Source organism: Rhinolophus ferrumequinum, chromosome 3, assembly GCF_004115265.2.
Source record: "Rhinolophus ferrumequinum isolate MPI-CBG mRhiFer1 chromosome 3, mRhiFer1_v1.p, whole genome shotgun sequence".
In the NCBI taxonomy this organism is placed as follows: Eukaryota; Metazoa; Chordata; class Mammalia; order Chiroptera; family Rhinolophidae; genus Rhinolophus; species Rhinolophus ferrumequinum.
The window spans coordinates 30,372,652-30,516,830 of NC_046286.1; positions in this window are offsets into that span (position 1 = coordinate 30,372,652).

Genomic DNA, 144,179 nt, shown 5'->3' on the forward strand with positions numbered 1-144,179 from the left:
TTATTTTCCTTACATCTACCAAATTTGAGGATACTGGTTTTAGACACTTACCTGTTGCTTAGTTAGCTCTTGTGCAGAACATCAGAGGTATTAATTCTGAATAAACACTGGGAAAGCACACACACATAGGTCAGATGTTCCCCGGTTTATTTGTATTGTCATTTCTTTGTTTTTACTATGACATGAACATTTTTAAATAACTTTGGTTATTACAATTAATAAATTAGCATAAACACAGTGCAAAAAGATGTATAGCAAATTACTTAAAGACTCTTAAAGACTGATTATGATTTCACATTGTGGACCTCCAAAGTATAAACAGTGGCGCTATGGGGTTTTTATATGTCCAAGTTTTAACAGGTAAAAAAAAAGTAGATAACAAGATAGAATTGTTTTAAGTTAAAAAAAAAAAGAGAGAGAGAAATTATAAAATGTTTTAGAGTAAGGACTGATAAATATTGAGTTCTGGCTAAGCATTGCTTATTGATAGTAATAGCCACATGTTTTTATTGAGATTTATTGAAATCCTGTTCTAGGCATTAAAGAATGAATAAATTAGACTAATGACAAAGTGGATAGGATGGAAGGGTATACTATAAACATTAAACAGGGAAACCAGATAACTTACAATAGTGAAAAAATGCTATAGAGAAAATACCTCAATGTAATAAAAATTAAGCTAAAATCAAGGTTATTCATGTGGATGGCAAAGGAGTTGGAAAAAACCATGTCATAACAATAATGTATTAATATTGATAATTCATGATAATAATTTTTAAAACAATAATTGACAAGTATTAAATGCTTCTAAGAACTTTTCTTAGGAATTTACATATTCTGTCCAATTATTCCTAATGAAAGGCCAATGAGGTAGTTTGTCATTATTCATCTTTTATTGAAATATTGAGTAATTTGCTTGCAATCACAAAATTGTTAAATGTCAAGTTTGGATATTTGAACATACACTTGATATTGAAAAGGATATAAAAATGATAAACTATAACAAATTCAAAATAGCTTTGAAAAAAACACTGTGATGTTAGACTTCTAAGAAATTCAAAAGTTCCAAGAATTCCACAAAAACTGAACATAAACCAAAGAATCTAACCCAGTTCTAGATGTTTAGACATAATATGAATGTATTCTATCATACATTTCTACCCATAGTCTACTTTCCTATAGTGATTTACATTTATTTTCTCTGTCTTCTAAATTTTCTCTACCATTTTCATAATCCTCTTTACATTTATTCACCACACAGAAGTTGAAAACATTTTTAGGATTATATATTTTTTCTTCTAATGAAAATTTGATATTATCAAGTCAGTATGCATATTAAAATCCAAGGCAGGTAGAAATATCTGTGTGTTCTGCAAAAGACTTGAAAAAGTTGTTATGAATGTCACTCTTAAGGAAAGGAAAGCTAGGAGATAAGTGTGGAGAAAGACTACTCAATTATCTATGGCATCATCTGGAGATTAAAGCAACAGAGATAATTTGTCTTAATTGGCAGCCAACATCATGCATTAAATCCACAATGGGATAAGAAAATGAGTACAAGGTCAGTGTCTAACAGAGCATGAGAGGTAAAATTAAAGGATTGTAGATTTTTGTACTGGAAGGAGAAAATATTGCTATGAAATCTCTTTCACATAGGGCCTGGTGTCTGAAAGGAGGTGAATGCTATTTGCCAAAGCCGCACTAGTCTGAAAAACAATATATCCATGCACCATGAATTGTGATTTTTGTGTAAACTAAATATATTCATTAAGTTGCAATAGAAGAACTTGAGATTTTCATAAAGAAACCCCTTTTCCTATCTTCAATGTTATTAATTTTCAAACCATTCTGGTATAGAAAGCCTTTGGTTTTTCACACTGGTATTTACTATCTTTAGGCTTTTCCATATTTTACATTTTCTTAATATTTGATTGGCAGACAGATTTTTCTGGTAGCTTTTTGTCTTTATCTGTTGACTAGAAAGACTAAACGTTATTGCCATCTTGGAGACATGTTTGAAATTTTTGTTACCTAGCACAGCAACAACTAACATGAGGACATATCACCAGGTACACAAATGCAACTCTGATATAAGATTCAGAGCTACATTTGCTACTCACTAATTGTATACTTGTAATAGCAGAGATAGTGCTTCCTAATTTACATTAAAAAGCTTTTAAACTGTTTTCATTATCCGTGTCCCTATCATCATGTGGAATATTTTAATCTGAATTATTTGTAGTTGTATCTCTTCTGTTAATACCAATAGTCATTTTGGAAACTCCTACAATTACCCAGCTCTAATTTGCTTTTAACCCCATCCCAGATAACTCAGGAAAAGCAGAGTTATAGAATATAACATATTCTAAACTCTTGTTGACATAAACCAGATAATTAATGTTAATTTTTCCTCTCCCACATACTGCATTACACTTGAAATGACTGCTGTTAACTGTAATTTTCAAATGCTAACATTACACATCTGATGAATCTAGGGATTTAAACAATTACTATAGCAAACTGACATGTTCTTATAAAAAATAGAATTCACAATCTCTTACCCTCTTATTTACTCAAAGGATAAGTTTCACAACTATGTTATTGCCACCAAAGTGAGGTTGATTTAAGAGACATGATTTTTTTTTCTTTTTAAGGTATGACTTCCATAATAATTGATGCAAGAGAGACCCCTAGCAGCATCTACACATACTGAATGCTTAAATCAGTGATACTGGCTTAATTCCCAAATAACAGGTGAATGTGCATTGATTAATCTTTTTTGGTTAACAAGTAAGGGAATTATTACACAAGGGACACTCACCTGACTTTTCCAAATATTCATGAAATGATGTAATGTTTTCTAAAATATAGGAATAGAGCTTCACTTATTCACCCTGTCCTTTCCAGCCAACCCAAATGGATGGAGTCATAGGTGACAATAAAACACAATGTGGATGTTAGTTATGATAAAATAATACTTGGCTAGGGATCCATAATCCTGAAAACCAAAATCCCTGACCACTTGCCTACTCCTGCCATAGATTTGCAAAAGAGATATGCACAAAAAGTATATAAGAGAAAAATCTCTCGATTTTTTGAAGTAAGACATGATACTCCAATCTAGTCAGCAAACCCTGAGTACCCACTGAGTGCTGTTGGCAGAAATGGGTTGCGTTGTCTCTCGGTGCCGGGAACCTGGACTCTCTAGATTGACACTTGAAAGGTAAGTAATCCCAAGGTAAAAGATATCAAATAGAATGAAAGCAGTAAGATTCACAGCGAATCAGCCACATCTATATCCCAAACCTTCCCCAGGATGAGGTTTCTTCCTAAACAATAAAGGGCAGCCTAGAATCTTCTTATACTGTCCGAGTGGGTGATACAGAGATAATATTACAAAGAGAGATGAGGAGATGACAGGTTTCCACAGAATCAGGGGTCCAATATTTACTATTCACTTGGGGTGATCTATATTTCCAATAAAGGATGGAAAGGAAAAGAAACCTTACACTCTCCCTAGAAGCCAACATTTCCCCACTTTTTGTTATTTGAACCCATTGGTCTTAAAATTCAGACTACATTCAACCAGGAACATAGCTGTATCTATGAAGGAAGGAGTCAACACAGTAGACTATCAGAAAGGTCTCACCTCAACATTCCCAAGTTGTCTTTATTCTCATTAATCCAAATGCATCTCACCTAGAACAATGGCATACACTTTTCCGCTAGAAACTTCAAAAGTGGAACATGTGGGACAATAATTAAGTTACTTCAAGAACACAAGTTATAGAATGAAAGTTTAAACTTCTTGTTCCCATGTTGATTAATGCCAATGTATTTGTCTATCAAAGCTCACTATGTAAGTGTTACGTGGATACCAGGTAAAGAACATGATGCCAGCAAGATGAAGTGCTTCAGATTTGTTCCTGCCCATCAATGTTGACAGTGGAACTTCTCACATTTTCAAGTGAAACTGTTAATTCTACAGAGAAAATAGTGTATCTATGTCTATATCTGTATCTATATCTGTATCTGCATCATCTATATCTAATCTCCCTCAAGCAATTTTCTTTTTATCCTTGCTCAGTGCAAACCAGGGAGGTTTCACTTAGGTGCCTATTTGGAGTCAGCTTCTTTTAGCTGGCAGCTTTCATCTTCTTTTCTAGCGCTTATCCCCTTTCCCTCCTCCACCACTGAGTTACTCTAACTCCAATTTTCTCGTGTGATACTCTTAGGAACAAGAAGAGACATAAGAATATAACAAAACCAGCTATCCATTTAAAAAAAAAAAGAAAACAACAAATAACAAATTTCAAAATTGTGTGCAATAAAGTTGCTTATATTTCAAATGCCAATTTCTTCTTAAAGCAGAATTGTTCAGGAAATCAATGTTTCTAGAACCCAAAATAATCCAATCTTGAACCATACAAGAGAACTTACCCACTATCCAGCTTTCTTAGTAATTTTAGGGTCAAGTACTCAGGAGGCCACACAAAGCAGGGAGATCTGGGTCAGCCCAGGTTTCTTTGTGACTTGTTTTTCACATCACACACACGTTCTGTGCTTCAAAATGATAGGTCTGTATGAGAGATTCACAGTATACCACATACAGGAAGGAGAGTTTAAGATATGAAACATCTATGTCCTATACCCCAGAGGGTTGTATAGCTTATGTGACATTCTCCATTATGTTTGTTTACCTAAACAATTCTAATTCAGGGGCATGAAGATTATTGCATAGATAATGACTAGTATCATTAATCTATTTACCCAGACATGTAATTATCATGTTTACAAGGAGATTAAATCAAGCTGCCTGCCTTTTTTCTTTCCTCCAAAGTGTCCAATCATCCACCAATCATGGTATAAATTAATTACTAGCCAGCTGTTATAATTTTTCCCTGCCTACTCTACCATCTGATCATGATCAGTATTTCCTTAGTAAAGTTTTAGAAGATACTCTATAAAATTTTTGAGAACAATTTACCCTAAAGAATGTGTCTACTGACTGCCAGATAATCAAAAGGATTTGAACCATCCAATCAGAGTAGGAATTATTTTTATTAAGCATGTCTCTTATGACCATATTCCTCCATAGATCTTTTGATATTCTTCTTCCAGTTTGTTTACTCTTTTTTCTCCATCATTCAGAGTTATTTTAATCTATTGCATGTGTTGATAGAGACATTTGCTTTCATCAGTAACTTTCTATGGCTAAGCTCACAATTCCCAGGTGACCCATTTCCATAGGTATTTCATAAAATGGGAATAGCTAATAAAATGCTAATAAGTTTCCAAAAATATTTTCTTATCACATTGATCATCATTGACATAATCAGATTTTTATTTAATTCTGTCTGTGTACTTCTAAATCCTTGATACACCATGTATCTGAGGCAGAGAAATTAATATTTGACATACCATGTTTCAGTTAGAATTGCAGTGCTATTCCTGCCCAATAGTCATGACATTTTCCAATGCACTATGTATTCTAAGTGTCCATGAAGATGAATAGAAGTCACTCTTCAGTAAATTGGTGATTTCAACTGTTTTGTGGACATAACCATATATCATATTATAGTGCAGATTTTTATAGACTTTGGCTTTCCAAACACAAAGTTATACACAGTGCATAAGACTAGGGAACTCTATTCTCTCTCCATATAGTTTTATCTATTAAGCATGATAAAAAATATGGTGAATGTTAAAATAAAATTAGAAATTGTTAGAGTAAAAGACACATTGTCATTAATCCACCTCAAAATACTGCCCCTCTCTTCAATCACATTTATCCCATCAGTCTTGTCAATTTCTGAAAGACTTCTGGAAGTCCTCTTTTGTGAGTGTCCTCTTTGTGAGTTGCACTGTTATGGCTGCTTCGACGTCCTGAATAAATTCAAAACGTTTACCTTTCATGGTCATTTTGACTGTGGGGAAGAGCCAGAAGTCACAAGTTGACAGATCCAGTGGAAAGGTGGATGAGGAAAAACCCCAATTTTTGTTGGACAGAAATTGTCTTACCAGAAGCAATATGTGACACGGAGCATTGTCACGATGGAGTATGAAGCCATTTGCCCATTTCTCAGGCTGTTTTCTATGCACATCATTTCTTAAATGCAAGGAAAGACACTCACAAAAGAGGACTTCCAGAACTGCTTCAGAAATTACAGGTATATGTAATCTAAAGACCATTTCCCATTTCCTGCCAGTTGAGACCACATTACATATAATTGGATTAACATTGACATATTTACCAAGCATATTTTTTTAGTTTAGTGTTAATTAATCCACTTCAAAGAAGGGAAAAGTGAGACGTAATGTGAGTGAGCTGTTTATCTATAATACTTCAAGAATAATAGGCATAAACTCAAGAAAACCAAAATTTAAGCAATAATCCTAATGAGTAGATAAAGATGTATCAGCATGATCCAGAACCTCTGGGCATCCAGCAAATTGGCCATATGCTAATTTCTCTGTCAAAGCCATTTCCAGAAGCTAAAATGTAGCTCGACTGGGAAATACTTGTGCTGTGCTCCCACAAGCTTGGCATATTTGTGCTTTCTAGACATCTGGAGAAAGAATAAATCAGACCCAGGAGGAGTTTCTCCCAGGAAATAGTAAGTCCCATTTGATAAATTACAGATTATCAAACAGGTAGCTAACCTCTAGGCCCCCTTTTCTACCTCCATGTTATTTATTGTACAAAAACCCACAGAAAGGGATGGCAAGTTGGCTCAGTTGGTTATAGTGGGTGCTGGTAGCACCAAGGTTGCTGGTTTCCTCCACGCATGGAACACGGTGAGTTGAGCCCTCTCAAAAAAAAAAAAAAAAAAAAAAAAAAAAAAAAAAGAAAAAGAAAAAAACAAAAAAAAATCCCCACAGAAGTGTTAAGAATATATAATAGTGTTAAGAATATGTAGTAATGTGTAAACCTGAAACACATTTTTTTATCATCAATTGATATTTATATAGAATCCCAAACTATGTGCTTTCTAAAACATATCTGTGCTTGATTGTGCCCAGAACAATTTTTCCTCGGCTATAATTCATTGTTCCCATTTTGTATAGAAGAAAGTGATGTAGAGAGGTTTTTGACTTGGGCCAAGATACTTTAATTCATATAACACTATTGTACAATCCTTAATAATAATAATAATAATAATAATAATAATAATAACAACAGGAGATAAAAATAAAATTTAAGAAAGCCTTTTCTTATTAAGTAGCCAAACACCTACTATAAAAGACTAGTATCAGTGCCAACAGGAGAGCCCAACAAAACAGTGTGAAACTCAGAGTATGATATGGGAGCCTAGGGAAGGCTTTTAGGGAAGACTTTTAGAGTTACACTAAAAGAGAACACAGAATTTTTCAGACAAACAGAGAAGAGGAAAAGACACTCCAGGCAATGGGAGTAGCACTATCCAGTGTCAAAAACATGAAGCTCATCTTATGAACCTAGAAGGATAGATATGCTGAAGAAATAGCGCCTTGATCTCCTGGCTTGGCTCCTGTTGCTTTTCTCTACAACTTCAAGCTGTTTCTGGGCCTAAGGAAGTTTTTCCAGGCTGAGAGCTATCTAGAGTTGAAAAATAAATTAAACTCAGTCCCCCGGAGTTCAATTATGGTCCCCCAGGGTGTCTTTGGAAGAGTCTTGGAAGTCTCAATATTGAGATTCAATTTGGATGAGCACCACTGGGCCTGGAAGATTGCACCCTGGAGTCATCTGTCAATCACTTAGCATCCCCCAGTAGATGACTGCAGAGGAAGAAAGTAATCAGATGCTCACAGAGGGCCACCTTCTGAAATTTCATTGTTGATAAGCATCTAATTCTTTGCTGGTAATAAGGAGAAAAGACAATCAGACCACAGGGAAAACCACAAGTGAGAGTTCTTGAGTACTATCATAAACTCTTGTATCCATGTGTGTACTGTATGAGACTAGTTGATATTGACATCTCTATTTTCCATTTTTTATATTCTTCTTTCACTCCATATCTTCTTAGCCTCACAATACATATATCTTATAGAATCATCACTGCATTTGTTTATTTTCTTTTATAAAAAAATAGGTATAGAAATTTTACTCTCTGGAATACACATATATATCTCAATTGGCATCTTTTTCCTATTTCTGAACATCGTTTCCTACTGTTAAAGTTTTGACATTTTTATGATTTTCATGAAAATCATGAAAAAAAAGAACAAATGTAAAACTGCGTGTCTCCTTTTCAGAATTAATTTCAATCTTCAAAAGTTCATTGCCTCCATTTTGTAAAAGAAATATAATATTTTTAGCAAAATAGTAAGAGTTCAGATAGGTCAGTCTCATTTTATTTCTGCAATTATCACAAAATACACCAATAGAACTAAAATTGAAAATTTGAAGGTGCTGGTTTTATCTTTACCATTGAAAAAAGTAAATGCTGTTTTTTATAGAGTGAACTGATGTATTCTTTTTTTAGTCCTTCACTTTCTTCCTTCAGCATTTTCAAAAATAATATTAATTTCCACCATGTTTTTCGTTTTATCACTTGCATGTGATTCGGGGGTTGCTTAAGATTTTATCTAGAAAATATATTCTTTATCTTAGAACTCTGGAATGTAAAATTAAAAATAGAATTATATTAGAATCAGTTCTAATGACTATAATTTAAATACAGATGAGATTGGAACAGTTCAATTTTCAATATATTCTCTTTTTAAAGACAATTTTTTTATTATTTTAATTGTGAAATAAAATGAATCTTTAGCCATGGGAAAAAAATGTTTTCCTTCAACAATATAGGTATCTTTTGCCACACACTGTTTTTTTCTAAGTGTCTAAGAATTAAAATAAATAAGGTGAATTAAATTTGCCTAAGGCACAACAATTTTCTTTGGGGCTAATTTTATATATTACATCAAGTAAGAATTTCATTCATTTGCTATTAAGAGATATCCTAAAATGGTGGTTTCAACTGCATTATAATAGGAATTGATTATTTCTCATAAACAAAGAAACCCGGAAGTACATAGGCTTTTTAAGCTCCGCCACGTTTGCAGTCTTACCTTCATTCCCATTATTTCAAAAAGGATGCCAGATACTGGACATTATATCTTTGTTGCATACTTGATGAAGGAGAAGAGTCAAGGTTTCAAAAAGTATAGATGAGACGAAACATTTCCCTTTAAAAAGCCACGCCACTCCTGAAACTACTTCTGCTTACATCTCATGATTTAGAATTGTTTCATTTAACCATAGATAATCATAAGAAAGACTAGGAAATGTATGCATTTTAGTTAGGCACACTGCCATCTTTAATGAAAGTGTGTAATATTAGTAAGCAGTACGAGGTGAATATGTATTAGATAATTAATCAATGTATTCTCCCCCCACATATTCTATATATAACGCTAAATTAATCATTCAGAGTTGAGTTATACAATGTGGGAAGAATGTTGGCTTGAATTGCCACTCCCAAAGGATAGTCAATAAGAATACATTTAAGTAGTTATATAACATCTTATGAGTTACATTGATTAACAACTTGGAATTTGGGTCAGACTTTGGTTTCATTCCTTACATTATCACTTATAAACTGTAACCTTACAGGCTATTTAATTTGTCATTCAGTTTCTTCATCTACAATATGTGATAATAGTGTGGTTACTATATAAGGTTTTATAAGCTTTATATAAGTTAAACTATGGAAAAGCCTGGCTTATATAACAATATGATTAATAAATTTGCAAATTATAACTGAGCTATGTAAAACTACAGAGATGGTACCTTCCTTGAAAATATAAATGCCTGCTTCAGGAAGATTACAAGAATCTCATATTATTATTATTTTTTTTTTCTATGATGCCACAAGTCTTTTGGATTTGCATAAGAAATTCTATTAAAATGGCAGTCAAAGAACACTTAATGATTGAAAGTGGCATTTGTATGTGTTTTTTGTTGTTGTTTTTTTTTGTTTGTTTGTTTTTAGCTTGACATTTTATCTACTTTGAATATTAGTGATGGTGTTTGAAAATGAAGTGAAGGCTTGAGTGCAGGATTACCTTCTAATCTATTTTAAATTGGGGCAAAATAGAAATCTGTTTTACAATTTCCCTCTCCATGCAATGGCAGTATGTTGGAACGTGTGGATATAATACAACCACTTTGTGTTTAACACCTGAATGGAGGATAATTACTCAGTGATGCGTGCCCATGCCTTATGACATATGTAAGGTAGACAGAATGTGTCCAGAATATGGAAGTGACGGGGATCCTGCAGTCTATTCTAATCAAATACCTCCTTGATCCTGGAACACCCTTCTGTTATCACTTTTGAAAGGCCACAAAAATGTGCCTTTTTCAATATTCGTAGGTTCACGTATCTAGGGAGATTCCATTCACCAAGGGTAAAATATAGACTGCAGATACAAAGATGTTTGTCCTTGTTTTGTTTTCACACATTGAACTCTGTATTACTGAAAATGAGATATTCAGGAGTGAAAATTAAAGATATGCATCTTTCATTGATTTTGGACAAATAACTTAAAATTATCTATATCCCAAGTCTTTATGTCTGGGAATAATAAGTATATGAGCTTCCTAACTCAAAGTTGCTATGACTAGAAACACAGAATACAATATACAGATGGTATAAAGTTGTATGCTTGAAATCTATAGAATTGTATTAACTAATGTAACCCTGATAGATTTAGTTTAAAAGAAGGAAAAGAAAAAAAAAGAAAATTAAGATATTTGTCATTTGGACATTCCATAGCATTCAGTGTCACTTAGAATGTTCTTAACCTTTGAATGTCATCGGCAAGACCCGAAATATAACTATAAATACCCATTGATTATATCAACAAAACAAATAGGGATGGCATGGTATGAAATGAGGACAGGAAGAGTGACTAGTCTTTTTCATAGAAAACTAAACTATCATTCCATGTGACTTATAAAAATACCAGAAAATGAGAAGCTTATACTCCTGTGATAGGTACAAGTTCTAATTGTCATATCAAATTAATACATATTTTTTATTCGTTTTATTTAAGCAATGTTCCTGGTGAAGAAAACTCATTCCAGAAGTTAAGAACTTGAGCTTTTCTTTTTATAAATCAAAGTTGCACATAGTTATGCTGTCATAAGAAAGGTATTAAACTGGTAAAGAGGTTTTACTGCAGTTTATATACATCACTGAAGAATAACAAGACCAATATTTCAGGGCATTATTTGACAAACCACACTTGCAGAGACTTTCTGTTGAATGTGATAAATTTCAAATGCACAAACTTTACAATGGAAGCTCTGATACTTCTGCTTATTCATGATATAAGCATTTTTATAAATGTCACTGTTACTTATACTATAAACACCTTTTTTTATTTCTTTACTGGCAAAATAATTCCGATGACAAAGCCGATAGATTCCTAAAGATATTTTAGAATCTGCCATGTCCTGGTTCCTTATACCCAACAGTTGGATATACTGTGTTTGTTATTTCTTTGTTAATTTGTTGGCATTTCATTAAGGAGGTCATTTATTTCCTCTGTTTTAAAAAATGTCAGTGCTTTCTCTTTTCAGGCTACAGTCTTTTTGTTCTTTTGTCTCTCCTAAATTCCATCAACTCTCACCTCAAAATTACCACCTACTTTTATTTTACATTCTATTTTCAATTTAAAAATCCTAATTTTAGTTTTCACAACCCTAAATGTTCATGTTTCCTCATTGGAGAGATATGACCTCTCTCTCTCTGTCAGGCTGTTTGGTTCTAACTTATCACCTCTCTACCCAGCCCTCTCTGCTATGGAGCTCCACTTTTGTGAATCTTGGAATCAGTTACTACCTCAACAGGAATTCACTGTCTTTTCCCAAGAAAGCTCAGCTCCAGATACTTCTGTCCTAAGAGATTTCTAACCCTCTAAATTAACATAACTAACTGCTCTTTAGGATAGAAGTTGCTTATGTACTTAGACTTCAGTATTATTTTGGATCTTTTTATATTTTCCTTTAATAATTTTCCAAAAGGACAGTATCCTCTGACTGAGGTTAATTAATCCGTTTTGAATGATTTGTGTAATTAATTTTAAATAATTTCAGTTCAGTTGAAAGAAAAACTTTAACTGATAATTTATACCCTGACATTAAAAGAGTTCATTAGTTATAGGTACATCTTCTATTATGGGCAATGGATCCTTGAGGAAATGGACTGTTTCTTGCCATGCAAGAAATAAATATAGATGAGTCATGACATACTTACGAATACTTGATTAATCTTAAGCTGTTAGATATTGATCATAATAAGAAAATACTCATTGTAAAACATGATGACTATAGTTGATAGTTGATAACACTATGTTGTACAATTTAAATTTGTGGAAGAAGGTAAAAATTGTTAAGGAAGGAAGGAAGGAAAGAAGGAAGAAGAGATAAATATGTGAGGTGAGGGATATGTTAAGTAACTAGATGGGGGAATCCTTTCACAATGTGTACATGTCAAATCGCCATGTTATACTTTAAGTATCTTACAATTTTATTAGTCTTATATGACTAATAAAGCTAAAAAAAATCATATTTCGACATTTAAAATCTCAATTAATTTGCCTTTTCAAATTAGACTAACTGTACTTGCTTCAAACAACTTGTTACTTTTTTCAGAGACTTTAGATACAGGTGTTTTCTCTGTTGCTTAGAAGTCAAAACAGGCTGGGGACATGGTTATGAATATGCCTTCTTGAAAACAACACAAAGATATAAAAAATATTAATGTATCAGGGAGAAAAACACATGCCAGAGCTAACTAATCAAATGTAAAAATGCAATCAATTTAAAAATTGTTTATCACCTGTCAAAGTAGTAAATCTCTATAAGAAATGCTTCAGTGGAATTGTGAAGAATGTTGAGATATTAGGGAATCAGTAAAAAGACTGTCAGAGAGCCCAAGTCTAACACAGGACAAGGCTAAAATTCGAAGCAGTATTTAAAACTGGGATGTAAATATTACAACCAAATATTTTTCTTATGGTTCTGTGCCCGTTAAAGGGCATTGAATAAGCGTTTGGTTCAATCATTTGCATGTATCCCAGATATTACCTATGAAAGAGATTTCTGCTCTAAGATGACCTTAATATTGTAAAATCTCACATTTATAGGATAAGTAGAAAATTCATTTTAGAGAAAATCTTGAATTATTTAAAACAGGGCCTTGAAAACACAAGACACAGGATATCTTGTATAATCTCACATCTGGGTTTAGATTGTCTTGATATTAACATCAACTACTCCTTCCAAAGTTTAAGTCTTACAGTAAATTTGTATAAACATGGATCATGCTCTTAGTTCCTATTGCAAGAACTCTTTGACATCAAAAGCTATTATGGTCTTCTTATAGGACAAGGGTCTGATACAGCAGGTGCAGTGAGGACAGAATACCTCCACTAAAGCTTTAGAGGGTCCAGATACCTCAGATCTCCTTCTCAATTTAAATGAGGAAAGCTTGGGGGCATAGAAAACTTGCATGACAAAAGGAGTCCTTTTGAGCATATGTTTGTTATATTTGCCTAACATACAAAAGGCAGCACAGTGTAATACTTTGCTACTCAACATCTAGTCTGCAGAGCAGCAGCAGCATTATCTGGAAGGTCATTAAAAATGCTCAGTCTCCAGCCTTCAGCCCTGACCTATTTCATTTGTTATCGACATTTCAACAAGATCCAGGGTGAGGTCTGTGTTGAGCACTGGGATAGTTATTAAGAGCATGCACTGTGGAACCAGACTAGCTGGGTTCAAATGGCCTTTCCAGCTATGAGTGACTTAGTCAAGTTACTTGACATTTCTGTGCTTTGTTTTCCTCATCTGAAAAATGGACAAAATAATAGTGCCAGCCTTTTATGTTTGTGTGAAGACTAAAGGAATCCATTCATGCAATACTCTTAAAGTGGACCTGAAATGTAATAAATGTATGACTGTGTTTGCTATTGCTATGATTGATCCTGTTCAAATTGTGAGCACATGTTCTTTTAGGAAGAATAAAAGAGAACATGGAATAGCTAGGGTTTGGAGATTGGAGTGAGGTAGAAATTAATTTGAAGCTCACTTCCTCCTTTGTGGCTGGAGTTTATCTGATTTGGAATAGTGGTATGCAATGTTTTTTATATAAATAAATAAGTAATTGTATGTCTACATCCTTTGCCCATTACCAAACATCTCAATCATGTTTCATTATTAGCAATTAAGATGATGAAAGCATATAAGAGAAAAATTTGAAGGAAAAAAGAAACATCCACAATTGAACTATGGTAACAATTATTTTATTTTTACTGTTGTATTTACAGATAGAAACAAGTTTTAAAGTAACGTAATTGATGAAGCGAATAAGTATTGAGACGAGAAGTAATCAGTGAGAAGTATTCATTTACTAATTGACATCCATGCTCATCCATATCAGAATATATAAGTTCCAACATTATGGGTGTTCGTTACGAATGATCCAATGGTCTTTAGATGCCGTGGATATATTTTTACAAATTTGTGTTCAACGTATATTTTCTTACGAATAAGATAGCAACAGATACTAATGAAAAGTTTTAATCTCATGTTAGGATATTTGAATTATCATAGTTCTGCTTGTGAGGTTTGGTTATTTGGATGTTATTCTCTGAAATCTAAAATATCTAGGGATCTAGTCATCTGACTGACAGACAGATTGAAAAGCAACCTAAACATTTTCAGAGGTACAATATATGATTTCAGTCCTGAGTATTTGAAGTTAATTTTACACAGAGAGTACTAAAGATATAGACATTTTTGACATGTCTACTTAACTTCTACATTTATTGAGTTAAGTGTTTTAGGGACATATTAATGAGCTTTAACAAATCAGAATAGTGCAACAACATGTTCAAATATAAATTTAGTGTTGTATACTTTCTCTTTTTATTTTTGCTTTCATTTTGTTTTGTTTTGGCATTTTTTGATATCAACAAAAAATCCTTAACTTCAAAATGTTTTAAACTATACATTCAATTACATTTACAAATATTTAAATCTTATTTCACTATGATTCATTTACAATTGTACCCCGAATTTTGTGGATCACTATAATGAAGAAAATACTTACATTTTTATTAATATTGAATAAAGAATAGGAAAATCATTCCCATGTGAATTTTATTAAGTACAACTTGTTCAGAAAAAAAAGTAAATGTGATTATAGTGAACCCAAACTTTCTTTAGTATAGCACAAGTCATTTGACAAATGAAAAAGATGGCTGGGTTCACCTATCCTTATAAAAACATTAAATTGTGTTGAAATCTGTAATAAAATAAATTCAACTATTATTTGCACACATGAATACAAAAATGCTAAAAAAGAAAAAAATGTGATAAAAGTATGCTTGAACAATTTGACCTATTCAGTTTTAATAGGCTATTTAGAATAAATGAGCACTAAAACAATAAAACAGTAAATGCAAGAAGAGTGAATATTAAAATTCAAAATTTAAAAAATGTTTTAAATATGAATGCATCTTTTCTCTGGAATAAACAAAAGAAACATTTACTCTAAATACTGAATGTGTCAAGAAATGCATTTAGAAATATGAATGCCCTTGCATATCATGTGATGTGAATCCAGCCTTCAGAGAAAATCACCAAGGGGTTTGACTTTTCGGAGAATAGTGAAGGGTTTTCTTTGTACATTTACATAGACAACATTTTTTTTTTTATTCCTTTCATTGAATAAGGATATAAATTGAAATGAAATCTGAGGACTGCTCAGAAATATATGGTAAACACTGTCATTCTGAAGATCCTTTATTGATGGCAGCAGTAAGATGATTATATCTTCATGTTAGTAGGACCATTTTTAGAGAAAGCCATTGACTATAATATTTTAGACATACTTTCCATGTTGCTTATAGGTATACTATATAACGAAAGAACATCTTTAGTATAAAAACATGAGTAGGCAAAGAATTTGTGAAGACTGAGCATGAGTATTTGGGGGTTTTAATGACTCTACTTTTTTTATATAACATACTATCTTCTTTCCTCAAATGAAGCGAATTATAGATGTAATCAAGTTACCTAAAAATTCGCAATACAAATGTTTAAGGTAAAATAATTTGAATTAAAGTGAATTGCCTGCAGTTCTCTTTGATAGCTGTATCAAACCTTAAAGTCTAATTTTTAAATTTATTTTCTATCAGCCTAAAGCCTTGGGAAATTTGATATATTCATAAATAAATTTATTGAAAGATAAAAACGTGTTAAATAACAAATTTCTACACATACAATCGTTTTGTACTGATTTTAAATTATACGTAATTACATATTTAAAATAATGCCTCTTATTTGTTTTAAAATTATATAATTATCATGAATTAACAGCATGCTTTTATAATACAAGATTTTAAAAACCTTTTTTTTGGTATATTTGTTTGACTACATCCTGAATTTCACTTGTTTGTAGATTCTGTATGTAGGAACTCAGGAATTCATTGACAATGGATTAGACATAGAGTAGGTGTCGAAGCTTACTAATAAATGCTTTTATTATTTTAGTCATTTTAAAACCTGAATTAAATTTATTATAAGAAGATCTGGCTAGATTTGCTAACCTGGGCTGTTACTGCCGTTTAACAAAAAATACAATTATTAAACATTGAATAAATATATTAAACAGTAGTAATAACCAGTAGTGAAAATTTTAGTAAAGTCACAAAGGAGGTAAAGAAAGATTCAAACAAATGTCTGGGAACAGAGCATCTCAGGTAAAGGAAACAGCATATTTGAAAGGTCCTGAGAAAAGAGCTGGCCTTACCTATTGCAGTAGGTTATGGTTGGAGTGAAGGCAGCAAAAACAGTATGTGGGAAAGGTGAGGCCAGAATGTGACCAGGCAGTAGTAAGGTACTCTGAGGACTTTGGCTTCTACCCTGTGGGATATTGGAAGCAGCATGTTACATTTGGACTTGCATTTGCAAGACCACTTTGTCCCAAAGGGGGAAATAGTCTATAGGGCTTAAGAGTGGAGGGAAAATGACCAGTACAGAAGAGATTTCAATAATCTAAGATACGGTAACAGCTGGTCCTGAGTGGCAGTGGTGGAAGTAATAAGACATGGTCAGATCCTAGATCTAGTTTACAAGTAGGGCCAAGAAACCATACAGGAGGATTGGGAGTGTTAAGTTTGTTTTGTTTATAAAACAATGCTTTTAATACTGCAAGTCTACTGAATTTAGGTCCATCTTCCTTGACAGGGATTTTCATACAAACTATCCTTCACGACTCTTCTAAAATGAATTGTTATGATTCAATAACTGAGAAAAACAGCTACAGTTCCATATGACAGCTGCCTTCCAAATAAGAAATGTGAAAATTACCCACAGCAGGGTTGTAACCATAAGCACAAGAAAATTAGACAAAATAAATTGAAAACTGCTACATAAGGAGTATAACTTTAAAACTAATTATTGTTATTAAGGTACCTAATTTTCTATACTTTCTCCTTCTCTAGCAATTCTAGTTAATTTTACTGTGCATTCTACTTTAGCCTTCCACTAGGGTCTCTCTGTATTCCTTCTGGGAAATATATAAAGATATTTATTTCTTGAATTTACTTAATTAGTTTTCTCTTTTTTATGGGTTATACCTGTTTTACCTATCAGACAAATCTATTTTAAAATCTTTCTCCCATAGTTTTCTCTCATAAAATGGTCCATAAAGCAGCATTTATTTATTCAACTAATTGAAAATATTATTTTATTATTGAGTGTGTTATTTGATATTTAAGAAATGTTATACAATGTATTATGTTAAACTTTACATAATATTTCCTAATAATTCTAATTGGACTAACTACCTCTTAAGGTCCTTTTCAGATTAATTTAATGATTTCCTGAGTTTAGGTGCATACATTTTAATTTTCCATTGGATTAAGATCAAAGACTGGGCAAAAATGAACAGATAATGATACTGTGAAAGAAACACATCTGGCCAGGGTACTGAACACCATGCATTGCTGATGTCAAGCTATTCTGCCACAGAGAGCATTTCTGAGGCTTCGAAAGTTAAATGTGGATCCAAATGTGTCTTTGTGTTGACCGCCTCAGTAGAGACCCATAGGCTCTTCATTGTCCCCATAGTACTTGCATGCATCAAATATCTTAGCTGTGTACTTATTTGTCTGATTTGTACATTCCTCAAATAGACTTCCGAAATTCCCTTTGTCTTGTAGCAGTTGGCTTGTAGCAGTTGGTCAATGAAGGTTTGTTAAGTGGTCAGAGGAACATTAGTGAAGAAGGGATATGAGACAGCAAGGCACCCTACGTTGAACACAGGAAGGATCCAATCACTTAGTGATAATTTTCCCGTCTTAAATCTGTCCAGCTTTGGGCATTCCTGCTTTTCAGCTGCCTCCTGTAATTTTCCTCTTATTAATGCTTAATTCTAAACAATTGGGAGTACTTTGTGGGGTCACAAGCTGTGGCCTAGCCTCCGGGGGAATCCAGGAAAGAAAGCAATTAGAATCCCCCTTGTGTATGCAATGCATATTTAATAATTTAAAACATATATACAGAGGATGCCAAAAAATGTATATACATTTTAGAAAGAAAAAAAACTGTATTAAAATTGTACTACACAATATATACCAATAACAAAAGATGAATACAAGTCATATGCATACATTTCTCGGCACCCCCGGTATATATGAGGAAGGAATTTATTATTTATCAAGAAAAACATATTATAATAAATAAATAGTCTGAATCCCTAAAGAGAACTGTTGACACTTTGAAAGGCATAATTAACCATGTAAATCCTAAAAATCATAAAACAATTTTACACAGAAAAAGAAGTGAGAGAGGCAGACAATCTCTTTTGGTCCCAGAACGTCTCTTGAAACCCAGCATTTGGTCAGTGTCTACAGGTGGATTTATTTTTGCAATGTGATTTTAAATAAGGAAAATTACCATAGAAAATATATTCATAAGTAAAAACCCATTCTTATATTCACTAGTGTCACAATAATCAGGGTAGCACTTCGAGTGTGTGTATGATCACTGAAGACCTTGTCAAAAATATTTTAACAACCTCATTTCAAATTGTACTCTCTATTTTTATTAAAGTTGATGGGTTAAAAAGTGGCAGGATTTATTTAATTGTCTTTTACTGCTTACATTTGTTTGTGTCTCTTTAATTGCAAATGCTCTCTCTTGCAATTTTGAGTCAATGCAGCATCAGTACGAATCAAATAATTAAATTATGTGTTTGGATGTCTCTATGCATGCAAGAACCACAACCTGCTCATGGTAAAGTGGTTCATTTAAATTTCTCCATAATCAATACATGTGGGCAAGGGGAGCAAGACAATTGACAAATAAAATGAGAAAATATGTGGAAAACTGAGGATAAAGGGAAGAAAATAAAATGTTGGAGACAGGGAGAAAAACAAAACAACTGATTTAAAGCTAGAAGAAATGGAAATGTGTATGTCTGATTCTCAGTTTATGAGTTATTTTTCAATAATCTATATGGACTGTACAGAGTAAGTACATTATCAAGGAGAACTTTAGAGAGGTGTCAAAGAAAAACAACAAAAAAAATTACAATAGTTCTGAATCTGGAATTGGAATTCTAGGCTAGTAGTCAACATTATGCCTAGATTGGCATTGCTAATCTTGAAAACTGTGTGGTTCTAATTTGTGGTTTTGGAATCCAAAAGAATCACTCCTATTAGAGGGGTGCTACAGTTTTGAACCACCCAGATCAATAAAGGATGTTTAGAATTATTAAGTTCCTTGATTTTTATTCCACTTGTTTTCCACAGGTTCTGGAACAGCATTCTGTTAATGACCAGAAATCTTCCTTTTAAAAATTAGGAACTATTTAATATAATTTTCTATAAATCTACTCACTCTACTCATTATTTTATCTATATTATTAGCTAAGACAAAACATGCATTTACCATATTTCTAGCACTTTAATTTTACCAAACTTATTTTAGGGAAACATACCCTAACAGCAGATGGAATGCTGTGCAGAATTACTGTGGAGAAAAAAAACAAAAAGTAGTTGTCTGTCTTTTCTGGACTGTACCAAAGCAATTAAAAATATGTGGGGTTTCAGTATTATTATAGGAAGCTCAAATTGCTTTGATTTAAAATGTCATCATCAAGAAAAGAAATCATAATCCATGGGGTGAATGCATATACAGACTAATCACATTCAGTATTTTTGAGGTCAGGATTCATATCAGAGTCTGAATCAATATTAATATTCCTTCTCGGCACTTGGTAGATGAAAAATGTTTTCTGCAAAGGAAGAGCTTCTATAACTTTTATTAAATAGTAGTTAGTTGGCTGCACTTTCCTTGGGTTTAAAAAAAGATAGTGTAGAAATGGCTGTGCTTATAGTTTCATAGTTTGCAAGAAGTGCTTTTGAGAAATGATATTTTAACTTTATGGGATTCTATGACTTCACAATAATAGTATTCTCACTCAGTTCAATAGGCTTCTTCCTTAAAAATCTGAAAGTGTTAAAGTATACTATCTCACCGGTCTTCATAACAATCCCATTAGGTCTGAATAGATTCCTATTTGATCAATCTTTGAAAAACCTGCTTCAGATGAAGCATTCTTATTGTTCTCCAAAGCATAGATTAATTCAATCCTCGACCAATCTCTTTTATGAGAATGGGAGCCCATGAATCACTTTTTCTAAGTCTAAGTTCAGAGATAGAGCTTCTTTCTTAACTTACATGAACTTTCCCTCTCAAGGAATAATCATCATATGGTCTGGAGGCAGCCAGGGTAAATTGCGTAGGGAACAGTCCTGCAGGCTTCACAATACTCTTCCCCAATTTACCCATCACATTTCTTAACCTCTTTAAAGAGTGCACTGTTTTCCCAATAAAAGGAGAGAAAGAGAGAAATGTCAGAGAATTTTTTTTCCCCCACCTTCTGGAGCTAAAGATCATTTTTAGGTTAAGATAATTTTAGAAACATTAAACATTGCAGTGTATGAAAAACAAAATTCAAGAAGCATATTAGAGCCATCACATACTCTTATTGTGTGCCAGGCAATATGATACATTAATTTCATTGTTTATGAAATTCTCTCCAATTGTGTCTCATTGAAGAACATACAGTTATTTACAAATTATATAGGCGGCCTGAATGGCCACAGCTGTCACCCCAGTCAGCCCAGACGTGTAAAGTAGCTGGTCCTTTTAAGACACGCTTGGCTTAGCTATTGCTGTCTCTGAGAGAATGCAAAGATAAGACTAGTTCACAAATAAGGAAAACTAGGGAAACTCAGCAGTTGAGTGACAGGCCTGTATTTCATGAACTAGCACAGGTCAAATGTCACATATAAAAGACTTCTGCAAAACATAAAGTCAAATTTTACTTTTTACTCTCTAAAAAATAGAAACCAATAAAACAATATAATAGTAGATTGTATAATTATTGGGAACCTGCAGCTCCAAATGTTGGATGCTTCGTTTGGACTTTTTAAAGCTATGTTTTAAATTCCAGTGAGAACAATGACAAAAAAAACACACGTTGTTTTGGGTCTCTTGGTAAAAATTTGATTATTCATCAGTCAAATGGTCTTGCCTACCAAAGCATCTTGTGTCCTCATTTGTTTTGCCTCCTACTTTACCCTTCAGAAAAGGTTTATAGCATTAAGAAAAAAGTCAGGAGACCTTTGAGAGTTATTCTATCCTATTGCTTGTGACTGAATTTTAGCCATATTCAGTTTTTTGTTTCCATGGCTTAAAGTTCTACCCCCTGCCCCAGTTTTCCAATTTTCATCCAGACCCATAATAACAGATCTCTATGGCTCAAAGTAAGACATTGCCTTTTTGATTGATTCATTAAAGCAACCCTTTTATTTTTCACATCAGCCATCTGTCTTTGCACCTCAGGATATGTCCCTTACCCCATAGAAAGTATACTCACAACCTTAAAGTAAATCATTTGGAACAACATACCTGGGGATTATACCGGATATACTTTTCAGGGCATGTATTTTCTTTGGGGTTTATTTATGTAATGTAAGAGCAAAAACAAATCGAGTAAGTCTATTTAATAGAGACTCTGAAATCTCTGTCTTGCTAACATTGAAGACGAGCTGTCAAGAAGCAAACACTGAAAAGATGCATGCTGCTCTGTTCAGTGATGTAAGTAGAACACTCTTGGACAGAGAGGCCAATATAAGACAATAGAACAGCTAACACAGAGTGGTGAAACAATTAATTCCTCAGATGCTAATTCAGTGTCCCAAAGCAGAAAGAAAGGAAAACAACAGAGCTACAGCAATCCTGTAAACATTATGTGGATAACGGATTAATAAAAAGTAAGAAAAATGAAAAGGAGAAATATATTCTCAATTGAGCTCATGCTAAGTTTGATTGGAAATAGCATAGCATTGCAAAATTCCTTTTTTTTTTTTTTTTTTAATTTTTGTAACGGAAAGAAAAGTTGGTATTTCTACACTGCTACCCGAAGTCAATCATTCACTTTCTTTCCTAGCAAACATGCTGAGATAAAGGGTGTATTGCAGGAATAGAGAAGGTTTGAGATTTACATTTTCTTACAAAATAAATCAGGAGCTATTTAAATGCTTCTAATTCAAGAACATAAGAAAGTAAATTAAATAACAAGGTAAGTCCCTGTAATGTTCCTCTTAGGGCAGTGCCTTGGGAAAGGAGAATCATTTTTCAAGGTAGACAACTTTCTCTGTGCAGACCAGCACCACATGGCTGTTCGAAATTAGCCATGTATTTCTGTTGAGGTCCTTTGACCATCCATGTTTTGCGGGATTATCCAGGTAATTTCGCCAATTTGGTTTCATTTGAAAGCAAGAAGCAACTTAAATGCTTCATTTTCATATTCCAAAGTAGATGTTCAAATTGTCTTAAAAACAGAGCTGCTAAGTCTGAAAAGAAGAGGCAATCATGTCCTTTGGAATCAAATCACCTGCTCATCCTGAGTGTTATCGTCTTTAAATTCAGCCGCTGTGCTAGCTTTCATGGTCACTACTAAGAGAGAAGTTAAAGTTGTTAAGCTTGGGAGGATAATTAGAATTATTACCTCCAGAATTAATGAACTAACCCTTGCTGTCTCTCTTGTCAGTGAAACAAAAGGCTAAAGACAGATAAAGGACCACTTGAAAAGTGGCAAAATACAGAGGGTCAAACACATGTATACACATTTTAAGAAAGGAAAAAACTATTAAAATTGTAATACTCAATATATACTGATAACAAAAGATGAATACAAGTCATGTTTGACTTCTGCCATTACAAGAAGTGCTCAAAGTGGTTACCATCAGTGTCCAGGCACTTCTAATTATGGCAAACTACTGCTTGAGCAATGTTGACAAAAGTGTCCACTTGTATTACTGAGCACGCCATTTCAATTTCTTCACACAGTACCATGTGTCTCAAACTTATCATGAATGTGTGTAATTGTTAAGCGTGTTGAATGTTCTGTGGCATAATCATGCCTCCATTGTCATTGCACTTCCACAATGTTCTCGAATTTCAAATACCACTTCAAAATGGTCTTGCACCCGTCGAATGACACCCATGCTTCCACCATTTTTTTTTGACTGTCCTGCCTGTTGCATGATGATGCCAGCATTCATTTGATTAATGCCATTTTTTGAATCAACTTCATACTTCACATTGCTACCGTAATTCAATTCAACTTTGAAAAGTAATGCATAGATAAAATCGCTTAAAATGTGTATACATTTTTTGGCACCCCTGGTATGTAGTCCAAGCAAATATTATAGTAACTGGATGCAAGGAGAGGCTCCTTAGATGACACAAATTGAATTTACGTTCCCATATTGATCAAAATTCTTTCTTATGTCTTCCTCAAATTCTTACCAATGTTCCCTATAAAAACAGGTTGTGACATCTGAGATCCAAACTGAGATCCACATGAATCTCATAAACGTAATAACAAATGAGGGAAGAGCAAGGGCAGAAATTCATATTCATTCTCCATGGCCGTTGTCAGCTTACCTGTTATCATTTCATTAGTTATTCTGAAACCTATATGCATTGATAATAATCATTTCAAAAACTAATTAAATTAAACTAAAAAACAATCAGTTCATGCTGAGAGCTGCTAAATATCCTGAGATTTTGAATTTAACTTACCTAACTATTTTTGTTGGATGTGGTGAGCATCTCATTGGAATGTAGGAGGTGACTAATAAGTTCTATACAGCTACCATTATTAATGCCTCTCTATCTAATAAAGTCAGAATGCTGCATGGTTTTTTCACTTTAGGCTCTAATTGAATAATTCATTTTAAATCTGAAAAAAATATTTCCTGTACAATGTTACTTAAATGCATGTAGTCTGTTAATGTTTAGAATGTCTTGAGGGCATGCTATTCAACTATACAACTGCATTGTCAAGTTGAGATTGGTTTCAAAGTTCTAAGGATTTTTTTTTTTTTTTAATGCAGGAAAATAATTATCAAGGATCTCTAACTGAAGTCAAAGTCTTAATAAGAGCTAACATTGATTGTCACATGGAAGGAAAGTTCAATACGATGAAACAGAATTATTTTCATATCCTTTATCTTAACTATATGTCATAAAGTGGAAGAAAATACAGAATATACAATAACATAAATGTGTAATGTTTAATTGTTTCAATTGTGTAAGAGAACAGATTACATAGTGCTGACAGTTCTTTTTAACAATATCCAGACAAACATAACATTATTACTTGATTTTATCTTAGTGACTTTTAATATCTACCTCAGGCAACTAAAACACATCAGCCCTAGCTTCATGCATCATAACACAGCAAAGGTTTTACTAATAGACCATGTGAATATATATGTCATGTTTATCTTAAGAATCTATTTGCAATACATATGTGATTATCTCTGGCAAGTAGTCACTTTGGGAATAGTCATTAATTAATAATTGATGATAAATGATTCAAATGCTGCTGGAAGAAATATATAGGTGAAAGCATATTTCTTCAAATGCTATATCTGCTCTTGATCTGTTTATTCCTTCAAGTACTTCTTGGCTCATTATGTTGACATTATGTCTCCATAATCAAGTAGAACTTAATCGATATCCTAGACACTTATTTCCTACCATTAGTTAACATTTAATTAATTTATTTTGAGTAACTTATAGTTATCTTAATTTTTTTTCTTTTTTGTCATCGTAACTTTATAATATAAAACAGTCTCATTCTAATACAAATTACTATTATGTGAATTAAAATGACATCATGAAATAAATATTTTATAATACCATTAAAATATACTTAAAGTTTAAATTGATATAATTAGCTCTTGCCTGTTGGTAAACATATTAACACAATACCATTTATATGCATAAAATGATTAATTTTCTTTCATCTATCAGTCTGTTTTTCTTTTCTTCTCTGTATTTTCAAATAATTGCATTTGTATAAAGTAGTAATTTTTATGTCACAATCCAAAAAAAGGATTCTTATGGTATCAATGGAGAATAGTTATTTGTTGTACTGATTTTAGCATATACAAAATGTCAACTAAATAGCAGTTATTTTGGTAAGATGCTATATAATGTAATATGTCCTCCCTAAGACTTAATTATTTTTAAAAGGAAGCAAACTAATATCATTTAACTCTTTAATTATCTAAATATCTCTGTTTTCCAGACTATGTATTAATTTCCCATTTGCTGCTGTGCCGAAAATGTTGTTAAAAAATAGATCGACGTAAATCAATTACTTTTAAAAACTCACCACTAGACAGAAGATATGAAGCCAAGAAAGTAGATTGACACTATAGTTAATTTTTTAATTAAGTTTTAATTTATGATACTTGTGTATAATTTGATCATTTATTTAATGTTTTTATTAAATAAACATATTTTGAGAATATTCTGGGAAGAATGCTAGGGCACTGAAGAAAAAAACAAAGCATTCTTTTTATTTTTTCCTGTTTAGTTTGTTCATTTGTTTTATTCTTTAGATTCCACATATAAGTGAGATCATATGGTATTTGTCTTTCTCTGTCTGACTTATTTCACTTAGTATAATGTTCTCTAGATCCATCCATATCATTGCAAATGGTAAGATTTCATTCTCCTTTATGGCTGTGTAATACTCCATTGTATAAATGTACCACAGTTTCTTAATCCAGTCATCTACCAATGGGCATTTTGGTTGTTTCCATGTCTTGGCTATTGTGAATAGTGCTGCAATAAACTTAGGGGTACATAGATTTTTTTCGAATTAGCATTTTGCAATTCTCTGGATGAACACCCAAGAGTGGAATTGCTGGGTCATAAGGTAGTTCCATTTACAATTTTTTGAGATACTTCCATAGTGGCTGCACCAATCTGCAATCCCACTAACAGTGCACGAGGGTTTCGTTTTTTCCACATCCTCACCAGCACTTGTTTGTTGATTTATTGATGATAGCCATTCTGACTGGAGTGAGGTGTTATCTCATTGTGGTTTTTATTTACATTTCTCTAATGATTAGTGAGGTTGAGCACTTTTTTCATGTCTGTTTGCCATCTGTATGTCCTCTTTAGAAAAATGTCTCTTCATGTCCTCTGCCCATTTTTTAAGTGGATTGTTTGTTTTTTTGATGTTGAGCTGACTGAGATTTTTATAAATTTTGGATGTTAAACCCTTATCAGAGATATCATTGACAGATGTCTTCTCCCATTCAGTAAGCTCCCTTTTTGCTTTATTGATGGTTTCCTTAGCTGTGAAAAAACTTTTTAGTTTGACGTAATCCTATATGTTCATTTTTTCTCTTACTTCCCTTACCCGAGGGAATATATCAGTAAAAATATTACTCTGAGTAATGTCTGTAAACTTTCGGCCTATATTTTCTTCTAGGAGTTTTATGGTTTCAGATCTTACATTCAAGTCATTAATCCATTTTGAATTTATTCTTGTGTATGGTACAAGGAAGATTGTTTTGCATGTGTCTGTCCAGGTTTCCCAGCACCATTTATTGAATAGACTATCTTTACCCCAATATAAATTCTTGCTTCCATTGTCATAGATTAAATTACCATATAGGCATGAATTTATTTCTGGGCTCTCTATTCTGTTCCATTGATCTATGAGTCTGTTTTTATGCCAATACCCAAAGCATTATTTCTTAATGTGATTAGTTTAAGTAATTTGAGGGGACTATAGACACAGGAATAAATCATTAAAATATGGTAAAAATAAGTGAAGTTTAATGATACATAAAAAAATATAAAATAAGTACAAAAATGCTAACTAGAAATTACTTAAGTCTCCACCATATGTTAGTCTGGATCCTCTGAGAAGCAAACACTGTGACAGTATTAGCTGTGCAAGAGATTTAATGAGGGAAGTGCTAGGGAAGGAAAAGAATGAGGAACCCAGCAAAGGCTAAGACATCTTCAAAGTGTCATGCTCCTCACTGGAGGAGATCTGAATGGTGCATTTCCACTGCTGCCACAGTACAGCACTTCTCTCACACAAGGTCAGGAACACCTACCCCAGGATCCCCAAAGGCCTCTTCCTGAGTGGAAACAGTAAGAGAGATGTTGGATGGAATGAATCACCATCCCATGGCTGTATTTGATCTCAAGTCAGCAACTCATCCTCTCTTTCTTCCACAGTCCTTTGCAAATGCCTCTCACCCTCAAATATCAAGAGCCAATTAAAAATTGTTGATTTTTAATCTTAATAACCTTAACTTTCATTTTTAAGAGGTCTAAACCCTTAGTTATCATATCCATCTCAGGTCAGGCTTACCATATATATCTTCTCCACTACAATGGAGAGAGTGAGTAGCAAAAGATACCCAAGTGGGTCACCTAAGTTCCAGATACATTTGTCCTCATTAGGTTGTGAAATTCAGCCCTATCTTCTCGTTAGAACAAGATCAGTTACACCTACCAGGGGATGACTTTTCTTGTTTCTTGATGCCTAGGAACAAAATGTACAAAGTGTCCTGGCAGCATGGTAATGTATACTTCAACTGGGATCTTTACACTGTCCCCTGGCAAGAGAATAGGGATCAGGACTTCAGGGACAGGAAGCACAAAATTCCCCAGTGAGTCATTGGAAGTGATGACACTGTTATCACTCCTGCTTACCCTTGATTACCAGTTCGTATATTCTTCCTACTGGGGACATAGCACCATGCAGAGGTATCTCACGTCATGCATATACTGCATTCTGAAAGATGGCACCCATTTTTTCAGAGTATTGCCTCTTAACTGTCACTTCAGCTATGCTTGTAAAAGTCTTTTCCACAATTCTTTGATATTGGCTGCTTCAGCATGGTAAGATACATAATCAACCAGTGGATCCCATGATTGTTGTATCTTTCCTGAACCTCCTTCCCTTCAAAGTTAGTCTCACAGTCAAATTCCATGATGCACAGGATCTATGTCTATGGATCATGCCCTCAGGATAGTAACGATGGCTGAAGCTCAGTAGGAAATTCTATACCTAGAATAAGTATCTACCCTTAAGAGGACAAGCTGCTTATCTTTCCTTGATGGAAGGGCTCTAACATAGCTATATTGTTACTAAATGGCTTGTTAGTCTTCTTTAGCAGATCTTAATACCAGTCTCTGTTGCTGTAAAGTTGTATCAACCTTAATAAGTAGGAGTTCATGCTATGATAAGGACATAGAGAGTTTACTTAAACGTGCAGTAAAACTATAAGTGAATATTCTGTGTGTCCCACTTGAATATAAATTGTTTCTGATCCTCTATTTCTGCTTGGAAAGAAAAAAAAAAAAACCTAATTACAAAATCAATGGCCATATACCTATACTATGTATCTGAGACCTTATTAATCTACTCTAAAATGATAATATGTTCAGCACAACAACTAGGACCAGTAATACTATTTAATTAACTATGCTTAATGTATAGTCATTCTCCAAGCTTCTACAGGGCAAGAACAGCATATTGAATAAACATGTGATATGATAAGAACAAAAATCTTGCATCCTTTAGGAATTTCATAATGTTATTCACATCTGTCTTCCTCACTTCCAGGATTCAATATTGTTTTTGATTTACTATCTTGGTCACAGGGGAAGTTTCAGAGGTTTCCATTTAGCCTTTTTTCTACAATCAGTCCTAACCCACAGGTCAGGAACCTAATCTTGGGCTAGTCCAAATGCCAATTATAGCAATTCTAATTATAATTACAGGGAAGGAAATAATTAGCACCATCTACCTGATGCCTATTCAGAACATATATAGGCTTCTGGAGAACCTTACCCTAGCATTGTAATGTATTGTCACCTACCCAGCACTGGAGTCTTCAAAAGGTCATTGCAGCATTCTGTCAAGTCAGCTGTTTCAGAATGATGGTAACATGGTAAGCCCTGTGAATTCTATGAACATAGTCTCATTGCTGCACTTATTTTGTTCTGAATTTAATTCCAAGATCAGAACCAATGGTGTATGGAATACATGATGGTAGATAAGGCATTCTATAAGACCATGGGTGGTAGTTTTGGCAGAAGCCTTGTGTACACAGAAGGAAAATCTGTATCCAGAGTGTATATTCCAGTAAGAACAAAATGCTGCCCTTTCCATGATGGAAATGGTCCAACATAATCAGCTCCCACCAAGTAGCTGGCTGATGACCTTTTGAAATGATGGCATGTTTGGGACTCAATATTGTACTCAGTGCTACCAGACTGGGCACTCAGTGAAGGCAATAGCTAGGTTAGCCTTTGCTACTGGAAGTCCATATTCCTGAGTCCATTCATAACCTTCATCTCTGTCATCATGGACACTTTGTTCATTAATCCATGGGGCTATGACAGGGATGGCTAGGACAGGACGATATCAATCTGTGACTGATATCCACAAAATGAGTGATCATATCCACTTGGCTTAAATTCTCCTCTATTGAAGTCACCCTTTAGTGAGCATTCACATGAGACGCGAATGTCTTCATATTTTTGCCCATTCAGAGAGTTTTATCCGCATACCTCTTCCCGAAAGTTTTTTGTCACCAATTATCCAATCATGTTCCATCCAAGTCCGTGACCATCCAATAAACTACTGACCACAGCCCCATGAATGGCACATCTATCTATTTCTGCTTCCAAGCAAAAGGGTCAAACAGGTACACTACCCAAAGTTCTTCTCACTGGGAGGATTTCTCTTCACCACTGTTCTTCAAGGATGTCCCAGAAGGAGGCTGCAAAGCTGCACCTATCCACTTTCAGGTAGTGCTTATATATCATGCAGGTAGTGCTTGTATATCTGTAAATCAGGCCTAAGTTTTATCTTTTGTTAACTAATCATAGGGTATTCTCCCATAAAGCCATGTGTGCGGACTGGCAAAGAGAAAGCTGTAGAGCAAGAGTAGGCACCAAATGTCTTTGGGCCACTTCTTCATGTAATATACTTGTGCTTTCAGGACCTGCATGGGCCCAATCACATATATACCACTTCCGTTTCATTATGGAGTGTTGCTGTGCACACTCAACTTTATGACTTAGTAGCTTAGATAATACACAGTTTATGACGGGCTGCTCAGGTCATGTCGTAACTTGGGGACCTATGGTTCTGAGACCCAGAACTAATCTAAGAGCCATTTCCCAAAAGTTAAGTAGTTTTCTACAGAGATTGACAGGACTTTGCTCCAAATTCCTAAAGGTCTGCATTGCAGTTCACTTATGGGGGCCTCCCTAAGGCTCCAAACAGCACCCCTACCTGTTCCTGACACTTCAAACACCATTGGATCTGCTGGGTCACATGCATCAAGTGGCAGAGTAGATGGCACAGCAGCCTGGACCTTTTGCAGAGCCTTCTCCTGTTCTGGCTCCCAATCTAAACAATCATTTGTTGTTTTTGTTTTTGTTTTAGGATTACTCAGTAAATGGACCAGAGTAACATACCTAAATGAGGAATATGTTGCACCCAGAATCCAAAGAGGCCCACTTGGCATTGTGCTTCTATTTTGGTTGTAGGAGGTTCCAGATGCAACAACTCATCCTACACCTGAGAAGGGATATCTCAACAAGTTTCACATCACGGGACCCCTAGAAATTTCACTGAAGTAACAGGTTCCTGAATTTTTATTGGACTTATTTCTCACCCTCAAGAATAAAAATACTTTACCAGTAAGTCTAGAGTAGTGGCTACTTCTCACTCACTAGCTCTAATCAGCATAACATCATCAATTTAATGGACCTGTGGGAAGTCTTGTGGAAGAGAAAGGTGACCAAGATTCCTGAGAAATAAATTATGACATGGGGCTGGAGACTCAAAATCATGAAGCAGAACAGTGAAGTTGCATTGCTAGCTTTGCCAGCTGCTTTTGGTAGACATTATTGACAGGGATGGAGAAAAAGGAATTTGCCAAATCAATAGCTATATACCTGGTAACAGGGGATGTGTTACCTTGCTCAAGCAATGAAACCACACCTGATACATTAGCTGCAATTGGAGACACCACCTGGTTAAGCCTACTAAAATCCCCTGTCTTTCTCTAAGATACATCTGTTTTCTCCTTAAACCAAGTAGTCAAGTTGAATGGGCATGCTGTTTATCACCACCCCCACAGCCTTAAGTCCTTTATAGGGCCCTGATCTCTACAATAGTTTTAGAAATGCAATATTGCTTTCAGTTTTACTAGGTAGAAGCATTTGTAATGGCTTCCAGTTAGCCTTCCCCACAATAATAGCCACAGATTCCACAAACATTCCACAAACCAGGGAACCACTGTCAGGAATCTGTCAGCTACTGAGTACATATATTTCAATCACACATTCTGGAATCAGAGATATACCACAGGATAGGTTCCGGGACCCACAGGGCCCAGAGTGATATAGACCTAAGTTAAAACTCCATAGATCACCTGACTTCTATAAGCCTCTACTCTCACTGGTGAGTCACAGTGATGTTTTTGGATCTCCTGAAATTGGTGTCAGTTCAGAGCCAATGTCCAGTAGTTCCTGAAAGATCCGATTATTTCCTTTTCCCCAATGCAGTTACTCTGCTAAAAGGTCACAGGTCCCTTTGGAGGAAGCCAGAAGAAAAATTAGCATTTTAAATTTTGGGTAGTATGCTGAGATTCTCAAGGGTATGAATATTCAATCTCCCCTCCATTCTAAAAGTTCTGGGTCTGTAAACTAACTCGAGTCTGGGAATTGATTGAGGGACTGCGACTAAGTTTTTATAATTGAGGTACTCCTAATATCAAAATCAGTATGAGTAAGGGATTTTTAGAGAAACGGACTCGATAAAATATAAGATTTATTATAAAGAATTGGCTCACAGGTTTATGTGGTCTGTCATCGGCAAGCTGGAGATACAAGAAAACTGGTGGTGAAGTCTGAAGGCCTGAAATTCAGAGAGCCAGTGGTGTCAGTTTCAGTCAAAGTGGGAAGGCCTGAGAACTGGGACCTGAGAACTAGGGCAAGAGATTTGTGCCACAGCTCAAGCAGTCAGAGAGCTAGTTCAACATTCTTCTTCCTTTTTATTCTATTCAGGCCCTCAATAGGTTATATGACGCCTACCTACACTGGAAAAGGCCATCTACCTTACTCAGTTCACCAATTGAAATGCTAATACCTTCCAAAAACACCCTTATAACTATACTGAGAAATAGTGTTTAACCAGATATCTGGACATCCCTTGACCTGGTCAAGTTGGTACATAAAATTGACCCTTAGAGTCACCTCCTCCAGATTTTGAAGCATTGCCTATCTTGACAGCAAGTTTGCCCCATCTTCTGGAAACTTTTTCAGAATGTAAAATCACATGTTCTGAGAAAGTGCCCCCAGTCAATTAATTCTGACATCCATTTTTATATTCAGGCATGCTGATCAAACAATCTCAAAATCCAATCCCACTAACACTCTCCTGTCTCTTGTTTGTAAATGCTACCGAATTCCTGAAATCTTTTTTAAAGTATAATTTATTTCAGGCCATAATAATCCCAAGTCATATTTTTCTGACAGCCAAGAGAGCTGGTTAGAGCAGTGCTTGAGGTAATAGGGGAAGAAACCTGTTTCTTGCTGGCCCACTGTAGTGTCCCTCCACACAATGGGCATACCAACACTTATTAGGGAAAGATGGGTTCATCTCGGCAAGCCCAGAAAGTTCATGGGGGTCTGCAGATCAATGTGATCAGAGGTAATTATTTGGATGATCCATTCCCAGCTTTAGGACGCCAGGTTTTCCATACTAGGTCACTGACATTAGCATCGGCTGGGCATTCAAATGTCTCTTCAGCTTTGCAAATCTATTTTTTTTTTTAATTAAATTTTATTGGGGTGACAGTTGTTAGTAAAGTTACATAGATTTCGGGTGTACAATTCTGTACATCATTTATATATATCACATTTATATATATCTCTGGGTGTGTTCACCACCCAGAGTCAGTTCTGCTTCCATCACCATATATTTGATCCCCTTTACCCTCATCTACCACCCCCTCCCACCTTACCGTCTGGTAACCATTAAAGTATTGCTTGTGTCTGAGGGATTTTTTGTTTTGTTTTTTTTCTTCATTTGTTTGTCTTGTTCTTTTGTTATTTTCAGTTTAGTATACCACATATCTGTGATATCATATGGGTCTCTACTTTTTCTGCATGACTTATTTCACTTAGCATTATAATCTCAAGATTCATCCATGTTGTCGCAAATGGTATTATTTCATCTTTTCTTATGGCCCAATAGTATTCCATTGTGTATGTATGCCGCAACTTCTTTATCCATTCATCTATCGAAGGACACTTTGGTTGTTTCCATGTCTTGGCCACCGTAAATAAAGCTGCAATGAACACTGGAGCACATATGTCTTTATGGATAAATGTTTTCAGATTTTTGGGGTAGATACCCAGGAGAGGGATTGCTGGGTCATATGGTAATTCTTTTTTTTTTTTTTTTTAATTTATTTTTAATTTATTGGGGTGACAATTGTTAGTAAAATTACATAGATTTCAGGTGTGCAATTCTGTATCACATCATCCATAAGTCACACTGTGTGTTCACCACCCAGAGTCAGCTCCCCTTCCATCACCATACATTTGATCCCCCTCACCCTCATCCCCCCCCCAACCCCCTTAAGCTCTGGTAACCACCAAATTACGTTCCCCAGATTAATTTTCAAACCCCGTGGCCATCCTGTGGTCACCGACTGCCCTCCAATCCCCTCACCCTCCCCCCCACCTCCCACCCCTCCCGCCCATCTAGCAACCCTCACATATGGTAATTCTATTCGTAATTTTTTGAGGAACCTCCACACTGCCTTCCATAACGGCTGCACTAGTCTGCATTCCCACCAACAGTGTATGAGGGTTCCTTTTTCTCCACAGCCTCTCCAGACTTGTTACTATTTGTCTTGTTGATGATAGCCATTCTAACTGGGGTGAGGTGATATCTCATTGTGGTTTTTAATTGCATTTCTTGGATGATTACTCATGTTGAGCAATTTTTCATATGTCTATTGACCATTTGTACGTCCTCTTTGGAGAAATGTCTCTTCAGTTCCTCTGCCCATTTTTTAATTGGATTGTTTGTTGTCGTTGTTGTTAAGTTGTATTAGTTCTTTATATATTTTGGATGTTAGCCGCTTATTGGAGGCATTGTTTGCAAAAATCTTCTCCCATGCAGTTGGTCCCCTCTTTATACTTTTACCCTGCTGCTCAATTCTGTCAACTTTTCTAATGCAAGAGATAAGGTCTTCTCTGTGTGCTACCAAATACTTTGACATTAACTGCCTGTTAATGACCTTCAGTTGTCATTATCCCTCCTGGGGGGTTAATACAAGCAATTGGCTAACTCTCTTATCTTTGTAAGCCTTTTTGACACCATTATCTTTCAGCTGCTCAAATGATCATACCTACAAAAGTACCTCTCCATGTGAACATTTTCCAAGGCACCACTGTTAAATTTTTAGCAATCTTAGGTAAGTCATTCTCCCACCCCACCTACCAACCAGGATGTGACCTCTTTGCCTATTGACTGATTAGTGAGCCAGTCTCAAATTCTCATCTTAATATCTGTTTGTTCAGTTCCACATGTGTCAGTTAAGGCCCTCCACAAAGTATATGCCAAGACAGGATTAGACAAACAAGGTCTACTGAGAAGATTGCTAGTGAGGGAGAAGGAAGAAAGATGTAGAGGAGCCCGTGAGAGCCACTGAACTCTAATAGTGTCCTGATTACTGTCGAGGGAAGAGGGAAAGAAGAAAGATTGGTTGGAAGACTTTAGATTGCAGTGCAGTTCTAAGAAAGTTTCAACAAAGCTGTGACTTCAATCCAAAGTCATCCATCAGAAGAGTCCCAAGCATCACAGAAATTGGCTTGCCTTAGTATGCCTTCTGCACTCATTCGTTAGCTAGGAACAATCCTTGAGAAGCATGGACTCAACGTGAATGTGGATTGGTGATGGATGTCAAAGTGAAGCAGATGGGGCCTTTATTTATTTATACAATCAATCCTGCTAGGAGATCTGAGAGGTGTATTTTCATGGCCACCACATATTTATGGCACTTAATCTGAGACATTGTTTTACAACATAGAAATGTATGTAACAGAGGAAAGTTTTCTGAAACTATATTGGTCTATTGACACAGCCATGGTTAACCCTGCAGTTTAGTAAAGATAAATAAAGTGAACAGCATCTATAGTGGCCAGCAATGATGAAGAATAATATGGGATACATAATGAGAGGAGGAAAATTCAATGATAAAAAGTAGATTCCTGAGCTGAAAGAGATAGAAATGGAAAATCTATATGTAAATGCAGCACTGAAAAATATGAATGAAAAGTTATTTTTGCTGATAAGTTCACTGACATTTCAAATTATATTTTTCTCCTTTATTCATCAAGTCATGATAGCCAAAATAGAAGATTAAAAGGACTCAAAACCATATGAATACTATACTCACAGTTTAGTTAATGTCTAATTTGAGTTATCTCTAGCCATCTAAATAAACAAAGTAAGGCACAAGTCACTAGAAAGTTCTTACTTTCCAAAATTAGCCACATGTAATCTGAGAAAAATCTTATCATTTCAATGCTGTAATCAAATATTTTTGTGTTAACTCATGTTGCATTAAATGCATTTTGCATTAAAATTATTTCATTTGCAAACAGAAACAGAGATTTTCCTGCTTAAAATCCATTTTCAACTATATGTCCTATTTGTCTCTGCTAAGACACTAGCATCCTACCTAAAATTTTTGTAATGTATGCTTCAGAGCCAATGAGCCCATCTGGTATGTAGGGAACAAAAATAAAAATAAGTAGATGCCCCATCAGTAGATGTAGAATGAAGAAGCACGTATTTCATTAAGAATGCAGGTATTGTTGAAAATATGTCAGTATTGACTCATAAATTAATACCAACTTGATTTCAATGAGCTGACATTCAATGGAAATTGCTATTTATATGGAAATACTGTATTCTAATGGAGATATAAAGATGATGTGGTTTTGTTCTACATCTGAGCACAATATACTCACAATTGTATAAAGACAATAACTTTGTTTCCTCATAAGGCATTTAAACAATGAATGAAGTATATATTATTCATGTGATTTGCTTGATTTCAACAGTATTCCACAGAAGGCTCATGACCACAAAGAACCTAGGAATTGATTTAAATACAGGTCGTAAGTGTCAGAGGGCAAATAAGATCTGGATCCTATATATTAAATGTCTGTATGATGCTTTGATACCATGCATATAAACACTCAATGATCAGTTGAGCTCACTAGCTCATTTTTTACGGTCACCACACAGAAGGTTACTTTTCTATATTGCAATTGATATTTGTGATTGTAGTAGAAATTGTATTACAGTATTATATTACAGAGGGTTACATTACAGTAATGTGAAGAATCTGGAAGTATAAAATTTAAAGAAAGTATTCCATTTTTTTATTCTTCATATATACTGCTGTGCTAATAGCAGGATTGATTGTGGTTCCTTAGCAAGAAGTTAATTGTTTCTGTGCCTTAAATTATTCTATAACTATAACATGGAAAATATTCAAAGGTGAGGTTAAAGTGCATTTATAGGATGAAAAAATATCATTGTAAGATATTTGTGGATTAAATTAAGACTGTAGGTATGTCAGTCGATACAAACATAAACATAAATATGAATACAGATAAACATCCATGAATTTTTTTTTGTTGTTTCAGAAATTACATTTTTATGGTAAAACTACCCCTGGGCTGAAACTTGGCTGTTAGGCATTCTGTCTGGATGGGAAATGCATTTTTAAATTATATATATAAAAATACAACATTCATTAGAGAAGAGTTGAAAATGAAAGATGTTTGTAATTTTTGGCTGCTGCTTTTAATTCCTTTTGAGGGTAATTCAACATCTTAACATCTTGGTTCTTAATTCAGAAAGTGGTTTCTCTGTAGGCAAATTTGAGTGGAGTGAGGGACAATTATTCACTTAATGAAGATAAATAAACTTGTTGTAAACGAAAGTGGTTTTATTGGTTCAAATTATCCAAAGTGGATACATAAATTAATTGAATTAGTTAGAAAATTGCTCAGCACTTCACTTTGCATGTGTGGCTACAACCTGAATAATATTATAATACAAATATTTAAAACGGTATACCACACAAATATGTGTGCCTTCCTACAAAGAAAATTTTTTGAGGAGCGAAACTGAACAATATTATTTTAATAAATTAGTGTGTAAAGGAAAAATAAAACAGTATATATATATATATATATATATATATATATGTGATTTTAATAAACCTTATTAATTACAAATAAATTTTACCGAAGGTTTCACTTTTCATTAACCCAAAGTATAACAAAATGAATACACCCAAGTAATAATCAAATAAGTATCCTTTCTACATCACAAAGAATTGAAAAAATAATAGATTCCATTTAGGCGATACAGATTTGTTCTAAATATAAATTTAGAACTTATATATTTTTCTCACTTTGAAAGCATTTTCTCATACCAACATTTTAAAAGAAACACTCAGACATTTTTCCTGGTCAATTCTATTTCCCATCAGGCTGCAAACCCACCCTGTCTACTCTTTTTAAATCATTGAAGTGTGCAAGGAGGAAAAGACCAAAATGCTGAGGTTGAATCTCTACTCTGTTACTTACTGATATGTAAAATTAAGCAAGGGTTCATTTACTTTATTTGTGAATATTGAATAAGATTATGTATAGACCAGTCATTTTAAATTATATTGTTTTTATTAAAAATATATCATTATAACAGTAGTAACCATGTTAAAGAAAACACAACGAATCTCAGTTGGAAACAGTAACTTTAAGAAATTAAAAATGTAAAATGTATTCAATTACCTATTATTTTATATTCAACAATATCCTTGTTGAAGACTGTAGGAATTAAATATATACAAACAAAATTCTGAAAACACACAACTATTGATAAAATATATAGCTAAATAAGATTAAAGAAGAAGAATTACTAGTTGTTTTTTAGCTACCTGTAAATAAATAAGGACCCCTGCCATGGAAGAAAAACAATCTAAAAAGGAGAAGAAAGAAGAAATCAGAAATATAATTCCATGATAACGAGCAACAAGAATTTGATACAATTAATTTTTATTGAGCATATACTATACTTAGAGTGTCAACAGTATTCTACATAGTTATAAAGAAACCCTGAGGAAAATCATCTACTTGAACAAAAGTAAGATTTGTTTTCAGCCAATATTGTCAAATCCATTGCATTATGATGATTAAATCTTTCTTATAATTATCAATAGGTATCTTCAGTCAGTATAGGTTCAGTTTACACGTATGGCTCTGGCATTTTTGGGTATGAATACAGTACATAGTTCTGAGACTTTAAAGTGTTATAGTGGGAATTGCATTGAGACAACATATATAATCTTGAGGATATAAATAAGACAAAGGAAATGAAAAAAAAGGAAAAGTAAAGTAGTGGTTCAGCGGTCATAAGTGATTGCCTGGTGACAAAGAGGGCCTTAATATTGCCCTCAGCTTTATTAAACTTTAGACAGTTTTCTTCCTGACTCTTAGCCCCTGACCTCATTTTCTTAGAACACTTGCTTTAGAAAACTTGTAAATTTTTTTTCTGTGCCTTCTTGATATGTATATCTTCCACAACTTTTGATAAGTGTATCTTTCTTAGGGATCAGGTAGCCAACTCTTTGATATGCAATCCTCCATAAAATGGTGCTCTTGCCTTTAGTCTCTGTGGGAGGATAGGAGCCTAATTTAGATAAGCACCAATGAACAGATGACCTAACTAAATGGACTAACCTTCTTCCTGTCATTCTCTAGTACTTTTCTACTAATTCACAAAGCACTTCAAAACTCTCCTGCCTTTGTTTCAGAAGAGTTGAGTTCAACACTTCTCCCAATTGCAATAGTCTTGAATAAAGACTTCCTTGCATGTTTAACTGGTCTGGTGATTTTTTTTTCTTTTTTAAAAAAACATTGAATAAAAATTGCCAGAAAAACAACCACCCTCTCTTCCTACTGTCTTTCAGTCAATTAAAAAAAAAAGTTTAAGGAAAACTGAGGATATGTAAAACTTTGGATGTAGAGAAAAACATAGGCAACGTTCCTGTATCTCACCAAATGATTTTTATTTGCTTTGTAATTCATTATTATTCATCAGTCTCTTGTAGGTAGAGGATTGTTGAGAAACTAAGTATTGAGTCTAATGCTTTTTTTAAGTATATACATATATATATATATATATATATATATATATATATATATATATATATATATATATTTAAATAACCTACACAAACAACACCTATGGGGAAAGTGGGAATAGTAAAAGTGTGAAGTAGTTCACTAAAGGTTTAAGAGATAGCATTCAGTGCTTGATGATTGACTTTTAAGTAGTCTTTAAATACTCACTTGAAGCGACTCATACAGATGTGCCCTGCATCTAATTATTTGGTGCATAGACTACCACTGAGAGAAAATTTCAAATGTTAATAACTTCAAAACTCTGTTAAAAAAAAAAAAAAAAGAAGAAAAACCCTGTTGTCTTTCCTGGAAATGTTACATGCTAAAAGGAACATTAGCTTTTAAGTAGATAAGAAAAGATAAAATGAGATGTTCAATAAGAAACTTTTTAAAAGCAGGGACTGCATGAGAGGAAATAGCAAATAAGAATGAATACATTTCCAAGAAGTTCTAATTATATTATATTATATATATTTTTATCATAAGATAGATTTTTCCTATGTTGTTTGCAGATTTGAAATATACAGAAAATTCTAAAGAAAAAAAAATCTTGTCATTGACACATTAATTCAACACACAGATATTAAAACCAGGTTTAATTTGAAAATCCCCATGTAAGACTTTTTTTTTTCTTTCCCCATCTTTCTTTATTCATTCCTATCTTTCTTGTCCTTTCTTCCTGTCCTCCCTCCCTTCTTTCAATTTTATTTTTTAAAGTACCCACATGACTGTAGGCTATTCCCAGAAGAGAATAGGGCTTTATAAGTTTAACTATAATTCCATAGCAGGTACAATCTGCATTTCTCTAGTGACTGGATATGCTCAGGGACGGGGGGAAAGGTTAAATTTAAGAGCTATTTAATTTGTATGTGTAAGTTCCAACATGAAAGTCTATAAGAACTTATTTATGAAAATGCACTTATTTATGAAAACCCTTCCTACTAAAGCCATTTCTCTCTTCGGCTCATATGTACAAGGTCTAATAATTAGGTTTCCAAACTTGCCACCGTGAGCTTACGTTGGCAGCACTGTACAAACAGCTCAGTAAGGTTTCATGACTTTGGTATGTTAGGGTCTCAGCTGTGTTCGTGTTGATGTGTGGCGGTGTCTTGCTGAGTGGTGTTCATTACTGTTGTGTGTTTTTGTGTGCTGTTGTGAGAATATCTGAGCTTGACTTAGAGAAATGAACAAACATTATATTTCTTGTTAAACTTGCCAAGAATGGAAGTGAAATCAGGGACATGCTTAGTCCTAGTGTATGGGGATGATGCTATGAAGAAAATGGCAGTGTACAAATGGATTAAACGTTTTTCTGAGGGGAGAGAATGCGTCACTAATGAAGAGAGTTCAGGGAGGCCAGTAACAAACAGAACTAAAGAAAACATTGCAAAAATTAATTGACTTGTCCATCAAAATTGTCGGCAGACTGTGAAAAGCATAACAGACCAAGTAAATATAGATAGAGAAACAGTTAGGAAAGTCTTAACTGAAAATCTTGGTATGAGAAAGGTGTGTGCAAAAAAATGATCCTGAAGGAGCTCACCAATGAACAAAAGCAAAGGAGAGTCGAAGTGTGCCACGATCTGTTGGAGAGGCAAGACGATGCTTTGGGCCATGTTATCACTAGTGATGAAACATGGGTGTACCAATACAACCCTGAAACAGTGTCAAAGTGCACAACGGAAGGCAGCCAATTCTCCACGAACAGAAAAGTTCCATCAGTCCATATCAATAGTCAAAATGATGTTGGTAACCTTTTCTGATATCAGAGGAATTATTCATTATGGATCTGTACCAACTGGACAAACAGTTAACAAGTTTACTATTTGGAAGTGCTGAAAAAGATGCATGAAAAAGTTAGATAAAAATGACCTGAACTTTTCTCCAAGAATTCATGGCTCTCCAATCACGACACTGCACCAGCTAACACTGTACTGTCTGTGAGGGAGTTTTTAGCCAGTAAACAAAACTGTATTGGAACACCCTCTCTACTCACCTGATCTGGCTCCCAATGACTTCTTTCTTTACCTGAAGATAAAGGAAATGTTGAGAGAAAGACATTTTGATGGCATTCAGGACATCAAAGGTAATACTATGACACCTCTGATGGCCATTCCAGAAAAAGAGTTCCAAAATTGCTTTGAAGGGTAGACTGGGAACTTGCGTCAGTGCATAGCTTCCCAAGGGGAGTACTTCAAAGGTGACCATAGTGATATTCAGCAATGAGGTATGTAGCACTTTTTCTAGGATAAGTTTGCGAACTTAATATTCCAACCTCATATATATATATATATATATATATATATATATATATATATATATATATATTAAATTATAGTTGACATTCATTATTATTCAGCTTTAGGTGTACATTGTAGTGGTCAGCATCTACACTGCCCATGAATTGGTCTCCCTAATAAGACAAGTGCCCATCTGACACCTTACAAAATCTTTATACTGTTATTGATTATATTCCCCAAGCTGTCTTCCATATCCCCGTGGCAATATTGTGACTACCAATTTGTGCTTTCTAATCCCCTCACCTTCTCCCTCATTCCCACACCCTCCTGTCTAGCAACCATCAATTTTTTCTCTATGTCTCTGACACTATTTCTGTTTAGTTTGCTCTTTTATTCTGTTCTTTAGATTCCATGTATAAGTGAAATCATATGGTATTTGTTTTCTCTGTCTGACTTATTTCAACTAGCATAATGTTCTCTAGGTCCATCCTTATCATTGTAAATGGTAAGATTTCATTCTTCTTTATGACCGAGTAATACTCCATTGTATAAATGTACCAGTTTCTTAATCCAGTCCTCTACCGATGGGCATTTCAGTTTCTTGACCTATTTTTTATATAATTCTTGTATCTCATTCTTCCACGATCCATGTAGACACCACACATATTAGCTAAAGCAGAATAATTAGATGCAATTAAATTAACAGTTTCCCCAAGGTCAAACTAGTTAGATAAAGATTAATTCTCTGGACTGAATAATTAACAAAATGCTGTATTCTCTTTGGACTAAGATAGCATGAATATATGCTCATGGCTTGGGAAGATTTCTGGCTAGACTTCTCATCATTTATCTAGAATCATTTATTCAAACTCATACAGCACAGCATCACAGCCTATCTAATTCCTATTTTCACCTCAAATAATTCTGCCTACACACCACAATAGACATTTATTTCATTGTGTTTGTATGATAAAATAATTTAATGCATTCAAACAGTCTCCATTAATTTTCTACCTAATTGGACCTATGTCTTTCTATGCATGCAACTATGTAAACATTCATAAAAATGTATATTTGTAATGTAGATTTAAGTTAAAATTTCCAGAAATATCTATTTCAACCTCAACTTATACAAATTGTCTTAAAAATATTGGAGTTAGTGATTTCTTATTCAAACAGTTTGGATATTTTACTCCACTATTGACAAGTTGATGATTATTTATTTTTGTTGTTGCTAATTTTGTTAAACTGATGTCTCAAATTTTTATTTTTCTTCAGAGATTGAACATTAGGAAGACCTTTTTGGAAAATACTGGGTTTATAAGTTGGTGAGAGAGAAGGCAAAGGAGAGGGATATATTCAGTTAATATATTCCTATAAATCGGTTTGGTACATTTTTTTTCAGTGACTTGGTAAAATAAACTGGCATTTTATCATCAATCTAGAGTCCATTAAATGAACAAACAATCTTATTACTATAATATATATAAAATATTGGATAGTGTCTTATCCATCAATAAAGCAAAATCATTTCATAGTACTAAGATTTAATAAAAAGTATTTTGGATTGAATCCTTTATTACTTTCTGAATATTAGAAACATTTTTTTAGATAGACAATTTTTCTGCACTGTGGTGTTTTGGTAATCAGATTTTTAAAAAATTGGACTCTGAGATTTAGTGTGATGCTATTATTATTTTCACTTTTTAGTGAAAAAAAAGTCTCTGATTATATTTCAGATAGAAATCCCCTTGATTAGATTGTAGATACAAATAGGAGATGAGTTCTAGTGAGAATATAATCTCTGAGCCTTGATAATCAACCAAAAAAAGTGAAAACAATTCAGTTATGGAACCTAAAAATAGATCTGTCCATGAAAAGCAATGCAGTCTAGGCTCCAGAATTCTTAACTTGAAATCCGTAACCATTATTTGACTTTTCTCCTACTTAATAATTAGTGATACATATACATACAAAGTTAGAGAAGCTGAGGTTTGGTTTGGTTAATAGTGAAAAAAAATGAATATTCTCTGGTTCTCTGAGGGCACTTACAAAAGCTTCCTATGATATGTGTTATATGAGTCTTTAAGAGTTTTGGTGGTAGAGATGTGGTCAAATCGATCATTTTATGTAGCGTACCTTCTTGTTTGCCCCTTCAGAGAAGCAGAGATTGTTTGTCCCAGCCACAGGACCACATGGCCTATTTGGCAATTTAAATCTTCCAGGTTGGAGAACCACAAGTCCTTCTGGACCTATCCTCTGAGTTCATCCATTTCTAACGAAAACCTGATTTTGTGTGGTAGTCAATAAACCAGAAGAATGACAATTTGGTCTTAGAATGAGTAGAAAATTCAGAGGTCTGAATTTTGAAGCGTTTATTCTAATCAAAATTCTTTTTAAGCAGGTGTAGTTATCTTTATTTACAAGATAGATAAGATCTCCATTTTCCCTTGTTTTCTATTATATTTAGCATATTTCTTTTATGTTTTTTAATTATCTTTTTTCACTTACAGTTGACATTCAATATTATTGTATATTAGTTTCAGGTATACAGCATAGTGTTTAGACATTTATATAATTTATAAAGTAATCCCCCTGAGTAGTCTAGTAGCCACCTGGCACTATACATAGTTATTAAAATATTAGTGACTGTATTCCCTATGCTGTACTTTACATCCCCATGACTATGTTGTAACTACCTATCTGTACTTCTTAATCTCTTCACCTTTCTCACTTATCCTCTCAACCCCCCTCCCTTCTGATAACTATCAGTTTATTCTCTCTATCTATAAGTCTGTTTCTGTTTTGGTTCTTTTTCGTTTGTTTTATTCTTTAGATTCCACATATAAGTGAGAACATATAGTATTGGTTTATCTCTGTCTGGCTTATTTAACTTAATATAATACCCTCTAGGTCCATATATGTTGTCAAAAAAGATGAAATTTCATTATTTTTGTGGCCAAGTAATATTCCATTATATATATGTATCACATCTTCTTTATCTATTTATTTATTGATGGGCATTTAGGTTGATTCCATACCTTGGCTATTGTAAATAGCGTTGCAGTGAACATAAGGATGCATATAACTTTTTAAATTAGCATTTTGGATTTCCTCAGATAAATACCCAGAAATGGATTTGCTGTGTCATAAGGTAATTCTGTTTATAATTTTTTGAGGAACCTCCCATCTGTTTTCCATAGTGGCTATACCAATTTTCAATCTTACAAGGTTAGTGTTTAAGATGGAATAAGAGAAGTAAAATTATGACTAACCCTGCATATTGAACTGCATGTCATGTAAGAAATCCTATCACCTAATACTCTTTGGTAAATTTTAGATTTCAAATTATGACTTTGCCATTGCCTAAAGATTTAAATGAAACACTATAGAGTGTGACTGGCTCAAATATAATCACTTTATATCAATGTCCCAGCTACCTACCCTTCCAGACAAACTAAAATAAATATCATGAGTATTTCCAACTAGAGTAGGGCCTCAGCTAGGCTGCACTGTGGTTGCTTGGCTGGAATGGTATATCTAGAAGGTAGAAGAATGTCACAACATTCAGAGAATAAATCAGACACTGACACTTGATTGACATATTAATATTGGAGGCAAATTAAAGAATTCAGTGATAAAAATTATGAGGTACTACCACTTTTCTAGGCTCTCTACCTTTATTGTGCTCATTCAGAACATGATGTAGAATCTTGCCATAAATGCCTCTATATCCAGATCTCTGTCTACTTTAGAAAATTACAAATAGTATTGTGTATATACCTCTAGTGATTGGCTGATAAACACCTTGTTGATTTTATAGTTTGATTTATCCACAGGGAGAAGAACCCCTATATGTTACAGTAGAGCTGGACAGTCCCATTTTAAAACTTTTTCCTGTTGTCACAGCAAGTTTAGAAATTGTTGCAGAGTTTTCTTGTGCTTTTATTTAATAGTAATCATTGAGTTTTGCAAACTTCCAATTTGTTCTTCCAGCTGCTGCCACGATTTTTCTAGTAATTTGAGACACTTGTACACTGAGCAAAGTTCTCAATTTTACAACTGGTCAAAACTGAAAGATAAACAGATTATCTGCTCTCTTTTTTCTAACCTTTTCTAAACACAACATAACAGTTCTTTCAAAAATGGCATGAAAAGATTGTTATTCGCAAACTGGTTTGTGCTATGTGAGCAACTCAGTACAACTAAGTACATCTATTCTCTGGGCTGGTGGGAGAAAGATTTTATGTTGTGGCTACTCCAGGAAGGCCAGGAGGAAGGTTCAGGGAGAAACATGAGAAATTATAGGTTAGATCCATGTGGAATATATTATATTTGGGAAATGGGGTTTCAGTGGTGTTGTTTTATAAGCTATAAGGATCTGAATGGTGTTGCCTCATGGGTTTTGTCTTTTACTGAACGGTCTAAAACTATTTATTTAGTTTTACTGGTTGTAATACCTTTTAAAAATGTTATAATAAATATTGTAGGTATTAGTCTGCTGAAAATCTGATCATGAAAGTTAAATGAAAAGTAACACGCTGAATTTGTTTCTTAAAAATGTTGAAGATAAATGAGTCACTTTCTCCAAATGGATGTTGACATTTATGGTCTACCATGGGTGTCAAAGTGGTATCACTAATCACATGAAGACCACAAGAAACAAAAATGCTAAAGTAAAAATATTAGCATCTAATTCATGTTAAACATTATTTTAAGATGATTGAACTCAATGACAGGATTAAACACATGCGGTTACAGAAGTTACATATAGGGAACGAATGGCTTTTCACAGAGATCAAATGACGATTCTTCTAATACTTATTTTGATGAAAGATTTCTTCATGACTTTACAAAATGAAAAATGATGCTTATTAAGGTTTTATCTTCATAAGCAGAATAATACTTTTGAAAATAGGTAAACAATGCCAGACATATCCATGTTATCATATAGTTAAATAAAAAATGTTATTTGTAATATTGGCTTGAGTTTCCATTTTGAAAGTTAATGCAGTTAGCATAATCTCTGTGTATTATTGTGATAATAATAGTGCAAAACATTTAAATTCAACATTAAAGATAAAATTATCTCTAGAATGATTACATGAATTACATTTTAGTAAAGCATATTGTCATGGTAAAAGCAATGATCACACTAAAAAACCTCCAGAGTAAAAAAGTACTTGAAATTGATTGTGGAGAATATATAATACATAATTGTGTGCAAACGAATTTTAGTATTCTACCAAATGAAATTAAAGTTTACAGCTGTCAAAAGTTATAAAAGCTGATATTTACCACAGAAACTGAACTACAATATTTTATGACAAGTAGGATACAGAATTCAAAAAAATATACAAATAAATAATCAGAAAGATAGCATATCATTTGTTGCTTCAAAGCTCTCTCTGATTATAGGAAACTATGAACCTTTGAAAAACTGCTTTGCAAATTCACTGACTATACAGTGGTACTGATCCTCTTTGGACCTATCTGGATTCCCTTTGGAACTTCGTCATTTTATCTATTGGGTGTGTGATATTCAAATATTGGATTTAACCATTGATATTAATAGTCCTCAATTCCTTTACTTTTGAATATTGAGATGTTGAAGCAGTTGATTACAGTGATGCCAATATTGTTCTCATCTAATTGTAGTGCCATCAACTTCCATCCAAGACTCTTGGGTCCCTGTAGGCTCCAATCCTATCATTAATGGCAAGAATTTACGATTTTGGTATAAAACTACATAAATAATTTATTTCTCCTTTTCTCAGAGTCTTCCATATATTTATATTTTAATTATTCTCCTCTTCTCTCAGTAGAATAATTTTTAAGCATAGATCAATTATTTTTATATACTCCAATCCTCTCATACAAAGGAAGCTTTATGCGTAATCATATGAGCAAATTTCCTTGTCTTGGTTAAACTAGATTTCCTCAACTAATACCTCAATGACTGAGTGCTTTTCTAATATGCCCCCCTCCACGACCAGAACACTCCAGCATACCCACAATGCCCTAAAGAACCTCGAGGGCCAGGACCGGCAATTACATAGATTTGAGGATGATTCAACTAAAGTGTATGGCAACCACTTACCCATAATGTTCCTGTGTATTCATGTAGAACAACTCTGCTCAGTCAGTGAAGGCTGGACTATAATTAATAATACATGAATTACAGTGTTTTTCTTCTGGAAACCCTAGCTAAGATGGAAAATGCACCCTGACTCAGCAGAAGCCCCAGTCATGCACATTTGGTAGAATGTTCATGCTGAACTGCACAAGAGACTTGAATATCCCCCTTATGGTGCATGTTTCCTCACTGTCTCTAAGACAGTGAATGATGAACATTAAACAATAAACACAACAGCAGCTTTCTCTTTCGTTCATTCATGTAGTCATCCAGCCATCAAGTTTTTTATAAAGCACCTGAAAATATCTTCCACTGTGCTAGTGCTAAGAATATTATATTGAATAAGACAGATTTGGTTCCTACCCTCCCTGTGTAGTGACTAGAGTAAATGAACTCATAAATTCCTACAACAGAAAAGTTTAAAGACTTATAAGAGAGAACACAAATATTTAGGCGTACATTTGATGTGTGAGCCAGAGACCTACCTAACACTTACTGATGAGGGAAATACTCTCTACCAAGGTGATATTCAAACTGAGAACCTGGTGGAACAAGACATGCTGTAGCAGAGTGTTCTAGTAAATAAATTAATTTGTGCAAATGTCCTGAGGCTGAAAAGAGTTTGGAATTTTCAAAGAACTAAAAAATCTCTGTTAGGCTAACACATGATGAACAAGGTGAGCTTATAATATAAGATAAGGACAGAGTTAGGCAAGGACCATATGACATAGGACCCTGTAAGCAAAAGGTAAAGGTAATATGATGTGTAAGCAGGGAAGTATATGAAATTGTTTATATTTTTAAAACATCCCTTATTGTTGTGTGGAGAATTAATTGGGGGGGGACACAAACAGGAGGGCAAGATAGATACTTATAGCATGAGCCCAAATGCAGGCATATTCCATCCATCTAATAATAGAAAAGTTTTCAATTTCTCTATTTAAAACAAAACCGAGAATCTTCTTTAGCATCTGTATTTACATTCTTATTCTATATGGAGATGGAAGTGATCAGTTATACATTTATATATCAGATAATATGTTAAAATTGAAAATAAGTCACCTTTCACAGTTTTGCTTATTTATATAAAGAAATATTTGTCATAATATGAACATTGGAAATACAAGCTGTGTTTTTTTTTTCTCTCTTTTACAAAAGCTTTGTAATTCAAACACATCTGATTTATATTGATTTTGAATTTAGCACTGAAAGAAAACACTTCCATGTTCTATAATATGGTTAAGCATCACAAATAAAATTATAAGATGAATTGTCATTGTTTTTTTAGTTGTAAATTAGATGACTTACCATGTGGAAAAATGACTTCCTGATGATTGGGTAGTTTATAATTTGAACTGTAAGTTAGGCATTATGATGAGGTTCCTGTCATAAAATTTGTGGCCTAACATTAGATTATGCATTCTTATCTTGAGCTCAGTTAAGCAACAAAGTGCTGAGTTCACTTAGTGAATAAAATTCAAGAAAGAGCAGCTGGCTTTTTCCCAAATTATGGTGTTTTGTGCTGTGCTGTGTCTCTAACATCTACAAAACCTTCTGTTTTGTAACCTGCTTATTACAAACCATATAGCTCCAAAGTTCTCCCATTTTTACATTTATATACTCATTTGAATTGTATTTCGCAAGTTCTATCTCATTCTAAAATAGAAGGTTCATAATAGACATTGGTAGTTATGAAAACTTTTTTTCCTGAAAGAAATAAGGTCCAGAAAAAACAGATATTTTCAGTCAAAACAAGTTATATGTATTGAGTGCTAAATCTCTGAGTCAGGTTGGCATGAAAATGTCTAGTGTTTATATACTGTTGATTTTTAAAGAAGGTATTGTTTTCTCAGAAAATTGCATATATACCTGCCCAGTGGTTTTATAGGTAAACGTTTTCTATCATGGACAGCCACCAATATTTATCTCACTTTCTCTGTATGCTAAGGGCATTTGATATGGTGCTGTTTGGAAATCTCTGAAACAATTCATCTAGCACATGACCTTAAACATTTTTCCTTTTGGAAGAAACGGTAACTTTACATACATACAATATCGATGTATGTGATTATCTGTTTACTGCTTTCTTCCCCATTAGTTTACAAGCTCCATGAGAGCAGTGGCTATGAATTTTCACAGACCACTGAAATCCCAGATCCACGCATTATGCTCAACACAAAATGAACATCCCAAAATTGGTCTGGATGTTTGAAGAAAGGAAGATGGAGAACCTAAAGTGAAATAATACATATAAAGAATACATTTTAGAAAACATATTGTAGAAACCCACAGGCTACTAAGAAATCAGTTAATGAAGTTCTTACTTAAAATCTAAAATTAGAATAAAAGCAGATGAAAGTTCTCTGCTGCAGACACAAAGGCTGTTACATATGAGGTCAACAATTAAGTTTGCGAACTCATCCTAGGAAATTTGCTATATACCTCATTGCTGAATATCACTACAGTCACCTTCGAAGTACTCCCCTTAGGAAGCTATGCACTGCCACCAGTGCCTAGTCCAGCCTTTAAAGCAATTTTGGAACTCTTTTTCTGGAATGGCCATCAGAGCTGTAGTCATATTACCCTTGATGTCCTGAATGCCATCAAAATATTTTCCCTTCAATATTTCCTTTTACTTTGGGTAAAGAAAGAAGTCATTGGGAGCCAGATCAGGTGAATAGGCAGGGTGTTCCAATATAGTTATTTGTTTACTGGCTAAAAACTCCTTCACAGACAGGGCAGTGTGAGCGGGTGGATTGCCATGATGAGAGAACCATGAATTGTTGGCGAAAAGCTCAGGTCGTCTAACTTTTTCATGCAGCCTTTCATCACTTGCAAATAGTAAACTTGGTTAACTGTTTGTCCAGTTGGTACAAATTCATAATGAATAATCCCTCTGATATATTAAAAAAGATAAAAAAGATTAGCAACATTGTTGCAACAAGTTCACGAACTTAATTGTGAGAACTTAGAACCAATATTTAACTTAAAACTATTGTGGGACAAGACAGTATGACACACACAAAGAGGAGAAACTTTAAAACTAAAAATAATACACTAGCAGAACATTAAATAGTCTCAATCATACTGGGATAAGCTTTTATATAGATTTTCAGTGAAGAAAAAGGGAAAATTACTAATACTATCCCATTGTAAGGCATATATGATTAGGTCAGTAATGTATGCAGTATATATTCTAGCACTGAATTAAGACATTCATTTGTTTCATTTCGTTTTCTTTTTATATGTCTCTAGTTAAGGAATCTGTCTAATTATTGTTCAGATAGATGTTTTGAACAAATGGAAGTTTACCACTAATACTGTTGGACCTGCAGTAGGTACAGTAGGTACATCTTATCAGCAACATCAGCAACATTCCAGACTTCAATGAATAATGACCTTCAAACACAGAGGCTCTTGATAGTGCTGGTGGTGTTGTGGCTGTTGGACAACTAGACTACGAGACACCCAGGAGTGCACTATGTGTGCATTGCGTCCTATGTGCCTTACAAAGAGCAGTGAGATGATGAGAGAAGCAACTTGGCTGAGTGTATCAACAAGAGAGGAAGTAATGATGATGCTGGGTTAGATTAGCCTTGAGTGCTACTATATGGTCAGGTGCATCCCTCATCAGTTTGGTTATTTGGGGTGGGGGGAGAATAGGAATGTTGTAGACTGGCATAAGGTTTCCCATGTCCTAATGTCTCCTAATCCTTTGTATCTGGGAATATATTACTTTACATGGCAAAGGGACTCTGCATATGTGATTACATAAAGGATTTTGCAATTGGGAGATTTTTCAGGATTGTCTGGTTCACCCAATGTAATACTTAGGGTCCTTATAAGAGGAGGTTAGAAGGATAATTAGAATCAAAAGGGGATATGTGATGACAAAGGCGGGGTTGGGGGTGGGGGGAGAGAGAGAGAGAGATCGAGAGAGAGAGAGAGAGAGAGAGATTTGAAGTTGTTATTCTGTAGGCTTTGAAGATAGAAGAAGGGGCCAAAAGTTGAGGATTGTGGGTGGCTACTATAAACTCGAAAAGGCAAAAAAGCAGATTCTCCTTCAGATCCTCCAGAAGAAGCTATGCTGACACATTTTGGACTTTCAGACTTCCAGATATATGAGTATATGAGAGAAAAATATTGTGTGTCTGTGTGTTTGTATGTGTTTAAGCCACTGGGTTTCTCATAATTTGTGACAGCAACAGTAAGAAATGAATATGGGAGAAATAATTTCTGTGAAATTGCTGTTGAAGATACAACACAAAAAATGACCGCAAAATCATTGTCTTCAAGGCTTAACTACCATGCTGTGAGTATTTCCAGCTAATGGACAGCAGGGCAGCAGAAATTAGGAGAACCTTTTCTCAGCTCAGAGTAGATCAAAGAGACAACGAAGGCACATAGCCAAGTTTTAGGACATTAAATAATAGTAAGTACAACAAAAATTGAATGCAAGGTTAAAGTTGATTTGATACTGATGGAGTTTTGAAAGTTGATCTTTGACATTTGCTATGTTTATTTAAAACTTTTAGTTTTTGTCATGTTAGATAGCACAGAAATCTGTGAGTAAGCATACAGTTTTATAAATGGACAAACTGAAGCCCAGACAGGGTAAGTCATTTGTTCAAAGTGGCATTCTCCTGATTCAAAATAGAAGAATATTTCTAATACACAATAAGTCTCTAAAACTATTTTGACTTATCATATTTTATAATAAAATTTATATTTTGCCAATATATAAGCCACACAGAGATATTAAACAAGTGAATTATCTTAATGAGCATTAGCTGGAAAGAATATTTGGTGGCGCATGAGTTTTGAATTGCTAGCAAGTATAGTACAAAGAGAATGACAGTAGGATCTGCTTTGAGTAATACCATTAAGTTTACATGGAAGTATTCAGAGTAACATTTTTTTTTCTAAGTTTTTTTCTAAGTTTTTTCTAAGTTTTTTTTTTTTTTTTTAAGTTTTCTAAGTCTTAACTGTGAAAATTGTCTCAATCCACGAATGTTCTCTATACTGTAGTTCCTCCATCCCCCACCCCATTTCTGGTTGTCCCTTGGAACTCCACTGAAGGTCTGAATCAGTTTGGATGCCACACAACCCATCTTTTCAGAGTCTGATGTGTCAAGGAACATAAAACCTCCTGCTCTTCTATGACTTTGCTCTCAGTATCTGATAAAGGGTAAAACCAGGTCCCTCTGAATTGGCACCATGGCCTGAGGGCCTGAATTGGCACAAGGCCTGTGTGACTTGTCAATTCATGAGCAGAAGACAGGGACCAATGCATTTTCTTTGCAAAGTTGGAATCATCTTTATTTCAGGAATGCAAGAAGAACAAATAAGTATTAAGTTTACCTCAGTGCCTGGAACTGCAAACCTATATTTATTCATTTAATCAATAAATGTGTATTGGCCTTGCCCAATATGAAATAGCTGGACCATATGATAAACAGAACAGACATGGTCCTTGACCTCCTGTAGTTTGTCATCAAAGCTGGGAGACAGTTAATAAACAGATGAGTGGACACATAAATACATAGAGACAACTTAGGAAAACAACTGAGAAGAATGTCAGGAGGGAATGGATGGGAGTTGGGGGCCTACCTTAGCTTGAATGGTCAGAAAGAACTACTCTGAGAGAAAGACATTGAAGGTGACACCTAAGATGAGAAGAAGAAACAAGTATTCAGAATATCAAGGAAGATGTTTTGTAGAAAGGGACTAGCATCTGCAAAGGCCTGGAAAGGAAGAAGATTGGCCTAAGTATAGAATCTGTGTCACTAGAGTACCATGAGGAAGAGTTGAATTCACATGTCTAGAGCTCAGGAGGAAGTCTCAGTGGCAAATATAATGATACAATTGAGTAAGATCTCAACAGAGACAAGGAAACAAAAAAGGAGGGTGAATGCAGTTTGGATTAGATCTTCCACAAATGGAATATCAAATTAAATAAAATCAGGGTTTAGATTCAGGCCCTGGGACTCATAAGTCTTTCATATTTTCATAGATGAAGTATTAGATTAGGTGGAACCTAACGATAAAAGGACACTCAGAAGAGCTGCTATTGGAGTATGAGAAATTGACAGAGAGTGTAAATTCTTGGAAATCCAAATTAAAAAATAAAATTGTAAGCAGAGATGTGTGGACAACAGAGTTAACAGTTGTTGAGAAAAAAGTTAAAGATGTTAATTGAATGGACAAAGTTAGAGGAAATAAGGGAAAGAAGTATTGAAATTTCAGATGGATAAAATAGCATGTACACAAGCATAATGATGTTTAATGACTGCAGTCTTCTGTATTGTTATAGCATATGGGTGATAAAATAGGACTAGAAGAAAGAAAAACTAGAAAGTGAGTGGGCGATGTAACTAGGACCCCATGTTTTTGCACAGTGGCTTTTCTAAATTTCAAATATGATATAACTGTTAAAGCTTGAGTGTGTCACAGTTATATTTATATTTTAGAAAGTGGACTCTGATTATTCTGATACAATTTTGGAAATTGGTCTGCAGTGAGAAAGGGGAATTCTAAACCAGTTTCAGTAAGTCAGGTGAGTAGGTTTAAAGAACATAAAGTAAGTCAAACATTCAGGAAAGGGAAAGGAAGGTTCAGATCAGACAGTTGACACTTCTGGCCGTGGTGAAGGACTGGATGAGAAGAATAAGGTGTAAGTCAGCATTTGTGAATAGACTTAATAAAGCATTTATAAAAATGTTCAAAAAACAACAAACAAAAAAAAATAAGCAAAAAAACCCCACCTACGTAACAACCAGCGCTGTCAAGGATGAGCCTTCCATTTTAACTTGATACCGACGGGGGCAGAACATCACCATTCCCCAAGATAGAAAAGCAGAGGAGAATACTGTTCACTCATTTATTGAGCTGCCACAATGTTTAAAGCACTGGGCATACAACAGTGAATGAAACAGACAAAATTACTTGCCTTATATTTACATATGGCAGGCAAGAAGAGAAGCACCATTTCACTTTTCTCAAATTGTTAAAATAACGTCTCTACTTTGGTAAAATCTCAAAATGAATAGCTCTTTGGGAGAGATTTTGGTGATGGAGGATTTCCCTTACACAGTTCAAAATTTTAGCATGCAGTTTTATGTGGAATAATTGCAAGGAAATCAACTTTAAGTAAGTTGTTAACAAATGAAAAAAAAAAACAGTTATTATATGGAATAATCCAAATATTCTAAAGCTGTAACTGAAATAAATCTGCCGTAAATACACAGTGGATTCAGTCTGCCTTGCCCCTACACAAACAGGCAACTGACCAATCATGATAAAGCAGAGACAGTTCAGCTTCATTCATGGCCTTCATGGAGGAACTCTTAGCTTCATCTTCAACCTCTCACATTGCGTTCCACTATTTTCCTGGTTTTTGATATTTAACTTAGTCACTCATTTTATTTCTGATTCTGTCTATAGGGCATTGTGTTGGTATTTGTTTTCTCTGACTTTTATTCTCATTGTTTTGCCTCCTACAGAGTTTGAATTAGTTTCACCATTCCAGCTAGTTACAATACACTATTTCGTTTTTAAATATTAAGGCCAAACCTCAAGAATTCCAAATGCCACTATCCTTAATCATTAGCTAAGGAGACTTCAGGCAAGTAGTGTCTGTATAAAGCACTAAAGGCATTTTGTTCTGAACTTCAACATTGGTCAAATATTTATTAGTGTGGTGGGTTTCATTTGACATCCCTAACTGAACCGTGATAAAGATAATTTGGAAAGCAACCAAAGAGGAGTGATAAAGATGATTAACAACTGGAGAAATGAGACCTAGGAGAAAAGGCTAAAGAAGCTAAGTAAGTGACACCTAGAGACATGAGTGTTAGAGTTAAGAGAAAGAGACTTAAGCACTATAAATAGTGCAGAGGCCCTTGATACTCATGGAAAGCAAATGTTCTTTCCAGGGATTAACAGTGGGGGTAGACTTTATAGAAAGGTGTTTAGCCTGAGAAAGGACGTCTTGTGTTAATGGATTGCAAGGGTTGGGGATCTTCTTTGTAGTTCCTTATTGAGGCTCTGATCTTTTTTGCATCATCAAAAGTACACATCTTTATTAACAATTCTCCCTATCTTTACTCCAATGTAAAAGTAAAGATATCTAGACTTGGAATCTCTGAGAACACATCATAAAAGGCACTCACAGCCAATGTATTTATAAATATATATAACATTTATCTGAATAGATGTGGTTTGACAACTGGTATGGGGAGGAAAATATTCTCTCAATAAAAAAATAATAATATTTAAATTTTTATTTAAATATCTTGGACTTCAAATCATCTTGAAGCTATTACTATTCTGCAAAGACCATGAACTTCACGACTTTTACAATGTCTTTCATGCATTCTTAAACTTAGGGAAAAATTCAGTTCGTATCAAATTGCAGAATGTTTAAAAGGAGGCAACAAAGAATACCATAAACCTGAAAAGTGCCTTTTCCCCTCTGTAACATTATGAAACAATATTCAACACTTTTTTTTTTTTTGTCTTGTCCCTTAGTTTAAAATGTGGACGTTTTATTGTATTCAGTGTCTATTTTGAAGAAAATGTTTCAATATGTTTGCAATCTCAGGGACAATCATAGTACTACACATTAAAATATCTAATAGAAGCACAGAATGCTATATTAAACATTTTATTTATTGATTTTGGAACTTTTTTTCCGTATTCATCATTCATGGTGCATTGATGCAATTTCTAAATACAATATTACAGTTATTTTCAAGTTTTTGTAACATACCAATTAATATCTTTATTTTCTTTACAAAGTATTCCTATGGGTTATTATATTAATTTTGTGACACTATAGAATCAGATATTTCATGAATATTCAGTTCTCATTCATGCTCAAATCCACTTTTACTACATTCAAGGTAACAGAACAATACTGAAGGGAACACTACACAAAATTAGTCACAGAAATTCTATATGATGATATTATCAGTATCTTTTTATAGTAACTCTGCCCATATTATTACCATGTAGCAAAACTGACATTAATTCCTTAAGAATGTTAGTCTAGTTACACAAGCCTTCTACCACTAGAGTTAGAAACAAGTAAGAATCTGTTTCCTTTTAAGAATTTAACAAGAATGCTCATACAGTGTAATTTCATAAATGCTTCCAATGCTTCACAACATCATATTCAAAAAATTCACCCCGATATCTCAAAGTCCATTTTCTTTTGGATCAACCTAGATGGAAAATGACCAGACCTACTGACTGTTTCAAAGAAGAGTCTTTCAAATTCTGACAAATATCGGTAAATGAATCTTTGGTATTCACATACATTTTATGCAGGTGGTAAAATCCGTGTGTTTTTTTTTCAGTTATCTTTTTTAGTATGAGTATTCAGCTGGTAAGTGCAGCTCTCTTAGAAGTTCTCAGATTCTTTGTCCTTTGTGAACAGACTTTGAATAAGAGATAACAAGAATAAAAATAAAGGGAACGTTTATTTCATTGAAAAATATGTATTAAGTGTTTAATACGTAATTATTAGGTTAGTTGATGAGAGTAATACAATGAAAAAAAAATATTACTCACGACTTAGAAGAGTGTAAACAAGTTGAGGAAATAAAACATGCACAAATTAAGCAATCAGTTACATAATATTTGCTGACCACCTACTGTGTAAAAGGCAGTAAGATAAAGAAGTCAATTCATTTTCTTTTTGAATCTTGACAGTGACATTTTGTGGATTATTTATTAATGTTGCTATTTTAAAGATAAATAAGGCTAAGACTAACTTTTGTAAGATCATGAAACCAATAACTAGCAAATTTGGTTTTCAAACCCAGATGTGTGTGTAGTGCCTGGGCTCTCTTTAGAAGACTGTGCAGTGTCCCTTACTAATTAAGTACATAATAAAAATCATCAAAAATTATAGAAGAGGAAAGAAAGGACAATCTTCCACTAACAACATGAGTTCAACTTATACTTAGGTTTTATTCCCGTGTCTGACTAATGACAGGATTGTTGTCTGGTGTTCCTGCAGCTTTCTTCCATTTCTGGAATTTAGATATTCTATACCTCTATTCATATGGACTGGATTGATTGATGTGATATTTCTTAAGGAAACAAAGTCAAACTGATTCTTGAAGAGTGGGGAGTAGCAGGATTAGATGAGGAAAAGCTATGTCATCCCTGTGTGGGGTGTGTGTGTGGCGGGGAAAGGATTCAACTTCAGCAGCAAGAAGGGGCAGGGAAGAGATACGTGTAACTTGATCAGTATGCATTTGTTAGAGCAGAGCTGATATGCTTAGCTAGTGATGTGCAGTCACAGTTAGGAAATGTCACAGTTAAGACATCTTTGAAAGCAAGGATGAGGAGTCCTGAGATCAAACAAAAAATATGTATAAGGTGTTTGGCATTCATATAGTGACCAATACATGTCATAGGCTTCAGAAGCAGCCTAGAGTAAAATGGATACTTTTGGGGACAATTATACCTGGTGAGGGCATGCTAAATCAAGTAGAAGGAAGAAGAGGAATGAATATAAGGCCCTTAGATTTCATGTGCAGAAGTCAATAGAATCTCAAAAATATTCCTTGGAACTCCTTTCTCTGCATTCTAATATAGTTGCATGTTTATGTCTTGCTCAATTTACATAACCATACATATAGTATAAAATATCACTGACCTTCCTCCCAGCTTCTATTTCTGATACATATATATATACTTTTTTTTTTAATCTAACTCAGGTGTAACATCTAACCTGTATTTATTGTTCATGCCTCCACAACCTCCCAATTCCTTCAGATAACTAAGTTTTCAATGGCCCCTTTCACTGCAATGGTCTGTTCTTCAGTCTGCTTCACACATCTTCGTGCTTTGTAAACTAAAATCATCCATCCTAGTCACTAATGAAAATTCTAATCTCTGGTGTATTCACAATTGTTTTCTATTAATCATACTTTGATCTATATTCCCACTGACAGAGATCCTTGAATAAAGAGTTGTGATTGTAACTGCCTAATTGTGTACCATCCTAATAGCTGTGTCATTTCAAACTGATGAAAGCTGATAACATCATAGGAGGCAATTGAACATTTCCCAACCCCAAGATCAATGGGTATCATGACTTAACCATCACATGCATGCATACAGTTACCTCACATCTAAATATGATTATTTGAGAAGGCTTCTTATTTTAAACTTGATAGTTTGCAAGTTATATATTGCGAGTATTTAAGAAAAATAGTTGCTGAATGCAATTTTGTATTATATATGCATTTCAAAAAAGTGTTTTATTAGCTACTAATATTTAACACGATATCTTGCTTTGCACAGATGAATTTCATTGAGACTATTTTTTTTTATTATTATTCCCCTAGATTTTTTAAGTAAGCTTTTAGGATTCTCAGACAATGACAATAGCATGTCATTCTCAATAAACTGCTCTTAAAGGTGATGAGCTCTCTCTTCTCTCTTGAGACAGTCATTGCATAATGCAGAAGGTCACAAATAGTTAAGATGAATGATTTTCAATCAAACCAAATTAAATTTATGTTTTGGAATTTTGACATTTTTCCTATGCTGTGCATGATTCTAATAAGAACAAATCAAGTGTGCATCTGCTCAACAGGAGTGGAAAGAATCTTATATATGGTGGCTTAGAGTAATTAATTGGTAGAATAAAGTAGGTTTCAAATCATTAACAGCTTCTCTGTTCCAATTGTTACACAAACAAGGTTAGAGCTTATGGCCCTAGATATTGGAAATTTGATAATCTTACTAAATGGAAAGAATTTCTGTCACTTGCATAAGCACAAATCTAAATTCCTCTGCAAAATAATGTTGTTGAGTGACAAGAGAAAGTTTTGTAATTTAAATTAAGTACCCCAACTGCCTACTTGCTAAAAATCATACATACCCCAACCGCTTCAGTAAAATTGACCTAGATACTATCAGACAATAAGTTCTTCCATTGACTGGGATTAGTTCTATTATCAATATTTTATTTATTGATTCATTTCTAAAAATGATTTGCTGTAAAAACTTAGAATTTCCTAAGATTTGGATTTAGCCATATTATTTACTCATTCATTCACATGTCCAAAAACTAGCAGTTGATATACATAGCAATATTTCTTCAAAATGTATGTGCTAATTTGTGTTGAACATAGGATAACCATCTTGAAGATTACCAAATTGGTGATTTTTTTTTTACCCGTTTTCGAGATGCATCATTAATGCCCCCATGTACTGAAAAGTTGATAATAAAATCAGAAAAGCTTGCGAGTTCTTGAAAGTATTCTAAACCTATGGTGTCACTCCAGTGTGATGTCATCCAGCCTTCTCCAAGACCTAACAATATATCCCCAATAAAAAAATACCTAAATCCTGAGAAGGCAGTGTTTCCAGACAAGAAGTTAAGGCAGCTAAGTTGTTCTCTGATTTTCTGAATTTCGCTTCTTCAAATGATCTCAGATGCCATGTATAGAAATTACCTTTTCAATTTCAAGGACAAGATGTTAAGTTTGTATCAGCATAGAAAACTGCACCCTGAGCGTCCACTAAATATAGCAAATATTTGACATAGAGCCCCTGATTTGTTTTCCCCCAATTAGTGACGCTACTCTAATTAGACGCGTGCACACATCCAATACTGTCAGCCTATGTAATGTATGGGTAGAGCATAGGCAGAGGAGACATCTAGCCAAGGACCTGACAGGATGAAAATACATTGTTCTAGCTGCTTTCTGGGATCATACCAAATCCTTTTTTAGAAATGCTACAATAGTGTGGGTTTGAGCCACACTATTACTACACAGAGAATTTAAATGATGTCAGCAGCATGACTGATAGTGATGAGTAATTGAAATCCATCTTCTGATTTCATTGTGAAATAATATAATATATATGTCTAAATATGTGGTTCATCTAAATATGTGGTTCTTCATCATAATGAGTATTTTAACAGTTAGCGATAGGTGTACTGCAGAGTTTGGTGTCAGACTCGAGTTCCATGCCAGTCACTAACTAGCTATGTGACCTTGAGAAACGTATTATTCTCTTTTCTCATTTCCCTGATTTAAATAGCAATGAAGGCAGAGTGATGTAAGGATGGCATGGCCTAATGTTTGTAAAGTGCTCTAGTACAATCCCTGGCACTTCTGAAGTACTCAGCTAATCTTAGCTAGTATCTTCATTATGTATATTACGTCTTCCTCAAAATAGGCCTTCAAAGCCTCCTATCTTCTGGCCTATAGGTCTCTATTCCTGATATATACTACTTAAAATTTCTGTGACTTTCAGATCAGAAAAATGTTGTGACTATTAAATTCACCACAAGTGTTACAATAAAGGTAATCAAACTCATTTCTTACACTATACAGGAATGTACAATATATTAACAAAAATTGATCGGTCTAGAACAGTGTTCAACCTACTTTTTCTGTAATAGTCCTGTTAGTAAATTTCAGTTTGGGGTTCCATACAGTCTGTGTTGCAACTAAGAACTGTGATATTGCAATTGAAGAGTAGCCATAGACAATCCACATATGGATCACTGTGGCTATATTGGGCCAACAGGCCATAGTTTGCAGACCCCTGGGTGAGAAAATAACATGAGGAATGGAAGAAAAATTATTATAGTTCATTAATGATCCAAATATGCTATAAATAAGATGATTGCACCAACAGTCACAATAACAAAGCAAGATAAAATAGCCCAGATCTTCATTTTTTGAAAAAAAAAAAAGGCTTTACTACCAATCAGATTTTTCAGAAAAATAAAATACATTCTAGATATTTCAAAGAGGAAGGGATTTATTTAATACAGGAAATTAGACAAGTTGAAATGGCTTAGAAAGTGAAAGTCAGGGTAAAAGGCCACTGATTTTCTACCAACCTGGGAGCAAGAGAATCACAGAAGATAACTGTCATTGATCTCAGCTGCCTAAGGCATCTAAGTAGCTTGACAGGGGGATATCTGGGAACCAAGACAAGACAAGTCTGTCTTGTCCACCTTCTGCCAAAATGAACATAGTTGGCAGCACTACAACAGATGTTTCTTTTTTACTGCCTCCTCCCGCCATCTTAAGAAAGGACTTTTCATTATTAGAATCTAAACCAGATATCTGGCGTTAAAAGAGTCTGGGAAATGTAGTTTCTATGATTCTTATTCCTGAGATACAGAGATCGTAGAAAAATAAAAATGTTGGGGAGTAGAAATAGGTAATAGCTAGCTCAAAATTACCCATTGGTAAAATGAAGAGAACGGATTTTAAAGGAAATGTTTCCTTTGGAACTGATAAAATAATGGTCTGAGAATTTAAAACCAGAATATGTCAATATTAAAAGTTATTTCAAGTGAAATAGTAGCAACATGAAATTTTAGCTGAGAAAAATACACACATTTTTACTGAAAACAAGGAGTATATTTGTCATTATCAAGTGGAACCTTATATATATATATTTTTTTTTTTTTGAAATGTTCATTGTTATGAGGGAGATGAACAAAAATATTTAAAGGAATTATTTCACGTTATAGCCAATAAGAGATGTTTCAAAAACAAAAACAAAAACAAAAAAAACTAAAAGGTAGATTAAGAGATCAATATATTCAACAGTGATTTGGGGGAAGAAGGATATAGGATTAGCAGTTTGTTTGGAGTTGATCCTAGGATGCAAAAGTGAAAAAAAAACTGGAAAAGTGAGTCAGAGGAAGATTAACATACAATACAAGAGTACATTTTCAGTTTCCTTGCTGTGGGCAATAGGGCAGGACTCTGCCAGAAGAGTCTGACATGTACAGTGTGCTTTTCAGAATTGTCTACTTGAAAAAATAATTAATCCATCAGCTCCCATCTTCCACTGGTTGAGGGCACCCCTGAGAGCATTAAATTCAGAATCCCCAGGCAAAGTGCATTTGGGTCAAGTAGGCTCCCATAGCATTGGGAAGGGCCAGAGACAGAAAGATACTGTGTCTCAGGTGTCATGTTATAAACTCCAGATGAGCCTGAATTGCACAGAACTGTCCTCATTGCTCCTACAGAAATCAGAGGTGAACCAAGGAGACTTGGCTCATAAATAGAGGCACTTGCACCATCTACTCCTTACATTGCTCAAATTCACTCATGGGGGAATACTTCTTACACATTCTGCAGGTAGCATTGGAGAGTCCTATTTTAAGAGTCTCCCTTTCAGTCATCAATTTCTGGATCTGAAATTGGCTCAGACCTGAAAATGGCTGAGTAAACTCAGTTTTACCCTGGAATATCTGATAGTTAATTTTTGTCATTACAATAGATGAGAAATATTATCTCAGTGTAGTTTAAATTTTATTTTTCTTACTATGTATAGAATCCAGAATATTTTCTTATGTTTAAAAGGTAATTTTTGTATTTGTTTCTGTGAATAGTTTGTTCATGATATTTTGCCCATATTTTCAATCAGGCTTTTGGATTATTGTTGTCATCAAATTATTAAAATTCTTTTTAAATTGGAGGCAATACCACTTTGTAATCTATACAGCAAATATATTCTCTTAGTTTGTCATCTTTCTTTTGACTTTGTTTATTACTTTTCATCATAATATAAACACTCAGAAAAGATAATTAAATTCATTAGCCAGTTTCTTCATTGCATTTGAATTTTGATACATAGCTTTAAACGATTTCCCAATGTATTTTATAGTATTTGTGCACTTGATCTCTCTTGAACTAAGGGTAGTAAAATCTATTTTTAATATATTGTCAGTTTCTTACTGTGTATTCTGTTACGTCTGTTTATAGGGAAAAATTGTTGTTATTCGGTCCATAAATCTTCAAAATCATTTAATATTCATATAAGGTGAAAGTGTGGCCTTTGACCTTATAAAGTGACTTTCTCTTCTTTCATTTATTTTGGCCTCAATTCTATCTTGTTTGGTAATCAAATCACAATCTGCACTTTCTTAGTGTCTCCATGTGTCTGGATACCTCTACCTACAGACCAACATCTTTGGCCTGGGTTCTTGTAATCGCCTTCTAACTAATCTTTCATGGGCCACCCTTTGCCCCTGCAGTTAGTTCTCAACGCAGTAGCTGGAGCAATCCTTGTAAAAGTCAAGTCATAGTGTGCCATTCCTCTGTATAAAGGTGTGCAATGGCTCCCCACTTCACTTAGAGTAAAACTCATATTCCTAAAAATGGCCTGCAATGCCCTAAGTGTTTGACCCCCTCCTCTGGCATCCTTTTTAACCCTTTACTTTTCTTACTCCATCCATACCAGCCAAATACTCTTCTTTGGAATTCCCAGCAATGCTCTCACCTCAAGGTCTTTACATAGCTATTCCTTATAGCTGGGACATCTCTCAAATATCTAAATGAACTACTTGCTTGATAGCTTCAGGTCTTTTCTCAAATATGATATTGAAATCCTCCCTGGTCACTTTATTTAAAATTGAAACACAACCTCAATCCTTCTTACATTGTTCTACATTTATTCTGTGTGTTGTTAATTGTGACTTCCCCCATGAGAATGACAGCCTCATGAGGACAGGTATCTTATTTATTCACCGATGTATGCTAAGGATTTAAAATGATTCCAGCATACAGTAGGTCCCTAATAAATATGTGTTGAATGAAGATTTTTGTCTCCCTTTCTAATCTCGCAACATAGCGATACATTTTCTTCAATGTATGAATTGAACCCCAGAGTGTCCTTTCAAAGAAAAGCTGAACAACACTATATCCTTTGATTAAAATCTTTCAGTGACTTCCCATCACCTTCAAAATGAAACTTGTACTCCACTCACCTGAGGAGCAAGGCCCTTCATGCTGTTTTCCCAGGCTCTCTAATCTTTCAAAATTCCCATCTCACATCCTGAATTCTAGTCATGATAAATTGCTTGTATTTCCCCAGATATGCTATGTTTGCTCACAGCTCTGTGTTCCTGTCCTTAGGTAAGGTGGGCATATAATTCAGTGTCCAAACCATGACACTGCTGAGAGTTAAAGTGGTTTTTATTAATAATTGTAAAATGGTACTGTCTCAGACTAACAAGAATGGTCACTTTATGCCTAGGCTTTTGCCTGAAATGTCCATTCTTTGCTTAATTCTGTCAGAATATCGCTCATGTTTTAGTCCTTATGTCACATCCACAAATAGACCTTTTCTTGTCCTTGGTTGAGACCTGGCATCCTGCCTCCGTAACTGGTAATACCAACCATGACCTTATCGTGATCACGATACTTCTCTGGGTGCCCACAGACTGATAACGGTGCTAATTGAAGGCAAGAGCCACACTACTTACACCTCTGTCCCTGGCCCTGGGTACAGTATATGCCAAATAATAAATAACAATGACAGAATATAATGAGATGGTGAAATGAGGGAGTTGAACTTCTGGGCTGTGGAGGCACACTAGTGTGTTTAAATCATGGCTTTATGAAATACTAGTTATGTGATCTTTGGCAATTAAATACTAGTTATGTGATCTTTGGCAATTAAATACTAGTTATGTGATCTTTGGCTCATAGAGTGCTTGTGGAAATCAAATGAGTACATATTGAAATGAGTAACCAGAATGAAATAAGAGCTCAGCAACCCTGAAATATTTTAGCAGTGATTCAATGAATAAATTCACTGAATGAATAATTAGTTTAGCAAAATAAACACTGATCATACTAATATTATACCTAATATTCTCACTGGGCTCGAAGGTGTAAAAACACTCTTACACATATTGTTTCACTTGATCCCTCTCTCCAAGAAACTTATCAGGAAGAAATCACTTATATGGTTTAGTATGCTCAATTTATTCCAAGGAAACACATTCAAAGGGTTGAATGGCTTGCACAGCAATTGGGAGAGACTATGTGAATTAGTTGGAACGCATCCATGTATCTTCATACACGACACATGTGTTGTCTTTCTGCTTAAAATATTTCTCCCCTGTACTTCTACCTATCTCCACAATGCTTCCAAATGAGATTACGACTCATCCATGTACTCTTTCCTAGGCTGCTCCTGTCTCCATTCCAGCCATTCCAGCTCCCAAGGGCAACATGGTGTCCGGCTTGTCAGCCTTGCTCTTTGTTAGACTCTACTGGTCTACTTGTATACCTATTGTCTACTGTCAAGATGGTGATTCTCTCCAGGCCAGGAACTGTGTTGGAACAGGATGTGCCTCTAGAAACTAAAGCAGGCGTTAACTTCTATGCTTGATACAAAGCAGGTGCTCAAAAATATTTGTCAATACTAAACACAACTCTAAATCTAGTGACCTTTCCAATATTCTACGTGGCTGTTGAAAATCATCCCTAGAAATTTTTGCCAAAAAAATAGAAAAAAAACACACAAAACTGCGTGTTGAAACAAACAGAAAACTAGATTTTAGTAAAGAAGCATTAATCTGAAATATAATACTGGCATTAATTAAATGTTTGCTGTGCATCAATTATTGTGCTAAGTACACCACATATATTTTCTTTTTTTGTTCTTAACTTACAGTTACCCTATGATCTAAGTACTGTTAAAATTCCTATTTTATATAGAAATAAAATATATTTACACCATTCTTCATACGTTGTGTATTGTTTACCTATAAAACTGTAGATCTAGGTAGTAGAAAATGTAAAAAAAAAAAATGCAACCTGTGTTTATCTCAGGAAGATCACCAGATAATACATACAGAAGAGTATTAGAATGAAATACATAATTATTTTATTTTTTTTTACCTAAGGAATGGGTTTATTTTCTACATAGCACATTACAAAAGAAATCCCTTCTCAAATTATAGTGTATAGATGGTTCATTCACAAAGTTGTGCTTTCCAAAATTATCTTTTATTGTTTACTCCCCTAATAGCTAGTATTGAATACACTTGATTTTTTCTTTTCAAAGGCATTGCTTTGATTCTTACATGATACTTAGTACACACTTAAAATTAGTTCCTATTCTACTAAAACTTTTATATGCCAAATCAAATTTGTCTCTACTTTTACAATATAAAACATCCGAGATACTAAAAATAGAGGCATTATTTATTGTACATTTATTGAATATTTATTTTCACAAACATTTCAGAGTGGTCCACCTAATACTCTTACTATAAACAATTCTACATTTATTTGTAAGAGTCTATGAAATGTGTACATGCCTTAAAATGCCACTAAAATTTTTGCACCCAGTTCACTTGGCATACTTGAATCTGCTTAGACAATCACATACATATACACTATTGCAAGCAGATACAGAAGACTGTGGTAATAACCTTTGCTGAGTGTCGTAACTATTATTATTAGAGAGAATTGTGTTTTCTTGCATTGCAGTGAGTTAAAAATACTTCTAAATTTTAGTTTGGACTTGATGTCTGGTTGTCCTTTCTTATATGCATTCAAATTACTTAGAGAGTCTTCTTAGGGCAGCAAATCAACCCCATAAATTCCCCACCCTAGTGGTTTTCTGGGGTTCTCTCTAGCCATTTTCCCCCCCTTTCATCAGTATTGTGAATAAGTGTGAGGCTTCCAGAAAAGGAGAAAATTAAACTCTAGCATCACTATGACCTCTATTCCTGTAGCTTTGGTCTTGTAGTTCTTTTATACCAACAGTTCGATCTTTCAATATTTAGAAAAAATGATTTAATTTGCAAACTCCAAAACATTGTCATGATTTTATAAATCCTTTAGTTCAGGACTAATGCTGTTGCCGCTGCTGGAATTGCTGACAATTAGAAAATGAGAAAAACAAAGAGGAAACAAACTGCTTGCTCCAAAACATGAGAGGAGTGAAAATAGGAAACCCTTTGTCAGATGATTTTTGATTCTTATGTACTATGATTTAGGTATACATTTATTAGGAAATTATTTGGAAATGACATATTTTAAAACCTCTGGGTATCAGTTAACTAGCATGCTAAATAAATTTTACAAAAGCATAAGTATAAATTATGTTAAAATTAATTAACAGATAAAACCGTGTTGTTTTTATCCTCCAAGGACATGCGTGTGCCCTTAATTTAGGAAACACTTAAACCTGTGAAGGTGCGCGTGCATGCATGTGTGCGTGCGTGTGTGTGATTATTTTGGTTTGTTTCTCTAAAAGTCCATCTCTGGTCATTTCATAGTAACTGGGTAGTTATGTTGATTATTATTTCTTAGTTGGAAAAGGATTTATTTAAAGGTTGCATCTTCCAATCACCTTTCTACATTTCAGGGAAGAATGCTTATACAAATATATTTAAATGTATAAAAATGCCAAATCCCTATAAAATAAGAGCTATTGTATTTCTATTTGATAGTAAAAATATTTAAGTAATACTGAAACTGACTTTCTAACTGTCTGCACATACTACAAGTTTAACTGCTTTATTTTCACTCATCTATCAAAGCAAACGATCGTTCAGTTCTGTTAACTGGCTTTTAAAGTGTCTATAAAAATTGACCAGTGGCATTATTGAAATGTTCAATTGTTGAGAAAACTTAGTAAAACAATTTCTGTGGTATTTTATGCAGTATGATATCAAAATGCATAATAAATTTAGTAGATTAAACTGAGTTTAATGAACAATTCTATAATAATATAGTATAATTATAATATAATGTAATATAAAAAATGAATTATTTAGCCAAAAAATGGAAAATATAAGGAAAAAATAATGAGTTTTTCCTTATGCGATGTATCCTGCACTAACGTGGAACCTTAAAATATTTCATTTACTCCTCAAATATCCACTAATAATTAATATATGTTATTTTCATAATAAAATATTTATTAATAAAATGTAGAAGAATTTATTTAATAATAGGAGTCTTAAGTAAGTGATCAATCTATAGTCCAGACAAAGGCTGGGATGCTATAGCTAAAAGAGAGACTGTCAAGGGACCTAAATTAAAGGGGTTTTCCTAATTCCAGACAAAACCGCATAAAACTTTAAAACTTCAGAAATTTAAAATCACCACGTGTCAATGTTATTGGCTGTTGATGTGATCACTGATATTTTAAAATTTAAACATTAAATTTTTAAAGTCCAAATATGATACAATGTAGAGTCTCTTAGACTAGTCATGATATTTTATGTACCCTCCTTTTTATCCAGTAAAATATGTTTAAATGGTGAATAATTTAAAAATATTTTACAAATATCCTGAACTTATCCATCCACCAGGAACAACTTATGTGTTTAATTAAAGACAAACATTTTAAGTGCCAACCTGACTAGATTCGGATGGTCAATCACACTCAAACTATACACAAACTTTTATAGAAAGAGACAAAGGGACACTGACAACTGAAAGTTAAATTCTTAATTTTATTTAAATGAAAATATTTATTTACAGGTTTTGATGGATTATTATTTAAGTATTAATTCAATTATTTGTTTTAATCTTAACAAAATCTTACTTTAGGCCCCTAAGGTTGGCATCAATTATTTTGTCAAATAATATTAGCATTGGTGACAAATGCAATAATGAGAAATCTCATATACTACTGGAGGGAGACTAAATTGATGCAACTACTTTGGACAACAATTTTGTATTATTACTCAAAATATAACACTTCCACCAATAGATATATATTCAAAAGACACGATTCCACTTGTGTATCTACCAGGAGCCCATATACACAGTATTGGTATATATACATACCGGGCTGGGCGTGCCAAAAAAATGTACACATGACTTGTATTCATCTTTTGTCATTGGTATATACTGAGTATTACAATTTTAATACAGTTTTTTCCTTTCTTGAAATGTGTATGCATTTTTTTGCATTCTTTGTGTATAATGTGGTTTAATATATATATATATATATATATATGTAATATATAAATATATATACACACTTGTATATAATATATATGGTTTAAAAGTAATTGTTGTTTACAATGAATCCAAAGATAAACAAGAGATAATTAAACAAACTATAAACAGAAAAATGGGAAAAAGAATAATTGTCGTATATTCACACAAGGAAATTTTATGATAGTGAATATGAACAATAGCTTTATGCCTCATCATACAAGAAGCTAAAAGTACACTGCAAAGTGGAAAATCAAATTGACATCATGTATACAGAGCTCAAAAGTAGAAAAAGAAACACCTAGTTATAAAGTGCTTATTTATATACTTATGCATACTAAAAAGTAAAAAACAATAAACAAAATGGAATTTTATTTATACTTATTAGAGAAGGGAAAGGATTATATTGAAGAAGAGCTCACAGGCTTTGTTAATCCTCTGCATCTGAAGCTAGAGGTTAAGGACATAGATGTTTACTGTATATTTTTATCACAATACATTTTATATATTCTTTGAGTTTCTACAATATTTCACAATAAAAACAAATGCTTTTGTAAAGTGCAGGCATTAAGGAAGCCCAGGTCAATATTTTGCAATATTTGTGTGGTTTGAGGATGGAAGGATGTGGGGAGGACCAGGCTGAGGTAGCAATTGGCCCCTATGGTGACTGTGTTTGAAAATTCCCAATCCTGATAATCGTCAGTATGGCCCAAAGAGATTTATAGAATGCTGATTATAGGCTTTATACAGACTACTACACTCAGGTATAAGCCTCACAGCCTGTATTTCTCAAAAGCTCCCAAATAATGCATGCGATTAGTCAGATTTATAAATCACTTCTTTTTGATACCAAGGTACTGCCTTTACATCTTTCAGGGTTTGTTTGTTTGTTTGTTTGTTTTATGAATTTAAAATATAGCAGAACATTTTATTCTAGTTGCTGCTGTATGAAATACTACGGAGGCTAATAGGGTTGACTTTACCGTAGCAACATATAGAAACAAAGAACCAAAAGATAAGTTTGAATATCTCCAGGAGTGTTATGGTAAATCAGTGAGGATAGGATTTTTCGTTAATTGGAAAAAATAACAAGTTGATTATTCAACTAAATAGTAACACTAGCTGAGACTGTGGAAGTCACTTAACCTCCCTGAACCTAACTTTTCTCTTATTTAAATGAAGATGTTTTATTCTGTTATTTTTATTATTCTAAGATAAAAACCATGTGGTGAAGCAACAGAAAGCACATCTAAAGTTCATAGGTTTCTGTTCATTTAAATGTTTTCTCTTTGTGGGATTTATGTACCTAATTATGACTTTTAGAATGCATAGTTTGGTTTTTGAAACCAAGTATGCTTAATGTTTTTTTTTCTTCTTTAAAAAGTGCAAATTTTGACTGCGGTTATATACAATTCTAAATAACCATACTAGACTAAGCAACATCATATCACAATTCAACCAAACACAATACAATTTTTACTGCTGTGACTTTTTCCAAAAGTTTTAAGATATTTAATTCAATTCCATGACGTATATTCAGATTAAGCAAAACACAGTCCAAGGATTAAATTCAGCCTGTCGATAATTTTTGCAAATCAAGTTTTATTGGAACACACCCACGCCCGTTCATTTGCATAATGCCTATGGCTGCTCTGCAATGACAGAATTCAGTACTTAAGAGAGTATTTATCTGTCATGCAAAGCCTAAAATATTTACTCTGGGGCTTTTTACAGAAAAAAAATTGCGGAGTCTGGAATTATTATTCTCATGAACTGATTGGTCGAAAATTAGTCAGGATCGTCAATTGAATGAACTTAACCTTGTGCATAGCTTCAGATATCATAGTAGTAGAATCTAAATTCCCCTGTGGCAAAGATACAATACTGCATATTGAGCTCAAGGAAAACACTCAATAAATTTCTAATAATCCTAAATTCTCCTAGTCCAATGATTCTTATTCAGAGAAATAAGTTCCCTGGTGTTAGGAAAGGTATCGTTATTCCAGGTGGCAATCTATATAATTGAAAGTAAAGAACCATTATTTATACAATAGACAAAATAAACTTCCACAAAATTGTCTTCTTTGATTCAAATAATATAATATAGTAGATAAAAATATCAAGACAAATGGGAAGAATTTTAAAGGGGAATATTTCAGCATTTCTGGATTGAGTGTTGGAAAGTGAATTAGATTTTTACACCTGTTAAAATAAATTATAAATTTTAAAATGTTGAGAAGTACTGAAAACCCTTTACCATGTAATTTCTGGATAATTTGTAAATATATCAATGTAATTAATCAATAGCCTTACAACTATTCACAAATTAGACATTTTAAAAGTCAATATCCTATGTTATGATTTTTCAGTGACCATAAATAATTGTGTACAAGATGATGATAAGAGATTAGAACAAAAAATAGGTGTAACAATAGGCTTTTTTATGGAATATATAATTTAAAGCAGGGATGTCCAAACTATGGCTCGCAGGCCAACTGCAGCCCGCGATCCATTTTTAATTGGCCCGCAGCAAATTCCAAAAATATACCAGAATATGTGCGGCACATGACACCTGGCGGTATTGCATTTCTTGGTTTTAACTCTAGGTGGAGCTACTGAGTTAATCATGGCAGTTCCTCTACAAAAAAATTAAGGAAAGAAAAATTTTGCCACAGCACACTGAAAATAACAACACCAAAGAAACGCAAGATAGCAAGTGAGTGTAGAAAATTTCAGACACGGTGGGAAAATGAATACTTCTTTATGGAAGTCAAGGGGAAGTGTGTGTGTTTGATTTGTAATGAGAGTGTCGCAGTGATGAAGGAGTACAATGTAAGACGACACTACGAAACCAAACATCAGCCCTACATGTCCTACACTGGTGTGGAACGAGAACAGAAGGTTAAGCAGATGACAACTATCTTGCTAGCTCAACAACAGTACTTTCCCTGTGCCAAAAAACTCAAGAAAATGCCACAATAGCCAGCTGTGAGGTTGCTCAACTCATTGCCCAGGATGGGAAGGCTTTTTCAGGTGGTGAATTTATAAAACAGTGCCTCACTAAAGTCGCAGGAATAATGTGCCCAGAAAAAAGTCAAGAATTCGCCAGCGTTAGCCTATCAAGAAACACAGTTGTGCAGCGAATCGAAGACTTGTCAGCCAACATAAAACACGTCCTTCGCATCTCAACCACAAAACTGACTCCGGACCTGCCAGCAATCCTGCAGGCCAAAGCGCAACTTCATTTTTCCCACTGAGCGCAGCCGTGTTCCCCTGAGTTCAAAATATATTACACGTCCCATGTGTGATTAAGCCCTATTACTTAATAAATGCAATCATTTTATGTTGATAGCTTTTTTTAAATAAATATTAGTTGATCTGTTTACAATCCAAACTTATTTGCATAACAAGCTTGAAATATAGTATATAATTTATTTTATATCCCCACCCTCTCCAGGTCTGTCAAGAAGGACCACCCTCCAGAAGCAATCAAAGGCAGCTGTTTTGAGAATGAACTGCCAACCTTTTTTGTTCTTAAAAAAAACAACCCATTCATGAAAAGCAGTGTTGTAGGTTGATTGATTTAGTTTACTTAAATGAACAGGTGAGGCAATACGGACTTCACCTCGAGTGAGTGGCCCGGCTGTTTGTCTATTTTACCGCATATGGCCCTTGGTGAAAAACGTTTGGACACCCCTGATTTAAAGCATATTTACTATATTTTTGCCTTAGATGATTTATTTATTTATGAAACATCTCTTATTGTACTAGCATTTTCTTTTTCCAGTTTTTTTTTTTTTTTTAATTAAAGTTTACTGCAGTGACAATTGTTAGTAAAGTTACATAGACTTCAGGTGTACAATTCTGTATTACATCATCTATAAATCCCATTGTGTGTTCACCACCCAGAGTCAGTTCACCTTCCATCACCATATATTTGATCCCCTTTACCCACATCTACCACCCTCCTCCCCCTTACCCTCTGGTAACCACTAAACTGTTGTCTATGTCTAAGAGTTTTTGTTTCTCATTTGTCTTGTTCTTTTGTTGTTTTTGGTATTATATACCACATATCACTGAAATCATATGGTTCTCTGCTTTTTCAGTCTGGCTAAGTTTGCTTAGTATTATAATCTCAAGATCCGTCCATGTTGTCATAAATAGTCCTATTTTATCTTTTCTTACCGCCGAATAGTATTCCATTGTGTATATATACCACAACTTCTTTATCCATTCATCTATCGAAGGACATTTTGGTTGTTTCCATGTCTTGGCTACCATAAATAAAGTTGCAATCAACATTGGAGCACACTTGTCTTTATGTATAAATGTTTTCAGATTTTTTGGGTCGATACCCAGGAGAGGGATTGCTGGGTCATATGGCAATTCTATGTGTAATTTTTTTAAACTTAAATATGTAATATGATAACATGTTCATTTTCCCAAATTTCAGTCACATTGATCCCCTAATATCAGGAAACACAAAAATGGGGTTTAATGAGACAGAGGAACAAACTATTCTGGAGGCAACAATTTACAACACCAGTTGAGTTTTTGTCCTGAGTTGATACCACTCTTTCTACCTTCCATTCTACTCAAAGTCCCATGAATTTTTGCTCATAGCAAGACCTAACACGGCCCAGGGTCACTTGGGACAAAAAAATAAAATCAGACCCAGTGGGAATTTCCAACCTATGTAACAAGCTGATGTTATTACTGGCGAGGATATTTTGAAACAATCTAAATCGTATTTATTTGTAAGCTTAAATATTATCATGGGTATCTTCAGGTTTGGGCATTGAAAATATCAAAGCTGTTCAAACTGAGAGGTTCATGACCAAGAAAAAATATCTAGAATGGGTTTAACAAGGTAACACTTGAAATAAGTAGTAGATATTACAATCATTTTTATGAACCCCAATTCTTCAAAAATTGAAATATAAAAGTACAGAGTTAGAAAGTGGAAAAGGACCACAATAAAAGTATTATCTTATAAGAACTAAGGAGAAACATGGAAGCTGGCTATTCACTACTCATTCAAATTCTCAAAGGATATTGCTGTCATTAGAGACAAAAGAAATATTCACATCATTAATACTTTTTTGAGAATTTTCAGCAAAACTCTGCATTGGGGGTTATTATCTAAGTTGTAGAGACAAGAAATAAATTGAAAGTTCAGAATATTAAGCTGACTGGTATAAAGAGGTTATCATTAATACAGGCTGAAAAGCAATGATGTCTCAACCTAGCCACTTTATTCAAAAAAAAGAAAAAAGAAAAGAAAAAAGAAAAAAAACCGCAGAAAATGTCCTCAGGTAACTGTTAGTTTGGATCTTTGTGATGTTACCTATGCACAAATGCTAATTACATCCATGATGTTAATGCAATTTCATATTATAGAAAATACTATAAACCTAAGCAAGATTTTTCTCACATTTCACCTTTCATTTATTATTCTGATATTTTTTCTTTAACATCTGACCATGTTCCAACCCTCCATGCACTGAGTCCTGTACATTTCTCAATAGAGCTCTTTTTCTGCTGCTGACACCTAGTAAAATATCCGATAGTGGCTATTAGGAGACTAAACTCACCCATAAAATGGAATCTTTGATTGGTTTAGCTCAAATTAACTGGCTTTTGAAATGTACCTCGATAGGTACATGTCTGTTTTTGATTCTCATCTACAACCAGCTGCGTAAGTATGTGGCTTCACTTGATGACAGCACGCAGGGAGAGAAATTACGGATCTATTGGGCCAGTCTAATAAGTGCATAGTATAATTTCCAGTGAAGTTTTCCTGAATTATCAAAATTCTGCTAGCCAGCAGCTCTCCCTTTTACCCCTCAATTTGCTACAAGTAATATGTAACAATAAACCGATCTATGAAATAAGCAGCACTTAAAAACATCTGAAGTTGCATCAAGCTCTTAGGATATTAAACTAATATAAATCACCAAATGGATTTGTTTGGGGGAAGAAAGAGTTTAATCTGCTAATGTGTGGATCTCATTGGCTAGATGCAAATAATAATCTCAATTTGTGGTTTTATGTATTGTTGCCTACACACTACCAAGTTTAATGTAATTTTTTTCTATACATGAAAGTGTTTGGAAATATGTAAAAAAATAAAAACTAATTTTGAAGATAGGAAAAATGATAAACATTATGTTAATTTATTTAGTTATTTTTCTAGTTTAGAAATAATTTCTCATATTGGAGTATCTAGTGTTTGAGGCAATTATAAGATTTGACACTGCTCCGTATTTTAACTTTTTAATTAATAGAACTTATTCTTTAGAGCAGTTTTAGGTTTACAGAAAAATTGAACACTGAGTACAGAAAGTTCTCATGTAACCCCTGAACTTCTCACACACTTAGAGTCTCTTGTTGTTAACATTCTATATTACTGTGGTATATTTTTTTTCAATTGGTCAGCCAATATTGATGCAATATTTATTCACTAAATGATTTATACACTATCATTTATTCTTTGTTTTGTGCATTCTATTGGTTATTATAACAAAAGCATAACGATATGTATTCATTATTACAATATCCTATAGAACAGTTTCACTATTTTAAAAATACACTGTGCTTAGTCTATTTATCCTCCTTCCTTTCCCCCAAACTCTTGGAAACCATTGCTGTTTTTACTCCTAGTACTTTTGCTTTGTCCAGCTGCCATATAGTTGGAATCATACAGTATATAGCCTTCTAAGATTGGCTTCTTTCATGTAGCACTATGCATTTAAGTTTTCTTCATGATTTTTGGGGGATTGATAGCTCATTTATTTTTATTGTTGAATAATATTTCATTGTATGGATGTTCCACGTTTGTCCAACGAACAAACCAACGAACCAACGAATGGTTCGTTAACCAACGAACGGCATCTCGGTTGCTTCCGAGATTTGGCAATTGTGAATAAAGTTGCTGTAAACCTTTGTGTGCAAGTGTTTGGGTGGGCATACATTTTCAATTCTAGGGTAAATACCAGAAGCCAATTGCTGGATCATATAGTAAAACTATGCTTTGTTTTTTAAGAAGTTGTCAAAGTGCCTTCCAAAGTGACCATCCCACTTTGCATTCCCACCAGGAATGAATGAGAGTTTCTGTTGCTCCATATCCTAGACATCATTTGGTACTGTCACTGTTGTGGATTTTAGCCATTCTAATAGGTGTGGAATAGTATCTTCTTGTTGTTTTAATTTGCAGTTCTCTAATGACATATGGTGTTGAGCATCTTTTCAAATGTTTATTGACCATCTGTATATGTTCTTTAGTGAGATGTCTGTTGAGATCTTTAGCCCACTTTTTAATTTGGCTATTTGCTGGATTTTAGGAGTTCTTTGTGTACTTTGGATACAGTCCTTTACCAGCTATGTATTTTGCAAATATTTTCCCCCAGTCTGTGGCTTGTCTTTACATTTTTTTAACGGTTTCTTTTTTCAGAGCAGAAGCTTTTGTGTTTTTTTTTTTTTAATAAACCTGTACATTTTTTCTCCCTTTCATGGATTGTATTTCTGATATTGTATCTAAAAAGTTATTGCAAAACACGTGGTCACCTAGAGTTTCTCCTATTTTATGTTCTAGAATTTTATAGTTTCGTTTTACACTTAATTAAGTCTATGATCTATTTTTTGAATTAATCATTGTGAAAGATGTAAAGAGTGTATCTGGATTCACTTTTTACATGTGCATGTCCAATTGTTCCAGCACTATTTGTGAAAGTTGACTATACTGTTTCCCCCAAAATAAGACCTATTTGGACAATCAGCTCTAATGAGTTTATAGGAGCAAAAATTAATATAAGACCGGGTCTTATTTTAATATAAGGTCTTATTTTAATATAAGGTCTTATTTTAATATATTGTATATTAAAATACTTATATTAAAATAAGACCCGGTCTTATACAATATAATATAAGGGGTGTTAAATTATAATATAGTATAATATAAGACCAGGTCTTATATTAATTTTTGCTCCAAAAAACGCATTTCCGTGTTTCCCTGAAAATAAGACCTAGCCAGACAATCTGCTCTAATGTGTTTTTTGGAACAAAAATTAATATACCCGGTATTATATTATATTATATTATATTATATTATACTATACTATATTATATTATGTTATATTAAAGACCTGGTCTTATAGTAAAATAAGACCAGGTCTTATATTAATTTTTGCTCTAAAACATGCATTAGAGCGGATTGTCTGGCTAAGTATTATTTTCGGGGAAACACGGTATTTATGGAGGTCTATTTCTGGATTTTCTATTATGTTCCATTGAGTGGTAGCATATGTTGATTGTCAGTATTATTTTACTTTCTGTTTCATTGTGTAACATTGTACAGTGATAAGCAAAGGTATGTTTTTCTTTTAAAATTATTTTATAAGGGTATGTGTATTTTTAAGTAAATAGTCAGAAATGACTGTAGTTTGTTCTTCTTTATATAAAAAAAAAATTATGATTTCCTTGGAAAATAGTATTTGCTAAACACAAATTGACTTTATGGAAAATCTTGGAACATATCTACTCCAAAAAGAGATGTGTGTGGACTAAGATATTTATTTGAAGATACATAACTGTGCTATAAAATAATTCAGAATAATGAGATAAATTTTTGCTTAATAATATTAATAATAATAATTAAATGTTATTAAACTATCATTAGATATGTGGCACTTGTCTAAGATAATTCCTTTTCTGCTGTTGTTCCTTAAGAATCTTTTATCTAGTCAATGGATTTTCAACATTTAGTCATAGCCATTTGATGATGAATAAAAATCTCTCTATATATGAATATATTTAAATACATCCAAACTTCTGCATACAATTTGCAGAGTTGATAGCTCCTTTGAAATACAATCCTATGTAGATTTTGCAATCTGAAAGAATAAGGCCAAGCTCTCACAAAGTGTGTTCTCAAAATTCAACAAAATATCAGTAAACATTAAGATTTTCTGATTTCTGTAGTCAAATTATTTTTTAAATGTCTAGTTCAGCCAAGTTACGGCTTTTCTGAGGTAACGCCCCTCAGATCCTTAAATATATCAATGTATATTGTAGCTATTCAAAAGGAGCATAAAGTACATAGCACTTAAATCTAATTTGAAAATGGAATTATCTTCCTCCTTCATTTCCCTGCTCAGATCATCTTGTAGGAATAGGGTTGCCAGGATACTCCTTGGAAAGCAATGAGCTATTCTAATGTCCAACAATGTCTCTGATAAAGGGATTGTATAAAATTAGCAATCACTCTCTTAATCTTTCTACTTCTTATAGTCCTATACTATTTCTAGAACTACTTTAAGTTTTAATGTATCTTTGGGCAACAATGGCATTTGAATTGATATCCAGGATTTCATGTGGCATCTTGGAGCAAGCAATCTAGAGAATGACTAGAAAAGATTTAGGTCTCTACATAGTGCCATTGAGGTAGCCTAGAGGTTGTCCACTGCCTCAAAAAATTGACTTAGTATAATTTCATTACATCCTAATATCTTGTCTTATTTTATTTGTTTTGTATCCTGATCCCCTAAATGGCATATATTCCAACATTCCTACTCTGTTAGTGCATGCAGACCCAGAGAAAAGCCACAAAACTGGGATAAACTGAAGAAAGAATATGGTCACTTCAGACTGGCAACTAATAGAGTTTATTAAGGAAAACTTATATAGGATATATGCCTTGGGCAGCCTCAAAACCAGATGGATATTCTCTGCACTGCTTGGCAGGTGCCAAATAATTGTATAGGGTAAAGGGGAGGACTATTCACGGGTTTCAGTGCATGAATGCTACCAGATATGAGAAATAACTTTATGTGCTGGACCAGGTCAGGGCAATGTTTTGCTCTAGGAACCAGCACATAACAGGAGGCAGGTGAGGGGTGCTAAATTATTTCAAATGAACATCAATCATGATCCGTCTCTAAGGGGATCTGAGGTAAGCAATCTCTGTTCTGGCCTGAGTCCAGCTCATGGGACAGACCTCAGTCACATCATGAAGAGTCTCTCCTCCACATATTCCAATCCCCAAATTGTATCTCTTCTAACAATCCTTGAATAATTGAAAGAGCGTTTGTTACTTTCCTATCCTCTGTGGACATCGGTCACATTGCTCATCTTGTCCCTTATAGCATATATATACATTTATATACATATATATACACATATATATATGTATATATATGTGTGTGTGTATATATATATATATGTGTGTATATATATATATATATATATATATATATATATATGTATATATATACACACATACACACACACACACACACACACACACATCCGCGCCCCTTGGGTACAATATCAATTTAAAAACAAAAGTAAGTTTTCATATATTCAGTTGTCCCTTTGAGCTTATTGCATTTGACATCAGTGTTTCCTTTCTGAGATTTTGACCTCCTAGATAGAAAGTGCCACATCAACTTATCTTGACTTCTAGAGCAGTGAGTATTTTAACATACATATTTAAATAATTTATTATAAAAATATCCTTTTAAATGAGTGTTGTTTGCCATGCCCTCCCAATATTTATAAAGTATTAAATTTATTTAGATCTCTTCCAATCTTAGTGGCTGAACATTATGCTAAGATAATTTTTAAGTACACAGGAAGGTAATGAGGAGTTGCTAATTTTGAGACACTTTTTATGTTTGTTTAGTTTTAATCAGAAAGCTATTTGGAAAGCTAAGAGATGGGTCCAGCATTTACCTAGGGAAAAAATTTTGTAGAAATAGTGTAAGAATATTAAGAGAAATAAAGAACGATTTCCCCTTCCTGCCCTGTATTACATCGTCAGGAATCCATCAATTTAGCTTAACATGTTGCCTCTTTAAAATACGTATAATGTCTGATAGTGAATTTGTTTCTCATGTATTTAATATCTGTGTCTGCTGGCTTACCTGATTATCTTAGGCAAGTGTACATCCCTTGATGTTTATTTTGACTCTCTGAATATGGGGTAAAGCAGAGCATGCAATGAGTAAATGTTTGAATGAATGAATGAATGAATGAATGAATGAATGAATCCTTTCAACTAAAAGGAAGGTTATTTGAGAATATAATTATTGAGATGTAAGGAGCAGAAGGATAATTTGGACTTGGGTGACATATAACAATGTGTAACAGGAGGGCATTGAAACCTGCCTAAAAAGCAAGTTCTTGCTTTGTGGTTTGGACTATTAGCTGCTCAATAAATGTGTTTTAGAATATTTTGTGTCAAAAGGGAAATCTCAAGTAGCTCATAATATGTTAATTAAAATAATTGTGTACAGAATCAAGTGTAATTGAAACTACAGTCCATATGAAACAACAGAAAATGGGGAGATAATTTCAAATGTGAATTTGTTTTGTTCTAAGAGCTGTTGGAGATTTTAGAAGACAGCTTGTCACTGTATGAGGGGAGCAAGTGTTTTTATTGGTTCTCTATATCTTGACTTTAGTCATCTGTCAAAATTTTAAAGCAAAATGCATCACTTTAAGATGTGTAACAATAACCCTCATTTGAATTATGATTAAGTAATTAGAAAGAAACATATAATTGGGCAGATCTTGAAAGATATATTTTGAAATAGCTGTTGACGTTGCTTAGGTTATACAAAAGAAGGTTTCTAAATGATAAATGCTTCCAACAGTGCCTTCAGTATATAACTAAGGTTCTGGTGATTCCATTAAAGCATCTTGTCAGTTCTCTCAAATTTGAAAAAACATATTTGAAAAAACATTTGGAAAGTTAAATCCAGTAAGTGCAAAATCAATATATGAACACAGCTCTAAAGGACTAAAGCACTGCCCTATCCATAAAGTTCATCACTCTGAAATTATTTCTTTGTTGAAATTATTCACAGCACTAAGCCACGGGTTATTAAATATGTTCTGTGGAGTACTATGTAAAAGGCATTCTTATGGTAGGAATAATGCTCCCCACAACATACCAGTCTATAAATTCCAACCAAGTCAGCAAACTAGTACCTGACTTGGGAAACATGAATTCATGCTGCAGTGAATGACTTATCTCCTTTTTTACACTCTCCTCAGAAGAAGCAAGCAAAATACTTGACCATAAGTAAACACGTTCAGGATGACTTAATTGCATGAGATGTACCAGATTTTATGAGGAAGAGACATAGGAAAAAAAAAATGTGGTGACATAACCAGAAAATTAATTCTCTGTAGAGCTTTGTTAGGTTTTATAATTTACGGAAAGTTGTTACAATATATTAGATGTTTGTTGAACCCAGAGCTTTCATTCTGGTAATGATATTTAAATCATATAAACTAAGTTTATTTCTCCTAAGTTAAAGTGTACCTCCATATTTTATGTAAACTCCTTTCTCCTTATAACATGAATTATATATTTTTTTTGAGTTTGACCACTGGTGCTAAACTTAGTTAGATTATAATGATAAATAAAATGGACTCCAGAATCAGCTGAGAGGACATAAAAATATATCTTTGTCCCAGCATTTAATTATTTCACAAATAGTGACTGCAGTTCAGCATGTATTTTTATTTGCACCATTTGAATAAATATTTTGTAAAGTTTTGTTTTGTTGTTGTTGTTTTTCAACTAAGCTAAATATTTGTTTTATTTCCTGATTTGGCAATGATTCTATTTACTATGAACATGGATAGAAAATTATGCTATGTATTTTGCATAGCATAATGTAAAGGTAAATGTGTTCTTACAAAACCTAAGACATGAGTTTCCAAAAATAATATCAATCAAAATCATTGACTATAAAAATCATTAGTAAAAAGGATATAATTTTACATTTAAGCCCTTTATTATCTATTTTAAGCTACAAAAAGTCATAAGAAAGCAATCAAAGTATGTTTTTCTCTTCTTGTTTGTATCTTCTGGCACACCATCTGCTCTTTCGAATGTCCTATCTTGAAGTCCTTTTGAATGTCCTACTTGAGTCCCACCAAAAATGGACTCAGCTTGTTTATGTCCAATATTCTACATATATAATAATATCAGTAATATAGAATAAATGAAACACATGTGGATGAAGGTGAAGAGAAGATTCATGTTCAGTGCACTTATAATATGATATCGTTGGACATATAACTGATGGTATCCAAAAGACAAAGCATGTTCTTCTCAGTATCATAACCTGGGAGAATATCTACTAATGTGAAGGATGCTATGATATCTCAAAACATATAGAGAACTTCACCCTTGAAATGCCTTCTAGATCACATAAAAAACATAAGAAACAGAATATAGTCTTTCCGTAATAATTATGTATTGTGACATCACCTCAGCAAGAATTACTTTTGAAAAAGGTTTACTTCTTTGCAAAAATCAAAGTCAGTACCAAAGAATGAAGACTTCTATCTAATAGCAATTCAGACATAAATAAAGCAACGTCAGTTGTTTCAGTGGTTACTTGGGTGGCCTTACACCTTTTCAGATACATCAATTCTTATTTGTTTAAATGAGCCACTTTAAAGGACAATCTTAGAGATTATAGTTTGAAATGTGACAGAAAATCAAAAGGAAATAAGACATATCTTTGGAAAATAAAAACAGAAGTCTAATAAACGTGTGGCCAAATAACTGACACCACTCTTTTGGAAAGGACCCAAATATCTGGGAGACAGCTGAGTCCGGTGGCTGGGAGAGCAGAGTGTAAGGCCAGGCTACCTGTGTTCACATGCTGGCTCTGACACCTAGTAGCTCTGTGACCTTGGATAAATTACCCAACCTTTAAGCGCCTCAATTTCCTTATCTGTACAATGGATATAATGATGGCATCTAGTTGTTAGAAAAGCTGGATAAGTTATAAAGCATTTCTGTGTACATATATAACAGCAAGTCCTAGCATCAGAGCCATTCTGAGCACATAGCTAAGTCCTTAACAAATATACAAAATAAAGAGATTTGAACTCATGCCCAGGATCTGCTGCTGCTCAGAACAAGATATATAATTTCCAGCAATTTGCATGCCTATTAAATGAGGGGATTGGATTTGTTGAGTCTTATCCCTATTAACCATCTGAAGATTCTTAAAATGTACTTTCAAATAAGATTAGAAAGCAAGAAATCAGGACACAGAAAATTAGGAGTGACTTTCATATGCCAGTACTTCAGAAAGAGAATAAAGCCTGTTATTCAAGAAGAATACATCTCTTAACACTCCTGAATAAATACAAGGGAGTAGCCCCTAAAAAAGAGGAAATAAATTAGGAATTTATTTTAAAATTACCAAATGAAAACTAGAACTAGCTCATAAGAAGGAAGCTATGTGAATTAGTATAAGCAAATGTACACTATACTGACACTGCCGAACTATAGATGTTGAATTTCTAGGCATAAATATATTCAGAAAAATGATCCCTTCATATAAATACCTTAGTTATAAAAAACTTTGTGTTATAACTCTTTTTCCTATTAACTGTGACATTATAGTAAATGTTATGACCATTAGGAATTGAAGAAACATTGTCAATATTTATTATACCTCCTTTATCTATTATTGGTACTAACCACTAGAAATCTGATTTATTATCTCTTATTAATCCAGGTTCATGGTTGCAAAATGCAGAAATTAACTCTAGTTAACATAAGCAGAACAGGAATTCAAAGGGTGTTTTTTGAGCAGCCCATAAAATTAATGAGAAAATGAATAGAGAAGCAGCATATAGAACTGGACGCTGAAAATAGAAGTGAAGGGAGATGGAGCAGCCAAAAACCGAGATACTAACTGCCCCTGCTACTCTGGTGGCCACCATAGACCTTTGGACACTGGATGGCAGTGTTTCCACCACAAAAGTAAATTCTGAACTCCCCTGGCTTTTTTGTGACACTCACTGAAGATTCAAATCTTCAGGCTGGTATATCTGATGGGCCAAATCTAGGTCATGGACCCTCATCCAGCTGTCAAGAGTTATAGAGAACAAGTATCTGAACCTTCCAACATCCACTGTGGAAGGCAGAGCACAATGTTGTATTCCAGAAGCATAAGTTTAAATGAGGGTGATCAAAACCAGTGAATACCCACTACACCTATCACGATGACATAGATGAAAGAGCATGTGTTCTGAAAATTGACACACTGGGTCTGCATTCCAAATCTGAAATTACTACCTGTCTGGTAGTTTATAATGTACTAAAATCTAATGACTATTATATTTCGCACACCATATGAAAGTTTGTTGTGAGAAGTAAATAAGATAATTTATCTAAAAGCATGAAACTTATAGAAGTCACCTAATGCATACTATTTAACATACCCAATATATTTTCTTTTGGTTTTACAAAAAAAAAAAAAAAGAGAGAGAGAGAGAGAGAGAGAGAGAGAGAGAGAAACAGTATTTGATATTGAGATTTCTACTTTCTGTTTTACATCTTTAGTTGACATTAATAAAGCACTTCAAGCTGCTGTGGGTGGATATTCCTTCCTGTTAAAAGAGAACAAAACCTTCAACAGGGAGCAGCTGGAGACAAACATTGGAGAGAAGAAAAGCAAAAAGCATTGCATGGCTTAATCATTTAAATCACAGATTAAGTCAACATAATAGCAGAGAAAATGCAGAGAATTTAAAACATGTGACTACAGTGGCAAGCTCAAAAGGTCTTTTCATCAGGACCAACAGAGGAAATGAACTAACTGAACACCATTTCATATATCCTGAGAAAGAAATAAAGAAAAGACTATACAAGCAAATGTTTTGTTTCACATTACAAATTTATTAAAATTCTGTTTATGTGGATAGCCGTTATGCAACAGAATACAAGCATTAACTGCATGAAAAACAATAATAGGGAATAAAAGCTATTAGCTATTAAACTTTCTTGAGATTTCACCAGACACATATCCAAATTAATGCATTAAAAAAAAAACTTTCTCCGCCTACAATCATTGGAAAACTAAAATGGAAAACAAAAGCTAAAAGCTTCAGGTAAGGATATATTTTCACTACATAAAATGATATCTTGCTGATAACATATAAAAGTTTCATCTGAGATTTTCTCTCCTTAGTTAATTAATGCAGTAGGGAACCGGAGATGGCTCTGGAGAGGAAACATTGATGAGGAGAGGGTTATCTCTACTTCAAAATGCATCAGCCCCTTGGTATTTTTAAAATTTTATTTATGAATGTGTGAATTTATATTTAGTAATTATGTATCCCCTCCTTATTCTAGGAATGATATTGGAGCTCTATGTCTTACAAGGCAATGTTTTCAAGGAATTCATGGAAGACATTCCATCCCACCATTGTTGGAAATATTTTTAAGAGAAAATGGTGGTCAGTTTCATGCCTTTTATTAGCTAGCAGTCATGGACATTCCAAGTGACTGATAATTTCACTTTTTAACTTGACAAGGATGGAGGTTGTTTTGTTTTTCCTTTTCCACAGCTTCAATTGAGGCAAAACCTCAAAATGCCCAGGTCCATGGAAGATCTGAATTTCTAACATATTTATATTATCAGGAATCAAGTCCTGGAGTACAACATCAACCCCACTACTTGACTTACGTGAAAGCTCATACAGTATATCTTAAAGAGAAAGTGAGGTACAGGATTGTGTATGTGATTCTTGGACTCTAAGCTTCTGAGATGAATGCCTTCTATTATAGTGGTCTTGACAGGACAGTACATAGTACCTAGGACAGGCTCATAGATTACTTTGTCCTTGCGCTAAAACCTCAAAACCAGAGACACAGTGGCTCAATCCACATTCCAGACTTTATTTTGTTGGATCTTAAAATCAATAAACATAGGGCTCTTTACTTTCTACTTTCGTTTCTCTACTGTATCTCGAGGTTGACAAAATAGAATACAAAATGGCATAAACCCACGTACCTGAGACATGCTGCTGTATTTATTTATCACTTCCAAATAACTTGTAATCTCGAGCGGGTATTAATTGAAATGGTATCATCTACAATCTTATATATCTGGAGTAGATAATGGAGTACTTTAACAGTTAATATTTAATAACAATATTTTCTATTAAATTTCTGTAAAGTTTGTTATAAGACATAATGGTCATTATTGAAGTTGAACTTCACAGGAAACAAAACTTTCAAGTTTATTTTATTAAAAAAAATTAACATTGTTATCAAAACATTGTAAAAGTTGCACATCAAAAATAATCTCACTAATGAAAACTGATGAAAATAATGTATCATGAATATTTATTCCATGAAGTCAAATGCTGTTAAATATTAAAAGTCAATTATTATAACGTATCATATTAATAGACCTAAGGAAAATATCACACAATCATCTCCATAGATACCCAAATATTTTTTAGAAAATTTGATAAAATCCTGATTAAAAAAATAACAAAATACATATTGATAGATATTAAAATAACATGCAAAATATGTATATGTGCTTGTATGCAGCTCAGCCCCTATTTCAGCATATTAATAAAAGAGATATTCTAAGGTCATTTCCATTAATGCTAAGAACAAAGATTGACCACAATAACTAGCAATATATTAGACATATCTACAAATGTAATCACACAAATCAAAGGGAAGCATAAAAATCAGAAAAGAAGTAAACTTACCTATAAGAAAAATTTAAGATATAGTTTTAAAATAACAAGATAATTCAATAAAATAGGATGTAAAATTGTAAATATTAATAATCTTCATATGAACAAATAATAAACACCTAGACAATATGATGAAAGAAATGATACCATTTAAAATAGCAACAAAATATAAAATAAAATACCTACACATAAATCTAAAAAAATGTAAAATTACTCCTCTAAAACAAAGAAGTTGATTGAGCAAACAGAAAGCAATAATATATTATGGATAAAAAATAATTTAACATGCAAAATCTGCCAATGCTTCCTAAGTTAATTAGAAATATAATACCATTGCACTGGAAACAAAATGTCAAAATTTCTTTTTTATTCTGTGGGTAGAAAATATTTTGTTTAAAACTTGCCACAGAAAAAGAAAAACAAAAGCAAAAATATCTAAATAAATACTAATATAAAGAAAAGCAAAATGTGTGCGAGTGTGTGTGTGTGAGTGTGTGAAACTAGTCTGTCAGATATTAAAGCATCTTTTAAATGCTTCACAGTAAATGAATGTGGTATTGATGCATGAATACAGATACAGACCATTAAACTGAGTAGAAGTTACAGAAATGGATCAAGTGTATAATGAAATTCAGTATATGATAAAAAATGACATCTCAAATCTGTAGAGAAAAGAGAATTGCTGATAAATAATCTCGGAACAAGATATTTGTAGAAAAAAGATAAAATCACATTTGTACTTATGTATTAAGTTCCAGTACAAAAATATCAGTAATCTAAATATAAATAAATATTAATAAATAAATATAAAAAAAGGAAGAAAAGTATTACAAACTGGGTGTGCTTAAAAAATGAAATTTATTATCTTACATTAATGGAGGCAAGAAGTCCAAAAGCAAGGGGATGACAATACTGGTTTCTTCTGAGGGCGAGAGAGAAATATCTGCTCCGACACTCTCCTTTGCTTGTAGATGGTTGTCTTCCCCTTCTCTCTCTTCACATCTTCCCTCTAAGTGTGTCCATCTCTGTGTCCACACTTCCCTATTTTATAAGGACACAGGTCATATTGGATTAGGGCCCACACTAATGATCTCATTTTAACTTGATTACTTCTGTTAAGACTCTATCTCTAACACGGTCACGTTCTGAGGTATTTGGGGTTAGGACTATACCGTGTCTGTTATGCGGAGGTGGGGGACACAACTTTACCCTATTATATTTAGGATAATAACTCTAAAAATAACTTGAAAATACAAATGAAAGAAATACACAATAAATTAGAATTATATAAAATTATGTTATTACCATGGTTAAGCTTTTGTAAAGCATAAAAAATACCATGGAATGACAAATGATAATCAATAGGAAAAATAAAACACTAATTTAAAAAGTGGTTAATAAAGAATGAAAAGAAATAGACATAACTCAATGGAAAAAATAGCCAAGAATATGAAGAGACTAAGCAGGATAAAATGGCTTTTAAAAATATGCAAAGCTAATAATTTTATAAATGCCATATCATGTCTCACTTATTATATCGGTGAAAAGTTTGGAAATGTTCTCTGATGATGAAGTTGTAGGGAAAAGGTCCCTCTTTGTTGTGAATATGCAAAATGAAAAACACAAAGGAAATAAGGTAGAACAATAAGCACAATTTTCTCACTGATCCAGCAATTGTACTTCTCAAAATCTACCCCAAAATCACACGGCATAACTTGCAAAATCTTTATGCACAAGATATTAATTGTAGCATTGTTTGTCTGCAAAGAATGGGAACAACCCTACTATCCATCTAAGAAAAATAAGAACTAATTTAATTAGAAATCGTGAACTCTATTGAATAGTTACATTGTTGATAATATTGACAAGAAGACTCATCACATTTGCCAGCATCCCATCTCAGGTATAAGTCCACACACATCTTAAGGAGAAAGATTGCACAAACTGCACATAGACCCTATCTGGAAGTAATTGTGTGAATGAGTGGGAAGCAGGAATGGGGGAGGGAGGGGTGCAGGGAGAGTTAAAATCACCAGAAGCGATTGTCAATCCCGAAGTATCAGGAACCAATGAATAAATCCCTCAGTAACCCCATATTTCAACAGATCATTCTGAGTGCATTTTGTACTTCTCAGAGGTCCTGCAATATCCAGCTCCTTGCCCATGGCATAAGCAGTGATAACGCCCTTAATTTTGGCTTTTCCTCCTTGTCTAAATCACCTTTTTCCCTCACTCCAATTTCCTTAGATTACCTCCCAGATAAACTATCTGAAGCCAAGATAATGTTTCAGGTTCTGGGTTAGGGCTAACTCAAAGTAAGATAATAGGAAACTTTACAATGGAGGGATTAGGCTATAACCACCTGAATATACTTAAAATGTGTATATATATATATATATATATATATATATATATATATATATATATATATATATATATTTAATTTTGAAAAACACGTTTGTAATTGTAGAAGCTAACACTATATATTTTCATTATAGAATATTTGGAAAATATACGAATGCAGAAAGAAGAGTCTCCTGAAGATGCACAACAAATATAATTGTGTTTTTGTCTGTGTGATCTTTATTTTACATTAGAAGCATTACATATCTGTGTATACAAGCACGCATCATTTTATTTCTTGCGATTTTGTTTAGCATTATAACAAACATTTCCTCATTCACTTTAGGTGAATAACACTTTAAGGACCCTATTTCCCTATGTTAGAACATTTAACTTTTTCCCAAGTATTTTATTATTATAAATAATGCTGTGATGAACATATTGAGCAAAACACTTGTTTTGATATACCAGAATATATTCTTAGAGGACGTCTCCCACAGTCTAGTTGCTGGATCAAATAATATTTGCTTCACATTATCTAATTGCTTACTTTTCAAAAGGGTTGTAACAATTTATCCAGTTCAGTGCTTCAGAATGCCTGTTTAATGTCCAGCGCTTTGCATTCACACTTTCAATTTTCTGCAATTTTAAGGCAAATATAGAATGCTGTTTCAACTTAAATTTCTTTACTATTTCTTAAAGATTTTCAATTAAAATGTAGCTAACATACAATATGATATTAGTTTCAGGAGTACGCCATAGTTATTCAACATTTATGTACCTAAAGAAGTGGTCACCCTTAGTCCAATAACCATCTAACACTGTACCATGTTATCACAGTAATGTTTACTATTCCCTATGCTGTACACTACATCCCCATGACTTTGTTTTATACCTAGAAATTTTGACCTTCTTTACCTTTCACTTTCCCCTCCCTTTTTAAATGTTTCAATTACAGTTGACTTTCAGTATTATTTTATATTAATTGCAGGTGTAGAGGATAGTGGTTAGACCTTTATATAATTTAAGAAGTGATCCCCCTGACTAGTCTAATACCCACCTGGCAGTATACAAACGTGTTTCCCTGAAAATAAGACCTAGCTGGACAATCAGCTCTAACGTGTCTTTTGGAGCAAAAATTAATATACGACCCAGTCTTATTTTACTACAATATAAGACCAGGTCTCATATAATATAATATAATATAATATAATATAATATAATATAATATAATATAATATAATATAATATAATACCAGGTCTTATATTAATTTTTGCTCGAAAAGATGCATTAGAGCTGATTGTCCGGCTAGTCTTATTTTCTGGGAAACACGGTAGTTATCACTATCTATTGACCATATTCCTTATGCTTTACTTTGCATCCCCATGACTATTTCATAACTACCAACTTGTACTTCTTAACTGCTTCACCTTTTTCACCCTGCTCCCCAAACCCTTTCCATCTATCACTCTGATAAATCTAGTACCCATTAAACACCACACATAGTTATTACAATATTATTGACTACATTCCTTATGCTATACCCTACATCCCCATGACTACTGTGTAACAACCAATTTGTACTTCTTAATTCAGTCCCCCTTTTTTTCACCCACCCCTAAAATCCCCTTCCATCTGGCAACCATCAAAATATCCTCTGTATTTATGACTTTGTTTCTGTTCTGTTTGTTTATTTTATTTTGTAGACTCCACATATAACCTAAACCACATTGCATCCGTCTTTCTCTGTCTGACATACTCCACTCAGCAGCAAGATCCCTTTGTATATATGTATCACCTCCTCTTTGTCCGTTCTTGCATAGATGGACACCCAGGCTGCCTCAGCATCTTGGTCATTGTAAACAGTGCTGCAGTGAACATATGGATGCACACAACCCCTCAAAGTAACATTTTCAGTTTCTCTGAATGAGTATACGGAAGTGGAATTACTGGGTCCGTCTTTGTCACTTGTTATAGCGTTTGTTTAAAAGTCTACTTTGTCTGGTATAGTATTGCTACCCCAGATTTTTTTTTTCCCTTTCATTTTTTTCATTTTCATGAAATATCTTTTTCCACACTTTAATTTTCATCTGTGTATGTCTTTTAATCTGAACTGAGTCTCTTGTAGGTAGCATACGTAAGGGTTTTGGTTTTTTATCCATTCAGCCTCCCTATGTCTTTTGATTCGAGCATTTAAACCATTTGCATTGAAAGTGATTGTTGATAGACATGTAGCTATGCCATTTTATTATTCATAATTTTTATTTCTTCCTCCCCCCAACTTAAAGGAGTCTCTCTAACCTTCCTTGTAATACTGGTTTGGTGGTGATGAATTCCTTTAGCTCTTTCTTGTCTGGGGAGCTCTTTATCTGTCCTTCAATTTTAAATGATAGGTTTGCTGGGTAGAGTAATATTGATTATAGGTCCTTGCTTTCATCACATTGATATTCTGTGCCAACCCTTCTGGCCTGCAAAGTGTCTGTTGAGAAATCAGCTGACAATCTAATGGGGAGCTCCCTTACAAGATACTCGATGCCTTTCTCTTGCTGGTTTTAGGATTGTCTTTTTGTGTTTAATATTTGCTATTTTAATTGCAATGTGTCTTGATATATAGTTGTTTGGGTTCATCTTGCTTGAGACTCTCTGCACTTTCTGGGCTTGTACATCTATTTACTTCACCAGGTTAGGGTAGTTTTCAGTCATTATTTGTTCAAATAGGTTCTAAATCCTTTGCTTTCTCTCTTTTCCTTCTGGTACCTCTATCACGCAAATGTTTTTATGTTTCATGTTGTCCCAAAGGTCTCTTAAAATACCCTCATTTTTTTGGATTTTTCTTTCTAGAGTTGTGATGGGTGTTTTCTGCTACCTTGTTTTCCAAATTCCTGGTTTGATACTCTGCTTCATCTAGTCTACTGGTGATTCCTTCTAGTGCATTCTTCATTTCAGTTATTGTATTCTTTACTTCAGACTCATTCTTTTTAATGGTTTCTATGTCCTTTTTTAATGCTTGCTATCTCTTTGTTGAAGTTCTCACTAAGTTCCTTGAGTATCCATATAGCCATTGTTTTAAACTCTGTCTCTGGTAGGTTGCTTGCTTCCATTTTATTAAGTTCTTTTTCTGGAGTTTTCTCCTCTTCTTTCATTTGGGACATATTTCTTTGCTTCCCCATTTTGGCTGCCTCTCAGTGTCTGTTTCTATATATTAGGTAGATCTGCTATGTCTCCCAGTCTTGGCCGGGTGGTCTTATGTAGTAAGTGCCTTGTGGGACCGTGGCACAGTCTCTCTGGTCACCTGAGCAGAGTGCTCTAAGAGTGCCCCTTGTGTGGGTTGTGTGTGCTGTCCTATTATAGTTAAGCCTTGATTGCTATTGGCACATCAGTAGGTGGGATTGGTCTTCAGGCTGATTGGCTGTGGGATTTTACAATGTCCACAGCTTACAGCCTGCTGAGAGGAGGGCTTTCCCCACTCATTGGGATTCACCACAGTGGGCTCTGGTATCTGTTAAGGCTAAACTTTGTATTTGTTGCTTGTGGTGATAATTGGATGGTGCTCTGCTGTAGTCTGAAGCCAACCTCCAAATATGTTGGTTCTGGGATCTCTCAGAAGGGGTTCCAGTGAAGGCCCAGGTCACCCTCTGCCTGTGATGGGCCAACGAGTACAAAGCAATCTGTGGTTGGTCAGTGCCTGTGCTAAAGTTGGAGGTGCATAGGAAACAATATGCTGTGAAATGAGCACAGCTGCCACCAGAACTGGGCTTGGAGTAATTCCAAAAAAGCCAGGACACCAGAGGCCTGCTACTACCTCTCAGCTCCCTTAAAGTCCAGTTGCTGATAAAGGCTCATTGGGTATGCAAGTTGGGTGAGGCAGGGTCTCAGGGAGTTACTAGTATAGGAAGAGTTGTGGTCACCAGGTTAATGTGACCAAAATGTTTGCTGCTGAGACTGAGGTTAGTCAGCAAAAAGTCTCAGAGTATTTTGAGGCAAATTGCCAACTGCCTGGGGCTTGTGGACTGGAACAGTTTTCCAAGAAAGTGAGCAAAGTTGATGAGGCTGACTGCTCACGAAGAAAGTGCCTCTAGCATTGGGGCAGTTGTGTAGAGTGAGTCACAGTGAGTCAGCAAGGTGGAACAGCAGAGCTCAACAGACCAATCAGATTCAGATTTGTCCTCAAGGAAGAGGGCTCAACACAGGAAAGATGGCACCCATCTGCCAGCTGCATGGGAGAGGGACCCCACACAGGGAAAATGGCTACTGTTCTCCAGCCCTTATCTCAAAGCCACACACTTCAGTCTGCTCCCTGCATGCTTCCGATGCTGCCTGAGTCAGCATCCCTCTGCAGGAGGCCAGTGTGAGTACCTGCAAGTAAGTGGGTCTGTGTGCAGTCCCTTTAAGAGGATGTCTCAGTTTCCTGCAGCTTTCCATCCCACCTGAATGGTCAAAATCCCCACTGTTTTTCACAGCTAGATGTTGTAGGGTACCCTATGCCTGGCACCAATACTCAGACTTGGGATCCTGGAGTGGGGTTGGGTTTCTTTGTTTCTCCAGGGAGAACCTCCATGGCTGAGGTATCCCTCCCTAATTTCAACCACCACACATGGGTGTTTGACAGCCCAGTTCATGTCTCCACCCCTCCTACCAGTCTTGACATGGCTTCTTCTCTATATTCTTAGTTATATCACTTCTGTTCAGGCAGAATTTAGATGGCTCTCCAGGTTGATTGTTCTATAATTTAGTCGTATTTTTAATGTGTTCATGGGAGGAAGCAGGCACAGTATTTATCTACTCCACCATCTTGTATCTCTTCCTGCACTTACAATTTTTATCATCCCTAAATCTGAAATAACCAAATATTAATTGCATGTGCTGTGCAATATTAATTTTATAACAATATCAATGAAGGACTCCTGCCTAATCCACCCCTCCAAAACAAATTGTAATCAAACATTCAAAGCTAATATCCACATTAAAGCAATATAAACAAGACCATAATTTAGAAAGCCAACAATATAATAAGGTGGGTCATTCTATAAGACAACCACTCTTTTTTAAGGTCAAGAATAAAAGGGAGGATAGAAAGCCCTAAATTGGGGGAAAAATAGAAACATGATAAGAAAATTCTATGGGGAAACTTTATTTGAATTCTGATTCAAACAACCTACAATAAAGATCTTTTTTTTTTTTTTTTTTTTTTTTTCATAAGAGGGTATCTTAGTCCATTCAGGCTGCTATAACAAAATACCACAGACTGGGCAGTGACCAATATAAGCAATAAAATTATATTTTTGGAAGTCCAAGATTATGGAACAGCATGGTTAGTTGAGGGATCTATTCCAGTCTTGATTGTATCCTCACAAGGCAGAAGATGCTGGAGAGCTCTATGGGATCTTTTTTTATAAGAGCACAAATCCCATTCATGAGGATTTCACACTTATGACCTAATCACCTCCCAAAGGCCCCACCTACTAACACTGTCACCTTTAGGGGTTAGAATTTTAACATATGAATTTGAGGGGACACACACATTCAAACCATCACCTTGGATTAATTTGAATAAGATCTAAATACTGCTGAATAGGTTAATAACGTTGTGGTTATATAAGTGAATATCCATATTCTTTAAGATATTGAAATGTTCATGTCTCACAAATATATACTGAAAAGCATAGGGTATAGTGATACGTCTTCGATTTATTTCAGAATACTTCATAAGGGTAAAAAACAAACAAACCAATCATCAAAGTGTAAAATAGATGTTTCAAGTATGGCAAAATATTGATCTATCTTGAGACATGGTTGATGAGGATGAAGGGTTATGTTATACTGCTCTCTTTAACTCTATACACAGTTGAATTTTTTTCATGTAAAAGTAGATAAATGATGTGCTTGCTTCTGAGATAGAGTAATCAAGAGCAGAGACAGACAGATACTGTGAATGGGAAGAAGTTTAGGAGGAGGTGATAACAAGAGAAGAGATGTGAGTTTTCACATGCAGAAAAGAGGTCAAGGATGAGGAATAGCAAGAAGCCAATAGGACTGGTTCAGCAGGAGGGCACTGATGCCCTGTGAGTCATTTTAATGGAGTGTCAGAGGTGAAAGCTATACTGCAGTGAATTGAAGCTGACAATTTAGAAGAAACACAAGTTTGTATTAGAATGAGAATGCAACAGGGTTGTTGGTAGCCAGAGTAGAAGGAAGGAATGAAAAAAGTGGTATTTAAAAAAAAAATTATAATAAGACCCATTTCATAGTATTTAAAATATTTAGGACATATTTACCTTTTTAAGAGGTATCTTATGCTGAAATGGATTTATATAACCTGTCCCTCAGTCATGATTTCCATAAAACTGAGATACATAAATGCCTTAAAGAAAAGCACCAAGCTGTGAACTATAAAACTCAGGGCTTTAAATCAACTAAAGAACTTAGGCAAATTAATGTCTCTGAGCAGTAGTTTTTTGTTTGTTTGTTTTTTTGTTTTTTTCATCTATAAAATGTGAAGATGTTTTGTCACTGGTACAGAACTTTCCCCGAAATACAGAAAGTACAAAAACTAAACATAAAAGCTAAATTTCATTACTACATTATGGAGCAGATAATAGTAATTTTATTAATAATAGAATTAGTGGTAATATGTACAATATTTTGAGACACATTATACAGATATTTTATATATGTTATCTAATATAATATCTTGTAAGCTCGCTAAGATGGTAATAAACTATACAAACACATTAGTACACTGCCATGCTTATAGCATAGCTATTAATGAAAAAACTTACTAAATCACCATGGAACAGCATTTCATGCAGAAAACATTTTACCACCATTCTATCAGTGATTGTAGAGAAAATAAGCTGTATTTACTGAAACCTGTGTTAAAGATGGTCAGAGTTTTGTTAGGGAAAATATAGGTAGGACCATGTATCTTCAAAGAAACTAGTTCAAACTAACAAGTAATACTTGGTTTTGTATCTTCTATCACCAACTGAGTTTCAGTGATATAGAATTCAGATAAGCACTTTAGGAGATTCTGTTTTCACTTGTTTATTTTACAAAAACACAGAATAAAATGTTAATCTCAAAAAGTTTAATTGTCACATTGAAGAAATTTACTTAGAAATTCTACTTCTAGGAATTTATTATAGGAAAATAGTCATTGATACAAATATTTAGGTACAGAATTTTGAATGTCTCTATTATTTATATTGGGGGAATTTTCAAACATATAATTAGCTATTACTAGTAAGTGATAAGGAACACAGGTTTGAAGATTAAAGCACTTGAATTCAAATATTGGCACTGATAAATGCTGGTTATATGACTTTTGGCAATATAGGTAATCTTTCTGTGCCTCCGAATCCTCAATTAGAAAATGGAAAATAAGTGTTTTTATATGATAGAATTAGTGTCTTTGAAAAGTCTGGATCATAAAAGTGTTCAATAAAGGCAGTCTTTCATTATTCCTTACCATATAGGGCCAGGTAAAATGGCAAACAATGAAGACATAAAAATAATCCAGCACATGACAACTAAATGAAAGGTGGAGTCCAAAATTGGACTTTGTAACAGAAAAAGATTCGTGAGAAAAACTGGTGAAATGTAAATAAAGCCTGTGGTTTAGCTAATGGTATTGGTCAATATTAATTTTTTAGTATTAAAAACTTACTGTGGCTGTCCACATAAGGTGTTAACATCAGGGGAAGCTGACTAAAGTGTATACACTATTTTTGCGTCTTTTCAGTAAGTTTAAATCAGATATTATTTAAAAATAAAAACATTTTAAAAAATATTATAGAAAAAATATATAATGATATGGAAATATACTCATCATATGGATTTTTAAGTGAATTGTGCTGGTTATAGAATATGTATAGAATGCTGCTATATTTGTGTAAAAAAATAAACCTGTGCATCACAAGCCAGAAATAAGTAGAGCAATAGTTTCACTATGTTTCTCTTGATAGTATGTGAATGAGAATAACTTTTTATAAGTTCCTTTATTTGTTGGTATTTTTGTTTTCTACAATATTTTTATATGAAAAGAATTGAGACTAAGAAGTAATTGTTTTAACTTACGAGATGTCCCTTTCATGAATTTAGAACAATTATCTGATTTCAATTCTGTTCCACTCATATTAAATTAGCTTATGTGTGTAATATATTAAAGTAAAACTAAAAATTGCTGAATACACTTTTTCATTTTATTTCAACTCATGTATTTCTATTTGAAGAAACTGAGTCCTTACTTAAAATTGTTAAACATTAAAAACTTATGGATATCTAAAACATGTATAAGATGCAGTGTTTATTAAGATCTAAGAAATAGCAACAGATCAAGATTCAAGTAGTCATTGTTGCAAACTATTGAACATAAGCTTATTTGCTTAGCTGATTTTTCTGTAAAGTTGGAAGTCTAAATAAGTCCTTTAATAATTATAATATGCTTTTAGGAAAACACTGATAAGCAATAACATTTGTCTACTACATATTCTCCTAGAAGAGATAATTCATATATGAATAAAATTGACCCCTACTTACAAAGAATTCTTAGGACAGATTTACATGTAAAGAAAGAACTACAAAAAGAGGCATGATGCAGTAGGAAATTATTAATTTTCTCAGTGTTGTGGGGAATCAGAATTTCATGAAGGACATGACAACTGACTTGAATTTTGAAGTATAGATGAAATAGAATCACATTCTAAGCAAAGATCATAACACCCAGAAAGTTACAAAGAAAATGGTACATGAATCATTTAGGAGTTCTTTCAGCTATAAGTAACAGAAAGCCTGACTAACAGAAGTTTAAATTGTGCAGTCATTTTTCTTTGCATAAAGAAATATAAGCAGTTGTACAGTTGGTTCAGTAAGTCCACAAATTTAGGGTGTTGTATTAGTGTATGTATTATGGTTCTATTATTTATTCCATGGTTGTACGATGGCTACCACAACTCCAGACATCATATCCAGTTCTTCCTGTGAGCCTTACATCTTTTATTGGGGAATAAACATCTTTCACAGAAATCTCAGTGAAGTTCCAATTAAGTGTATAAGACATATTTGATGATATTGTTATTTTTAAGTTCAAATAAATCTAGGAATGAAAATGATTTTTAAGTCTCTTTAACAAGTTATATTAAAAAATAAAGAGGGATAAAACTGTTCAGACTACTTCCAACAACACATTGATGAAAATAAATATATCTGTACCACTGGGCAGTAAACTATGAAGAAGATAAGATCAGAGGAAGATTCTGGAGACGTCAACAAGTTTCAAGGTTAGAGAGAAGACTGGGTTTTGCTACAGTGATCAGGGATGGCCAAGAAGGAACTTAAAATAGTATCATCATATATAAATTTTCAGAGGCACACTGAGGTGTTCCTGTGAAGAATGAAAAAATAAGTCAGAGAAATCAAAAATGTTCTAAATAAATGAAGAGATGCTCCATTTTTATAAATAGGAAAACTTAACAATATTGTTAAAATGTTAGTTCTTCTCGGCTTGATCTATAGATTCAAAGCAATCCCAGTCAAAATCCCAGCAAGTTACTTTGTGGAGATCAACAAATTCACTGTAAAGTCCAAGCAAAGGCAAAAGATCCAAAATAGCCACCAATACATTAAAGACGAACAAAGTCAGAGGACTAATGCTAACTGGCTCAAAGCTTGCTATAAAGCTACAGTAATATAACCAGTGTGGTACTGATGAAAGAACAGGCAAACAGATTGATGGGGCAAGAAATAGACCCACACAAATACTATCAACTGATTTTTGATAAGCAAAGGCAACCAAATGGAAAACATTTTCAATAAATGTTAGAACAATTAGGTATCCACATGCAAAAACAAAACAAAACAAATAAAAAAAAAAACATGAATCTGACCCTGAATTTACACCTTTTATGGTAACTAACTCTAAATAGATTATAAACTTAGCTGTAAAATGCAAAACTATAAAACTTCCAGAATATAACATTTGTCAATGTTGAGCTTGGCAATTTGCTTTTAAAGACAATACCAATAGCAAGATCGAGAAAAGTAACAATTGGTAAATGGAACTTCACTAAAATTAAAAACTTCTGCTCTATAAGAGATGCTGTTAAGAGAATAAAAATACCAGCCATAAAATGCAAATAAATATTTATAAAGCATATATCTCATAAAGGGCTTATATCCAAGACACACAAAGAACTCTTAAAACTCAATAATAAGAAAACAAACAAACAAACAAAAATGGATAAGAAGGTATAGTATCAGATGGTTGTTGGACTTATCATGGTGGTCACTTCTTTAAGTATACAAATGTTGAATAAATATAAATCTAAACAAAAAAAAATGGGTAAGGAATCTTGACAAACACCTTAGCAAAGAAGATTTACAGACAATCAAGAAACCTTATGAAGTCAGCCTTAACAGCATATCTCATTAGGGAATTATAAATTAAAACAACAAGGAGATACCGTGGTTCCTCGAAAATGAGACCTAGCTAGACCATCAGCTGTAATGCATCTTTTGGAACAAAAATTAATATAAGACCCGGTCTTATTTTAATATAATATAAGATTGGGTCTTTAATATAATATAATATAATATAATATAATATAATATAATATAATATAATATAATATAATATAATACAGTATAGTATAGTATAATATAAAATAGTACAATATATAATATAATATAATATAATATAATATAATATAATATAATATAACATAATATAACATAATATAATAATACTGGGTCTTATTTTAATAAGACCAGGTCTTATATAATACAACGTAATATTATATAAGACTGGGTCTTATATTACTTTTGCTCCAAAAGATGCATTAGAGTTGATGGTCCGGCGAGGTCTTATTTTTCGGGAAACATGGTACTACATACCTATTACAATGGCTAATATCCAAAACACTGGCAACACGAAATGATGATAAGGATGTGGAATAACAGGAACTTTCATATATTGTGGCGGGAATGCAAAATGGGGTGGTTACTTTGGAAGACAGCTTTGAAGTTTCTTTAGAAACTAAACACACTATTACCACAGGATCTAACAATCACATATAGTGGCTTTATTTATAATTTCCAAAACTTGAAAGCAACCAAGATATCATTCATTGGTGGATGGACAAACGATCTGTGGTACATCCATACGATAAAAAGGTATTCAGTGGTAAAAAGAAATGAGATATCAAGCCACAAAAACACATGGAGGAAACTTAAAGTGCATATTGGGAAGAGAAAGAAGCCAATGCGAAAGGCTACATATTATATGATTTTAACTCTCTTTAGGAAAGTCAAAACTATAGAGATGGTAAAAAAATATTAGTGGCTGCCAGGGGCTGAGAAGTGAGGGAAAGAGGGATGAATAGGTAGAACATAGGGGATTTGAAAGGGCAGTCAAACTTCTCTTTATGATACCATAATGGCAGATACATGACATTATGTATTTGTCAAACTCCCCCCGAAAAATTAACCAGAAAAGTGAGCACTAACATAAACTAGAGTTTAATTAATAAAAATTAATCAATATTGTTTCTTCAATTATATCAAATGAGTCACCTATGGAAGATGTCACTAAACAGAGATATTGTGGGAGGAGGGAGTGTATGAAATGCTTCATACTTTTGACTCATTTTTTTCTGTAAATCTAAAACCGAAACCACAAAGTTTATTAATTGGAAAAAAAAAGTTTGCAAGATTGAAGGCCAGCAGCTAGGAGGACTAATGTTAATAACAACAACAAAATAAATTCAAACTAGGACAAAATTAATGGAAATGGAGAAAAGGAAATGACTTGGAGGATATTTAAATATGGTATCATCAATGTTACTTAGGGTTAGATTGGATCAGGGGAGCAGGGAGCAATGTGAGAAAAAAAGAATCTAGACTTACTTTGGCAATTTTGACTTGGGTGCCTGGGTGATATCAGTCATAGTAGGGAAGAACAGATTATGGGGGAGAAGAAATAATGATTTTATATTTGTACTTTGTGAGTTTTACTTAATAGTGGCAAACAATGAAGAAGGTTTCCAATAAAAAATAATATGGCTAAAAGTTTAAAAATTAAAGATGCTCTCTTGTCAAAGATTTTGGCGTGCTGTATTTTTATACTTCCACTCTTTACTGATCTTCCATGCTTGGTAAACCAGTTTGGAGTGAGAAAAGGAGATTTTAAAATATGCTTATACTATGCTAATGAGAGCAAAATTAAAGTGGTCTGAATAAAAAGAGTCAGACATTGTGAAAGAGCAAGTACTAAGCATTATTTCTAAATTATTAGGCAATCAGATTTTGCATAATACCTACAATGGAGGGAAACTGACTTAGATATGAAAGCACTACAAAACCCTTAGAATAAGACACTTCAATTGTGTTTCTGAAAATATTTTGATTTCTTTGTATAAGTGCTACTGCATATCATTGCCGCTAACTACACACTTACAACACTCTTTGAAAATTGGACTGGTAATTTAGATAGCATATCACAACAAGTGTAGAAAAGCAGGAGAATATTAAAGGATATGCAAATTGACTCATGAATATGAATAGCATCTGAAGTTAGAGATACTGTCATAGCATCATAAAATTAAAAATAGGGTTTAATTATATAGACTCAAGTTCTCTAGAATAAATTGAAAGTGGCCAACTAGCCATAGTATTCTGATTTCATGAAAGACAGACAGCATTCTCTTATGGAATGTTATTTAAATTAGAAAATAAAGAGTATGCCAAATACTGATAGACCTGTAAAGCTGTATATAAAACATTTATTTGTTAAATAGTAATTATTCCTAATAGGTACATAATGATCTGTGTTTTCTCAAGTACTTTTTTCTATATATTTTATTCTTAATTGAAGTATAATTGGCACACAATGTCCTATTAGTGTCAGGTGTACACCATATAGATTCAATATTTATATACATTGCAAAATGCTCACCACAATTGGCCTAGTTACCATTTGTCACCAGGCAAAATTATTACAATATTATTAACTATATTCCATATGTTGTATATTACATCCTATGAGTTAAAAATAGACGTTTGTACCTCTTAATCTCCTTCACTTCTGTCATCCAACCTTCAACACTTCCTTCCTCAGGTAATTAGCAGTTTGTTCCCTGTAATTATGAGTTTGTTTTCTGTTTTGTTTATTCATTTGTTTTTTTAGATTCTACATATAAGTGTAGTTACATGGTACATGTCTTTCTCTCTCTGACTTGTTTTATTTAGCATAATGCCCTCTAGGTCCATTCATGTTGTCACAGAAAGCAAGATTTCATTCTGTGTTATGGCTGAGTGATATTCCATTATATACATATATCACATCTTCTTTATCCATTCATCCATTAATGACACTTAGGTTGCGTCCATATCTTGGCTATTGTAAACAGTGCTGCAATGAACAGAGGGGTGCATATATCTTTTCAAATCAGTGCCTTTGTTTTCTTTAAACAAATACCCAGAAGTGCAACTGCTAGATCATGTGGTAGTTCGTATTATCAATTTTTTGAAGAACCTCCATAAGGTTTTCCCTAGTGGCTGCATCGATATGTTCCCATCAACAGTGTGCAAGGGTGTCCTTCCTCCAATCCTCAGCAACACTTGTGATTTCTTATCTATTTGATAATAGTCATTTTGACAGGTGTGAGGTGATATCTCATTGTTTTGATTTGCATTTCCCCAATTATTAGTGATATTGAACATGTTTACATGTGCCTGTTGTCCATCTGTATGTCTTCTTTGAAAAAATGTCAGTTAAGACTTCTGCTCATTTTTAACAGGGCTGTTGCTTTTTTAATATAAAGTTGTATTAGTTTTTTTAAAATAAATTTTAGATATTAACCCTATATCAGATTATGATTTGTAAATATATTTTCCCATTCATTTTTTAATATTTTCCTATGTTATGCAAAAAATTTATAATTTGATGTAATCCCATTTGTTTATTTTTGCTTTGTTGCCCTTACCTCAGGTGAGTGAACCAAGGAAATATTGCTAAGTACTTTACAGAAATGTGTTATGAGTTACTTGAATAATGCAAGGTAAATAGGGCAGGTAGTGATATATTTATTTATAAATGAGTACACTGTGGCTCAGAAATTTAAGAAAGTTGTTCCAATCAAAAAGCACATTGAATTCCAAGTCTGGTGACTAAAACATAGGACATTTTATATCAGATGAGTTTCTTAGAGTCTGATAAATATTAAACAAGTAGTTGTCACTTTTTTACACTCTACTTAATGGAATCTCTAATCATCAGGAAGAAGGAAAACTGCTTTTGAGCCCCTGAAGTAGCTTCTTTTTGAAGAGAGAATGTAGACATCTTTGAGGCACTAAGGAGAGCTGCCCTAAAGAGAAGCAAGTAGATACTCCATGATCTGGAAAATTAGTTGCAACAACATTCGTGTGAAGAACATGTAAAAGAACAAGCAGGTATAGTTCCCAGTACGCACTGTTAGCAAACTCAGTGCCAGTCCTAGCTGAGCACTCTAGACCTGGTTTACATAAAGCAAGATTACACACATAAGTAAAACGTTTTGTTATTATGAAAATGGTTTAGAGGATCAACCTAGGATGTTTCTAGACACTTACAAAACAGAATTTAACAACCAATAAGGAAGCAGTTGATCAAACCATTATCTAACTCATTTGATTTATTTAAAATAATTTGTAATTATGTTGTAAATTCATTTTATTTCATTATTATAAAAAAAAACAATCCATCTCTAATCACAGATAATTCTAATTAAAATGCATGTGACTAGTTATGCAAAATTAATCCTAACTTAACATTACCTCCATGTGCTTTAATTAGATAACCCCTCTATGGTTCTGTCATTTTGCTTCTTCTCATCTCAGTTTGAAATGTAATAAAAAGAACCATATTCCAACTCTGTCCCCAGTAGCTGTTCTTTATCCATCCCTTCTGTTGAAATTACCACCCATTGGCTGAGAATCATAAATCTTTTTTCATAAAATTGAAACACAAATACTACTGTCCACTGGTCATATCCACCACATCACACTAGTCACAAAACTGGGATTATTCAGCTTTTTTTTTTTTTTCATCATTCTTCCCCCACTTCCAATTGGTCATGATTTTCAAATTAATTCCTCACAACACTACCAGGGTAGTATGTTTCTTAAAGAAAAAGTTTTGAGGACCATTCCCTACTAAATGTTATAGGTTTTCCCATGGCTTACAGAAAAAAAATAAGTAAAATAATTAAACTCATACAGAACAGTCAAGTCTTTTACAAGGCAAGGATCTATTGTCATGTGGCTTTTACCACCTTCTCGGTTCTCAGCTACTATACCAGACCCTAAGTCTCTGCTTTCACCATTCTGACCTCCTTAGGGTTCCAAGACTAAATTAGCTTTTTGTTTCTTTGTTTCCTGAAGGGCTTTTGAGGGGGTGGGGAGATGGGAAGGTTGTGTGTGTGTGTGTATTTCCCTCCATAATTTTTGCTTCTAATAGGCTATTATATTTACCTTCCTTTCCACAGTTCAAATGCCTTGTATCCCTTGTTTTTGAAGAAATTTTCTTTATGAAGGGAGAAGGAGGGTAATTGAGTAGAGTTTAATAAAGAAGGTCTTTACAAAGTTAAAGACATGGTTTAGGAAAAGTAACAATTAATTGTGCTGTATATCTGGGCTGGTAATAGTTTCCATACCTCCACCTGAAAGGACAAAAGGCAGAAAAGCAGTTCCTGGAGCCCAAGAGTGGGCCACCTAATAGGCCAAGTGGCAGCCACGGTCAAATCACAGTTACCTCCACAGGAGGTAGGTAAAGAAATGAACACCCTGGCCCTACTTTTCCTCCTGCTTCAGATTGGCTGAAGTCAGAGGGAAACTAAGTGTAAAGGGCATGTGGGTCAGCCTCCTTGGAAAAAGAGCAGCTCCTGGGGACAGAGTTGGAATGTGGTTCTTTTTATTACATTTCAAACACACGCGCGCGTGCGCACACACACACGTTTATTTAAAACAAAACAAAAAGTTCATATATTTTTCCACTCTTCTACTACCAACCACTGGCAACCCAATCTGTTTTCTGTATCTATGAGCTTGGGTTTTATTTTTTGTTTTTTGTTTGTTTGTTTGTTTTTTATTCCACTTATAAGAGAGATCATATATTTGTCTTTCTCTGATTTATTTCACTTAATGCCCTCAAAGGCCATCCATATTGTTGCAAATGACAAGATTTGCTTATTTTTGTATGGTTGATTATTTTATATATTCAATGATCAATAGATAATTATTTCTGTGTCTTGGCTATTTTAAATAATGCTGCCATGAGCATATATTCTTTTTGAGCGAGTATCTTTGTTTTCTTTGGATAAATACCCAGAAATATAATTGATAAATTATATGGTAATTCTTTTTTACTTTTTTGAGGAAACTCCATACTGTTTTACATAGTAGCCGCACCAATTTACATTTTCACCTAGAGTACACAAGGGTTCTCTTTTCTCCACATCCTCACCAACACGTTATTTTTTTTTTCTTTTTGAAAATAAACAGTCTGAGAGGTGTGAAGAGATATCTCACTGTTGTTCTGATTTGCATTTCCCCAATGATTAGTGATGTTGAGCATCTTTTCATGTACCTGTTGGCCATCTGTATGTCTTCTTTGGAAAAGATGTCTATTCAGATTTTCTGATCATTTTTTAATTGGGTTCACTAGTTTAGTTAAAAAAAAAAAGACATTTTCTACTCAATTTTTCAGATTCAGTATAATTGTCACCTTCTATTGAAAACTTTTTATTTATCTTTTCTTTGTGCTGTTGCTGTTTCTTTTCTTTCTTTTATATATAACTCTATTATAGCACCTACTAAATGGTATTGTCTTTATTTGTTTAAAAGCCTAAATCTAATTTCATCTAACTGGTCTCATTGAAAACTGTAACAAAAATGGAGCTGCATTCTTGAGTTCATAGGATTGTGATGCAGCTTTAAAAAACAATTTATATCAGTATGAATAACAAACTATTTAATATTCACCTTTTTGTAGTCACAAGATTTATACAAAATGGCAGTTTAATGTCACTCCTACCTCTCATCCCATCTTGGTGTCTACGAGAATGGTCTGATGCATGAAAATGACTAAGTTAAACAGATTACACCAAAATGTCTTACATGAAAAATCAAAACTGCATGTCAAAGAAATATATAATATTTTTTGATTACCTGCAACTATACCTAAATAACTATAAAGACGAGCAGGATATGCCAAATAACATACATATGCATATATAGTAGATATAGATACAGAGAGATGGCATAGAGATAGATAGAGAGGTAAAGATAGAGATATATATTTTTCTAGGATATACCTGATATACCTTCTGATATGCTTAAATATTTTGTGCATAAACAGAGGCAAACTATAACTGCAGAATTTACCACAATGAAATAAGAGAAACCAAAACATCCAGGATTGTCAACTGAAACCAGAATTCTATAGACCAGTGTTTTTCAGATTTCTTTTTTTCATTTTTACTCTTCTAAGGAAGCTTGTTAGACATTTGATTTTAATCCCTCCCATGAAATTTTAATGCCACAGATATACTGTATATCTGTTAATGTGTTTCCATGTGCTTTATATGTAAAAAGGATAAGATATTTTCACCTTCCGCAAGGGAGTGGCATTGCCTCCATTGAGAATGCATACTTACTTCTTTTTAAAATAGAAAAAGGTCAGACAGAATATTCATTTTACAATTTTGTCCTAACCATAGACATGTGTAAACTTCTCCCCCCTTATTTCCTTTAGCATAATGGAAATTTTGTGAATTGTGGCTAAAATTGGTGTACTGCAGGATACCTATCAGTCTCTAAGGACCTTTCATATCCCCTCTATCAAGTTTTTCTTGAAAAATTTTTCTATACTGCTCCTCTATGCAAACTGAAACTTCTCTGGAGGATATGGACCAACGTTTATAATAAGACTTTCTGATAAACTTGAAAAAAAGGCCACCTTAACTATCTGCTTCCGCAATAAGTGTATTCTTGGTTCCTTCCAGAATATCTAGACACATGTCTGTCTTCAAGTAAGAAGGTGGGGAAAATACAGAATGTAGACCCATAGTAAGGAGAGATAAAGGAAAGACATCCATACCAGTTATAGATTGTTTATATAGACACAGGAGTACTGGTCTTATCTTAACAAAAGCCTCTTGAAGTTTTTCTCATAGTTATAGGAGTCTGAATTCGTTCTGTTACTGGCAGACAAAAAAACAAACAAACAAACAAACAAACACCAACAAACAAATCTACATTTGTTATATAATGCAAAGAATCTGTGACTAACTTAATAACAATTGTTTATTGAGTAATACTTTAGGGATTGAAAGACTACTACAATGCTGGAGAAATGATCTTGTAAATGTTTAAAATAATAAGACTAATAATTTCAAAGTTCAGGGCATGTCCAAAGGATGTTTATCTATCTATGTGATGCCATTTCAATCACAAGCAGAATCTTTTTTTTTTTTTTTTTAATTCAAGTTTATTGGAGTGGCAATGGTTAATAAAGTTGCATAGGTTTCAGGTATACAATTCTGTAATACATCATCTATATATCACATTGTGTGCTCACCACCCAGAGTCAATTATCCTTCCATCACCATGTATTTGATCCCCTTTACCCTCACCTACCATCCTCCTCCCCCCTTACCCTCTGGTAACCACTATACTATTGTCTGAGTCTATGAGTTTTGCTGATGGTTCCTGGACAAACACACTTAAAAAAAAAAGTTAAAAAAATTAATCCAGAGTATCTTTTCCCCCTACTTTATCATGTTATTAAACTTTTCAAGGGCATTTTGTAGGAAGACAAGGAAATTTTAAGAGGCAGGAATCATAACCTGGATGGAGGTGATCCTGCCATAGTTCTAGCAGCAAATATAGATGAATATAAATCAAAATTAATGAAAGCATGAGCAACCGTGAAGGGCTTTGAAAAACACAGGAATAGTTCTCGTCTGAAAAGATTTAAGAACCTACTAATAATAGCATAAGGAATATTATAATAACTATGTATAGTATCAGATGGGTACTAGATTTAACAGGGTGATCACTTTGTAAGTTATATAAATGTCTAATCATTATGTTGTACACCTGAAACTAATACCATGTTTCTCCCAAAATAAGACCTAACAGGAAAATAAACTTGATTTTTCAGGATGACATCCCCTAAACATAAGCCCTAATGTGTCTTTTGGGGCAAAAACTAATATATGACCTGGTCTTATTTTTAGGGAAACACGGTATAAATTGTATGTCAAGGGTAATTGAAAAGTAAATTTAAAAAAATATTAAAACTTCAAAAAAATACTACTAAGGAGATGGTATCTTGATACCACATAAAACGGGTCTCTAATTATACTGTGATTTTTGACCATCTAGGCTGCAGGCAGATGGATTGTAATAGGAAGGAGTCCTTCAATTCTAAGTCTTAGTGAGCTTGGGAACAAGAAAAAACTATAGAAAAGAGCAAAGGGGCAATGTGTTAAGCTTTCCTCATGATACCTCAGGCAAGACTGTCCAATCCACATTCATCCCCAAATGAAGGTGGATACAAAGTTAAAAGAGTCCTAGAAAGTGGGTTACACAGGTTACAAAGGACCACAGTGATCAAATATTTTATTAAAAATATTGAAGCCACTTCCTATTACAGATCCCATATGCATCATGTCTATGGGTTTCCATCCCAGGATCTTTTCACATCTGGGTTGTGTGGTTATTAAACTGGAATTCCTCTAAGGGCCCAGGGTGGAAAATAAAGACAGAAATCCTTGAATTACAAGGATTGAATATTACAAATCTTGGATGTACTGAGAAACTCGAACTTAGTTGAAAGAATTCCAGGCTTTAACAGAAAAAAAAATCATTCAATAGGAGACACCTAATACCTAACTATTGTCCTGTTCACTGGTTTCTTTGGGAAATCAGGGGCTAAATGAGACACAAGTAGTCACTCTTTGCCACCCATGCTGAGGGGAGCCTATCAGACTCCACATTAAATATTCAGCCCTTTGATGTGGGGGTCTCTGATCTCCTGCATATGGGAAGAGCCTACAAAGAAAACACCAGGCCAGGAGTAGGAAAAGCATCCAAGCCCCTGGATTGCTTCTTAGCGTTTTACGGTCTCCCGTCTTTGTGTTTGTTTGTTTTGTCTCCTTCTACTCTTTAATTAATAATTCTTAGCGTTGAAAATTTATATTTGTATAATTAGGGAGCATATCAGAAACACGAAGTAACACCTTTTCTCTCTGTTTAACACACCACTGTCCTCTGCCATAGAGGTACCTCCTACACTTACACACACATGCACCAGTTCACACAGCTTGGAAAACCACTGTCCTGGTAAACTCTTGTAACATATTGAAGTATGTAATTTTATTTTTCAGGTTTATTGGGGTAGAGGAAACGGTTGAAGATATTCTTAAATAAAGCCACATAAAGGTCATTAGGTTTGGACTTATTTGTACTAAACAGACCTGACCTGATGAGATTATTGAATCCTGAGGCCACAGCTGCTATCTGTATGCAAACCCCTGTAAATCGTTCTCTCAATCCTTTGCATAGATGTTGAAATCCAGTCATGTTTTAAACCACCTCACATACTCACATGTATACATATATTCACTTGTATGTATCAAAGACCCTAAAAACCTGTCCTATTTTGTTTCTTCAATTTAGAAACAAAATGACTGTCCGATAGTTGATAATAATTAATATTTGTTGAACTCCACTGAACTGAAGCTGTTGAAATATACCTTGCTAAACCTATCTTGCTGTTAAAGTAGTATCAGTTGTTAATTGAAGTCTAGTTAATTAATAGCTTAATTTATCCACGATTCCATAGTGTGTGTACTTGTTGACAATAATATTACTCAAAATTTATATTCCAAAAGACCTGTCTGCTCTAATCTCTCAGCATCCTTCTGTTGTCTTTCCTTGGAATATCCCTCCGATGGACCTTGGAACTCTCCATTGTAAATGCCTCTCTCTTCTGGCTTCATTGACTACCTAAATTACGTTATCAAGCTTTTTTGACTAAAGCTTCAGTAGGGGAGTATATGTGAAAAGACATGTGAGTGTCCTAGAAAAGCAACCTGGGTGAGTATTTACCCTCTCAGGCAGTTGTATTATGAGTCTCAGAAATAGGGCAGGATTGTCAGCTTACTGTGCATGCTGCCCATGAGCACAATGAGAATCCAGAAAAATACACTTACTAGTAAATAAGTCACTTGTAAATTCTGATATTATTAAATATGCACATGAGTGGTATCTTCCCCATGTATTAGAGAAAGGTACACATCTTTACTAGCTATGATAACATTTTAAGGCTAGGTATTTATTTCATTATTTACAGGAAAAACTTGTCTTTGGGAAGGCTGGGATCCATAAATTAAAATACAAAGAGTAAACATTTATTTTCATTGAAAAAACATTCTCCTCATAATATGTTTATTTTTTCTAGTTACACTGAAGAAATCCCCACCTTATTAAGATATAAAAACAGCTTTTCTGTTCATGAGCAATTAAGGACACTAATCAGATCATAACAGCATTTATTTATTTATGTATTTTTTTTATTTGCTGACATTGTGGAGCAAAATGAGGAAGGAATACATCAATTTCTAAAGGAAAGGAGGCATTTGAACAAGACATTAAAACTGTACATTTCGGAGCTGATGATAGTTTAGTATATTAGATGTTTCAGATTCTGGGTTGCATGTCTTTGGATGTATGGTCAATTGTTCAAAAATTATTAAAATCATGCTCAAGGGCTTGTTCTGTGCAAATACAGGGAGTTCAGTGAAATTCAAAGCCCCTTTTAAAAGGGTCTTTCCTTTGTACCTCCATGGAATACGTTATTCTGCAGTAAATAGTAAAAAAGAAGGGAAAGAAAGAAAACGAAGCATTATATAGTGTTAAGTTGTATACAGCAAGAATATCAAGCAAGAATTGTATAAATGAACCATTTTTCACTTGGTTTGGGGGAAATGATGTCAATTGATGGCAAAAATAATTCAAATAGGCAGCTAGTAGTCACTATTGTATTCTCTTGTTAGAAATACAGTGAAAAACAAATTGCTGCATTCTCATATTCTACTTGTTTCTTTCATGCCACATGTTACTTAGATTTCTTCTTCAATTTTCAGACACTGAAGTGGGTACGATTTACTTCAAGTAGTTTTTGAAATTGTTTTCAATTATTTCAATATGCTTGTTTCTTCAGGCAGCTGAGAATTTGACTTTCTGGAGGCTTCTATTTGAGATAAATTGGCTCACCAATGCCTAAGATTGAAAGATAATACATCAAACCAGACATTTTTTCAAGTTAATGGGGGGAAAAACCAACAGCTTCAGCAATGATACACAATCAACTTGACAACAGACAAACAATTTTATCCAATTATATTAATTCAATAAACATTTACTGAGTGAAAAAGGGCCAAACCCAATGTTGGGTAGATAACAGCAATACAAGGATTTATGACACAGTATCTGGACTCAAATGAAAATATTGACATTCTCTTTGTCAAGTACAGCATTCTTTATTCCAAGTTTCATGGAGAAGACCCATTGATTTATATAGTTGAATTGTGATACAATGTGAATAGGATTAGAACATTCCCTGTGGCTAAGATATACTGTAATTATAACAAAAGCAATAAAATCTATTACAATTTTCCCTAATTGTGTCACTGAAATGGGTTTTTCAGATTATGTTATTAAAGGCAATGCGTAGTCTTTTTATGTTGTCAGATCTACTTGCAGAATTTAATGTGTTTACCACTTTATCTACCTCCAAACACCCGTTAGCATTTATGCACCAGTGCCTCCATTTGCATTTCTCATTGTTTCCTGACAGCCTTAGAGGCTCCTCTTCTTCCACCAATACTACCTTTACACTGCAGCAAGTGGCTATTTATTAGGAGCCAGAATTTGACAGCCTAGTGTTTGCCATTATTAGCTGCACCCCTTACCACAAGGCAAGGACTAGCAGGGGTAAGTGGGGTGAGAGTGGGGATGAAGTGATGAGCTTGACCACCGGAAGCTCATGGGCCTCTTGGAAAACAAATCTCAGTTATCCAAGATCCCAGAAATCCATAACCCATAAAGTCTCCAGGCTAAATCAAAGGACTTCATAGGCCTCTTATTAGTATTTGCTCTCTCATGTATGTAATGTGCTGCTGAATGTGTAGGTCTGGGAGGTGGCCAAAGAACAGCTGTTTGGGGAAAAAGAAGTGAACAGACCACACCTTTGCAGGCAAAGATGAGCGTCAGCACCTGTGTGTGTGTGAGCATCCTATGGTATGGGAAGAAGGCACGAGTAGAAATCAAGGAAGGGCGAGCCATGGGCTTGGTTCTCTATTAGTACATTTACCTCTGGGATGCACAAGTAACTAGTAAAGGTGGATGCTTCTGAGGAGGTAAATCTATTAAACAAACAAACAAACAAACAAACAAAAAACAGACAAAGATTGAGATGGTTTCAATGCCAAGTTGTATTAAATTTCAAGAAAAACATAATCACTTGTTAGGAAAAGTCATATGACTTTTCCAGAATATAACAAAGAGTAGGTCATTCATTATTTATTGATTGACTTATTAAAACAATTAATTTATGAGGGCTATCATACCTTGATACTAAAACAAGTCATTGAAAATAGAGAAAAATATTAGAGGACATTTTCCCTTTTGAGAAACAGAAGTAAACTAAATTGTGTGTGTATATATATATATATATATATATATATATATATATATATATATACACATACATATATATATATACTTTAAATGACTGCAGCCTGGTAAAGTAAGAGGGATTCTAAAATTGTAATAATTGTCAGTATTTGAAAATATAGTCAAAGAAGAAAGATTGAAGATCAATAAATACTAAGAAGATGACAGATTTTTATTTTATTTTTTTTGGAAGAGTCAATCCTGGGAGGTGGAAATCAATGAAGAATCATATAATATTTAATTTTAAGCCTTGTACTATTTTGTACTAAAATTTAACTTACATATACTTTAGGACGGTTATTACTAATACTTACTATTACTTACTCACTTACTCTTACTATTACTGCTCTCACTGCTACTCCTCTTATTCTTCCTCCTCCTCCTCTCCTCCTCTTTCTCCTATTACTACTTCTCTTACTACTACTACTACTATTATTACTACTACTACTACCACTACAAACACAAAAAATCAACTTAAATAACTTTTATATTAAAGAATGAACAAGATAAAAATTAGTGAAGAACCAGAAGGAAGGAAGGAAGGAAGGAAGGAAGGAAGGAAGGAAGGAAGGAAGGAAAGAAGGAAGGAAAAAGCATGAGGATTGGAAAGGAAAACAAAGTAAAACTGAAAAAGAATCAATGGAAAAATATTAGAATTAATTAATGAAAGAGTTTAGCAAGATTATTGATATAATTAAGATTCAACAGTCAATAGAATCCTTATACAACAAGAACAATTAATTAAAAAATGAAATTTAAAAATGTTATTTGATTCGCATCCCATCACAGAGATGAAAATTAAATCTAATGTAAGAAAGGCAAGAAGGTTATAAAAAGCTTTTTTACATTGTAAACAAAATTCATGAAACACCAATACAGAGTGTTTAATTTCATTATTAATTTCTGGGAAAATGTTCTGTGATTAAAAGAAAAAGTCAATAAAATTACAACCAAAATCTCAGTATTCAAGTAATTTGATGAGGTAACCCTTCATTCATAAGAAAGTGTAAGAGTGAGGAGCAGTCAAGACAATTCTGAAGAAACATAAGGGGGGAACTTAGCCTACAAGATACTAAACCCTATAGTTAGACTACACTAAATTAAACATTATTAAATTTAGAAAAATAGACTTAAGGAACCAAAAAGAGAAACATAAATCTAAATCATGAGTATTTAGGGATCTTGGTGTGTAACATTTTTCGATTGCATACTCATGCAGCAGTTACTTATGTTTCTCTTCTCTAGGTATTTGGCTTCTGCTACGGAGGCTTGAAGGGACTCAGGTCCAACCTCATTTGCAAGACTGTGTGGTTTTATGTTCATTCATCAAAAGACACTTAAAATGTCTGTTTTTGCTATTTTTGAACAGGAGTCATGCTCAATGTCTATTAATTGTGGAGAGTGATACAAAATAGTAATGTTCTCACTGTATCTTTTTCTTTTCATTTATTGATTGGAATAATTTTGTGCCATGCTTGTCCATGACTCTTAGTTCTATAAGTTTTAGTTCATACAGAAAATGTAGGACAAATGCTTAAATTTATCTTTTGATTTTCTTAGTTTTCAATATGGCATATTAGTTCCCTCTCATCTCTGAAAGTGAACAATTAATAATTATGAAGTCATAGGTTTAAATATATTCATTGGGTTTAATCTATAATATTGCAACTTTATCCATTTTGAAACTTAAAACACCACAACATTGGCAAATGAGAACCCCTTCAAGTTGGCTCCTGTGTTCTTTTCTCGTAATGCTAGTTGTATTTAACATCTTCATACTGCTTTCTATTATATCAAGATGTTTCAGGCTTATCTTGATCATTTCTGCACAAGACTGGAGTCAACAATTTCTCCAAAAACATCATATATTTTGCTAGGAAATTATATTGCATGACCAAAATTTTAGCTTTATGAATGTTCATTGATACTGTTAATGATTAGTTCTAGAATTTTACAGTGGACAAATTTGGAAAGATTATATAGTTTTGGGGAGATTACATATGTTATTTCCATTGGGGAGATTAGTATACATAAAATTAATTTTATATATAATAAATATAAAATATATTATATAACTATATATTATGCATGATTATACATAACATATACATATATTGTGTACACATATATATACATATATACACACATATATATGTGTGCATATATATACATATATGTGTGTGTGTATACACATATATGTGTATATGTATACACACATATATATATGTATATGTATATTTATACACACATATATATATATAGGTTTTGTTCAGGCTGCTGTTCAAATCTAGGACCATGTAGGTTTTGCTTAACCTCTTCGATAATATATCTCTATCTCCTTACTGCCACAAAGAATTCCAAAGAAATACCCTAGAATTTCCAATGATAGATTGGATAATGGAAAAGAAAATATTTCTAATTACTCATTTGCTTAATCACACTTTTTAATACAATACCTTGAGATAATAATACAACGTTAACACTATCACTATCAATTATTGAAATTAATTAAAATTTTGCATGTGCCATACCTATTTGCCTCCCTTAATTTTTATGTATGTATGTATGTGTATATATATATATATATATATATATATATATATATATATACACATATATGACACTAAAGATAATTTTTATATTTTCAAATTATGTTCTTTTTGTAATTTTATATTACCTCCTGTTTTGTAATTTATAATATTACCTCCATTTTATTTATATATTGTATAATTCCTTACCATATATTTAATGTTCAACACCAGTCCTTATGTTGATGTCTCTCTTCTCATTTTGGTTTTCTGAAATTCTCTCTCAAGAAGATAGAACAATCTTACAGGAAAAATATTGCCTGATGATACTCAGGGAATATGTCTTATAACACTTTATACCATTAATAACTGAATGTTGATTTCAGTTCAATTGCTGCATAGATAATAGATACATAGATACATAAAACAACACAATTTTCATTAAACAATATTTATCTTTATTATATGTTGTGGAAATTCACACTATTTTGTATTTTTAAAATTTCTTTGAAATGAATTAAATTATTTCACTATCCACAACTGGCTTATATCTGAAAAACATAACATCAAGAAATGACATAAAAAGTTCTGGTCAAGATGATGGAGAGTAGATAAACACTGGACTTACCTCCTCTTACAACCAAATCAAAATTACAACTAAACTACAGAACAAACATCATCAAAAATTGGCTGAAGTCTAGCAAGAAGCCAAGTCAAGACAGGTAGAAGGGGTGGACATAGGGAATGGGCTGTCCCACACCCATGTGTGGCAGTTAAAAATCTGGAATGGCATCTTGCTAGGAGGTCCCCACAAGGACTGAGGGAGCATAGCCCTACACCAGGGTCCCCAGCCAAGGGTTCTAGGGCCAAGGAGAGAAATCACCTTAACTTCTGGTTGTGAAAACCAGTGGAAATTGTGGCTGAGTGAGACAGAGAGCTGCTGGAGTCCCAGGTGTTCCTCTTAAAAAACAAGCACAGGGACTTTCTTGCTGACAAACTCCCAGACTCCAGTGCTGGGCAGCTACTTGAAAGGTGCCAGGGACATATGGGGAGGAACTGAGTTGTCTGGCTTGAGTGAGAGGGCTGGAGAGGCAGCATGCTCCAAAACAGAAGTGCTGGCAGAAGTCATAGTTCCTTTGCTGAGCTCACCCCACACCCAGCATGAAGGCACAGGTGAGCACCGTATCAGAATCTCTATTAACCTGACTAATGCTGTTTGCCCACACTTGTGATTGATTCCCTGTTACCTTGCCCCACACAAATTGTGTCCCACCCAAGCCACTTCCTGTGTCTGTTCCATTGAATGGTCTATCTTGGCTCATGCTGCAGACTTTCTAAAAATCTCTCAAAGGTTCAAACACCACAAACAAGCAGTGTCTGGCCTTAGCATGCCTTGTATCTCTTGCTAAGCATCCCAAAAGCTGGTACTAGTGGCAGCGAGCCTCAATTCTCAGCTTAGATTCCCCCAAGCATCTCCAAGGACAACACAAATAGTAACAGGGTGCAGATGACTTTTTATCTCACACCAAGTGGCCCCAGGCAGGGCACAGCAAGTGGCTGACTTTGGCTTGCAACACAGTCCCTAAGAGGCCCCAGAACCAACACATCCAGTTATCAGCTTCAGACCACCACTAGAGCACTTCCAAAATAAGATATACCCAAAGAACAAACTGGGAAGACACCAGAGCCCTGCTAAATCAAATCCTGTTCCATAGTGTCAGCCCTTGCAACACAGCTCCTCCACTGTCGTCATGGCCAGTCTTCACAACCAATCAGCCTGAGGGTCAGTCCCTTCCATTGATGTACAAATAGCAAGGCTCAACTACAAAAAGAAAGCACACACTACCTAAACAAGGGACACACCTGGAGCACTCAGCTCAGGTGATCAGGAAGACTGTACTACTGGGCCCTGTGGGACACCTACTACATAAGCTCACTTTACCAAGACTGGGAGATATAGCATCTCTACATAAAAACAAATACAGGGAGGCAGGTAAAATGGGGAGACAAATATGTCCCAAATGAAAGAATAGAACAAGTCTTCAAAAATGAACTAAACAAAATGGAGATAGGAAATCTACTGGATGAAGAGTTCGAAACACTTGTTATAAGGATGCTTAATGATCTCAAGGAGAACTTCAACAAAGAGATAGGAAACATAAAAAATGGAGAGAGAAAACATAAAGAACCAGTCAGAAATGAAGAATGCAATAAATGAAATGAAGAATGCATTACAGGGAATCAACAGATTAGATGAAACAGACGATGAAATCACCAATTTGGATGCTAAGGTAGCAGAAAAAATACAATTAGACCAGGAAAAAAAATAAAAAAAGAAGCCAAAAGAATGAGAGGCCTCTAGAAGGAGAAGAGAGAGAGCAAGGAATTGAAAATCTATTTGAAGAAATAATGATGGAAAACTTCACTAACCCGGTGAAGGAAATAGACATACAAGTTCAGGAAGGACAGAGAGTCCCAAACAAGATAAGCCCAAACAGGCCCACACCAAGACACGTCATAATTAAAATGCCAAAACTTAAAGACAAAAAGATAACTTTAAAAGCAGCAAAAGAAAAGCAGTTAGGTACTTAGAAGGGAGCACCCATAAGACTGTCAGCTGATTTCTCAACAGAAACTTTGCAATCTAGAAGGGATTGGCACAAAATACTCAAAGTGATGAAAAGCAAAAACCTACAACCAAGGTCACATTACCCAGTAAGATCGTCATTTAGAATTGAAGGACAGATAAAAAGCTTCCCAGACAAGAAAAAGCTAAAGAAATTTGTCACTACCAAACCAGTATTACAAAAAATGTTCAAGGGACTTCTTTAAGAAAAAGAAGAAAAAAAGAAAGATCAAAAATATAAATAATAAAATGGCAATAAATACATATCAACAATAAATTTAAATGTAAATTGATTAAGTGCTCCAATCAAAAGACATAGGGTGACTGAATGGAGAGGAAAACAAAATCCTTACATACATTGCCTACAAGGGACTCACTTCAGATCGAAAGACACACAAACTAAAAGTAAAGGGATGGAAAAAGATATGTCATGACAACTGTTACAAAAATAAATAGCTGGGTTAGTAATACTTATACCTGACAAAATAAACTTTGAAACAAAGGCTACAACAAGAGACAAAGAAGGAGCCTGTAATCCCAATTCTGGATATTTATCTGAAGAAATGCAAAACACTACTTTGAAGGGACATGTGCATCCCTGTGTTTATTGAGCTATCACCTCACACATGTTAGAATGACTATCATCAACAAAACAAGTGTTGGAGAGACTGTGAAGATAAAGGAACCCTCACACTCTGTTTGTCTGAATGTAAATTAGTATCTCTGCTACAGAAAACAGTATGGAGGTTCCTCAAAAATTAAGAATAGAATTATGATACGACCCAGCAATCCCTCTCCTGGGTCTCTACCCAGAAAATCTTAACATTTATCCATAAAAATATATGTACTTATAGGCATAGACAACAGTTTAGTGGTCACCAGAGGATAAGGGGGGAAGGGGTGGTAGATGAGGGTAAATGGGATCAAGTATAGTGTGATGGAAGGAGAACATACTCTGTGTGGTGAGCATACCAGGTGATATATAGATGATGTATTATAGAAATGCCCACTTGAAACCTATGTAATTTTCACCACAATAAATTTAATTTAAAAAATAACAATGGTATATACCTGAAACTAATGTAATCTTGTTTGTTCTCTATATTTTTAATAAAAATATTTAAAAAAAAATTTAAAATGACATAAAAATAGAATACCTTTACTGGACTTGCAAAACCAAGCATACCATCGCAACAAATACTGGTATGTTAGCTTTCATATAGTCAATTTACTACTTTTCCATTGTTCTCCTCCATTTCCACTTCCTTATTCCCATTACCATTCCCATATTTCTGCTCCTACTTCCTCTAGTACACACACCACTACCTTGCATTCCCACATGAAGTTCCATAAAAGAGTGATGTTCCATAAAAGAGTGTTTAAGGGAAACTTAAATCACAGTAAGGACATCCACATATTCAACAGTTACTTTTCAGGTAAATACTAGAAGACAGCCAACAAAGAAAGGCACATAGCTTCAATTCTGCCGTTGCTAATGACCTAAAGCTTCTGCGACTCAGCCTCATATCATATATTCAGGTTAAGAGAACATCATATGGCCATCATATAAACCCCTTACTGCATTTCTAAGGTTAAGTTCATTATTTAGATAGTTATTTAACATAATCGAAACAATTAGAGTTTTACATTCAAAAAGAGTTGCAAAATGTTTCCTTGGGACAGAATTAACTATGAGAAACTTACATTTGGATATCCTAATTTTAAGGTGCTTAAATGATCAAGATCACTATTTCACTAGAAAAGATTTGTATTTATATGTGATAGAATGCCAGAATATATGACCCATTAACATAGCAATGTGTGTATTCCTAAATGTGAACTCTAATTAGGTCACTAAAGTTATTAAAATGTATAGACTAACTATTAAAGCTAAAGCCTCTCTTAGTCATTTTTATGATCTCCCTGGATTTTTATATATAATTTGCTCCGTTTTTAGAAACATTCAATTCATCTAGCATATAGATAAAATTAATTGTAAACCTTTTACCCAAAATCTTACTTATTCTCTTTAGGTTCTGATTACAAGTTAATACAAGCTATTGTTTTCATAGCTTATTAGTATAACTTCAACTAGTCAATAACTTTTATGCCCTATGACTGAAAACTTTCTGATAAAAGGTATCAGCATGTTAACACTATTCTAAACACACATCCTAGTTATGTTCCCTTTTACTCAGAGAATCAGGGAAATTTAAAGCTCATTTCTCTTCGTGTAGTGGACAGAAGGGAAATAAGCTCAATTCCACTCTCCAATTGTCCTGAGTTTCTCCCTTGTAGTGACCTAGTCCAACTCTCACTGCTTCTGTTGTTTCAATGCAAGATGAGATGAAAAAGGTTTGTCTTAGATATAGTGAGCTCAAATATAAGCTTTGTACTAGCACCTTCCTTAATTTTTGCATCATATCCAGGTGAAGAGTTGAAGTTTCAGCTTTCATTGATTTCAATAAAATACCCCTAAACTCTAGCTGATTTTCCAAATTTCCTATTCATTCTTTCATGGAAATATATCTATATATCCATTTTCTTGGTATTTATTTCTTATATATGTTACTGTCAATATTAGCTATTCCATCTGGACACACTCATCCATATTTACCTCACAATCCATTGATATTTGCATTCTAATTAAATTTATAGCATCTCTAAGATGGAGAATCCAAACAGAACTTATAGGTATAGCCACTAAACCCTAGTTAGAGATTGCAGAAGAGAAGCATCACCTATCTAAAGGACATCCTAGTCCTAAATTTGCATATACTCATAAATGCATATTTTATTATGTATATTTCTTTTTATCTTTCTATGAAAACCCAAAATAAACTAAAGATATAAAAATTACTGATACAAGTCAGCTTGGTACGTCAATCATACTCCAGTTTCTTTTTCTGAGCTTAGAACCCAGGGGCTTCTCAGAAAGAAGTCTGGAGAATAAAATTTTATTTTCTCTGAACATAAGGATACATTGCACATTTATTGCTAGAACAGTCATTATCTTGTATTTCTCCAATATCATTTCACTAGGGCTTACAATTTCAACTGTATCACTACGCAAGTCTGTGAATGATATTCTCTATTCTTCTCATGTTCAAAGACTTTGTTGTTGTTGTTGTTGTTGTTTCTAGAAAAGAAACTTGTTTTTACTTGGCCCCATATCCTCTCCTAACCCCAATCTTCTTTTGGACTTTTATAATTCTTCGTAACCAGCACAAGAATGCTCACGAGGTGCACTGTTTATAAATTAAGTAATATAAAGAACTGTTCTTGAAATGAAATGATTCCCTGCCTTACACTATTCTATCTTTATAAGGGGTAACAATTTTTGTCATTTTGCCTTTTTATTAACCTCTAAAACTTTAAATATTATGTGTTGTTTTCTGGATTAATAAACTGTGGACATTATAGATTGAGTTTCTACTATAAAAGATGAGAGATCTGTTTATTTATATAATACCCGTCTCCCTCATACAGTACCTTGTTCACATTTTTATAGTTGATTTTTTTCTTAATTTAATTAGTTTGGAACTTTAAATATATATAAATCTCTATTATTATTTATTCTATTACACACTACTTTCTGATTTTGCCTATTGTAAGAGAGCTCTTATACTTCTACTCTTTCTTCTATGTCTTCAGAATCGACTTTTAAATTTTTTGACAGATGCAATGTTTATGTATAGATGTGCTAGACTTGCTAAAGCTCAGAGAAAAATAACAACAAAAAAGAAAACTGAAAGGAAACTCCCACAGGCATTTGGACACTCATAGAGTGTTCAACTACCATCCTCCAAGACTGGGGTTGGGAAAGGAAAGCAGAGAAAAGAGATATACACAGAGATAGAGACAAAGAGAAAGATAAAATGTCAGGATCAGGACAGAAGAATAAAGTGTCCAGAAAACCTGACAGCCATGTTCCAAAGCAGCATAATATCTCCACTGTTTATAGCACTAGTACTTGGACTTACAAACATAAACAAATTTCTGGAATATCTCTGATTATAAGATTTTAAACTCTGATGAAAGAAAGGTTCTGAACACACTCTCAATCTATTTGAAGAGAGTGGTGAACTAAATTTAACTAAAGCAACAAAAATACCATATCTTGCTACAACAGATAAAACTAACACAGCAACACTTACCCAACATTAGAAGCCCTAAAAAAGAAATATATATATATATATATATATATATATATATATATATATATATACACACACACACACATATATAAAATATATATATATTTACATATATATATTTATATATAATTATATATGTATATATATTTTATATATATATACTTATAATTACTTATAATACTTATATATATACTTATATATATAAATTATTATAATTATATATTTATATATGTATATATATGTATATACATATATATGCGTATATATACACATATACGTATATACATATACACATATATATATACACATATATAATTTAATACACTTTCTACTGTTCTTTCATACATGATGATTGGCATACTTTTTTTTTAATACAAGAAATTTAAAGAAATCAGGACAATGTATAACAATATGTAACACATAGTCAAAAGAAGAAATATTTAATAGAAGCAGAGCTAGAGATGGCCCAAATGTAGTGTTACCAAGCTTATTTATGATAAAGTATCTGGAAAACACCAAAAATACATGTGTGCATTTGAGTATTTTCAAAAGAGAAATGGGAATAAAAGAGTTGAATAAAAATGTCATGTATGAAAAATATAATATGACAGCTAAAGTCTTTTACTTGCCACAGCAGAGAAAAGAATAAATCATTTGAAGAATGCACAAGAGAAATTATCCCAACTCAATTAAAAAAACATAAACACAGAGTGATCTGTAAGACAATAACAAATGGTCTAATAGATGTATAATTAAAATACCAGAAAGAAAAATGTATAAATAGATAATTGTCAAGAATTTTCCATAATGAAAGGAATTCCTCAACCACCAGAAACAAGTAACCTAGTGAAACCCTAAAAAGGTAAATAGAAAAAAAAAATTGCACTCAGACACACAATCGACTAATTGCTTAGAACCAAGGATGAAGAGCAAATCTTTAAAAAAGTCAAAACAGGAGAAAGGAATTCTCGTCAGAATCAGTGCAGGTCAGAGGACATTGGAAACACATATTTAAGGAATATAAGAAGATCAGCAATGTGGAAGTATTCTATATTGAACAAAAAATTTGCCCCACCGAAAATGAGGGCACATTAAAGCTTTTTCAGATGGACACAAGATTTGAGAATTTTCATCTAGCAGACTTGAACATCAAGAGATGTTTTAAAGAGATCAAGATACTGTTTTCCAGCTGAAAAATAAACAAACAATAAAGGTAAACATATAAAAAAAATCAAATGTTTACGAAAGAATGAAGAAACCAAACAAGGCAAATCTAAAAGTACTTTAAATTAGACCTACTAAAACCTTCATAACAAATCATTGACTATTTAAAGTAAAAATACATACTGTGGAACTTATAACAAATGTAGATGTGAATTATGTTATATTACAGCAAAAAGAGAAGGTGAAGAGTAAAAAAAAAAATGCATATTGCTGTAGGGTTCTTCCACCACTTATGAAGCAGTTCAATATGACTTTCAACATAGATAGCAGTAAGATAAAGATGAATATTGTAATTTCTAAAATAATTCATGAAAATAATGTTAAAGAGGCATAATAAAATATCTAAAAGGATACCAGTACCTTCAAATTTTATAACACAATTATAAAAGCACTTGTATGGTCCACTAAAAAGTAGGCGTATAGGAAAGAACAAATCAAAAAGAAAACAAACATCAATATGTTAATTGTTACTTTAAACATATCAATAATTGCATTAAAAATTAAAATACAGAGATTTTTAGACTGGATAAAATATCAAGACAACTGTAAATGGATTACAAAAAAAACATTTTAAATAAAAACACACGTTTGTTTTTTTAAAAGTAGAAATAGATATACCACTTTAAAGACATGTAAGAAAATATGCTTATATTTATATCAGACACATTGTACATCGAGAAAACAGTAATATCAAATGTAAAAGGGACATTTCATAATTAAGAAATAGTTTATCTAGAAGCTGCAGCTAAAAAAGTTGTAAAATGGAAATTTATTGTGTAGGTTATATTAGGGATAAAAATGTGGCAAATCAGTGACATTTTTCTACATGTAAAGTTTAGAGAACAAAGAAAATTAAAACTAACACAAGAAGACAGATAATAAAAAATAAAATATCTGAAATAGTAAATAAGCAATAGAAAATACCAATAAAATAAAATATTAGCTTTTGAAAATATTGATGTAATTGATAAACACATAAGAAAACTAATCAAGAAAAAGCAGAGAGAATCACAAAATAGCAATATCGTGAACAGCCGAGGCAACCACTATATAGTCTACAGATATTAAATTAATAATAGCTGTATATGATTAATAACTATGCTAGAAAATTTGGTAACTTAGATGAAATAGAATAATTTATGACACAATATTTTAAAAATGGCAACAAAGGGAATTAAAAACATGCAAATTCTTATATATGTTAAACATAATAAAAATAATTTAAAATCTTTAACCCTCTCTCCCCCTTATAAACACACACCAACACACAAACTTTCACTCACTCTAGACCCTGATATCTTCACTGGTAACTTCTTTTAGTTATATATTGAAACATCTATATAACAATAAAGTCAATATCACATAACCCCTTTCAAAAAAATAAAAAAAAAGCAGTAAACAATTCCAACTCTTTTGATGAGGCTTGTATAAAAAGATTTTGGGTTTAATACCAAACCCAAAAAATACATCACACTCCCTCCAAAAACAAAAACAAAAACAAAAAAACAGTAGACATACCTATAAACATACCTATAAACAAGTGCAAAAAATATTTAAGAAATATTAGCAAATTGAATCCATCAATATATTAAAGGGATAATGTCCCATGACCAAGTACATTAAACTTCATCAAAATTAAAATTATGCTAAAAAAGTCATTAAAATAATGGATAGAGAAACCACAGTCTAGGACAAAATATTTGCAATAACAGAGATGCCAAAGGTAATTTACCCCCCAAAGTCTAATATTTAAATTTATCTATCATCTATCTATCCTCTTCGGCAATTCAATAATAAAAAACAAGCAACCATACACAAATATGGACTCAAGGCTTGTACAGACATTTCACAAGGAAAGACTTTCAAATGATCAATAAGCACATGAAAAGAAGAAACCAAAATCTGTTATTTTGTGTCATCTAATGGAATAAGAAAAATAAGTATGCTTTCTTTTTAATAGGCTCATTCTTTTAGTGAGGTGGTAAACTCTGTAATAGACTATAATGTAATGTGATGTAATGTAATATAATGAATAATTAATGTAATGTAATATAACATGAGTAACTCATTTTAGTTATCAGGAAAATTAAAACACACAAAACATCACTACTTCTCTTATAAGCCAGAATTGCTTGGGGGGAAAAAAAATAGTTTGGCAACACCAAATATTGCCAACGATATGAAACAACCAAAATTATCATATATATAATTTTTTATTATCATGTATATAGCAGGTAGAAGAATAAAATGGTGTAAAGACTTGGGAAACATATTTGGTGATTTCTTTTAAATTAAGCACATATATGCTATTAAGACAGAAATATTTAATACTACTTATTTAACCAGAGAAATAAAAATAAAAACCTATCATTGATAAAGAACAAGAAGAAACAAACAAACAAACAAAAAACATACCATGAATGATCACAGAAGCTTTATGCATTGTTGCTCAAAACTGAAGACAACCTAAATGTCCATCAACAAGTGAATGGACAGATCGTGGTAAATATATTCAGTCATTGGAATACTATTTAGCAATAAAAAGGAACCAACTAATACACTGTAAACTATGCATGGAAGAATCTCAAAAACACTTTTTGAGTGAAAGTCACAAAATAGTATACACATCGTGTGACATTTTTGTGTCAAGTTCTACATTAAACAATGACTGGATTGATCTTAGATATGAAAACAGCAAGTGATTGACCAAGGCTAAGATGCAGCTCAAGAATTGACTGGGATGGGGCACCAGAGAAGAATCTAGGGCAAAGAGAACATTCTACATGTCAAGGATATTGATTTTTCAAAAATTATGTAATTTACACTTAAACTCTGTACACACATTCTACATAAATTATGTCTCAAAAACAGAAATATATAAACATTATTATTTTTATGGTTTACTGCATAACCATTTGCATACTTCATCTACTGCATTGGAATGACCTCTGTGATGATTTTGGTCTCCTCAATTAACCCTGCCTGGAACTACTATAGTCAGATGTCACTTCTTCTATATCAATTCCCTCTCTCATATTTTTTCATACTGTCCAGCTTTTGCTCTACATTATGAGACATATTTTACTTTATTTTATCATGAGTTTTAAATTATTTTGACAATTATAGTTTCAATTTATGGTATCTTTTATATTATTTTCATTTTATAGTATCTCATTCTTGCTTCATGGTTGAAATATCTTCTTGAATTTTTGTGTAAATACTCACTAAATATTTTGGCTTCCTACAGTCAATTGTTATTTTTTTTTCTTAATTTTTTGTTCTCTTTCATGGTGTTTTTTCTTATATATCTTTTGATCTTGAGTTTCTTTTCATACTTGAGAGAGGACGGCATTGCCTTTTCTCATTTCTTAGGCTAACAGTTCTCTGCTATTGCTGTGTTTTACTAATGGCTTTCTACCTGAAAAGAAATAGTGACTGGAATTCTGAATAGACTTGGTATGTTCATTGGGATTGCTGCATTACAAGCTGCCTTATCATCACTGTGCAGATAATTGCCTATCTGCATAGAGGTCACTGAAATATCAAAATAAGAGGAGCCACACTCCTATTAACTTTAGGTTCTTAGAGCTGGAGACAACAAGTTATTTTGACTTTGTTTAATTCTTGGATATAAATATCAGACTGCTTAGCTCTTTTGGTGGAGGGATAAAAAACAATGGAGAAATGTTTCTGGAGATAAACTTTCAATTACTTCATTGCTTTTCTCATGGGTCTTACTCAGCTCTTAAACTGTACCCTTGTATAATTATCATTAGAAAGACCAGCTCCAAAATAAACTTCAGCCCCCTCCTGTTTACAATATAAACTGCAATTTTTGCATATGTTCTATGCATCTATAATTTGTTTACTGGTACTTTTCCACTTCTAAAAAACTGTCAACATGTATTCATCTCCTGTGATTCACCACCACTACCATTCCAATGAAGGACATCAAGAGAAACATATGTGTTCTGTCTACAGTTTTCAAGAAAAAATAAAAATCCTAGCTTACAGGATTTAACAAACTGTGTACTCTTACTATCATCAGAGTTCATGTCATGGCAATAGTCTCACAATGATAAACAGAAAACAATTTTCCCATCTAACAAAATTGCATTAAAATTTATTGAAATTATAATTTTAGACGAATTATTTCATATCTCTAAGTCAATTTTCATATATTCTAAAGTAGAAATCATAGTGCTTCATAAGATGTTGATAGGATTAGATTAAATGAAGCATGTAAAGGGATTTAACATTTTGCCTGGTACTTAATAAGCTTTCAACAAATTTTACGCATAAATGTTACTATCTATTACCTCATTCATCCCTTTGCAAAATTCTATGAGATGCAACACACTTTGAAATGAACACTTTGCCTATTCCTTGATGTCTTCCTATCCCAATTTATGTATGTGGGCAAGAGTTCATCGATAATCGTATTGTTAATTATTGACCACACATATGTTCTAAACTTGAAGTTAATCATTACTTTAAGGACAGTCTCAATTTAGTAGGAATTCACTGTTTTGTACTAATCAGCTAGTTTGTTATGATTTACCTAATGTGTTATTTCTTACTTCTTACTAAATTGCATAAAATGAAGTTGAACATATTAGTGTATAATATTGAATTCTCAAATACATCCCATTTGTCCTATTATAAATGTACCCAAAATACTTGCTATATAATAAGAATACCTTTCTATGTCATATGCCACATAAGAAGAAAAATTTCGGCAATGGTGATTTGTCCAACTCAATGCCACAGGATATTCAGTATCTCTTCTGGGAGGAGTACCCACTGTCCCATTAATGATACTAATGGATTTGTGATAAATTTGGTCAATGGTATCTGAGAAAACATTGTGTATGAGTCACAGGAGCAAAAGATTTCAGAAGCATAGCAAATTTCCACCAGTTCTTTTTTCTCTCTCTTTTTTTTTTCCCCCTGTGCCAAGAAACTGGCATATCTTCAAAAAGGGCTGCTTCTCCAGCCTGGGTTCTGGAAAAAAGAGACCCTAGGAGCAGTTCTGAGCTACCTGCAGTTGATGCCATAAAACATGGACAGGATATAGATATTTATTGTTATAAGATCCTAAGATTTTGCAGTGGTTACTCATCACAGCAATGTAGTCTTCAATTTTATTGTAAGCCTCTTACCATCAGTGAAGATGAAATTTGTATCTCATCAGAACAATGAAAAGCATATCACATTTCCTAAATTAAACCATATGCACATTCTAAATTTAAATGATAATTTGGCATGAAAAGATGTAAGTCAAGTTGTTGACTATAATTTGCTAGTGTCATGTTTTATTTAGACTCTCTCTAGAAATATTAAGTCTATTACTTCTTTTTGTTTTGTCACTATCAATGTTTAAAATTGATTTCCAGATTTTCCAATTTTTTCTATTCCAATGGAGTGTATACATCCTGTTATGTATTAATTAAAATTGGAAAGTAGTCCCTTTGAAAATTTTTCTTTGACTTCATTAAATTTCTTATTGTTTCTTTAACTTTTGGCAATTCAAACATGTAAATGTTAAGTAGCTTTTAAAAATCTTTATAGAAATATGCTTTCTAATTTTTAGTGTAGTAGAAGCCTCAAAATTGTAAACATTTACTAATGTCATGGTGAAAAATTATAGTTTTCATTGACCCTTCCTCTGCAGGTTCTTGGCAATTACCTTTCTCTGTTTACCATTTCCTTCAGTTGCTTCTCATGATAGAAAAATATGTTGACATCCTCTAAATTCAGTTGTCCCTTCCTGAATTCTTTTTATTGGGGCGGGGGAGTGTTGGAGTGATGATAGAGGTATGTATTTCTTTTATTCATATATATATATATATATATATAATTTTACAATGTATTTTAGTGGAATTAAAATAAACACATGTATTCAATTTGCCACATTTATTAGAATTTATCTTACAAGTTTTTGTTCCTATCTTTCAAGGCCCAGCTTATATGGCACATTTTCTGTGTTAGAGCCCTTGAAATTCCCAAGCAGAATAATTAGTCTGCTCTTCCAGCACTTTGCTCATCCTGCTAATATAGCAACTGTTATATTATATTTTAGCTACATTTGGACATACTTATCCTTTACCTAATTGTGTTTCACTTTGTAGCATCTTATTCATTATAGAACACCATCTGGTGTACAGTAGGTGCTCAGTTTTTTCTGAATTTAATTGGAATTCAAGAAATTGGCATCCATCACACTCAGCCTCCCTGAATTATTAAGTAAGAGTCAGCTCCAACTGAAACTCAGATGAGTGGTGGGGGTTAGAAGAAATTTTGTCAAATTTCTAGATTTTTTTTCCTTTTATTAAAGTGAAAATTTGAATTAATATTCAAGGGCAAAGTTTCCCTTTGCTTGGTTTCTGGTTATGTAAATGTAAAAGAGATCTCCTATAACAAAATTCAAGGTATAAAAAGAAGAAGATGTAACTAGCTCAGCCAATGATATTAAGAGTTTTTATATTGTGAACTACTTACATTTCTGAGAACATGATTCAAATATGGAGGTGGAGGAAGAATGAAAGAATCCCAGTCAGAGCTGCAGACATTTTCAGGGCACTTCTACTGGAATGAGGGTGAAAGTGAAATGGGTAAGTTGTCTTTGGGAACAAATCTCCAGGCTTAAAAAGAGAAGGTTACTGTGAAGGACCTTATGCTATGCACCTTTGAAGTAATCATATATATATATATATATATATATATATATATATATATATATATATATATATTACCCATTTCATTTTATTCTATTTTCACTTTCTACATTGTTAGTACTTACTATTTATTTTATACCTTCTTAAAAGCTTGTTTAAATATAACTCTGCCTCGAGAAATGAAAGATCCCAAGTATAGAAAAGATCCCAAGGGAAAAGGGACAGTGGGAGCAACCTGGAGAAAATGGTTGTAAGATATTATTCAGTCAGTCCATTGAAAAATATTTATTAAGCACCTAATATGAGCCAGACATTGTGCTAGAGTAATGCAGATAGCACAGGGAACAAGACAGACATGACTTCTATTTATAATCTTCTATGAGAGACCTATATTAAACACATAGGCTTAATATGTATTTTTTTTCCAATTTTGAAGGTTTTATTTTACCAGTTGAACTCATGAGCCAGTATACTGTTGCTATGGGGATTTCTATGACTTTAGCAATGAAAGAAAAGGCAACAGAAATTGTGCCATACAAGTCATAAAATATAGAATTGAATTTCAAAATAAGGAACCTTGCCAAACACCTATAACCACAGAGTTATGTGACACTTAAAATAAATACCTACCAATGAAACTCATCATTTTACTTCCTTTTGAGACCAGCATTTATATTGGAGTTGTCCTCATGATGGTTGTGGCAAACATCTGACGACTTTACACCCTGAGCTACCATCACCTAGTCAACACTGAAGCTGCCTCAGTGCCAGCCCTTCAGAGATTAGGGAGTTAACCACTTACCAACCCTCAGTACTGAGGCACAGCAAATGCTAAGTTTAGCATTTGAAATGATGAGAGAATATAGTTGAAAAGATAAACTCCAGAAAGATAAGTAAGGGATTTTCCATGATGTTTATCAACAAAGAGGGAGAAAGAGGCAGAGAGGGAAGGAGGCGGAAGGTGAATGAGCAATGTTAAGTAGTGCTACAAAAATATAACTACGTAGGAATCTAAAGAAACCACTGAAAATCAAAATGAGGGGAAAATAAAGTTTGTTGTTTGTTTTGCATTTCTCACGTGTAAAACTCCAAATGTGAAAGTTAATATTATTAGTTTACCAAAAATGTGCTAAAATCATACATATTGCTGTTACTCTATTCCGTGGACAAGTATCCATGTAGTTGAATTGAGTTACTCATTGTTATGTTTTTCATCTTAAGCTCTGAAAATATATGTCTCTCTTGAGCTTCAGGTTTACCATTCTTTGACTCATCACCATGTTCCAACTTCAAGTTCCTTTCAATTTAGTTAAAAATGAAAACAGGGAGAAAATTTATGTAACTCCATGAAATTACTGACTCAATACCTGGTATTTTGTCCTCAGTAACCAAGACTAAAAAGGGAAATAATCCAGAAGGACAGAATGACTCAAGAGAGTATCTTTCACTTTTATGTCAGCAGTCAAAATCTAGTAAAAGGCTATAGTGCATAAATCTGCTTCCATCTGAGTATTCCTGGAAGCATGTAAGAAAATGAAGAAAGGGAATTTCTCATGAGTTGATAATTCTTGTTGACTAACAAATCCCCATGACGGTCATTGAAATTTGGTAATGCTAAAGATACAAACGGATGACTGATGAGTCTCCAGAATAGCCTTCCCCAGGGTCTCTTCGTGCTGGATGTTGACGACTCTATTTCTACATTTTTAAAACACCTAACATTTGAGTTGTATCTAATATTATTTGATATAATTGAAAATTATTTTTTACTTTTTTAAAAATAAAATATTTTAGAATCTCCTTCAGATATAGTTCAAATGATGACATTCGAGAAAAAGTCCAAAGAATGATAATTGTTTTTACATTGTCCATAGTCTATAAAACTTAAGTAATAAGGAAGTAAGGTGCTTAGCTTCTTTTATTTCAAAGTCAGTTCATGTGTGCATTCTGTACACCTGAGATATCTTTATAAATAAGACATCTCACATTGTATGAGATTGGATGTATGATTCAGAGCTGTTCTCTTCCATATTATATTAATAAGTAAAAGGTAAATTCGCCAAACCAGTTTTTTTTTTTTTTTTAAGGACATGAGAAAAGTGGAGGAAAAGGGTTTTCTTAGTCATACTTCACTTGAATACATGTCTCCGAGTCATAGCTGGGTGGCTTTATGTAGTAGATGTCCTGTGGGACGCAGTGGCACGATCTCCTTGGTCCCCTGAGCCAGGTGCTCCAGGAGTGTTCCTTGTGTGGATTGTGTGTGCTGTCCTTTTATAACTGAGCCTTGATTGCTATTGGCATGTCAGGGGTAGGACTGACCTTTAGGCTGACTGTGTATGGGGTTTGGCCAGGTCCACAGCTTATGGACCGCTCTGCAGGGGGCTTACCAAATGGAACAAGATTCACCCCAGTGTGCTCTGGTGCCTTTGGTGACAACCCTTTGTGTGTGACTCTTGTGGGGCTAATTGGGTGATGCTCTGCTGTGGTCTGAATCTAACCTCCAAATGTGTTGGTTCCGGGGCCTTTTGTGAGGGGCTTTGGTGTAAGTCCAGGTCATCCACCAACTGTGACTGGTTGGAGACTACCTAGTAGGAGCTATAAAGTAATCTGTGGTTATTGGCTAAACTTGGAGGTGCGTGGGAGAGGCCTCACTGTGAACTGAGTTCAGCTGCACCAGTACCAGGACTGAGGTAACTCCACAAAAAGTCAGGATACCTGGAGGGCTGCTGCTACGTGCCAGCTCCCTTAAGTTTCAGCCACAGATAAAACCTCGTGTGGTATGCAAGTTGGGTAAGGCAGGGTCTCAGGGAGTCACCAGCGTAGGAAGAATTGTGGTCACCAGGTTACTATAAATTCTGGTTTAGTGCCAGTGCTGAGCTTGAAGCAACTCAGCAAAAGTCTCAGAGCATGTCAAGGCCAGTCGCTGCCCACATAGGGCCTGCCAGACTCTGATAGTTTTCCAGGAAAGACTATCAGAAAGACTATGGCAGGGGCTGGCTGTTCATGAGAAAGTGCCTGTTGTAGTGCATGAGTTGGGTGGGGTGGGTCCCAGCTGAGTCAGCCAGGCAGAGAAGTGGAGCTCACCTGGCCAATCAGATTCGGGGGAGGGCTATAAGGGGAGGGTTCAGCACAGGCCAGATGGCATTCACCTGCCAGCTGCACAGAAGGAGTACCCCTCGCCAGGAAAATGCTGTCCTCTCCCAAAGCCACACATCTCAGTCTGTCCCCTGTATGTGTCCAACACCCCTGAGTCACCATCCCACTGGCGGAGCCCAAGGTGAGTGCCTGTGAGCAAGCGAGTCTATATGCAGGTCGTTTAAGAGGACGGACGTCTGGGTTTCCCGTAGCTTTCCGTCCCACCCAAAAAGTTGGAATGTCCCTGTTTTTCACAGCCAGATGTTGTGGGGGCTTATCTTTCTGGCACCAATACTCCATGCTGGGGAGCCTGGTGTGGGGGTGTGGGATTCCTGGCTTCTCCAGGGGGAACCTTTATGGCCGAGGTAGCTTTCCTGATTCTCAACTGCCACACAGAGGTTTGGGCCCTGTTCTATGTGTCTCCACCCCTCCTACCAGGCTCAACGTGGCTTCTTTATATTTTCAGTTATAGGACTTCTGTTTGGCTAGACTTCAGATGGTTCTCCATGTTGATTGTTCTCTGATTTAATTGTAATTTTAATGGGTTCACTGAAGGAAATAGGCACTGTGTTTATCTACTCTGCCATCTTGCTAAGAAGTTTATTGTGGATCTCCCTAAGGATTTTTAACTGTCACATGTGCATGTGGGACTAGTCCATTCTGCATCTTTAGCCTTCCTACCAGTCTCATCATGGTTTCTTCTGTCTATTCTTAATTATAAGACTTCTGTTGAACTAGACTTCAGGTGATTCTCATTGATGGTTGTTCTGTAGCTTAGTTGTTCTGTAGCTTAATTTGGAAGTGGTCATGAGAGGAAGCAAGCACAGCATTTATCTATTCTGCCATTTTGATCAGAAATTCCCTCAAAACAAGATTTCTTAACTACTTGGATTATACGGGTAAAATAAAGTTGTTAGCCCCAATGATGACTAGAATTTTGATCCCAGGGGATATGTGTGATACATAAAAACAACAACAACAACAACAAAAACTGTCTTTCTTCCTGCTAAAGCTTCACATTTTTCATTTCCCTTAGCTATTTCATAACACTACTGATTCTATTAGACTGAAAAATAAAATATGTGGTGTGTGTGTGTGTGTGTGTGTGTGTGTGTTTCCCCAAAATTCACCCTCTTCTTTCTCACAGTCATAGTTCGGAGTTCATTAACAGCATCACATTGATGGAATCAGAAATACTTCTACAGGCAAGTTTATCTCCCTAGCATCCTATACGGATAATCTGGGGCTTCTCTTTCCACTTTATCACTACCATTTAGACAAGTAAAATCTAAATGCACATCCTTGCTCCTAGACTTTTATCTTGATTACTAAACCTTATAGAAATAGACAAATTCTCAACATAGTTAATATTTTATCTGGTCTGTTGCCCAGCTCATTTCTCCTTTGACTGTTGTATGTAGCTTGGAGCTTTCATTTTATATGCTCCAGTCCAAGGAGTCTCCATTATATGTTACTGCAAGATGACTCCAAGTGCTTTCTCTTTCTCTTTGATCATGCAGGACTGTGTACTCTCAAAGTGCATTTGACAAATTAAACCTGCTTAAAAAAAACATTTTTGCCTCAGGATAGAAATCAATTCTTCCCAAAGATCCAAGTCCCATTAAATACAACTGTGGTGGGCAACAAGAATATTTTTTATCTTGTTTCTGGGTCTTTAAACAAAAACACCAAGAGACATAGAATTATAAAGCACGAATACCATTTATAGATTATTTACCATTCATTTTTGCAAATGAGAAAGCAAGCCCCAGAGCAGTCATTTGATTTTCTAAAAGATATAAAACTAGCTGATACAAGAAGTGGAATGTCTTTCCTCAGGAACCCAGTGTATAGTTGTTTTGTTGTTGTTGTTGTTGTTGTTGTTTGTTTGTTTCTTTTATTTTTTCTGTTGTTTTTTCAATATACTACAACTCACATCAATCTGTGCCAACTTAGTAGGTGTTTAATTATTGATTGTTGCTCATATAATCACATACAATTAATTAATGAGTTCTCAGAGCCACTGATCAATTTCTCTCCCAAATGAAAGTCCATTGTGCAGAAGTCTTAGTCAAAAAGTTATTTTCTTAGGTTATATTTTGAAATGAAGTTATAAAGTCCAAAAATAATAACATCTTAAGACTTTTAATATATGTTACCAATTTTCTTTCTCATATAGTATCAATGTACTCTTGCATAATAATTTTATTAGAAAAACTTTCTTACCACACCCTGGGCAACACTGAGTACTATTTTTTCTTTTTTAATCTTTGATAATTTTATGAAGAAACAATGAGCTATTCCTTTAATGAACTAATATAATGTCCTAATAATATCAATAAATCTTGTAAGACTATGCTGAGCAATATGGTATTAATTAGCCACATATGATTATGTAAATTTAAATTAATCAAAGTTAAGAATTCAATTCTGTATAGTATCAGTGGCACCTAAAGTTCTCAATAACCACATTGCCTACTGACTTCTATATCAGACAGGGCTGATAGACAACTTTTCCATCATTGTAGAACATTCCACATTACTACTGAACACTGTCAATCAGAGGTATTATTAACCCCAGTTTACAGAGAAAGAAACTAGTGTTGAGTTACGTACCCATCTTCATACACATAGTAAGTGGAGAAGTCAGATTTTAAATAGTAGCATTTGATTTCATATAGTGTTTTTTTAAACACTATTTACCCTTGAATAATTTATTTTTACTACTACTTAGGATAAACATAGACCTTTTCTCAGCCATATATATTTTCTGTATTTTACATTGTTTATTCACATATAATAAATATCTACTGAGTAAATATACACCCTTTTATAATTTCTATCATTAATTCAATAATCTTTACATTTTGTTTTTAGGCTAATTTAATATTCTAAATTAAATATAGTGTCAGAATCAAATACGGTATAATATAAAATTGAATAAAATTATGTTACCATTGTTCCCACTGTTTCTCTTCCATTATCCATTAAGAAGGATTCTGTATTGATCCATTCATTTCTTCTTTTCACTAAGGTTTGCCAAACCAGTTTTTTATTTTTCTAGGAAAAAAAGATAGAGATATAATATGGGAGACAATAATGAAAGAAAGATATCAGATGTGTTTGTTCAAAATTCACTATAAAATGTACACAGGAACAGCAGAAGTGTGGCAGCATTTAAGATATTTAATTAGGATAAAATTGGAAGGATTTAGAATTGCTGTAGTTTACGTTTATCTTTTTATTGTCCTTTAGAAAACATATGTGATAAATTTAGTTATTTTGAATGTAGGTGTTGCGTGCTGAATGTTGCTTGACAACAATTTGAAGCTAAGTCCTGTGCAAAACATGTCTTTTTAATTGATAAATTTGGTGATATCTTTTGACAATGAATTTTTTTAACTGCTATTCTGCCACATATATCACACAGTTAACTGAAAGAATAAAGTACTATGTTAATTGCTTTATTTCTTTAGTTTTAGTACTTTTAGTAAAAAGTACATTTTTTTTTATCCCCAAGAAATCCATATATCTTAGGGATTTAGGACAGAATTATTATTTTTTTCTTTTAAGAAAACTCCAAATATTGTTGGTTATTAATAATTGTGGAATAAAAGTTAGAATATATATACATATTCAAAATCTCTGGATGGGCACTCTATGACTAATTTACATACACACTACATGCATATACTATACACATATATGCATATGTATTTGTGTATGTATGTGTGTGTGTGTATGTAATATATAGTGTATGTAATATAGTGACCATTAGTGTATATGTATAGTAACCATTAGGAGTTGGTCAAAAGAATGGCAGAATAGGACTCCAAATAAGAATTATTTGATTCTCTCTCTCTCTCTCTCTCTCTCTCTCTCTCTCTCTCTCTCTCTCTCTGCCTCCATACACACAAATGCATACTGTGTATGCACATGTATATAAAGGTACTGTCCTTCTAATTAAATTGGGCATTTCACATGATAAGAGTGATAGCAAACACAAATGTGTTTCTTAATGAAGACTCGATTTTAATAATACAGTAGTCCTGCTTTTAAAATACAAATCCTCAGTGAGTACTTTCACAAGATAGGTTATATCCTTTTGGTTCCTTTCCCACATTTTAATTGATTGTGCTTGGAGCTATACAATACCCTTGGACAGAAAAATATCTAGGGAATAACTTCCAAATATCATCATCTGTATTAAAATGACACTTACCACCTTGTTTTTAAACATCAAAGGGTTATTGGGTTCTTGCTTCTTTTAATTACTACTCACTTCTTCACAAATGGAAATGGAGTTTGTCTTCTTTATTATCTTATAAAATTCCATTCTCTTCCTGACATGCCTGCTTTCCAGCACAGATTTTGTATTTAAATGCATTAGAACAGAATTTATAGGAATTTGAAAAGTTAGAAGAAACTCAGGGCAAATTTGCAATAAATGATGATAATTTAGTTATCAAGCAAAGCCATGTTGCATATTTGTATTCTCATACCAGTAAAAACCTATAGTTTTGTTGGAAGAGAAGAGTAGACACACAAAATGTTTATTATCCTACTTTTTAGGAGATATATTAAAAATCTCTTTTTAACTTGCACAGTTGATGCATACTTAGGGCAGGTATGCTTCCACATTGAAATCCTCCAGAGATTAACAATAACAACTGCCTCGAGGTGTTCTCGGTTCCATTTCACCACTTCACCATCTGGGTAGACATATGAGGATCAGTTCAGCAGATTTTGGAAGTGATTATTATGGAGGTTATTCTTTTTAGCAGATGATTTTTTGTTTCGCTTCTCCCACATAAATGTAAAACAGAAAATATGTTCTAAGCGGAGACAAATATGGAACGTGCTTATTTCAACTTTCCTCTCAAGCAGATAAAACTACTGCAAACTGAGCTTGACAATGTCCAGTCATAGCATGAAGGGCAAATTGTACAAGAATCCAGTAGGTTTTCAAAATTAGACTAGCATTTATTTTAAAACATTTTTTAGTTATGTTTTTTTATTAACATTTTCTTTGTATATAGAAGTAATTTTACATAAGGTGCAGATGTCTCTAGCCTTTAACATTTTAATACAGAATATGGAATTTGTTGTTACACAGTTTACATACTTCTTTGCAGACAATTAATAACTGTACAATCATTACAGACTTCCAATGAATATAAGTACAATTTTCAAAGCAGAAGAATATGGGAATAGCCTTGACCTTATTCTTTTATATGGATTTCATCAAATAAATCATCATATTTCTCAAGTTTGACTGGCCATAGAAGAAATAATATGATATTTAAAAAATATAGCGATCTATAAAGTTAAAATTATGTTACATATCTACAGAAGTTTCTTTTATTGGATCATTTCCTCTAAGGAGTGGTTCTTAAATGTGGTCATTTTGCCCTCCATGGAACATTTGGCAATGTATGGAGAAATATTTAGTTGTCACAGCTAGGAAGTTGGCTACTACTCGTATCTGTATGTAATGGCCAGGGACACATGCTGCCAAACATCTTACATTGCACAGAAGAGCCTCATCCCCAAAACAAAGATTTATGTAGTTTAAAATGTCAAAGTGCCAAGGTTGAGAACCCTGCTCCTATGTAAAGATCTACATAATACCAAAATTGGACAAAGAAATGCAATCAATTATAGATAGATATTTAAGAAACTCAAAATCTTAGGGTGAGCAATCTGCTATGACTGATTTACACACACACATACACACTTTATATGCGTACATTATACACATACATGCATATGTGTTTGTGTGTGTGTATATATATTTGTGTGTATGTGTAACTATATGTATGTATGTGCATGTATATACATATATTTATGTGTGTATATATATATACACACACACAAACACACACACACACACACACACATACACACACAAACACAAACATAGTCAAACACATATTTGCCAAATGATGTTCAAATACCTTTAACTCTGAATAATGCTTTGGAACAATTGTTCTTTTCCTCGGTTACAAAACTACTATCCAGCCCAGACTCTTTATGTATCAAGTGATCAAAGCCATAATTTGAAGTTGACATAGTCTTTCTCCACCTCATTGTTATATCACTGTACAGAAGCAGGGCTTTTCTAGTGTTGAAGTTGACATAGTCTTTCTCCACCTCATTGTTATATCACTGTACAGAAGCAGGGCTTTTCTAGTGTGAGGCTCATATTTAGAAAAGCATTTTTTTGTATGCCTATCAGATTTCTGGTTTGTTGTTCCTCAGCCTCTACAAAATATCCATCTTCTAAATTAGATGTTTTTCATTTTGAAGATGAAATGTTATCGTCAATCATTTCTAAAATATAATTGTTGCTCTTGATAACTCAATATATGTTCAACCTGATTATCTAAACTGTGACTAAGAGACTGAGCTGTTACATTCTAAAGAGTGATGAGAATTATCCCTATCTTTCTCTGCACTACAACTCCCACCCCTACGTGGCAAAAAAGCAAAACTCCATAGCTCAACTCCTGCATCTATAAGGATGTCAATATTATATTCTGAACATTAGTCTGTGAGTCAAACAAAATTTCTTAATTTATTTTCAGTTTCTATCTTGAAAACCATTTCAAAATCATCACTGAGTTCCTGAACAAAAGAGCTTCTGTCTGCTTGGAGCTTGGGGCCTGGCATTTTGGCATGTGGAAGCTTTCTGGTTTCCCGGAAGCTCTCTCAGCCTCCTCCTTTGGGTTTGTATGGAGGCTTCATTACATAGGCAAGATCGATTAATTCAGTGGCCATTGGTAATTGGCTCTACTTCTATCCCCTATTCCCTTCCAGGAAATCAAGGGGTGGGACTGAAAATTGCAACACCATTCATGGTTGGTTCCCCTGGCAACCAGCCCTCATTCTTAGGTGCTTCCAAAAGTCACCTTCATTAATATGACCCAGTTGTGGTGGAAGGGGCTAGTTATAACTAACAAGACACCTATTTTACCTTTATGGCTCTGAAGTATTTACAGGAACTGAGAACAAGAGACCAAATATTATTTAACAAAAAAAAAAAAAAAAAAAAAGAAAGAAAGAAAGATGTTCTCACTACCCTTATTGCTCAGGAAATTCCAAGGGTTTTAGGTGCTGTGAGCCTGAAACTATGGATGAAGGCCAAATATATACGAAAAATGTATTTTGGTCATTCTTAATGACCCAATTCATACATACCTATATGTGTGCATATACACGTACATGTATATCTTATAAATTGGAATATTGCAGTAGTATAAAAAACATTTGAAGGGGATATATTGAATGCTAGAAGACAAATAAAATAGCTATTGCCATTGTTAATAAGAGAGAGTACAAGAACTTGAATATAATGTTATTAGAAGATTTTGATACAACTCTGTTAAACAAAATAGAACATATGCAATAAATAATTTCAAACTAATGTAATTATATAACCAAATAGATCAGATATTAAATCTAGATTTGGTATCGTATCATGAGCTTTTAACACAAGTAATGCTATTTTGGGCCTGTGGTTTTTCTCTTTAATAATTCTAAAGAAAAATCAATGGGACACAGGTAAATATATTTTCAAATATCTTAATTGCTTTCAATACTGAAAAATTAAAGATGGAAAGTAAAGGACATATGATTCATTAAAAGAAGTTAAGTAGTAAGCAGAAAAATCAATCATGAATAAAAAATTATAAGCTGGAAGTTCAGACTTTTTTTTTTTTTAAGATTTTATTGGGGAGGGAGTGGGAACAGGACTTTATTGGGGAACAGTGTGTACTTCCAGGACTTTTTCCAAATCAAATTGTTGTCCTTTCAATCTTAGTTGTGGAGGGCGCAGCTCAGCTCCAGGTCCAGTTGTTAGTTGCAGGGGGCGCCGCCCATCATCCCTTGTGGGAGCCGAGGAATCAAACTGGCAATCTTGTGGTTGAGAGCCACTGGCCCATGTGGGAATTGAACCGGCAGCTTTTGGAGTTAGGAGCACAGAGCTCCAACCGCCTGAGCCACCGGCCAGCCCTAGGCATTTTTAAATGTAGAAACAATAAATTCAAAATCTTGTGTGTTTTTTTTTTAATATCAGTAGAATAGATAAATTCCTTAGGATTAAGATTGTTTTAAGTGGAAGAGACCAACTATATAATATTGGAACTAAAGAAGAAAACTCCCTAAGAGGTATAAAAATGTAAAATAATCATAAGAGTAAATTAAACACAAATCTATGGCAACAAATCTTAAAATACTATTAAACATAAACATATAGCTAAATGTACATTACAAAAAACTTATACAATAAAAAGAAAATGGAATAGACAAGCTCTATACAGATTGTAATGTGATAAACATTTAAACATACTTTTTGGCAAGATACTTTGCAATTCAATTTAAATTTGTCTGAATGAAAGAACATGAATCCCTCCCAATTTCATTTACGAATTTAGCATAACTTGTTTCTGATGAAACTAATAAAGACTGGAAAGACATAGAAACATTCTATTAATAAATATAAAAATAAGCATTTTAAAAGTTTAAGAATGCTAAATCCAGCTGAATATTAAAAATAATTAAATAGAGAGTATTCTAGAAATGTAATTATAGTCCTTATAATTCATTCCATGGATAAATTAAAGAAGTCAACAATAGAATCGTGTCAACATCAGCTTTAAAATAAATTGTAAGTGAAACAAAAATTAATAAAAGGTAACTATTAATAAAGGATAAGAGCAAATATTATTTTAATTGCAAAATAATAAAGCCATTCCAACTAAAAATCAAGAGCAAGACTATATTGTCTTTATTATCATTTTTATAACACTTTTTTAAATTCAAGAAAGTGTGACACTGCAGAAACACCATTTCTTTAAAATGTCTTTTTCTCTATTCTTTCTCCTTGGTTTGAACTTGTTACTCACTGGCTCCTTTCCTTTCCTTATTGTTTGACCTTTGCACATACTACAGGACCACTTTCCTAATCATTAAGCCCTTAGGACATGAGTCTTTGTTTAGCATCAATCTTAACAAGAAAGCCTCGGGTTTGTTGACCACAAAAGCAGAGTTTTGGTCAAACTAAAGATAAAATGTTGACCACAGTTGTGTCTCAGCTCCAGACACTTGAAGGTGAAATCACCCTACAGGCCACATTTCTTGGAGACCAAAAAGCATGACACCATGACTGAATCAAGACTTAACACAATGATCAACTGCCACCTACCCTAGCCTCGACCTATCAGTAGCACCCATGAACCCACCTCTCTTAGTTACCATGACTCATGAATGATCTTTTCCCAAAATAACTGATCCTCTAGAGCAGGGGTGTCCAAACTGTGGCCACGGGCCAACTGCGGACCACAATCCATTTTTTATTGTCCCGCAGCAAATTCCAAAAATATATTTAGTTTACATAAATAAACCAGGTGAGGCAATACGTACTTCACCTCGAGTGAGTGGCCCGGCTGTTTGTGTATTTTACCGCATATGGCCCTTGGTGAAAAACGTTGAAAAAAGTTTGGACACCCCTGCTCTAGAGGCTATCAGGCAGCCAGGCTTCTGAACTCTAGCTTACCCGTGTCTCCTGCCTTGACACACCATTTTCTTAAATAAACCATTACTTTCTTTGCTAAAAAACTCTGCTCCTATCTCATTCGGCTTTGGTGTGCACAGGCAAAATGAACCCCTTTATTTTGATGACAAAAGGAAAAAGAAAGATATATGTATACATATTGGAAAAAATGAAACAAATATATTCTTATTGGTATTAAGATTAATCCTGAAAGGAATCAAACCAATTTATTCTATTGTTTAAAAAGGAAAATTGATTAGAAGTAAGAGAATTTGTTAAAATGGTTAAATGTAAGACAAACATATTTTCAAAAATCCACTTGTTTTTCAAAAATAGTTAACAATAGAATGTAAAAGATTATATCCTATAAAACGTGATAGTACCTAAGAAATAGTTAAGATGAATTTAATAAGAAAAGTAAAGAATTTGAATGATGACCATAAAATATTATTGAATGATATAAAGTTAGGTCTGAACAAATTAAAAAACATGCCATGTTCTTGGATTGTAACACTCTCCAAATTAATATATAAATTTAATAAAATTTTAATGACTTTTTCAGAGTGAGTAAGATAAAATGATATTAAAGTTCATATGGACACATAAATGAATTACAATAGCCGATAAAATTTGGCATAATATAATTTGGCAAAATGTAGTTTTGGACTTCAATCTTCATTTATATATTTTCTCATTCTAAGGCAGTGTTTCATTCATTTAATTAAAGAGACTTTATAATATGTTTATTATCTGGTTGGCAAATCCTCCTTCCCACTTTG